General features: G+C 34.1%; 2 protein-coding genes across 4 annotated transcripts; one reads left to right on the top strand and one right to left on the bottom strand.

Moving 5' to 3' along the window:
- Positions 1-26,612: 26,612 nt before the first annotated feature.
- On the top strand, positions 26,613-103,924 carry LOC111048539. Of its 3 annotated transcripts, XM_039438977.1 has the most exons (5): positions 26,613-26,972; positions 73,846-74,051; positions 74,155-74,321; positions 84,731-85,010; positions 102,823-103,756. In XM_039438977.1, the coding sequence occupies exons 3-5, from the start codon at positions 74,157-74,159 to the stop codon at positions 103,146-103,148; spliced, it is 771 nt and encodes a 256-aa protein (XP_039294911.1). In that variant the 5' UTR covers positions 26,613-26,972; positions 73,846-74,051; positions 74,155-74,156; the 3' UTR covers positions 103,149-103,756. The 3 variants fall into 3 exon arrangements, with proteins under 3 accessions (XP_039294911.1, XP_039294918.1, XP_022190143.2); XM_039438984.1 differs by lacking the exon at positions 73,846-74,051 and having other exon boundaries at positions 26,650-26,972; positions 102,823-103,766; XM_022334451.2 differs by lacking the exons at positions 26,613-26,972; positions 73,846-74,051 and having other exon boundaries at positions 74,070-74,321; positions 102,823-103,924.
- A 5,624-nt stretch (positions 103,925-109,548) lies between these two features.
- Positions 109,549-130,045, bottom strand: LOC111048542 (lipid droplet-regulating VLDL assembly factor AUP1). Its single transcript, XM_039435191.1, has 9 exons — positions 129,706-130,045; positions 128,159-128,299; positions 124,190-124,340; positions 122,589-122,752; positions 121,577-121,738; positions 120,584-120,763; positions 118,561-118,604; positions 117,751-117,884; positions 109,549-112,120 (listed from the first exon to the last, which is right to left on the bottom strand). Exons 1-9 carry the CDS (start codon positions 129,759-129,761, stop codon positions 111,992-111,994), a joined length of 1,161 nt encoding a protein of 386 aa, XP_039291125.1. The 5' UTR covers positions 129,762-130,045; the 3' UTR covers positions 109,549-111,991.
- Positions 130,046-144,179: the final 14,134 nt, after the last annotated feature.

Raw genomic sequence — 144,179 nt, 5'->3', positions numbered from 1 at the left:
TAATACTTTAGTAGTATTCATCAAATCAAACAAATTACTATTGCTGAAGGAATTGCTAACACAATTATATAATATTCTATAAGATTTATAAAAACTGCAAACATTATCATGTAGGAAATTTAAACTATATAACCACTTTCTTGTTTCATGTTCTAATGAGTTATTGTAATTATAATTCAGAGCTGATTTGAAACAGGAAACAAATATGAAAAAAGTGCTTTCCTGCTCTGTTTGTGATAGATGATTTGAATATGCATCTGAATCTGAATTGTCCTTTTCAACTGAATTTACAATTTCCTTTTCAAATGGAAAATCATTCTCTATACTCTGATTGAGAGTCATTGGATTAGCATTCTTTTGTAATGTAGAATTAATATTATTTTTTTCAAAAGTATAGGTGAAATTATCATTATTCGAGATATCCTGCTCTGTTTGTGATAATTGATTCGAATTACAGTTTCCTTTTCAAGTGAAATCAAATTTTGTACACTCTGATTGAAATATCATTCATATATATTTTTTTGATTATCTATTGTGATTAATTCCACCTGACTTACATTTTTTACCTTTGTCTTAGGTTCACAGACAAACATTTGTTTAATCCTGGTTATTGTTATGGTATACTATTTTCAATAATTTTTCTTTCAAATTGATTTATTTTTCTTAGCTTCAACCTTTAAATTTTCCAAATTCCTGTATTAATTTTTCATTGAGCTCTTCTGAGTGTCATTATCAAATAATTTGCTATTTCTCTATTATTTCAATTTTTCAAACTTCATTGTTTTCTTGGTCTGACATCAGACATAATAATTGTCAACTTTTTAGAAATTGTGGATTTAAGTTTCAAATTCAATAGCACTCTTAACCTTTTGTTCTCTGGGAATTTCTTATGAAATTTCTATTACTTGTTGTTGATTGTTTTAATTGCAATATCATTCATATATATTTTTTTGATTATCTATTGTAATTAATTCCACCTGACTTACATTTTTTACCTTTTTCAATAATTGTCCTTTGAGCATAAAAATTGCTTATTCAACTATTTTGGTGTTGACAACCTTTTTTCCTTTAATCTACAATCCCTTGAGCTACCAAAGGTGCCATCTACCCTTTTGAATGGACAAGCTATTGGCTAAAGAAAGTGCATGCACGAGGGTGCACCGGTATTTATTATATTAATTTCTCTTGTCCATCCATTCTAATAATCAGCCTTTCAATCATTTTCCCTATCTTCATTCATTTATACAGTCCACTAGTTTTGGGCAGAAAATTCAATACAATGATTATTATAAAAGAAATGTTCTAGTGAAAACGTTGGGCACAAACCTACTGCCATGGGGAGACAAATGAATTTATGAATAGCTTGATAGCTTGAATAATCGGATATTTGTTACACTTTTTAGTCTAAGACATAATATGTCTTGTCTAATTTTTTATCTGTTTTGTCAATCGGCAGGAAAACGTGAGTAGTTACAAATTGCAGATTTGGCATACCCAAACAGTGGCGTGGCTTTGCCCCCCCCCCCCCCAGGACCAGGGGACCAGCGCCAAGGCCAAATCTCTGCCCCTCCAGGGAGGGGAGGAGTTGAAATTTCTAATACTTGTTGTTGATTATTGTTTTAATTGCAATATCACTCATATATAATTTTTTGATTATCTATTGTAATTAATTCCACCTGACTTATATTTTTTACCTTTTTCAATAATTGTCCTTTGAGCATAAAAATTGCTTATTCAACTACTTTGTTGTTGACAACCTTTTTTCCTCTAATCTACAATCCCTTGAGCTACCAAAGGTGCCATCTACCCTTTTGCATGGACAAGCTATTGGCCAAGGCAAGTGCATGCACAAGGGTGCACCGGTATTTATTATATTAATTTTTCTTGTCCATCCATTCTAATAATCAGCCTTTCAATCATTTTCTCTATCTTCATTCATTTATACAGTCCACTAGTTTTGGGCAGAAAATTCAATACAATGATTATTATAAAAGAAATGTTCAAGTGAAAACGTTGGGTGCAAACCTACTGCCATGGAGAGACAAATGAATTTATGAATAGCTTGATAGCTTGAATGATCAGATATTCATTACACTTTTTAGTCTAAGACATAATATGTCTTGACTAATTTTTTTTCTGTTTTGTCAATCAGCAGGAAAACGTGAGTAGTTACCAATTGCAGATTTGGCATACCCAAAAAATGGTGTGGCCTTGCCCCCCTCTACCAGCACCCGGGGACCAGCGCCAAGGAAATCCCCCCCCCTCCAGGGTTGGGATCAGCAGGAGTCATTGACCTGTTACCTCTGCCCACATCAACCTTTTATCTCCACCCATTTCTATCAGTTTGATCCCCCCCTCCAAATCCAAATCTACCATTTTGCTCAAAACCAGCCTTTTATACTAGTCAGATGTTTTTTTTTTAATATAACCATCATATCGATGTTTCAATCGATGTTCTTCTGGTGTTAAAAAATCATCCTTATTGAATGGGATCTCTGGTTTGGACATTCTAATTCTTCAAAAACATCCTCCACACTATGTTCTAATGTCAAGCCACGACCTTCAAGCTCTGCCCAGTCAAATGTTCTTGAAGCCATTACACATTCTCCTATCAGATAATATGCCTATCGGTAAATTGCATCATGAATATATTGCTTGAATTCAGCATTATTGTATACATAATCTATCATACTCTCTTCTAATAACCTAATTTCAGTCTTAAGATCATCATAACTAACAAATCCAAGTTTTTCTTTTTTGTACTCATCTTTAGTTACTAGATTATTAATACTAGTCTTTGCTTCTTCAGTAATTATCTTCAAACTTGATTTGAGATGATCAAATGACACTAGTCCAGCCTTCTTCTCATTAAAATCTGATATTGTCAAAACTGTTTTTTTAAGTTGTTTCTTCAAACTATCTTTGGATGTAATCAAATCTGCCTTTTACTTATCAAAGTCAGATCTAGTTAGAACTGTTCTCTTATGCTCACTTAACTGATTTTCTTAATATTTGTAACGAATTAAAACTTGATAAGCAAGCAAAATCGCTAATTGAAAGAATTTTATAGGTCTCGAGCAAACAGCTGCTCTATTATCGCAGAGTGCGATAATAGCAACAAATGAAAGATTAGATAATAATGGGTATCATGGCTAAAATTAGAACAGCCAAATAGAAAAGAATTTTTATTTGCTATTTATTATATTATATAGAGTATTGGAATTTTGAGGTTAGGCTATGATATCTACTGGTCGCCAACCTAATAATTGAGCAAGCTGTCTAATTTGGAATCTAGCCAGACACCTTGGCAAAATTTTGTTGTAAACAAATAGTATTCAACTAGAGGATTTGGTAAGCACATGGCAACTTATTGTAAAGCGAAAAACAACTTATAAAATCCATAAAAATTTATTATCTGTAATGAGCATGAACAAAACACATTGGATAGCCCAAATTACAAGCGAGAGCAGAGGACTGTCGATAAATATAAGGAGCAAAATATTGAATGATAATATGCTAGAATAACGAGAGCAATAATTAATAGATTGAATGTAGTAAGTAATATTTTCAGCATTAAATTTATACCAGAAGTGACTTACTTGGTTACTCACCAGCAAGTAGTTTTCTTCAAATACTAAATACCAACTTACTCCAGGAATTGGAATTAGGTTTGTGGCAGGACAAGACGGAGTCGGGAAAAGTTGTTGGCCTCTCTTGTACATCTGCTACCCCTATCCGATGTATGTTAATTCTGGCATCAGTTTAATTACTGATCAGTCCGGAAATTGCTTGGAAGATAACTTTACTATATTGACTATTACTTTACACTGCTGTACAATTCAAAGTCTGATCGCACTAGTTGAATATTTCAATTTATATATTCATAAATAACAAGGAAAAACTGTACTTTTCCCCAACTTGGGACAGTTAATATATCAATAATAATTTTAACACAATGATGAACATGTAAAATTGAATTTCAACGGCAACAATCAAAAAAACAGCAACGATCCTGTTTTTTCACTGTCCGATCCGAGATGACAACTTCAACTGACGATTTTGCGATAGAATAATCTAAATACTAACTTATCCGCTAGGGCGCAGCAGCTGCCGGCCTTGCCACTACAACTACTGCTAGACTTAAAACTAATTTAAACTAGACTTAATCTAAATACCCTAAAGGGCATCACCATTCCCCCCACCCTGAAACGTAGTTTTCAGCCACGACTTTGGCCATAACTAGACAAAACAAAACAGACCGAAAGAAAATTAAGACGACAAAAGAAAAATGCTAACACAGTTGGTTCGAAGATTACATTAATTTGTTTTTGCGATGCAAGTCAGTCTGGCTATGGAGCTGTGATCTATTTGAAATCACAGGAATAAGATGTTAGTTTTCAACAGTAATGCTGCTGTGTGGAAAATCGAAGGTTGCACCGAGTAAAACTCTATCAATACTGAGATTGGAATTGTGCACTGCTCTTCTCCTAGTCAATCTACTTGAAGCTACCCTCTCTGTCCTCGAACTTTGTTGTAAAATCGGCTGAGTGGTCGCTTTGTCAGACTCAACTGTTGTTCTCCATTGGTTTGATTGATTGATTGAGTACTTTATTTATGTAGATTACAATATATACTGGCTTATACACTTATATACAATAGCTTACAATACAGCAAAATTATAGATGAATTTACATAATATAGACTAAGAAAATAACTATTGAACTGTATATGATATGAAAAAGCAATTTGTAATATAATAACTATAGATAATGATCATATTGTTATGCATCTACATAAATTGGTGGAGCTTTAGACATATCAATGTCCATTCTTTGGGAAGAATATTAGAAATATCCTCCCCACTAACTCTCTACCAAAGGATAGAGGTCCTCTTGGATAAGAGGTTCGCCATCGCATTGGCAAATGTTCGTGGCTAATCAAGTCTCGAAAATTCAAAACTTAGGCATTGATTGTTGGATGCATGTTTCTGGTGAGGAAAATCCCGCCGATTGTTTATTGCGTGGTCTTAAACCAATGGATCTCATTAATCACGAGACATGGTGGACAGGACCCCACTGGTTGACTATGGAGGAAAATCACTGGCCTGTAAAATTTGAAATTGAAGAAATAGAGTGTCCAAATGACATGAAATCTTCAAATGTTGTCATGGTTGTTCAATCTGAAAGTGTTTCAGATAATGTAATATATAATTTGATTGAGAAATGCTCTGACTATCAACGTTTGCTTTGTATCATGATACTAGTATTGAAGGCAGTGCGAATATTGCCGAAAGCAGGTAAACTGTAATTCAATGTGGCAGAGAGATATTTGTGTAGAGTTGTACAGAGAATTCATTTTTCACGTAAGCTTGTTCAACTAAAAAAGGGGTGAAGATTGTGCCCCCAAATTTCAGCGTTTGTCACCGTTTATAGACAAGGAGTTAATTCGAGTTGGTGGTCATTTGCCAAACTCAGACATGGATTTTGACAGCTGTCACCCTATTGTCTTGCCTAAGAGTGATCCTCTCATCACCCTTCTTGTCAATCATTATCATCAAAAAAATTGTCATGCTGGTCATTGTCTATTAATGTCGTTAATAAGACAGAGGTTCTGGATATTTTCTGCTTGTGTGGTCATTCGGAGTTGTATTCAAAAATGCAATAGGTGTTTCCGATGTTGGCCTAGCCATCCCAAAATGGGTGATTTGCCTGCATGCAGGGTACTCCAGAGTAAACTGTTTGGACAGTGTGGTGTTGATTACGGTGGGCCTGTACGCATCACAATGGCATGATGCAGAAATCCACTCATCCTCAAAGCATACATTTGTCTATTTGTTTGTATGTCAACAAAGGCTGTGCACATAGAATTGGTTTCTGATTCATCTATGCTGATGTTTCTTTCAGCATTTCGCTGATTTTTATCTCGACACAGACCTTGCCATGTAATTTATTCCAATAATGGTACAAATTTCGTTGGTGCACATGCACAGCTGGTACAGTTAGTGAAATTATTGAATTCGTCGGAATTTCAAAATACAATTACTAATGAGCTGGCTGATTATCGAGTGGATTGGAAATTCATTCCCGCTGCTTCCCCAAATTTCGGTGAAATTTGGGAGGCCAACATAAAATCGGTCAAGTTGCATTTGATAAAAGTGATTGGCGATCAACTATTGACCTATGAGGAGATGAATACTGTGTTGGTACAAGTGGAGGCGGTGTTGAACTCTCGGCTGTTGTGCCCTTTGAGCGAGGATCCGAACGAACCTCTCGCCTTAACTCTGGCTCATTTTTTGAAGCTGACACCGTTGACGGCTTTTCCAATAAAGGATGTGACCGACTTTCCTGTCAATTGTCTCACTCGTTAAGAACTCATCGACCAGCTTGTTCAATCGTTTTGGAATAGGTGGAGAAAGGAGTATCTCCATGAATTACAAGTACGTGGAAAGTGGTCCAAGTCATCACCTCCTCTCACTGTTGGAACGGTTGTGATAGTGGATCAGCCTAATCTACCCCCATTGGAGTGGCCTCTAGAAATCATTGAGGAAGTGTTTCCTGGAGCCTGATGGTGTCATACGTGTGGCAGTAGTATGTTTAGCTACTGGTCGTTTCAAACATCCTACCACCAAATTGTTTCCATTGCCCACACAATAATTCTTAGGATAAGAATTATTGTTTGTTTTGTTGTGTTAGCATTTTTCTTTTGTCGTCTTAATTTTCTTTCGGTCTGTTTTGTTTTGTCTAGTTATGGCCAAAGTCGTGGCTGAAAACTACGTTTCAGGGTGGGGGGAATGGTGATGCCCTTTAGGGTATTTAGATTAAGTCTAGTTTAAATTAGTTTTAAGTCTAGCAGTAGTTGTAGTGGCAAGGCCGGCAGCTGCTGCGCCCTAGCGGATAAGTTAGTATTTAGATTATTCTATCGCAAAATCGTCAGTTGAAGTTGTCATCTCGGATCGAACAGTGAAAAAACAGGATCGTTGCTGTTTTTTTGATTGTTGCCGTTGAAATTCAATTTTACATGTTCATCATTGTGTTAAAATTATTATTGATATATTAACTGTCCCAAGTTGGGGAAAAGTACAGTTTTTCCTTGTTATTTATGAATATATAAATTGAAATATTCAACTAGTGCGATCAGACTTTGAATTGTACAGCAGTGTAAAGTAATAGTCAATATAGTAAAGTTATCTTCCAAGCAATTTCCGGACTGATCAGTAATTGAACTGATGCCAGAATTAACATACATCAGATAGGGGTAGCAGATGTACAAGAGAGGCCAACAACTTTTCCCGACTCCGTCTTGTCCTGCCACAAACCTAATTCCAATTCCTGGAGTAAGTTGGTATTTAGTATTTGAAGAAAACTACTTGCTGGTGAGTAACCAAGTAAGTCACTTCTGGTATAAATTTAATGCTGAAAATATTACTTACTACATTCAATCTATTAATTATTGCTCTCGTTATTCTAGCATATTATCATTCAATATTTTGCTCCTTATATTTATCGACAGTCCTCTGCTCTCGCTTGTAATTTGGGCTATCCAATGTGTTTTGTTCATGCTCATTACAGATAATAAATTTTTATGGATTTTATAAGTTGTTTTTCGCTTTACAATAAGTTGCCATGTGCTTACCAAATCCTCTAGTTGAATACTATTTGTTTACAACAAAATTTTGCCAAGGTGTCTGGCTAGATTCCAAATTAGACAGCTTGCTCAATTATTAGGTTGGTGACCAGTAGATATCATAGCCTAACCTCAAAATTCCAATACTCTATATAATATAATAAATAGCAAATAAAAATTCTTTTCTATTTGGCTGTTCTAATTTTAGCCATGATACCCATTATTATCTAATCTTTCATTTGTTGCTATTATCGCACTCTGCGATAATAGAGCAGCTGTTTGCTCGAGACCTATAAAATTCTTTCAATTAGCGATTTTGCTTGCTTATCAAGTTTTAATTCGTTACAAATATTAAGAAAATCAGTTAAGTGAGCATAAGAGAACAGTTCTAACTAGATCTGACTTTGATAAGTAAAAGGCAGATTTGATTACATCCAAAGATAGTTTGAAGAAACAACTTAAAAAAACAGTTTTGACAATATCAGATTTTAATGAGAAGAAGGCTGGACTAGTGTCATTTGATCATCTCAAATCAAGTTTGAAGATAATTACTGAAGAAGCAAAGACTAGTATTAATAATCTAGTAACTAAAGATGAGTACAAAAAAGAAAAACTTGGATTTGTTAGTTATGATGATCTTAAGACTGAAATTAGGTTATTAGAAGAGAGTATGATAGATTATGTATACAATAATGCTGAATTCAAGCAATATATTCATGATGCAATTTACCGATAGGCATATTATCTGATAGGAGAATGTGTAATGGCTTCAAGAACATTTGACTGGGCAGAGCTTGAAGGTCGTGGCTTGACATTAGAACATAGTGTGGAGGATGTTTTTGAAGAATTAGAATGTCCAAACCAGAGATCCCATTCAATAAGGATGATTTTTTAACACCAGAAGAACATCGATTGAAACATCGATATGATGGTTATATTAAAAAAAAAAACATCTGACTAGTATAAAAGGCTGGTTTTGAGCAAAATGGTAGATTTGGATTTGGAGGGGGGGATCAAACTGATAGAAATGGGTGGAGATAAAAGGTTGATGTGGGCAGAGGTAACAGGTCAATGACTCCTGCTGATCCCAACCCTGGAGGGGGGGGATTTCCTTGGCGCTGGTCCCCGGGTGCTGGTGGAGGGGGGCAAGGCCACACCATTTTTTGGGTATGCCAAATCTGCAATTGGTAACTACTCACGTTTTCCTGCTGATTGACAAAACAGAAAAAAAATTAGTCAAGACATATTATGTCTTAGACTAAAAAGTGTAATGAATATCTGATCATTCAAGCTATCAAGCTATTCATAAATTCATTTGTCTCCCCATGGCAGTAGGTTTGCACCCAACGTTTTCACTTGAACATTTCTTTTATAATAATCATTGTATTGAATTTTCTGCCCAAAACTAGTGGACTGTATAAATGAATGAAGATAGGGAAAATGATTGAAAGGCTGATTATTAGAATGGATGGACAAGAGAAATTAATATAATAAATACCGTTGCACCCTTGTGCATGCACTTTCTTTAGCCAATAGCTTGTCCATTCAAAAGGGTAGATGGCACCTTTGGTAGCTCAAGGGATTGTAGATTAAAGGAAAAAAGGTTGTCAACACCAAAATAGTTGAATAAGCAATTTTTATGCTCAAAGGACAATTATTGAAAAAGGTAGAAAATGTAAGTCAGGTGGAATTAATTACAATAGATAATCAAAAAAATATATATGAATGATATTGCAATTAAAACAATCAACAACAAGTAATAGAAATTTCATAAGAAATTCCTAGAGAACAAAAGGTTAAGAGTGCTATTGAATTTGAAACTTAAATCCACAATTTCTAAAAAGTTGACAATTATTATGTCTGATGTCAGACCAAGAAAACAATGAAGTTTGAAAAATTGAAATAATAGAGAAATAGCAAATTATTTGATAATGACACTCAGAAGAGCTCAATGAAAAATTAATACAGGAATTTGGAAAATTTAAAGGTTGAAGCTAAGAAAAATAAATCAATTTGAAAGAAAAATTATTGAAAATAGTATACCATAACAATAACCAGGATTAAACAAATGTTTGTCTGTGAACCTAAGACAATCTGGAGTGAATTAATAATAATTATGAAGTGAGTAGCCTAGTATCAAAGTCGGACATCCACCATTTTTTCGAAATTGAGTTTGCAGTTGACTCTTATAGTATTAGTCAAGTTCTATAGCATTCTGAGGTTCTTTTCGATCAAAACCGGACAGAACTATGTTATTTTTAATGTTGAAATGTGGGTTGAGTTTCAAAACCGGACATGTTTAGAGCTGTTAAGGATCAAACTCGGACTTCTGTGACTCCAGCCAATTAGAACTCTCTGTCCGCCATGACAGTTTGTTCTGTGCATGGTCAGATCAGCTCATTACTATAGTGAGGTTCACGTTATAATGACAGTACCTATTTGATCAACTTTGGTTTTGCTATCCTTGTTGGGACATAACCTAACATGAATAGTAAAGGTTGAACAGATATTCTAAATGGTAATTGAAGAAATGTGATTTTGAAGGAAAGGAAAAAAGAGAAAAAGCCAGGTTAATAGCTAGCTTAAAAATGTAAACAAATGGGATAAAGATATGAAATTTCAAAACTGAAATTACATCTAAACTTCAAAAGCAGATCCAAAAATATAAATAAGTAACTAAAAAATTGATTACTAAGAAGTGACTCAAGTTGAATACTTGAAGATAATAAAAAATAAAAACAAAAAAATGAAAGTGAGGTTACAAAAATATTAAGCAACCTAACAACTTGACATAGGTCAATCAAGAGTTGAAGAATACATTTGTTCATGTTTAGTAATTTATCATGGACTAGACAATATAATCAATGATATTGAGTTGACAAGCCGGGAATAGAAAAAGTTGACAAAGCCGGGAATAGGAAAATCATTTAATAGTCAAAGATTCTTGTATGTAGGTACTTGACAAGTTATGATTAAGATCTTGAACTGGAGGACATAACCTAACATAAATAGTGAAGGTTGAACAAGTTATTAAAAAAAGAATGAATGAATCCTTATTAAAGACTTAAATACATGAATAAAAAGAATTGAAAACTTGACCTGAATGGTATTTCCCAGTAACTGGAACAGTGGATACAGCTCAATGCTTCTCAGAAGTGAAGTTGGCTATGGCACACGTTTGGCGTGCGATTTGGACAGAAGACCTCGAAGAGTAGAAATTTCTATGATTATAGGTAAGCAGAAGGACCCTTCCTTAACCGCATAAGGACAGGATTGGAAGTAGACTCACAAGATGATGAAGTTGATGAGTAGAGATTCCCCTTATCCAATGTGGATAAGGCAGGAAATGGATTTAGTACAATCACCAAGATGATGTAGTTGATGAGTAGAGATCCACTTTATCCATCGTGAATAAGGCAGAAAATGGATTTAGTACAATCCTCGAGAAGAAGAAGTTGATGAAAACTTTAAAGGAGTTGAGAATTTCCTTGTCGACAAGAGATCGTCATGAGATGGTTGCAACTCGAAGGGAACGCACACTAACTGAGCAGGAAGCACTTTAAAACTGGGAATGATGTTTTGAATGATCAAAAAACATAAGAGAACAATTTTTATAATGCTGAAAGGCTACATATTTAAAAAAGGGATAAAAATAAAAATTTTTTACAAGACCCAAGCAAGGCGTAGAAGCTGAAGCCATTTTCAACAAGCAGGAAGAAGGAAGTGTGTCGGAGCGAACTTAAAACAGGGATCACAGCAAAAACCAATGCCAACATGAACCGCTAACAACAAATATGCCAAAAGAGATGAAGAATTCAAAGATAAGAATCTCCTCGCAGTAGTTATGCAAAATAAAGAAATAAGAAATGAACATATTCGAAATAAATAAAACATATAAAACGCATAATTAAAACCCGAGAAAATGCTAATTTCTTCCACCAGAGCAGACATAATCTAGTAGGCAGCTGACGTCGAGCATTGAACCAACAGCTGAGACATATGCGCTAAATACAAAAACGAAATGAGGAAAAATGCGAAGTGAGATGGAAATAGATAGACTGGGCCGGGATGGAAATATCCACAGGAATTTTCATCAAAAAATGAGTAAACAAAAAATATGTTAAGCGAACTAAGCATTTTCATCATTGTCGATTGGCAATGGTGCAATGCCAGTGATAGCTCGTTTGAAAGAGCCCGTATCAGTTAAAACCATAACCACACGAACCTTATTATTAGGGCCTGGAAACACTTCGGTGATACGACCTCATTGAATTGAAACACTTCAACTTCATTGAATTGTGATAGAACACATTATCATATTGATCTTCTAAATCCAGTTACATGAACATCGGTTTTCGTAAATTTGTTTTTTACCGTTCCTTTGAATTCTACCAGGTCCAGCACAACTTCTTAAATAACATTATGTTTGATTCAACAGAACTCATAAGAACGGCAAAAAATCGAACAACAAAAATGCCGAAGTTTGTGTCGACGGTATACGACATAGAAAGCAAAAGCTCGCATTGGTCCATAGTTCTACGACTGAGGACTCAGCGCAGCAAATAAAATCCACAAGCCATGATTATGTTAATCACTAATCATATAATAATACAAAGTATAGAACTGCCTTTTACTATGATACATGGTTTTCATTCTTTGTCTTTGTCTTTCCGTTTGTATAGATTGAGATGTGACTTAGTTCCCGTAATTTCATTTATTTTAGTGGTTTGAATAAGCTCTATTTTCTTTCTATTGACTTGCTCTCTGTACCTATAGTTGTTCAAACTCACTGCCGGCGCACAAGTTTTTCTATGTTGGTAGTGCCATTATGTAGGTTAAAATATTTATTTTATCAATCTGTATTATTTTATGACAAAATGAAATGAATATGAATCAGTATTGACTATTGCAATATCATTAAAACAATTTTCATCAATTTGTTGATTATAAAAACATAATATAAGGTTTTTAATGTTTTGAATAAGTCAACACTGATGTTTATTCATTTCTAATTTTCACCTGGAGATGGGAGTAAGTGCTTTCAAATTATTTTAATGGTTTTATAATTTAGAGATTTATTGTATTTTAAAAAGAAGTAAAAGGTCTTTTTGAAAAAGCTGTTCTATTTCCTCTTCATTTGTATTATCTCTATAAATTAGTTATTAACCGATCAATTTATTTATTACTGCCGATGAATAATTGATCCCTTTAATAATTGTGATTTTTATAATAATTGCTCTGACATCCAGTATTACAAAAAACTTCGAAAATTCGAAATCATAACTTTCATATCACGATTAATGACCAAGTTGCCCAAGCCGCGAAAATTGCTGAGTACAAATTGACGTCGCTCGACAGTGAGACGCTGTCAATACGCACATGTGTGCACTGAACTGAAATTGGCTGCCGGCAGAGAGTCGCTCCACTCGTAAAAACGCGACTGGCTAGCGTCGCAAATGTGCATCGAGCCTAAGTGTCCGTTAAACGTTATTAAGAGAGTCCCCTATTTAGAGATAATTATGTATATTCCTCTTATGGAGAAATGGCGGGGAATAGAAATTTATTGAGAGATGTCCCCTATTTGCAGGGGGGGCGATCGTCCCTCCCACTTTCCGAGTGGTGTTTGAAAAATTTACAGTTAGAAGTTCAGGTAATATATGCATGAAAAAGGGGATGTGCTTGCATTTTATATTGTGGTTCAAATTTTTCAATATATTGTTTGGATACATAAAAGAAGTCCAGAGCCAATTATTTCATGCAAAATTTTCTTGTGTTAGATACATGATGGCCCTAAAAGCTCTTTTTCGGTCCATTTTCCAGTTTTCAGCTATTTCCGCCAAATTCTGACACTAAAATTTGTTTTTGCCTTTTTTAGATAATGAAATTCTCATTAATGAATTCTCCATTGTCATCACATTGAGATTGTGCATCATTATATAAGTTCATCAGATCATGTTCCTTGAGAATCAACCGTTAGATGCTCTTAATTCAGTAGAGAGGCTCGCATAAGGACACCTCAAGGATCACATTTTCAAACACACATAGCTTTTGACACAATGATGGGGTCTCATTGTACCATAGCTCATTCTTCTCTGCTCGTCAAGGCGGTTCAAAATCATGCATCATGAGTCGAATTCGATCGAAGAATATAAGATTCATCCCTGAGTGTAGTTTAACTAGTATTTCCATACACAAAGAAATAATTCAGAGCTTTATGTATCTTGGTAAGCCATTATTATAAAAAGGACTTGATCTTGAATTTTAGAATTGAATTTGAATTTTTTCTCCTCTTTTAGTTGCTGTAAATGGAAGAATATGATGGTAATGTAAGATTCAATTATTTTAAAAAATCAAGAAATCGAAGATACTTTTCTCATATTAACGGTCTAGGAAGCTCTATGAAAGGAAAGAGTGATTCAAAATAAATTCAAGGCAATTGAGCTCTTAGAGAATGGAATTGTCTACAATTTGGAATCAAACATGAGTTTCTGTGATGTATCAGACTCATTTTAGAGACTCTTGATTTACAGAAAAGTCACGAAAGATGAGAGACTGAAATTGCTATTTTTAAAATCGGCTGTAACTTTCTAAAATGATACTGGAAACGAAAGTATTCTTGATTGTAGTGAAAAAAGGAAATATACTTTTTCACATCCACATTTTGAAATTTTATCCGAAATAAAGTATCTCACAAGATACGCAGCTTTGAATATGGAAATCGGTCATACTTTGTGAATTGAAATACTGGTTAAAGTACACTCAAGGATGAATTGTCTATTTTCTAATCAAATTTCATTATTTATCATGCATGATTTTAAACCATCCTGACGTGCCAAGAAGAATGAGCTGTGGTACATTGAGATCTGATCATTGTGTCAAAAGTTTTGATTGTTTGAAATTTTGATTCTTGAAGTATCCTTACGCGCGCCTCTCCAATGAATTAAGAGCATCTAACGGGTGATTCTTAATATTTCTCATAGAACATGATCCAATGAACTTATATCATGGTGCGAAATCTGGATTTGATGAATAGAGTTGCTGATGATGATTGAAGCTGAAACTTGGGTTTATTTCCAAAATACGAGGATCATTGTTGTCTGGTTTACCTGAGAATTCATATGAGATACAGCGCTCTACCTCTAGAGCACAAAATTACGCTCAGAGAAATCTTGAATAATACATTTAAATGGTGAGAATCGGAAGATATTGTAGATCAAAATCTAAAATCATAGAAATTGTTTTTTTCTTAAAACTCTACTTATTCTTGAAAATATTGTAACTCAGTATTCATTGAAGATAGAAAGTTCCGAATGATCTCATTTTATTATGAATTTATAATATAAATAAAAAGTGAGAGCAAATTTTTCTGATCGAGGTCAGGATTTGGCGGAAATAACTAAAAACTGGAAAATGAACCGAAAATACAAGGTTTTTGGGCCACTCTGTATCCAGCACAAGGGGAATTTTCCATGAAATACTTTGGTTCTCGATTTCTCTTATGAAAATACGATATATATAAATAAATATACAATAATAATAATAAATATACAATTTATTGAAAAATCAGAAGTCTACACAATATAAAATGCAAGCACCAATATAGTGACTGTACTACTACTGCAGTTGCAGAAATAAGTATCAAGACCATGCTGTTTTCGATTAAAAACTTCAAAAATTTTCCGTGTGGTGGGGGGAGTCAACGGGGGGATGACTACACAAATCGCCCCCCCCCCAAGATCAGGGTCCTGGATCCCTGCTTTTTTGGAGGTGTCCTTAAGAGAGTTTTCATTGTATTATGCTTCACTAGTAGCAAAATCACCAGTAACATTGTACTAAGCGACCAAAGTAATTTCTAAACATCATCATTGTTATTGAGCGATAGAAATTGAAATTGAAATTGAAATTGAAATTTATTCTTCCAAAAAATACATTAAAATACAATATATTACAATGTATAACTGAAAATAGTGGAAAAATATTGCTTTAAACAACCCCTGAGTTACTACAGTGTGGGGTCGTTCATGTTCCATATGCATTTTTTATTCTCTTGAATGGTATGGTTACAGTGATAAACAAATATAAGAATTGAACAAACATAAAACAGCAGAGCTCTGCATGAATAGAAACGTAAATATAAACTATAAATATAATGCCTTCAATATGAATAGTAAATATGATCGGATCCAGTACTAGAAACTATCAAGTTAAAATCTGAACAATAATGAGAGAGAATGCCAAAAAAACTGAAATTAGATAAAGCTATGAAATATAAGAAATACATTTAGCTGAATTGAACTCTTGAGCTTAAATAATGCAATCTGGTAATTTGAGTGTGTTGAAATGCCATACATACATAATAAAATTACTAAATTAATCTACTGAGATAAAATTCATTGAAACAATGTTTCCACTTCATTCCTCTCCAATAGCCAACTCTTGGTCAAGTGTCTGAATCTATTCAAGCGTAATGCATCCTTTATTTCACTAGGCAAAAGGTTAAAAATACGCGGAGCGACATATAGAAAGAACCTCCTGAATTTTTCCTTTCTTGGACGAGGCGGTTCTGAATTTTTCCTTTCTTGGTTCATTCAATCTATTTAATTTCCATTCAATCATTTAATCAATTAAACTCATCTCCCAGATATAAGAAACTATTTCATTCTTCTCTCAAGGTCGTTCCATTGAAAACTATTGTGTGATTCATAAAAACCTCTCCTGTTGAATTATGTGGTAGCGCATATAAATATACTAGTGGAACCTTGTTTGAGAATATACAATTTCCCTTGACAGGCGATTGCCGATATCACCGGGATTTATGGCGAACTTCCGAAGTAGCAAGAGAGATTTGAACTAAGATTGCGTCTCTCCCATCCCCCTAGCAAAAAGCCCCCTCACAACCAATCTAGTACTAGCGCTCGCCTAGCAAGAGTGCTCGAAATTCCTTATCACGGCCAGCATAAATAGAGTTTCATTAAAAAGGGAATGTAACAGCAAACTCTAGAAAATGGCAAACGAAACTTAGCCCATTAAACCAGGAGATCAGTTATGTGCTCATACAGTTTTCATCGCTCGCTGCTGTCTATAAGAACTTTTGTTTGTTCGAGAATTTCATCACGTCATATTCTGACCGAAAGTGTTCGAAGATAAACAAAGAGCTTTCCACTTACGCATGTCGACTCGACTATGGATTTAATAACAAAGTTTCTGGAATGACTGACAAAAAACTTCCATTCCTAATGCGAAATACTGTATCTCCGAGTCGTGATTCTGTTCCTCCTCTCTCCCTTTCTCAATTTGAAAGACGAAGATTGCATTTCAGAGATCAAGAGTACATTGTTCAAAAATAGTAAATCAATATTCTCAATGGAAGAATCGATCATCAATTTTCTTATCATCATTCACTGGAGGACTGAAACATATTATCGAAAAGTGAATGAGATGAAGCTGAATTATTCTCTTTAAATCTTAATTATGAAGAACGAGTATCCAGTAATATAGTAGAACCTTCTAATTATCCTTGAAGAGGATAATCGGAATAGATTGAATACTTCCTGGACATTGAATAGGATTGAAGGAAAAAATTCTGATGACAATCTTATCAGTTATCAACTGCTGGAAATCTGTAAAATCAATCAAAAGATTGAAAATTGATGTGAATCCTCGTGAAATTTCTCATAGAGCTCATTGTTCACGGTTTTGAACTCATTTTATAACCATAATACCATGAATTTCATTCCCACCAAGGTTGGAAATAACATCCAATTCTCATCCCTTGTAATTTTTGCAAATAAGATTGAAATTATATCTGCCAAAGCTCATCATATTTAAATAGCCAGCAATCTCATACAAAGAGCATTTGATTAGTTTTCCATTCTACAATAATAAATTTATGAGTTATAAACTTATCATGAATCCCATCACATTGAAATGAGCTTGTCAACATTTGGCTGATAATATTGTGGGAAAGATCATCAAATGCAGCTGAAAGCTTTTAATTCAGTGGAGTACTATTCCATAACATATATTATTTCCCAGATAAGTGTGTTATACAGGTCGTATGGTTAATAATTCTATAAGTTTACTGCTACGGCTGCAGAGAATTTTAGATTTGGAGTTAAGACTTTTCAAGAATTCCTTGTACGAATATAACGAGTATTATAAGTCAATGATTTCCTTCCCTTGTGGACAAATTTCCTCATCTGGGATTATTAATCAAAGCAGGATAGCGTATTCTCAATCAATGAGCAAAGCCGAAAACAACAACGTTCTCATAACAGTCGCTCATTGTAGGCATCGAGGTAAAGGTGGTAGCAGTTTTACTTTCTACCGGTGAGCTTTGAAGTGAGGGTTTGTTTGTAAGAAGGGTTGATGAAAAAAGAAAAGGTGAAAACAGGGAGTTTCCAAGGAGAAAGGGAGTAGACAAGGGGGACTTGAGGAAGAAGGATCTGTGCGGTGAGGATGTAAGAGAGAGGGATATATGAGTGGGGGTAGTGATGATGGAAGAGACTGAGTATGGTGAGAGGGAGGATTGAGAGGGTTCGAAGCGAGAGAAGGCATGAGGAAGAGGAAGACGTGAGAAGAGACTGTGATTGGTAAGTGCAGGCTGACAGAACAGTAGTTTCTGTGAATAGAACAAGAGCTGAAGATGAAGATGCGCCCCTCGTTGCTCATTAGCATCACTTCTAGGCGACTGCAGCAGGACCAGACAGCCACTCCTATCATTATCCTCTGTGCTCCCGCCCTCAACTACCACACTCCAATTTCAACTACCAAAAATTAAATGTTCGCTCATCTTTTTTGCATCAATAACATCTTTCACAATGAATTTCCCATGATTTCTATAATTTCTGAAAGTAAATAGCACCCAACTTCAACAACATCTCCCCGAAATTATTTTCCGAGATTACTGTAATTAACTGCGAGATTATATGAGATGATTATGAGTAATATGGGGGAAGAACAGGAGCAAACACACGTTACATGGATATTGAGCTTGTTTCAAAAGGCAACTTCACCCCATGCTATGAATTGATGAACTTCGCGCTCTATTCATTCGTTTGTTGTTGTTGAACAATCATAACTTATTGATGTATTCAAATAATTCAATTACACTCCCAATCAATCGTTTAATTGGGAATGTAGCTGCTTTTTTCGAACCAGAAAAAATCCAACGTCGATCTCTGGAATTTTTATCCCATTCTCACTGTAATGACGTTATATTTGCAGTTAGTTTGAGGGATACTTTTATATTTTTTGCGCTCAGTAAAATATGTCAAATCATTTTTTAAATTATAAGTATTATTGTATACATTTATATATATTTTCCTATTTATACATTCTTGATAAACTAAGCTCATGTTATATGATAAATCCTATTTCATTTTTTGTTTATTAAGGATTTTTCTGATTATATTTTCTGTGATGTATACTATTTTCTTTGAAATTGTAATTGTTTTGATTGACAAAATAAATTTGAATTTGAATTTGATTCGCAAATGAACAATAATATATGAAACTAGATACTGAATCAGGACAGCTGAATGAACAGTTTATTCTTACTGGGTGGTTGAAGTGGAAAAAATCATAATTACAATAAGTTCGAGAAGAGTAATAATTCTATATCAGATCTCAAATATTAGAAACAAAATAAAACATATGAAATAGTACTCATCGATTTGCACATGAATCTGAAGATGGTGAGGATATTATCCTTTCTTATTCTTTTCTTTACTGATTCATAGGCTACAATACATCATTATAAAGTACATCATAAAAATGATAGGGAGATAAAAATAAGGTAGCCTTGTGCTATTGCTCTCCCAAATTCAGATAAGGTTACACATAGTCCGAGATAGGTTGGTATTGTAGTTGTTCACTTCACAAAATCATCAGTTCATTTTATTTTCATTTTTCTGTTTTTTTTTCATTTCGATTCAGTTCATTCTCATTTTCACTAAGTGGATTTTTAAATTTAGATGCTTCTAAACCAAACATAGAGGAAAAAGGACCAAAAAGCAAACCAGGAGTATCACAATACCTCCTTCTATTGGTACTAATGATTAGTAAACTGTCTTGAATTTCAGAAACTTCACAGATCATACAGGTGATAGGAGCAAGATTCTTTAGATACAGATGATGAAATATTGTATGCTGTATACATTCTGTCACGGTGAGATTTGCCAAATAGCTTTGATAAGCAACTTTCTATAATAATAAGCTAAAAATTACGACTACCCACTTTTATCGGCTGTTGAAATAACAATAGAATCTATGATTTATTCATTTATTAAGATCCAGATTCACAAACAGTTGTAAATGGTTTTCGAATAACCTAAAACAGCATAATGAATGTTTGTTTACAAAAAGGGTTAGTTTCTCAATGCAATCTGGGCCGGCTACCTTATCAGTCAGCTGATAACCGGCGTGTCTGTTTCCGATTGTTGACTGCTTGCTTCGATTTTCAATTTTATTATATTGTTAATTGTACACTCTGACCTTCTGAAAAATCTGCTCATTGCTCCCCTATATATTTGTTTTGCTTGTTTTCTCGTTTTTATTTGTAAAATTATTCATTCATTCTATATTGCACACCTGATCACATTTCTTTAGTGTAGCCATCCTATTGGTAGATTGATTTTTCTGACCAGTGATTGGTCATTAACACTGGTCATGTGACCTTTTCTTCCTCGGCCTTGCTTCTCAATTTCTGAGAAGAAGGAAGACAGAGAGAGATTAACTGAGCATTCCAATGGAGAGTCGTTTGTAACTCCTATTTGTTATTTTTCCGTTTTAAATGTTTCAATGTTAAAATTTATGTAAGAGTGCTAAATTCAATTTAAATGTAAAGCTCCCGTAACGTTGTAATTGAATTTGGTTACCAAGTCTCAGTTAAAAAGGAAGTTATTAATTATTAAAATTGCGAGCCAATACATAATGAAGCCTATGATGCCATGCAGCCTGACGAAATATGCCAGTCATGCAGTGAACAAATCTTCATGAGTGAGTGCGCGTATATTATGGGCTCATATATGTGAGTGATTTATGATAATATTATTTCAAAATCTCTTCGACTCAATTTTCCATAGACAAACTGGTATACCGTTTATAAAAATTCTGACGTTACACTGTCCAAACTATAGTCGGGCAACCCTTGGGTGAAAGCACTACATGCTTATCCTTAACAAATTTATAAACTTGAAAGAACTTTTTAAAATTCAAATTATATTGTTTATGGGCTTAACCCTACATTATCAAATCCACTCATTAATTACTGAACAAACAATATTATTATATGATTTAGTGAATTTAAATAAATGCAACTTGTCATCACATGTTGTTCCTTAGTGACGCCTGTGTTCGACCTTGCTTATAGCTTATTTATTCGCTAATATCATATTCATTTTAGAGGTCAATAGTAACTCATCATCGAGTTACTTGATCTCGAGGAAATATGGTACAATTAATCCTTTGATTAATTGTCAGGAAAATAATCTAGTATACTCTAGACATTTTTCCCTATATTTCGTGTGACAAGGGTATTTCCTGAGACGGGAGTTGAGAAACCGGGTAGTCAAGTGGCTCAACCCGCAAGAACCACTCACCAGGCAGGTTTCCTTCCCAAAACAGGAGTTAACCCTCAGATAAGTGCCGTCACCTACAGGAGACTGGTATTAAACACCACATTACCTTGATACCAATCTTGATACCTTCTACCTTATTTTTCTTTTTTCATTTTTTATAGGCCAACTAAGGACCACAGTAAGTAATTCACCATCAACCATTATTATCATTATCATTAATGCCATCATTATTATTATTATCTAAGTTGATCTCCTGCTTTCGCCTCCAATTCTCTTCCATCCCCGCACTCTGAGCGATTCGTCTTTACAACGACCAAGTTTCAATTCTGGCTTCGTCCGGGAAAAAACACATCAACTTCAAGCTAATTCCGTAGCCCTGCTCTTATTAGTAAATCTGTCTCTGTTTTTTCATTGTCCAGTAGGATTTACTGGGTATGTTCGATCTGGATCGAAGGGTCCCAATTGACAGAATCCCAAACGACCGAAACGCTGTATTTTCCCAAACGGCCGAAAACTAGTTTTTTTCCCAATTGGCAGAACGCTTTCTGTCATTTGCGACAAACTAGAGAAAATTTCTGTCGTTTGGGAAACCTATCACTTTCGGTCGTTTGGGACTCTCAACACTTTCTGTCGTTTGGGACTGTCACCACTTTCGGCTCAATGCAACAAACAACGTTTTCTGTCGATTGGGAAAATTCGTAAAGTTTTTTATCATTTGGGATTCGGCTGGATGAGAACGTTCCAGTTTCAATATTTCATTAATTCGATCGAATGAGAAAAAATAGAATACTTCTAAATCTGCAACTTGATGTACAAGCTTGTAGTGCGTGTTGCCTATCTCTAATTGAATAGGCGAACCTGATTTTGAAACCTCAACTCCTCCGTGGTTTCCCGACCGATTTTGTTAGTTCAAGTCTCATTATGAAAGAGCTAATCGAGTCTTACATTTTGAAAAACATCATCGTGAACAAGATGAATGAACGAGGAAAGTTTCAATTTTTGACTGCTATGATAGAGGATATGATGAAGAAGAAGATTAGATAAGATTAGATTTCTTTATGTATGTTACAATATTTACTGGCTTATACACTAATTTACATTAAATGACGTTGATGCTAATTATTCAACAAATTTTACAAAGTATAAACAATTAGTCAATGAGAATAAAGATTGAATGCGATTAGAATAACTTATTATGTTCTTCTATATTTCAGAATAACTAAGAAAAAAAACCTTCTCAGTTCTATATCAACTTCATCCGGGGGGTGGTTGTGTATTGAAGGATGAAATTAATTGCCGTCCTGGTACGTCCCACGGCTGGGACACACGTTGTTCGAACATCTCAAATATTTCACTCCATGTTTTGTTTCATTACAATCGTATAAATAATTTTCTTTGGTATACAATACACCTGTTCCGCACGGGATTGTATCCATATTTGACTAAGAGCATCGTTTTAAGAAGGAAATGAGACGTAAGTGAGAACACGTACCGACTCCTTCGAGTGCTCGGCGAAGACTGAGTATTTAGTAGAACAACCAAATTAATATCGGTTTGATTTTGAACTAATTTCTATTAGCCTTAGTGCTGCAGAAATTTTTTCCCACAGAAAAAACTATATAAATGAAATGTAAACATGAAATGAGCTATATATGGAATATAAACATGCCTTCGAGCGGAAATATACATTCCGAAGTATGCATTCACTAGACATAAGGGCATACACCAAACTCTCTATAAGTTGACATCGACTTTTATTTCTCGGTGAATAGAATATATTATATGTTTAGCGAATCCGATTATACAATGTTTATTTTAGCTAACACTAAAGTCAAGAAACAGTTCTTCATTAAACAATACATCAATAGTTTTTTATCATTATTGCCACTGCCCAGAAGAAGGAGACGACGAAGGTGAAGAAGAAGAAGATGATGATGAAGAAGAAGAAGAAGAAGAAGAAGAAGAAGAAGAAGAAGAAGAAAAAGGAGAAGAATGATAAGATTGATTGATTGGTTACTTGATTACTTTATTTATGTAGATTACAATATATACTGGCTTATACACTTATATACAATAGCTTACAATACAGAAAAATAGATGAATAATTACATAATATAAATTAAGAAAATAATTATTGAACTGTATATGTTATGAAAAAAGCAATTTGTAATAACTATAGATAATTATATTGTTATGCATCTACAGGGAGGGAGAATTAGTGGAGAAGGAGGATGAAGGAGAAGGGAAAATGATAAGAGGGGCAATAAGGAGAAGGAGAAAATGAGAAGAATGAGAAGAGGGAGGATAAGGAGAATAAGGAGAAGAAGAAGGAGGAGGAGAAAAAGGAGAAGAATGAGATGAGGGAGAAGGAGAAGAAGAAGGTGAAGGAGAAGAAGAAGGAGAATTAGCATTTCAAGCAAATTATCTGAAGTTTGGCTACGCTTTCCAACCTCTGTTAATTGTATTCTTTCTTCTTCGCATATGTATTTTCTTTCAGAATGTACGGTATAGAAGTTTCTGTATTAATGTAAATGCATATTGTTAACAAATATTCAACTAATTTTCCTCTAGTCATCCCTAAATCCAAATTGATTACTTATTAGAATATTGCTCTTTTTCAGATAATCAATGAACTGCTTCTTGAAGCACTTCTCAATAATCTTTGATATAGACCTGAGTAGATTAATTGGACGATAATTATTAAATTCATGTTCAATCCCTGTTTTATATAGAGGGATGACCTTTGCTAATTTGAGGATATGTGGGAAAGTACCAGAGGCAAAACTTCTGATGTGCTTAAGCGGATAGAGTATCAATTCCAGGAGCAGATCCACCACGAAGCTCCAAAATACAATTTTTTATATCTACCTCACTCACCTGCTGCAGAACGAAAACTGAATTGCATGGAGGAAAATTCATTTGTGTTCGGTTCAAATGCTGACTATTTTGTTTAATACATCTGCCAGAGCTTCTCCAACTTGCGAAAAGTAATTATTAAAGGAATTTGTCACATCAGATATTGATGAACATACCCCTATCTGTTCTGTCTGGCTGCCATTTATGAAATTTTGAATTGGAAATGAACCTTTTTTGGTTTGATTGCCAGATATCTCATTAATTGTTTTCCAAAATAGATATTGCGTATGGGTCAGTGATATCTGTAGGGAAAACTGCCGGACGGAGAGCCTCCGTATCAAAGTGCTTGACAAAAATATGGTCAATGCAAGACGAGGTAAAGGCCGTTCGTCTTGTCGGCACGTTGACACAGGAGACAAAACCGGCCTCATAAAGCACGTCTAAATATCTATAACTAATATTATTGATTTGATCCATAAGAATATTACAGTTAATATCGCCTAGAAATATCTGAACAGTGCCGTTTAATCTGCTTCTAGTTTCATTAAAACGATCTTCGAGCCCGCTGATCCCGCTAGATCCAAGCCCTGGCAGCGATAAGCGCATAAGATGTTATATTTCTGGCCGTCCTTATAGCAATCAACATTTAAACAATTGACTCCTCCAACACTTATTTCATTGCAGTAAGCTTTCAATTCCGACTTCACATACATCAACACTCCATTATTTTGAATTTTAAAATTTTTGAATTTAGCTAAGCTTATATTCATCCTAAAATGTAAGATGGAAAGAATATATGGAACTCTGGGTGATTCATCGTACATCGCGTATTTCCTGGACCATCTATTGACAGTCAACAACTATGAAAACATTAAATTCATTTCTGAAACACTGATTTAACCTATCCATTTTTTCTATTTTTTCAATTCAACACTTCACTGATAGATATTACTACCAATTGATTGAGTAGAATATGTTTTCGGAATAATGAATGCTGCATGACTAAGCACATAGGGAGTCCGTATTGAGATGTAAATAAAAATATTGATTGTCAGATGAATTTCATGATTCACCAAATATGAAGTCAAGTGTGACATGAGATACATTGACCTTTTGGCGGTACGAAGTTCGCCGGGTAGGCTAGTTGCAAATAAAGCTTTATTATTAATAGTCAACGCTGAAAAAAGACAGGCTCAATCACCAGGAATACTATAAATTCTATCTGGGACCAGTAAGCCATTAATTTTGAGTAGTTCAATCATTTCCTCTATGGACACTTGATACATTATGGACAATCAATGAATCGATTCGTTTTAGTAATTCAATTCAATTCAAAAATACGTTTGAAATTTATCAGCTACAGAATAAAAAAACTTTTGATTGCAGTGACCCCGACTACTACAATATGAATCAAATATAAGGAATTACTCACATCTCTCATCAACTCGTACTTTTTATTCACATAATATTAACAAAAAATATAATAATATAAGTTATATTAAATGAACTCACGGCTAAGGATCGCCTTTTTCTGGCCGTGCTATAAATAAATGTAGGTTAATGTTCAACATTTTTTTGTAATCTTGTCTAGTAAGAATGTTTTCAATGTGATTTTTGATGGCAATAGAATTTGAATTTGGGAAAAGAATTAACAATAAACTCCTAATCAAAGAGAATCTCTGTGCTATGTTCTAATCGGAATGTATGAGACTCCATATACAGCTGATAGAAGGCACAAATCAATCTGGCCAAGAATACGACAATGGAACACACACGTGGCAAGCTCGCGCTCTCGATTTACGAAAAAAGTAATTCGATCAGCTGATTGATAAGATTATTTTAAGCTTTCCAATGATTACAACATTTGCTAGAATATCATGTGTCAATTATCTCAGTTTCATATGGCGTTCACCTTACCATGTTCATAACCTTACTTAATAGGATCCTTTTCATTCCTTTGAAATCCTTAGAGGCAAAATATCTCAAAATCCGTTATTGGTGCGCATCTAGCATGTTTGAAGAATATTTGTGCAAAGTTTTAAGTCTGTAGGCCAATCAGTTTTAGCTGTAGTGTGATTTTACATAATTTATTTTGAAAAAAGCCCTTTCCTGAACCCCCCTGTGCTCCTGATTGGAATTTTTCTGCATAGATCTAATTATTTTTCCTACAGTTAGGTACCCGAAAAAGTGCTCATTCCCGCATCAATTATAGTATGCAAAATACCTTATTCCCACACCCAGTGCGGGAATGTAGATTTGAGTGCGGCAAAATACTTTGCCGCACTCCAAATTTGCAACATAACAACACAAAATAGTTAACACCCTTTATGACGGTAGAGTGCGGCAAAGTAAAAGAAATGTTGGTAAACCTGAATATGTTGATGGCTGGAAATTTTTGTAAAACAGCTGATTATTACCGTTAGATATTGGATAATAAACAGTAAATAAACAAGAAGTTTTGATAGTATTCAATATCAGTATTTTATTTCTATTCAAGTTATCATGAACGATTTTTCATGTGTGAGATGCCTATGTTTTTAACTGGAATACATTGGAAACATTTATCAACCATTTTTATGATCAAGGAATCAAGTATTTTTATATCTTTATTTACTTTTGTGGTTAGGTTACTCGTGTTAGTGATACTAAAGCTGTGATTGTTATATTTTCAAAACAATAATGTATCCATTAGGTTTGAAACATAAATATTTACACTTCAAAAAAAGTTATTCAGTAACTCCCCGTAAAATCTCTACTCACATTTTCGTAGAACAACTTCAATGAATGCCGTTGATAAATAAGAAACAGAATACAGAATAGATGTCATTGAATACCGTAATCAAAAACACTGGATTTACAATAATATCCTGTTTACTCAACAGTGACTTGAATGATTGAAGTTCAGCATTTCAGGTAAATATACTGTCTATATAATATAATTTAATCACGTTTTAAAGAATGCAGTATAACCTTACTTGGGCATATACCTACGTTTCATGCGGTAGGCTACTGAGCGCTTGGCCAGAAAAGCAGAAAGGCCTAATTATTGACAAGTTTACTCATGTATTTACAAAAAAAACAAGCTGAAACTATATTTTTACACTAATATAGAGTATAATTATATCATTCAGACTCAAACTTGAGGATTTTTGGAACTGGAATAAATAGTACACATGAAAATTTCATAGAATGGTCAGGTTAGACTTAAGTCTGTCCTGAGGGCTGATTGATCACTAGCCTAATTCTTAATCAGTCCTTGGCATATTAGCTTATTTATTTATTTACATTAATAGAAAAATTAAAACATAAGCTTACAGCTTTGATCACATAGACAAATTAATCAATAAAACAAATTAATGGGCACCGTATAAGTATAAGCAAAGTTTTGCTGAATAACTTTTGTGTTTTCGGATAGGAGAATATTAAACTGTTAGTCACGGGTGAAGTATACCGTTTGTGAGGCTCATTGATGGCACAAAAACATATCCAGACAAGTGATATGGCCTTTTCTACACTTGCTGATGACCTCTTGTAGATGAAGTATTATTATAATTGAATCTCATATAACTTTATAATATTCATTATATTATCATATAGACTGAATTTGGAACAATTCTGTTGTGGAATGGTTGAAATATTTATTATCAGCATTAAAAATACTAAAGATTTACACAAACAAACATTTTATTTGGTATAGGACATGTTTACCGTCTATTACTGACTTTTCACATTCTATGGTAACTGTAGGAAAAATTTAATGTGCAATACGTGCGCAAAGTTTCTTTGCTGCACTCAAGAAACCATCAGCTCTAATGATTCGTAAACGATTCTTTCGGTGCAGCAAAGTGGCACTTTGCGCACTAGTTGCACAAATAACTATTTTGTAGCTGAACAAAAAAGTTCCTCATGACTTTGCTGTGGGATGAGCGGTTGAAAAGTACAAACTTTTTGGGGGGCCCCAGCTCCCTCAGGGGTGCAAATTTCTGGAAATCCTTTCTTAGTGGATGTTTTGAGGCTACCATAAACAATTGTGCAAAATTTCAAGGTTTTAGGCTCAGTAGTTTGGGCTGTGGTGTGATTTCAGTCTGTCGGGGCTTATCTTGCTTATAGCCTTTATAGATAGCTTATCTTGCTTATAGCCTTTTATAGATATAGAGATAACTTTACAATTAAAAATAAAAATAAGAGAGGATAATATCGCACTTCATTAAATATTCACAACGATTCAGTATAACTAATAAGATTAGAAGAGAACGATATTTGAGTTAGATGCTGGTAAGTTAGTGAAGGGGTATATAAAAGGGGTATGAAAAATTATGTATACGGTATACAAAGAAAGAAGAAACAATTGAAAACATAAAGAGTTAGTAAAGCTCAACAATAATAATTTAATCATCAATTGATCAACTAATCAATTTGATCATCAATTAATCATCAAACGTGGTAATAGATTTCCATGAAATTTGACAGGTGTGTTCTTTTTTAAATTGCGCGTCGACGTATATACAAGGTTTTTGGAAATTTTGCTTTTCGAGGGTAATATAGAAGGAAAAGAAGCCTCCTTCATACGCCAATATTATAGTAAAAATCAGACTATAGAATATTGTTCATCATAAATCAGGTGTCGAGTGGATTATAACTGTTGTATGCAATGACGCTTGCAATTCAATATCTCAATGTAACTTGGTGAAAAAACAGCTGTTGTGTGGACTATTAATTGCATGTAGTGAGGCATGCAATTGATAACTTGAAGTAGCATAGTATTTTCTCTCGACACTGGAGAAAATACACATATATATACACTGATATCTCGCCGAAACGATAGGACAGGACAGAATTCACTCTGATGGACAGTATCATAAGAGACTGTGGTTTATAACTGCACGAGGTCTACTGTTCACAGAACTACTACTCCAATAGATTTCAAGAAGAGGAACGAAAGTTCCTACCCATTGAATTTCCTTTTATTTCTACAGGAATATGGAGAAGTAGAAGCAAAATCAGAGAAGAAGAGAAAAGAAAATAGAATAGGAGAAAAAGAATAGAGTGGAAAGAAGAGAACAGAAGAAAAAAAATAAGGGATGAGAGGATAAGAGAGTATAAGAAAAAGAGTAGAGAAGTGGCACTTCTACTGTACTTTCTACCGTTTGCGACAAACTAGAGGAGTTTTCGGTCGTTTGGGAAACTGATCACTTTCGGTCATTTGGGACTCTCACCACTTTCGGTCCTTTGAGACTCTCAACACTTTCTGTCGTTTGGGACAAAACACGTTTTCTGTCAATTGGGAAAATTCTTAAAAGTTTTCTGTCATTTGGGATTCGGCTGAATGAGAAAGTTCCAGTTTCAATATTTCATTAATTCTGCCATTTGGGAAAAAAGTAGTTTTCGGCCGTTTGGGAAAATATAGCGTTTCGGTCGTTTGGGATTCTGTCAATTGGCATGCCACCGGTTTTTCTGGCGAAGGATCATCGGCGTAGAACAAAAATGATCCTTCGCCAGAAAAACCTATGACCATTGAGCGTTTCCTATATTGACGGATTATTGATAGCGTTGATAACGGAGAGATGAACTGTTCATTGTTAACTTTATTGAATGATTATAATATTTTGATTACTCAATTAATTCTACTTCCCCCTTGATTATCGTCTAGACGCGAATGATTCATTTGCTCACTCCAAACCTCGTTTGTGACTTCAAATCATTAAACAATCTACAAAGTTACAAATTTGCAACTCGTCTTCGTTTCTGCTAAGCTGTGTTTCCGTTATGGAAATTTATTGCAACTCGGTACTACTCCATACATATTGACAACAAAGTTTAAGGCTGTTCGCAACTAAGTTTAACAGCCGCAGATTCCAAGGGCTGCAGTTGTTACGAATAGCTTATCCAATAATATTGTCGTAGCGATTTTCCGCCACATGAATATGATGAATCAACGACTCACTAGTGGGCCTTCACTCAAGGAATCCACTTTCCCAAACTTTGAGTTTTTATTCACCTGAAAATAATGTGATTATTTCTCATTCGTGAACATTCGGAGCTTCTTATTGGTTCAATTATCTCAGTGAATTTTTAAATTTACCTAGAAATTCTTGAACTGATCAAAGAATCAATCCGCCTTTCTTACACAATGCTGTTTGAGGTACTCTGTTTGAAAATCGGGAGATTTCTTTACCATTTCCTTTTACTCTTATTCCACCTTTTATTATACCTTTGATTTTATCCCATCTCTTTTTTTAATTCTTCGTTATTATAATGAGATTGAATTCATTGCAATCATTATACTTCTTAATCTTATCAGATTTCCATCAGATGAAGCAGAATAGTTGCAACTTCTTGTATTCAACAGTTATTGAATAATGATGATACTGTATATTGAATTATAATATACTGATATAATGTGAAATCACTTCACTTGTATTTGCTACTTTATAAAAATGTAGCTTTGTCGAGGAGCAGCATAAATCCTTCATAGGAGGAGCAGCATTCTAAATCATCTTACAAGAAAGGAAAAAACCAACAAGTCTTTAGACAAATATTTATTTTAACCTTGAATAAACGCTCATGAACGAGAAGAACTGAGCTGAGTTCCACTAAGAAGCCTCAACTTAAATAAATTTCATGGCTGGGAATGAAATTTGGTAACTTATGTGTTTTTTGTCTAAACAAAGCATTAAACAATGTTGTAAAGATATGGAATTACCAGCTTTGGAAGGCATTATATGTCATATCCGGGGAAATAAGCCTTATGAAAAATGAGCTCACAGATGGAAGAAGTGGTGGTGAGGAAAAGTGGATGTGAGTTTGGTGCAATTTGTTGGAGCGTATTGGTCATGTTTATGCCCCACATAGTAAAGCACGGCCTCGAAATGTCATCTGGAATGGCCGGTCCGGAGTCAGCGTTTATGGATTGCAAAAGTCTCAAGTAGTCTTCGGGCTGCTCGTTTTGTCAGCTTATCCGGCCCCCGGCCTCCATCCTCAGGGAGTCGCAACAGACGAGATGAAAAATTCAAAAAAATAACTTGTCGAATAACGAGAGCAAGCTGAAGATTCCTCTCTGTATTTATTAGTACTGTCGCCGGGGCGATTTGTCTCTAGTAGTGCGCCGGGTATACTGGTCACGTCCCCGGGGAACTGTACCCCCCTCCCGACCATCACACAGATTAGAGTTGTTGCAGGTCATCAAAGACGGCTCATTCAAACTTGGCTCATCAGCACGTCGCTCTTACCACTTCCTACTCTTTCATCCTCTTCTAGTTGGCTTTAGATGGACCTGTAGTCTATGAAATCATGAAGTCATTATGTTATATTTTATGCCATTGAAAACGACCGATTAAATTCATCTAGTTTATTGAATTTTTTATAAATTATTGTTGATGTTTTGTTATTTATTCATATTTCTGTATTTGATTCGTTTCTCAATAAGCATTTGATTCGAATAAACATAGACATCCAATGTTCATTTATGTCTGTTATCATGGAATAATTAGAAGCATGAATGATATTAAAAATAATATATGTCTTTGTTTTGAACAAATATGTCAAACATGTATATCAAACATTGCCCTAAAGGATGACGACTCACTTTCCTTTGCAACCATTGCAACCTCCGCATCACCTACTGTACAGTTCAGAACAAAATGCATAATATATAAAAGTGATCGTTGATGATGTGTTTTATAATAATAAAGTACCTACTTCATACTCAATTCACATGATCTCTGCAGGAATAGAAATAAGCTCCTCTTCTATTGCGTTGGGTATTTATAAGTTTCATGAAAGAGTTCTGATTTAATGTAGAATTACTCAGTAAGAATTATTATTCTATGGAATTCCAATAACCTGGCGTCTTAACTTTAGGTGGAAATTAACTTCCAACACAACATTTTTTCACCTCAGCTGAGCCTGTGTACCAAGTTTGAAAGAGGAAGTCTAGTCATGTTTTATGGATAATTCAAATGGAAGTTTGGCAATGATTCAATCCCAACATACAGAGTGTAGTATAAAACCTATCACAAAAACATTTCTATGGCTTAAGCTTGGACCTACTGCTATGAATGTTGCTGATAGTTTTATTCTTCCTATAATTTATTCATACTGCTCTAAAATAACCATCAATACTGTAATTCATTTTGAAGCTACATGTGAATGAAAAAAACATACGGACCAACGAAAATAGCATTGAAACAGGATAATCTGTTTTAGCTCAAGATGTCAAATAAGAAATAATATGGTAATCTATGATGGAACATGATTAAAGAACATATAAAATCGTGTAATCTCATAAATAACCGTTCGACTATTAAATTTAGTAATTAAGTGAACTTCTTCGTTGGTAACGGGGGTCGAACGATAATAATCTACACAAAAATAGCATTCTTGATCACAAACCAACAAGTGGTGAAGGTCACCAAATCGATACCGTATTCAACTGTTTGTTATCAATTCTCTATTCGTCTGTACCGGGCATGAGAAGAGAGGGGTCTGTGTATTTGTGATGTGAGTTTATGGAGTGAAGTGGGAAAGAAAATTGGAACGTTCTAGATATTAGTGGATGAATTGCTGCAGTGCACGGAAACTAGAGATTAAAGTTCGCCGCTGTCATTTTTTACAAACGCATGGACTGCGCGTGGTCTGAGTTGTTTGAACAGAGTCGACTTGTGACAATATTAGATGATTTCCGATAGTTATCCAGGCTTGAGTTAAAATGCGATGCTCATTGATTTTTCCTGCCAATTACGCTCATGAAACACCTCAGTTAATTACAGTACTTGCAGGAGAGCTGAGAGGGCGAATGGCGTACTTTGGCTACACCCAGTTGCTGAAGTTTGGGCTTTTCTGCCTTCACTTTGAACTTTCAGGCGTTACACAGAACTTTGGCTATAGCTAACTTTTCGCTCTCTGTATCATCACGCCTCATATGCTCCGAATTTCTTCTCCACTGCTTCTGATTCCGGTGCCAGGGCAACTGCACACTGCACATTAACCGGAACTGCTGAGCAAATTCTCCAAAAATCTTATATTTTTCCTCTAACAATATTTCTGCTCTAATACTTCCAATAGTAAATAACATTGGATATATTTTCGCAAATAAATGAATAAATTATACTGAATTCGTAACATTCCACCTTATCCCTTTACTCAAAAGCAAAACGTATGTTGACTTGAAAGCATGAATGAACCAAATTGAATTTGCATAATTTGGATTTTACCTGCTAAAAAAATATTTATCTGAGGAGAGTTAAAGCTCTATACATTGTCCCTTAGCGTACAATATTCAATTTATTCCGTCAACGTGTAAAAATATACTAAAAATGTCAAGTTTGTGGAGTATTGACAATAAATTCATCTTCTAATCATAGAAGGATTGTTGACGGATAGCTGCACGAAATGCACAAACACTGTTCTATAAAATTGAATACATTTTATTTATTCTGTAATAATCATTTTATGCCGTAATTCAAATAGTTCAGAATGTATTCAATCAATCAAAGCTCAATCAATTAAATCTTCGGTAAAATAAATTCAAATAATTCAAGCGATTCTCCTTATTGTATCAGGGAATGTAATATTCTGAGTATTATAAAAAAGTGCCAGGATATATTTTTTCAAGGATGATTCCTATTATGGGAGTTTCATGACAAACAGTGAGTTTCCTATACAATAATGTTTCGTTTTTATTCTCAGAGTGTGAATGTTTTCCTCATGACATATCAGCTTTCAGTAGGGATTTTGTTGATTGGTTATGAGTGTTTGCTGTATATGTGACAAAATTCTACAAATAATAGCGTGTTCAACTGTTGAATACCGACACTGTCGGAACTAGAAGTTTAATTGAACGAGAATTTCTATTCATGTCGAGCGTCACAAGCAGAGCCAGAGCAGCAGAACAGCACAAGTCGAGCGTTAGCGACCAGATTGAATTAATTTAATGTGTTTTTCACATGCTTTGTGAGTATTGTATTCCAAATGGCAAGGATTAATTCATCCGAGAGTCTCTCCCTTTTTTTGTTCGTAATAAAATATTGCTGGATCTCACGGTTTCCATTAATTTATTTTGTTTCTCTGGTCGTTCGAACACAACCGTGCCTTAGCCACCTTCCCTTCCCGCATGGCCTAATCTTTGATCATTTGACGTATGTTCAAAGTTACTGGATCAGTGTAGCATTGCTTTTCACATTCCACGTTGTCATCTGCAACTGAATAGAGAACTCGAGAGAGCATCGCGTCAATAATTAATTTATTTTCCACATGAAAAGCTCTTTGAACATCGAAGAGCCTTTAGTTTGAGCCTTGGAATTTGTGAAATAATCAGTTCTGTAAAGAGAAGGGAGAAAAACTTGAGAAATATCGAATAGGGGAGATTTCTTGAGAGTATTTTCTTCACTGCCTCAATAAAGAAATTGAAACTCTCTCCCATCTTTTCAATAAATTCAAAGTTCACATAGTGTATCAGCAACTGAATATTATGTCAAAATATTTTTCAAAAAACAATAAATAATCATACATAAGAAGGTTTATTAAAATTTTCCTAACAAAGATGAAGGAATAGTTGGTTGATAATCTTTTAAAAATGTCTGAATGTTCATATATTCATAACAGATGAGAACGTCTTGTGGATGGACTACAAAATGAAAGTTCATTTTGAAGACCATCCATCCAAAATTCATTACAGACCATCCAAATTATGCCCCCCCGGCACCCCTGTGCTCCCCCGAATATTTGGACACATTTAAATTTGTACCCATAAAAAATTTATTACAAGCTTTTTTTGTTCAGCTTGCCAAGTGTATTGCCAAAGCTAAATTTCAACCAAATTCAAATGGCGACTCGGGAAATTGAGTTTCCATAGAAAACTGTGTGTGCATGTCTGTCTGTGTGTGTGAGATATCTTTGGCAGTGTACCAAAGGCTGGCTTCACACTGTTGATTTTTCGCTGTGGCTACAGTTTCGGTAACCGTATATCCATTTCGCTTTCCGGTAAAGTTATGACCTCGTTTGCGCATGCGCCAACAAACTTCGTTTGTCACTGCATTCATTACTGGAGCTTACCTTGTCTAAATACAGCATTGTAATACCTATATATACACATGTATCCATACACACATTAAAATGCTGTATTTAGACAAGGTAAGCTTAGTGCATAATTGTAATGGGCTTCCTGGGGGGTTACCTCTTGTAATGATCTCCACGTTGTTTGAGGTTCACCTCCGCCCGGGAGCAGGAAGGCCAATACAAAGAAAGAGTGGAATGAGTCCGGAGTAATCGGTCTGGGAGGTGGTTATTCTCTCCTTTCGACTCGATTACACCGTCTTCATAGAACTCAATAGAAATATAAAGATAATATCCAATCACAAATGATGGAATATGGTGTAACATGGCGTTTGCGAATAATATATCAATAAGCTCAACACTTCCGGCTGACACAGCCAAGAATATAGTTCAGGGATGCCTTTGCTCGACTTACAATTACAATTAATACAAATTTCATGTATTGTCGGAGACCCTCAGTTTCAAATAATTCGTCGTTAGCGCTTTGTCATATTTTATCGATGCACTGCACTGTGCATTGAGCCCAATACAAAATGATGAAATAGAATTTTTCACTCGATGCCTTCAGATGAAAATTGAGTGGACCTCGGATATGGATCGCTCACGGTGTGGCACAGGTAGGGTGTCGGCGGCTAAGATCGGTGACGTTTTAATTTTTTATATTCCACTTCACTCCGTAATTAATCAAATATATATAAGAGACGGTACTTTGTGCTGGTTTACAGTTATTTGGGACATTTACTTTAACATTTGAAACAATTAAACCGGGAACATTCAACCATGGTTGTTTACCGTTAGATGATCATCTGGAAAGTGGTTATTCTTCAAAATACTTTAGTTCATACACCCTTGAATGAATAAATCCGGGCTTCTGATTGGTTGATTTAATTAAAAATGGCTTTCGTCACAATGACGTTTGCAAATAAAGAAAGTAGTTCCCAGATGCAGTATTTCAGAATCAGTAATTTACATAAATTTGAAACAGGGATATTTTTTAATACAAACAAAAGTCGAACCTCTTATCACTAAAACATACCGTATGAAGCTAGCTTCTCCCTTATCAAACATCACATTCATGTGGTGATTACAAGAATCACTGACCTACGATAACATTGGCACAAGCCATGTGATACAGTGATGTGAAGTGCGAGGAAATAAAAAATAATTACATTAAATAAATTTTAATTCTACGAAAGAAAATAAAGCAATAGCAAGGGAGGCTAATTTTGATAATAACGGTACAAAGATAAGCGCTTGACAGGTGATTGTCTGCTTATAACCACAATTCAACTACTATATACCGGTGAGTAAACACAACTTTAATTTATTGCATGTTATCTTCCAATATTTTCTAGTTCAACATCTTCAAGATATTTTATAAATTCAAATATGAAAAATAAAGAACATTCTTCTCGTCTTATTGACAGGTAAATAATTTTATGAGTCTGTGCTCCTTTGACATATTTTAAAAACATGTTGACTAAATGAGGTTAGTTTTCTAATAATTCCTATTCATAACAATAATTTTATATGGAAAAGAGTGCACAATAAATTCATTATTATATATAAATGACATACAAGATAATATATATAGTGAAACATTATAAACATAAGGTGAGATAATAGCAGTAGTTACATTAGCTAGGTCTTGTATTGGTTTACAAAAACTTCTCATGATAGAAATATTTGTATTTTCTATAATTTGATTTTTCCATAATTCATTTTTCAATTTTATTTCCTTAAAAAGAAGGATAGCGTGACAATAATATATATATAAGCTATATATATATATGCGGATGTATGGTGTTGCTTATCTGAATAGAGCATAATTATAATAGAGCAGCTGATGAAAAATTTGGGTGAATATATTTAGGAGTTTCTGGTACAGACATCCCCTTCAAGCCCCCCTCCCCCTCGACCAGAAAAAAAAACAAATTAGGGAGTTTATGTAATAGGTAGCCTAGGTCTATGATGATCCGTTTGAAGGCTCTTCACACAGCTCTTTTCTTAAACTTACCTCTGTTTTGGTGGATGTCACTTGGACTTACTTTTCATTACATCACCATGTAAACCATGTAAACCACCATGAAGTACATTTGTACTTCAATATACAAGCTTATCCTTTGAAAATGAAATGTTCTTTTTTCCACTAATATATTATTTTTCAAATCTTGGGAGGATGTAAACTCCATGATTGAAACATTGAAACGATAGGTTAATTAAAAATCATAACCATGTCACCAAAAACCACCAACACCACAATGCACATGTAAATAAAGGTAGCCGCTCATGTGCAAATGTTTATAGTCATGAAAGGCGATTGGGCGGGCGAAGCCCGCCTTCCAGCTGGAGCGCGAAGCACGGAGGCTGCATTTAATCCCTACACAATTATAAAAGGCGATTGGACTAGCGAAATCCGCCTCCCAGCCGGAGCGCGAAGCGCGGAGGCTGCTAACCCAACCTACTGGGGGTGCAGGGGGCGAAGCCTCCTGCCGAGCGCGAAGCGCGAATGTTTATATATTCATACCAGATGAGAACGTCTTGTGGATGGACTACAAAATGAAAGTTCGACTGCAACTCATGGAAGCTCGATTTATGACAGACGGACGGATCCCTGTGATAGGCCATGTAGGGTATTGCTGATATAAAGACTAGAGGTTTATGCACTAATCAGAGTTTATACAAAAATTTATACTGAGTTCTGAGTGATACATAAGTGAGAAAACTCATTGAGTATATTCATTTGTAACTTATGAGGTTGTATGAAATTTTTAACCATTGATGTATGAAATTTCTTGAGTTCATTAGGAAAGTTGAGAATCTTGCACCTATTTCTCACATTGGAAGGGTGATCAGTTGTAGAGATGACTCTTTCAAAATAATAAATTTTTTGAGTTTGAAAAGTAAATGTCACGTATCACGTGTTTCAGAATCCTCTAAGCTGTGAACTCATCTCCCATCATCATTCTTCTGATTAACCATGTTCAAGCCTGGAACTGAAATGGGCGTTACCATCAGAAAGAAATTGGTTGATGGAAAAACTAATTCAAATCAACCCTAAAAGTAATTCTATGAGAATCAGGTTTGGAAAAGGTGTAGGCTATAAAAAAATCCTGGAATAAGAAGGATATTAAATGAATCTCTTGAAGAATTGTTGTAAACAAGTTTCTTTTTTTTCAATGGAAGAGGTGCGTGAATAATTGAAGCCTCCGTGCATAACTGATTTTCGCGTTCATCTCTTTTTTGTTCTTGAATATGAATATCTTATCAAGCCAAGCGGACTGAAGAATTTGAGAGTAGTTCAGTATTATTCTGGTGAAGGGAAATTCAGGTAATACAGTTTGTTCACGCTCATGAACGTCGCGTGTTCATTTCTCACCACCAAGTGTCATGTAACCGAGGTAGTAGACAGTAGTTTTGACACGTGAATCAAAATCGCTGGTGAGTAAACAGAGTTTGGTTGGAGGTGAGGGTCAAATTTAATCATTGTTTTACTTTTCTAAGCGTTTCCCTTTGCAAATCAAATTATTTTTCACAGATCTTGATGATATCTACCCATTTACACCGATCTTCTGGCATTTTACTTTAGCAGCCTTTTCTTTTTTTAGATTATCACAAAGTTTTCCAAACACGAAGTGAGTCTGTTCTAAGTTATACTTTTGTTGTTTTTTCAACATTGGTGTACCGTTTACGTTGATTTTGAAACGTCAAAAAATAGAGCAATGAATATCACTATCAATCGAATCATTTTGACCTTCAACTATGAAGCAATGAAGTAAAGCAAGTGAATCATTGAGCATCATGGAACATATTATTCAATACAGAACTTTAGTTCTTCCTATATTGTGCATCATAATCGTCGGTTTTTTTTCAGTACACAGTATTTATACTATTATAATCCATACTGCATATTATGCATAGTGAATTAATTCTACTCTCAATCTCACATGTAAGTATTCTGTTTGCAGATATATTGAGTAAATGCTCATCTAAGAGATAAAGCAATCGTTTGGAATACAGTATGTATCAATGGTATGACATTGATGGAGCTTCATAACATATTTCGTGATTTCCAAATGGAAGATGAATACATTTTCTATCTTCTCTACAAACGAACACTCTCTCTGTACTTAATATGTTCATTTTCTGGCATCATTACCAAACGTTGTAAGCTTTCAACATATTCATTACAGTTCAACAAATAAGCTCATCGATTGATTGAGTACTTTATTTATGTAGATTACAATATATACTGGCTTCTTCTTCTTCTGCTTCAATCGTCCGATTGGTTGGCAGCTTTCCATCTTTGTCTGTCCAGAGCCAGCTGTTTTAGTTGGGTATAGCTCTGGACCCCAAGATCCCGGGTTATCTGCTTCAAATATTGTAGCCGGGGTCTTCCACGAGCCCGTTGTCCACTGATTGCACCTTCCAGTATTGTTAGCGTGAATTCGCTGTGTCTTATAATATGTCCTATCCAAGAATGCCGTCTGTCCCTAAGAGATTTCAATAGAGTTTTTTGTGTATCTTCAGCCCTTTGAAATATTTCTTCATTTGTTATTCTATCGGTCCATTTTATTTTCAGCATTCGCCTCCAACACCATACTTCAAATGCATTAATTGCCTTTTTTCCGCCTTACCGATAGTTCATGTATCTGAGCCATATAGTGTAATACTCCAGATACAACTCTTTATAAGTCTCTTTCTCAAATCCAAATTCAGACTTTTGGAGGAAAGCACATCCCGTTTATTGATGAAAATGGCCTTGGCTTCTCTTATACGGCGCTTTATGTCTTCTTTGTCTTTTCCATCCTCTGAAATAATGCTACCTAGTCTAAGTATTTAAATTTTTTCACTTGTTTGAGGGCGTTATTCTCTATCTTTACTATTCCAAAATCAGGATTCTTGGAGCAGATCATCACTTCTGTCTTAGCCTTATCTATCTCCATGTAAAATTCATTTTTGAGAATGTCATGCAAGGTATTCAGTGCTCTCTCTAGATTACCTTTATCTTGTGCCACTATTGCAATATCGTCTGCAAAGCGGAGCATTTGCACTCTTAATCCATTTACCTTGATTCCTGAACAATATTCCTTACATTTATTGACAGCCTGTTCTACATAGATATTGAACAAAAGCGGTGACAAACTACAACCCTGCCTTACTCCTCTCTTGATGGCAGCTTCTCTTTGTTTCTCACCCACCTTTATAAATGCTGTTTGAGCAGTATACAGCTCTCTTATGATCCTTCTGTCTCTGTAATCTACTTTGATTGTTTTGAGTGTTTGCATGAGGACATTCCAATTTACCCTATCAAATGCCTTGAGTAAATCTACAAAAGCAATATACACCTTCTTATTTACTTCGAAACTCTTTTCCACAATGTTCCTTAAACACAATATAGCTTCTCTTGTTCCTCTATTCCTTCTGAAGCCAAATTGGTAATCTGCTAGGTTTGCATCTATTTTACCTTCAATCCTTTTCAAAATAACGCTTGTTAGTATTTTGGATGTATGCGTCAGAATACTCAGTGTTCTATATTCCTCACATCTTGTTGCATTACTTTTTTTCGGTAACATCACCATCAAGCTTTTCTTAAAATCAAGTGGAACTTTTCCGGTTATATATATCTCATTCAAAAGGGTAAATAGAACGTTTCTCATCTCTTCATTGAGCGCTTGCAGAAGTTCAGCAGGAATATCATCTACTCCATAAGCTTTCTTTGACTTGAGATCATGTAATGCTTTTTCCATTTCTGGAAAAGCAATCGGTGGTCCCAACTCATCAAAAGGTACATCGTCCTCGTTTTCTATTCCCTCAAAGCATTCTGCATCACCATAGAGACTTTCTACATATTGTTTCCATCTATCTGCCACCTCATCATTGTCCATAAGAATTTTCATGTCACTCGATTTGATAATGTTGCTTCTTACTGTCCGCTTGCCAAACATCTTCCTAATTAGATTATAAGATTTTTCCACGTTTCCTCTTTCAAAGTTGTTATCTATTTCATTGCAGCATCGATCAAGCCATTCTACTTTATCTTTTTTAGCATGTCTATTTACAAGATTTCTTAATCTATTATACTCACTCCTATTTCCTTCTCTTTTGTGTTTCTGTATCAATTCCATCAGAGCTATGGTATCTTCACTAATCCAAGGGCTTCTTGGTTGCACCATCTCACAGCCTAATGTTTCTTTGGCAGACGTCAAAATTGAAAGTTCCCACTGATTATGTGTGTCTAGCACTGGCTGGTCTACTTGACTTAATCTTTGTTTGATCGTGCAATTGTATTTATCAGCATTTTCTTGTATCTTCAATTTTTCTACCGCCCATTTTCTTGTAGCTGGATTTTGTCTAAATGTCTTTTTTCCACCTTGTAACTTCAAGTCCATCACTATGGGATTGTGATCACTACAAATGTCAGCACCGGGATAGGTTTTGCATTGTTGTATGTACCGTTTGTGTTTTATCTTAACAATGATGTAATCTATTTGATATCTTGCCATATCTCCTGGCTGAATCCACGTGTAACGACGTCGCATAGGCTGCTTAGAAAGTGTGTTGGCAATAACAAAATTTTTCTCCATGCAAAAATCTATAAACCTCTGTCCACGCTCATTCCTATTTCCCAATCCATATTTTCCAATCACCTCCTCATCACTTCCCTCACCCACAACTGCATTCCAATCACCAATGATAACTAAGGTTTCACTATCTTTCATATGGCTCAATACTTCATACTGGCTTATACACTTATAAACAATAGCTTACAATACAGCAAAATTATGGATAAATTTACAAAATATAAATTAAGAAAATAATTATTGAGCTGTATATAATATGAAAAAAAACAATTTGTAATAACTATAGATAATATTGTTATGCATCCACATGAATTGGTGGAGCTTTGGACATATCAATGTACATTCTTTGGAAAGAATATTCGAAGTATTCTTCCCGCTAACTCTCTACCAAAACGTTAATTTCATTAATTTAACTGATTTGATTAAAAATTAAAATATTGTGAAAGTTTTAATTGGTATGAAGATTTAAGAGAAAAAAAACAGTAAATTAATAAAGTAAAATCATTATATAAGTAAGATCAAATCATTGATTATTAAAATGGAGTAGGCTGAAAGTAGATCAAGGTAATCAACTTTCAGTAATATACAGCAGTATGCAGTGGATAATTAAAATAACATGAGTTTATTATATATATATATATATATATATATATATATATATATATATATATATATATATATATATATATATATAATTTATCCGATACGATCGATAAGAGATGTGCCCTTCAGTATACCAACAAACAATCCTGGAAATATAAAAAACAATGGAAAATCAGTGTTATCTTGAAAAACATAATTTCGTCCAACTTTTGCATAGCGGTCGGTATGTAACTTTGATTTGAGAATCATTGAGCAGGAATTTCGCTGATCCGGATGCATGGAGAGGCGAGGCCAGTGCAGTGGAACAAAGGAAACGTTTGTCGGTCGAGCATTTGAGCAAATGGAAGACAAAGTTTCAAAGACTGTAGCAGCAAAAGTGTGTGTCCAGGTCCAGGAAGGACGGCGGTGGTGGCGTTGTTTTGGGTCAATGGTTTCCTGGTGTGGGTTGTGCTCGGCTCGGCTCGGCGCTGCAAAGATGCGGCAGCAATAGAACGTCGGTTGCGAAAAGAGCTCCTGCCCTGGAGCTTGCAAATATTCAACTTGTGCACGTATTATTCCGGAGATTATTCGGCTCTGCTCATTGTTGTGTAAAAAAGCTCCGCAAACAGAAAACGTGAAGCTTTCTTGTGAGAGAAACAGTGGTTGAGTCTACAAATACATTTGAGTTTTCAACTGTATCACAAATCACAAACTGATCACTATTTCACATTTCATAACCGATTATTAGTTCCCCATTTCTACAATTGATTCTCCCAATATGTATTACAGATCAGCATCAGCTGGATCAGCTGGTCGTTAGTTGAATGACAGTAGTGTGAGCTCACGACGCATTTGAAAAGTACAGTGACAATCAGTGTGCGTCAGACACTGATATACACTCATGCTATATTATAACATAATATCTTATATAACATATAAGATATCTCATATCTTATGAGATATAACAGCATGGACAGGTTTCAATTCTTGATCTCACGGGTATTACCTACATTGTTCTTTTTCTATACTAATATTTGGTACTTTTCTGAAAGTTGTGAAATTCTTATTGATTAAATAATGATGTGTTTTCATAATAGTTATTCCTAATAAATCAAGTCTTCTCCATTCATCTTCTTTTTCTTTAAATCATTTCAGACCTAAAATTCATCGTGAATTTCAATCAGTTTATTTTGGACACTGCATAAACTCTTACCAAGGAAAATGTGGCATACACACCAAGGGTTAAAGTGCCAATGATGTTGAACAATCAAATTGTAATGAATATCAAAATAGTTGAATTTTCCAATGTTGAACTTGATTGAATTTTTGATTCTCAATAATATAAAAATTCATGTGATATACATTCATCAGTCATGATATTGATTGGAGTTATGGAAAGGGTCCAAATAGGCTCCTTTAGTGAGTTATTCTAGAGTTAGCCTACCAATCCTTTTCATGAACCAATATCATGACAACTCAACAGTACTCAAAAGATATATTTCGGATGCTTATGACGAGAATTTATGTTTATTGTGAAAGCTCTACTAGTGTGGACATATCGATTCTAAGATGATCTAAGCACACGATTAACATCATGAAGGGGTAGCCTACTCGTATAGTGGTGATAATGCTCCTTTCCCAGCTCCACTCAAAAGATGGCCAACAGGATTGTTATGGCGCACAAGCCTATACGCTAGTAATGTATTTTTCGCAATGCCCTTGTGAATTTATAGAGTTTTGCAAGAGTAGGGTGTTTGCATTATTCATGAACGGCTGGTTGAACAGCATGGCAGTACACTGGCACCCGCTACGCCTGCCTTTCATTCACTTTCAACAACGAAACTAAGGGCTGAGGGTTGAAGGCTGAGGGCTGGGGCCACCTTTCAAGATTAGGCCACCACCTCCTAGTTCTGCCCCTGATGCTTGTCTATCTATGCGATAAGAGCGTGCAAAATTATTTCGACCACTTCCCGCTCACGTTTTAAAGCCGAACTGGAAATTGTCCACTTCCTGTCTACTGAATTAATTGAGATTACAGTATCAGACTAATTTTGCAATTTTGTTCTGGTGCACTAGCGAATTTGTTTTGAATATATTCCAGTATCGATTGCAAACGTGTCTGCTCTTTTGAAGGTCGTGTCAAGTGGAGGTAGATATTCGCTTCCATCGAATTCGCGTCGATTTGGCTTAAGAGAATTGGCCAAAGAATGACACAACTAAAATTTCTCTCGCGGACAATTAGTTGAAAAAAGGGAGAATCATCACAATTAATTATATCAAGTTGAAAAGTGAACGTTGAATAAGGAGCTTGATGTCGTCTAGGACATAAAAGTGCCACAAAGAGGAATTTCAAATTGCGGCTATAACTGATATTATTTATCGCCATAATTGATGTTACAATATTCAGAATGATGAGAAGGGATGTGATATCGCAACTTTACATTCAAAGTTAGTTGTAGTCGATTACCTACTAAGAAATTTGTTGTGATTTCACAAAAGATTAAGACAAATGAATTGTGACAGAAATGTTGTATATCTGAGTCTGAAAGCATTTCCAATGTGCGTAGACTCAGGTATACAACTCTCAAAAAATATGTCAGTGAACTCACTTATGTATGCAGACGATATAGTTGTGAATCAAAAAGTGAATAGAGAGCATTGCAGAAACTAGTTTCATGTTGGAAGAAATTCCACCAAAACAATTTTAATATAAACAAGGAAAACCAAATCAATAGCCTTCAAAGAAAATATTCCTGTTAGAACCAGCATTGTAATAAAAATAATGAAATGATGGGAGAGGTGCAGAAATTAAATCACTTTGTCAATCATCACACATTCTATATTGATAAAAATGTATAATATGATAAAATTTCATAATTCCAGAGAAAATATGGTGACATTGTAATCCAGTCAAATGGTCGTTTTTCAGGAAACAGCCCCGAAAGAATTTTTCTCGACGGTTCTATATGTATTTTGGGGCGCAGAATTCGAATCTGGAATTTTCTGACACGCCAGAGGGCGGCTTCACCCCCAAAACCCCCAAAAACCCTCATAATTTCAGACTTTTTTCAATTTTCCCATTTTATTTCGTAAACCTTGAGTTTCACAAGAAAAATTATTCTTGACACAATCAAAGAGAATAAAATTTCCAATGAATTGAGTGGTCGCGCAGGATTCTACCATTCTTGGTTCTGGAACTACGAATTTTCAAAAAGGGGTATTTTTCAAGAGATTTCCAAAATTATGCAAACCTACCACTTCTACCCTATACAACTTCGATATTTTTCCAGTATAGATAAGAAACCACACATCACGTGAAAGAACAATTCATTATGAACAGGATTCCTTAGGAATTTTCGAATTAGTATTGGGGGACGGGGAATACACCCAAAAATAGAAAATCATGTCCTACAGCCTAAATACAAATTTTTCATTATAATACCTTTTGGTATTCTAAGGCATTCCTAACAAAAAATACATATTTTGGCTGAAATCATTTCAAGAGGGTTATTTTCTATGAGAATCACCCGTTAGAAACATTTAATTTCAGTATTTCCTAGTGGGGGGTACGTCATAAGGATACGTCAAGGATCAAAACTTTTGTTACAGATGATATTTATTATCATATGATTTCAATACATTAGTTACCAGAACGTTAATAACAGTCTAGTCTTAGATGTATAATAAAGATGGTTGGTTGATATGAAGAGTATTATTTATTCAATATTTAACATGGCGCAGTCGAAAATAAGATAAAACAAGAAAGTTATAATAAAATAATTGAATTATTAAGTGTTCAAGTGAGTAGTGATAGCTCAATATTGAAAATGGAATTCAACAAACCAGGTATGCTAGTTATACATGGGGATATCGCAAATAATTTTGCCAACTTCAAAGAAGAAGTAACAATTTATTTGACTGCTACCGAGACTGTAAAGAAATCTCGAGAAATACAAGTAGCTAGATTGAAAAACTTACTGGGACCTGATGGACTCAAATTGTACAACACATTATCAGGGGAGAAAGACATTGAAACGGTTACCTCAATTCTTAAAGTTTTGGAGAAATATTGTAAGCCTAAACAAAACATGACAATGGACATCTACAAATTGCTAACCAGAAAACAAAGTCCTAATGAAACATTTGATAGTTTCTATGCAGATTTAAGAAAATTAATAAAACCTTGTAACCTCAATGACCAGGAAGATAAAATTATGAAAGCACTAATAGCACTCGGAGTGAACTCGAGAGAATTACAGCAAAAACTTCTTCGTGAAGATGCTAATCTTGAAAAGGTAGTCAACTTTTGCAAATCATTGAGCTTGCGGATAAAAATATGGAAATATTGAACAGAGGCACTGAAATCATGAGAGGTGTTGACTCAGTCAAACAGACGCCTTCCACCCATACAGCTAAGTCAGGTAATCCTATTCTTAATAAAACAAGTCGTCAGTAATCAATCACAAATGTTGCTTCAGATGTGGTAGAAAACACTCAGGGATTTGTCCAGCTTTAGGGAAGATTTGCTACTATTGCTCAAAACCCAATCATTTTTCCATAGTATGTAGATTGAAACAATCCCAGCAAACTCATGAGATTAGCAGCAAGGAAAATCAAAGTTATGAGGAAGTGGAAGTAATGGAATCACCTCATGGAATCGATAGCATTTATACTGTAAACTTACTTAACAAAAAACGGGTATGGTTACAAGAATTGCTTCTAAATGGGCATAAAATAAAATTCAAGCTTGACAGTGGAGCTGATGTTAATATTCTACCATTTCACTTACTTGGAAAATATGGTATTCCATACAAGTCATTGGAGAAATGTAATGTACTGTTAGAGGCTTTTGGGGGTTTTAAGATAAGACCTGTAGGTTGTGTAACTGTACAAATTGAATCTGAGTCTAAAATATCCATAGCAAAGTTTATAATTGTAAAGTGTCCTTCAGCTGTTCCAATCCTAGGCCTAGAATCATGTATTGATCTCAATTTGATTGAAAGAGTTGACTCTATAGATGAAAAAAATGATACAAATTATAAAGTGGATAAGGAAAAACAGGCTATCTATATAAAAAACAAACATGTCTTCGACGGCCTTGGGCGTTTTCCTGATATTTGCAAGATTAAATTGAAAAAAAATGCATCCCCAACAATAAGTCCTGCTCGGCGTATCCCACTCAAAATTAAAGAGAAATTTCGAGAAACTTTGGAATCACTGAAGTCAAGAAGGTGTTTACTGTATTAGATATTAAAGATGCATTCTATCATATTGCACTTGATGAGGAGTCCAGTAAGCTGTGTTCATTCAGCACAGGATTTGGAACATACAGATTTTTACGAGCACCATTTGGTTTGTCGTGCTTGCCTGAACTGTTTCAGAGGTTAGTGCACGAATACTTTGGAGATATTGAAGGCATCTCACTTTACTTTGATGACCTCTGCATTGCTAGTAATTCAAAAGAAGAAAATGATATGATACTGACTAAAGTTTTAGAAAGAGCAAGGAAATTTAATGTAAAATTCAACTTCAAGAAATTTCAGTATTGTGTGCCTCAAATAAAATATGTAGGTGTAATATTTTGCGAAAAAGGCATGCTACCCGACCCCGAGAAGATTGAAATAATACAGAAACTTGAAAATCCAAAGAATAAAAAAGATCTACAATCCATGTTGGGAATGGTAAACTACTTAAGACATTTCATCCCAAATATGTCAGAGTTGATATCACCCATGAGAAAACTTCTGAGGAAAGATACTTTATGGGAATGGAACGAAACTCACAGTCAAGCTTTCCAGAGATTAAAACAGGCTATATGCAGTCCTCAAGTATTAAGAGCATTCGACCCAAAGAGCCCAATTGAAATACAATGTGATGCATCGAAGGGATCACTTGGCTTTTGTATGCTTCAAGAAGGAAAACCATTGTACTTTGGATCAAGATCAATGACAACAACTGAAGAATCCTATGCTCAAGTGGAAAAAGAAATGCTAGCCATTTGCTTTGCCATAAACAAACTACACAACTACGTCTATGGCCATGACTCTGTCACTATTTTTACTGATCACCTACCTTTGGTGTCAGTAATGTCCAAACCTATGGATAAAATTTTGAACAACCGACTAAAAAGGCTCAAACTGAAGCTTATTAATTATACTTTGGAAGTGAAATATTTACCCGGAAAATATATGTTCATTGCAGATTATTTGTCCCGTACAGGGATCAAAACTACGACCAAAGAGGACCAATCAATGAAAGACTTTATTCACACGCTGGGATCTACAGACGTGAAAATAAGTGAACCTAAGCTAAAAGAATTTGTAGAAGAAACCAAAGAAGATGAAAATCTAAGAGACGTTGTATCATATCTGCATGAAGGATGGCCTGACATGAACGCGATAACCGGTGAAGTGAAACACTTTTACAGAATAAGAAATGACTTGCAACTGAGTAATGGTTTATTGTATTTTGGAACAAGGTTAATTGTACCTCTAAAACTCCGGAATTTTATGATACTCACTTACATGAAACTCACCTTGGCAGTTCGAAGATTAATTCTCTTGTTGATCAGTTCTACTATTGGCCAGGTATATATTCAGATATACGCAATTTGATATTATCATGTAACATTTGTCAAAGGTTTAAAAAATCAAAAACTAAAGACCCACTGATCAATCACGACATTCCAGATAAACCGTTTTGTAAAATTGCAGCGGACATTGCAGAAGTCCAAAAATTGTACCCAATGAGATAATCGACAAGATGGCAAAGAATCAATCAATTCAAAAACTTTACTATGATCGTAATGCATCTAAAAACACCGAAGATTTTATAGTTGGAGAGGAGATATACATGCAGAATATTCATAACAAAGAATGGGAAAAGGGAAGAATAATTGAGAAATTACCACAACCACGTTCATTCCTGGTTAGAAACAATAATGGCGGTGTTCAGCGAAGAAACACAATTCATATACGAAAAATAAAAAGGGGAATATAGGATAATATAAAGTCTTAAAGAGGGAGATGTTACAGATGATATTTATTATCATATGATTTCAATACATTAGTTACCAGAACGTTAATAACAGTCTAGTCTTAAATGTATAATAAAGATGGTTGGTTGATATGAAGAGTATTATTTATTCAATATTTAACAACTTTAAACACATAACTTTTGACAGAATGATCAGATCTCCTCGTACTACAGCTCATTCTTCTCAACTCGTCAAGGCGGTTCAAAATCATGAATAATGACTGAAATTAGATAAAAAAAAATTCTCTCTCAGTGTATTTTAGCCCCTATTAAAATACACAGAGGAATGGCCAATTTCTATATTCAAAACTATGTATCTCGGTAACCCGAAATGATAAGAAATGGTACTTGGTCTTGATTTAAAGAACAGAATCTCCTCTTTCATGTGAGATGAATGAAGTTGGTGAAAATATAATCGTGAGGTATGATACGTTCGATTCAAAAAATCAAGGAATTTGCGATATTTTACTCATTTTCACAGTCTCGACAGTTTTTCGATAATAAACAGTCATGCAAGATGGGTTTAAGGCAACGTAGCTTTTAGAGCATGTAATTCTCTTCCACTTGAGACCAATCGCAAGTTTCTATCATGTATCCTACTCGTTTTAGAGATTCCTGAATATTAGTAAAATCGCAGAAAAAATGAGAAAATGGAAATAATTATTTTTCCAATTAGCTGTAACTTTTGAACGGTATTGAAATCAGAAAAACGATTAATGGGAGCGGGAAGAGGAGAAAAATTCTTTACAAGCTTGACTCCTTTTTCGATTTTTATCTGAAATGTGTCACAATATACGCAACTTTGAATATGCGAAAAATTTGTGATCCGTTGATCATTTTCACAGTCTCGCATATTCAAAGTTGCGTATCTTGTGAAACACTTCGGATAAAAAATCCAAAAAGTAGTCAAGGTTATAAAGAATTTTTCTCCTCTTTCCGCTCCCATAAATCGTTTTTCTGATTTCAATACCGTTCAAAAGCTACAGCTAATTGGAAAAATGATTATTTTCATATTTTGTTTGTTTCACCTCAGCATGATACGGCTAATTATTTGCTATTAAATTTTATTTTAAAGCTCGCTATTCAGGTTATGGAGCATAAGATTGGTGATGAGAGTAGAGGTAATACAAGGTGTAAGTTCAGGTGGAAGAGATCTTCCATTACATTTCACTCAAAAACAATACACTAAGGCTTGCAAACTCTTGTTTTTTGTCTTTGATTTTTTCATAAAAGATACAATCCCTGAAAAAAATCCACTCTTGAAGTTTTGTATTCATATTGATGTGGCTCAGGAGCTCGAATAAGTCAAATGAAGCGTGTAGCAAGAATAGACTGAGAAAGGTGTGTGAGGCAGACTGGAACAAACTATGTCATATATAAATGAACTCACATTCATCGTTACTCTAGTGGATGTAATCTGGCAAGTGATCAACCATCAAATTAGCGTGTATTTTTAGAAAAACTCATCCTCATTTGAAAAGGAACTCTGTTTATGGATTTTTCATCTGAATACATCACATTCAAATCTAAATCACATGTATCTATCGATGAAAATATTTTTACCTGCCACTTTTTATAGTGATTGATGTTTTTGATTTGGAGGTTGATTATTCTGTATCCATAAGTGCCGGCCAGAATAGCCGAGTCGAGTTCAAAATCCGTCGAATAAGCATGGACATTTGATCATCTCGAAAATCTATCTCGCACTTCCCATTACACACGCACATTATACGCATTATAAAAGTATAATATTTAAGGAGAAGTCCTCAAGGATAATTCTATCATTTGGATTTGAATTTGATGTATGGCGATGTTCCCAGATGAAAAAACAATAAACATAGTTCCTATTCAAATGAGGATCTTGGATTTCAAAGTTTTCTTTCATATTCAGACTAAATATGATATTATTATGTTTATCATCACTATTCATTCTATTTTGCTGGTATGAAATGATCTATTGATGGAGAGCTAGTTTTAAATCAAAAACAACCATCTCCCAGTTTTACAATAATGATGATTAACATTGATACAGTGAATGGAAAAAATCTAAAATCAAACTTTGCATAGATGGGGCAAAGCTCCTGAAATTTCTACAGATATGGGACTTGTGGCAGTTGATAGAGCTTGTCAATGATTATTTTAGGTATGAATTTGATCAAAATCGATGGAGCCGTTTCCGAGAAAATCGCGAAAAACTCTGTTTTTGAAAACATTTTTGCCGCCATCTTAAATTGCATGTAAAACAGTAAATTGAAAGTAAAACAGTATAACTTCAACGAAGAGCGATTGTTTTCCTTTTCATAACATAAAATCTACAAAAAATACTATGTGCATCGTTATCATCTCACCATCTCACAGGACCCTTTCAATTCAAGTTGAGAGGGGACTCACGTCAAGAGGGATGCATCTTCAACAACTGTCCAAGTTTCGGCAGAGCGCTCCCCCCTCCCCCCTCCCGGCAACCGCCAAACGTTCATTGTCATTTTCCTATCACATCTATCCATTCACGAGTCTCTATTCAGCCTGAAGTAATCGAGTAATAAGCTGAGGTAGGCTTGCAATAAGATAGAAGCCCCTGACGTAATGATAAGCAGTATCGACAACCCACATGCAACAAAAGACGTTCGGTAGTGTCTCTGATAAAACATCACGATTCAGGTTCAGGCTCTGCGGATGAGAGTCCCCAGACGCCAGCCGGCCGCCAGCGCTATCTACCCGGCGACCACATCATCAAGACCCTCCACCCCACCACCTCAGCATACCCTACCCTTGAACCACGAAACGGGAACCCACAATCACCCCCCCCCCCACACACAAACTCCATATCACTATGACTGACCATAAATCTCTGTTACATCATTCATTAAATTGAACGTCAGGTCTCGCATCGTTTTAATACTGTACAACCCATCCTCCCTCGTGCAAAGCGAATTTCAATTTGATATACTAATATATCACCGGTAGTTTTTCCCAAAATGATAAAACCTCATACGCAGGCACAGAATGAGACATTAATTCAAGGGCATTGTTGCATATCAACTTGTAAAGAGTATTGAAAACCCTCTATGCTATTATATTCGCAATCAAATTATGGCACGGTTCAACAGGTAGCCAAAACAAACCATTTTTGTACTCTCATATTATTTTTCACTAACTGCACTGAAAAAAGGTTAATTACCAACTCAAAAATGTCGTCATTATCATTATGAACCAACTGTTGGTTCAGAAAAAAATCTATGCTGCTCATGAAGGGATGAAAATTATAAATAATTATATTGTAATGATATACATGATATACATGATATACATGATATCTACAACTTGGGATAATTTAACAGAAGATGCGCTAAAAAAGTATTTTGAGAAGGCCTCGCAATCAGCATTCTCTGCGTCGCGTAGAAGTAAACGAACCGCCCATCAGAAACAGGACACTGCGATAGCTACAACTGGAGGGACCATAACTTCATATCTTTGTACAAAACGCGGCCAGCCAAAGTAGAGAAAAATGTCAATCCGGAAGATAATACTATACGGAATATTCAACTATATTGATTTGAGGTAGTTTCTTACAATTTAGCTGGATTCATTAGTAGAGTTAACATAAATAAAAAGTTTAAAGAACATAGACCTTTCAATTTCTGGGAAAAAGGTGATAGTATTCTAACATGGAACGTTTCCACTGTGTGAAGCAACATCTTAAGTATGCATTTAAGAGTGAAGAAAAAATAGGCTGCTACTCGCGATTTGATACAGGCTCCTGCAAAATAACGACATCGAAGAATTATTGGACATTCAATGATGCAGTGAAGCTCTGCTCCCTATGCAACTGAGAGAAGAAGAGGATGTGGTTCACTTTGTGCGTAAACCAGAACAGAGGCTTGCTAACATGGAAGGAGCTGAAGTACCTGAATGGCAGCAGTTGGACAGACATCATTTTTGCTTTCGTTGGGCGACTTGGCAATATTGATTTCCATTAGTTAAGGAGTTGTATTCTAAAGTAATCTTCGTGAAAGACAATTCACAAATATATTGTTAATGCTCAAGTTTTTTTTCTCTATCTCTTTATTTTGAACTAAAAAAGAATGTCAACTTTATTTGTTTTCAAATCAAATATCATGTTACTTACTCCTTTCCCCCAGACGGATGTAATCCATGGGGTATTTCGCCGGCAGAATAATATTAACGTTTTAGAAGTGCACTTGCTTGTAATGTATTCAAACATCAATAAAGGCTTTTATTATTATTATTATTAGTATTATTATTATTATTAATATTATTATTATTATTATTATTATTATTATTATTATTATTATTATTATTATTATTATTATTATTATTATTTATTATTATTATTATTATTATTATTATTATTATTATTATTATTATTATTATTATTATTATTATTATTGTGTTCTCTGATTCCATAGAGAGCCTGCAAAAGCTGATGGATGGGATTGCAGAAACGAGTAAAACCTATGGACATGATATAAACTCAGCCAAAACAAAGCTCATGATCATTTTAGTAAAGAGCGGATCATCCAAGGAGCGGAGCTGTACATTGATCAGACGAAAATTGATAGGGTCGCACAAAACACCTACCTTAGAACCATGATTAAAGAGTCATGGGATAATTCTCAGGAGATCTGGTGTCGGATTGCAAAAACCAAAAGTGCTTTCATAACAATGGGGCCTGTTTTCAAGAGCCATGACTTCACCTTGCATACAAAGATTCGATCACTGAAGTGCTATGTGTACTCAGTACTGTTGTATGGTGTTGAATCATGGACTCTAAAGCAAAACACAGTAGCAAAGCTCCAAGCATTTTATTTATGGCTGTATAGGAGAGTCCTGAGGATACCATGGACTGATAGAATTACCAATAAGGAGGTGTTGAGGAGGATGAATATGGCCCCAGAACTGGTTAACATCATAAAACTCAGGAAGTTGCAATACTTGGGCCACATAATGCGCAATAAGGGCAGATATGAGCTATTGCAAAGCATACTGCAGGGCAAAATAGAAGGTAGGAGAGCCCCAGGTCGAAGAAGAATATCCTGGCTGGCCAACCTCAGAGCCTGCTTTGGAAAAACCTCCATTCAATTGTTCCGGAGCGCAACTAACAAAGTCATCATAGCCAATATGATCGCCAACGTTCGAAACGGACAGGCACCCTAAGAAGAAGATTATTCTGAATAGATTAATTACACTGATCGGTCTTCATTCCATCTAACACTTCAAAATCATAATTATCTTTTGCAGAATAAGACATGGATAAGTATACATTTTCCATTAAGTCATAAGGCCAATCCTTCATTGGTCAATATTTCTTATTAAAGAGGATTATAGAATTGATAAAAATAAAATAAAGATACAAAAAATCAAAATCTTCATTTCGTCAAAACACAAAATACAAAATCACTAGAAATATTACAAATCAATAATTCAATAATAATCGAAATATACAGTACAAATATAATCATAGAAATTAATAATACATTTGAATGAATATATTCACCTTAAGAATTAAAATAACTTTATCAAATTCATACGGACTTCATTTTAGAGTAGTGTGAGATTTTTCTAAAAAAAATCTGGTGTGGTACACTCACACAACGTTCCTTGCTCATTGAACTGGGAGCCTCATTCTTAAACGACAATAATTTAGAGAAATAACATAATGACAATTGGCGGCAACATAATTATTTGAAACTACGATCAGACTTCTGTATATGTGTATAATTATATAATTGTTTTCAGAGTACTTTTTCCTTTGTGTAAATTGTGAAATCCGATGATTTTTTAAAAGTCGTCAAAACAGCTGTTCTACAGATGAAATATCTCGACTATGTGTTATTTTTACTTTCCTTGCCCTATTACCATAGGTAAGGAAAGTATTGCTTTCCAAAAAAAATTAAGGTACCCTGATTTCAAGTTTTCTATAAGTTTCAAGTCCCCCTGAGTCCAAAAACATGATTTTTGGGTGTTGGTCTGTGTGTGTATGTGTGTGTGTGTGTGTGTGTATGTCTGTGAACACGATAACTCCATTCCTAATCAACCGATTGACTTGAAATTCTAAACTTAAGGTCCTTATACCATGAGGATCAGACAACAAGAAATTCAATAAAATTCAATTCAAGATGGCGGAAAAAATGGCGGATAATTACTAAAAAAAACATGTTTTTCACGTTTTTCTCGAAAACGGCTCTATCGATTTTCTTCAAATTCATACCATGGATAGTTATTTATAAGCCCTATCAACTGGCATGAGTCTCATTTCTGGGAAAATTTCAGGAGCTCTGTAATATTCTTGAGAAAAATGGCGAATAATGACGAAAAAACCATGTTTTTCACGGTTTTCTCGAAAACGGCTTTAACGATTTTCTTCAAATTTATACCATGGATAGCTATTTATAAGCCCTATCAACTGGCATGAGTCTCATTTCTGGGGGAATTTCAGGAGCTCCGTAATATTATTGAGAAAAATGGCGGATAATGACTAAAAACCATGTTTTTCACGATTTTCTCAAAAACGGCTCTAACGATTTTTTTAAATTCATACCCTGTATAGTTATTTATCAGATCTATGAACTGGCATGAGTCTTTTTCCTGGAGAACTAATGCGGGGTCTACCCTATCCTTGAGAAATGGACTTTGTAACCTCCATCTCGTGCATGAGGTAGGTAGAACAGTTTATAAAAAGTACACAGTCATAGTCAAGATATTTCATCTGTAGAACAGCTGTTTTGACGACTTTTAAAAAAATCACCTAATTTCACAATTTACACAAAGGAAAAAGTACTCTGAAAACAATAATTATATATACACATATACAGTAGTCTGATCGTAGTTGCAAATAATATTTTGCCGCCAATAATTGTCATGATGTTATTCCCCTAAATTATTCTCGTTTGAGAATTAGGCTTACAGTTCAATGAGCAAGGAAAGTTGTGTGAGTGTACCACACCAGATTTTCTGATTTGTATATCATCAAGCTATAAAAATGAAAAAGTTTTCTCAGGAAACATTTTTATCCGATCATTACTTTTTGAGATATGAGCGACTGAAGTTTGAATTTTTGGGACAGAACATTTCAAATTCGGTACGATATAAATCCATGAAATTTAGAGGATGGATTCTTCATGGTATTGTTGATCTAGTAAAACAAAAGTTATCTGAAAATATCAATTTTTAATATAGTTATTCAATTTACTTAAAATAGCCAAAAATAACTTTTAGTTGAGTTATTTTTGGTAAATTGAATAACTTTTTTAAAAATTTATATTTTCATAGAATTTTCGTTCTACTAAATCAACAATACCATGAAGAATCCATCCTCTGAATCTCTTGGATTTATATCTGACCGAATTTGAAATGTTTCGTACCAAAAATTCAAACTTCAGGCGCTCATATCTCAAAAAGTAATGATCGGAAAGAAAATGTGTAATAGTGTGATATTGAGTGGGTATTATTGTAGTTGTTTGTGTGTATCTTATATTATTTTTCAGGTTTTTGAACTGAAATAACTTTGATTTTACTGTTTGTTGAACCCTGCGTTTTTAGTGTGAGAATTGACTCTGTCTTGTTTGAATTTGCTAACTTGTTGCTTAGTTATTTCAGGCACAGCCCATGCGGGGACCTTCCTCCTATTCAACAGTTATTTGTGTTAACAGCAATAATAGTTATCAATGTTTATTAATTTAACAGTCACAGTTTTTGTTAATCATGGTCATGTATTTTTAGAAATTTTATTTTATATACATTATAATATCAACATAGGCTACTAGGCTCATAGTCATGTTATAATTCTGTGTATATCTTGAGTTTTATTGCTGCTATAACATGTATTGTGTTTTTGTTTTTGAGGAATAAACAGTTTGATTTGATTTGATTTGAGTTGTCGAAATTAAAGCAATTTTCGTGCATTTTTCAAATGCAGTTTCAATTTCTTGTCGAAAAAGCTACTGTATTTGGGAATTGTACGACCATTGACCTTTTGCAGCTTTGGCTTTTCCACTGGAAGTTATGCTCAATGCTCGTGGAGGGGGAATAATTTTCAGTGAAAAGGCCACAGTTGGAATTGAGATGTAACTGGGAAAACATGTAACGGTGTGCGAGCCTCGGTCCTCTGATTGGGCCCATCTCCCATTCAGAGGGACAATTTGCTAAGTTTTCTGTTATCAGTAATTTTTATGTAGTTAAATAGAAACCAAAATTTAATATTGTTAGTGAGAGTAGAACCAGGAAATTATTTGTGCGTGTGAGTTCAAATATAGTGAGTTTTATTAAGCGTATGTAAGTGTTTCTGAAGAGTTCAAGTTCGAATATTGTTAAAATGGTGAGTGCCGAACTTTTATTGTTTTTCTTATCAAGCACAAAATTCAATTTCATAGAATGACCGAGGCCCAAATTTAAATGCAGCAAGTTAGCAGGTTCCCAAAATGTGTAGATTGGTATTGAATATATATTGTTTTTTTGTGAATCAATTGCTGAATCACTTTGTTCTGTTTGAAAATTCGACATGTTACCTGACTCTTAGCAATTCGTTCTATTCACTTAGAGTTCAATAAACCTGAAGTTAAATTTTATTAGTATTTTTCATTGAAGTTCCTGACTCGTTGCTAGCTGCTAGAATAGGTGACAATTAGTTAATGATGATAATCTGTGCATTTGAATGAACGAATCCACTAAAAGCTCCCAACCAATCAAGGATTCAAATAGAGATTTAATAGCATAATTTTAGCAAATATTGAAGAAAAGAAGAAACAACCCCCCTCCGTTTACATTGGTGGCCAGCGGTGGTATAGTCTGCAAGAATGACTATCGAACCACATGTATTCTTATATATTTCATATTTTGGAAGATTAAACTAAATAGAGACAAATATATCAGGTGTGGTGTAGGGTTAAAAATACCTCCACCGCTTACATAATGGTGTCAGGTGTGGGGTTTGTCTGCAAAAATGACAAACATTCAAATGCCAGATTAATCAATAGTTTTGTGGATTAATAAGAAGTATTGAGAAAACAGCCTGTTTCAAAATTAATAATTTCTTAGTAACATGAGCAGGAACATAACATTTTATTGTGATAACATAACTATGTAAGTGTGATACGTGAAATATTTTGAGATGAAAAGTGTTAGTTTCTGTTATGAAAGGAGTTTTGAAATCTGGAAATTTGAATTGAAAATTATTTTGTAGTTGAACATATTATGAAGATGAAAATCAGTTATCCGTTGTTGAGCTTGGGAATATTGCCGAGTGAAATTCGATTCCAAGATCTGGAACAATGGAATAGAAATTTGTAACATGAGCTTTCCGGTGACTGCAAAAGTTGGCAACATTGCACCAGACTGATGGAATTATAGAAAATGTAGAACGCATTGTTTAATAGAGAGAAATGAATTTTTGTTGAATTGAAAAACGTTGTAATGTAATTTTATGTTCAAATGTGATTACCGTAGTTCGTCAAGGAAAATTTTGTGTGGAATTGTTTTAAAATAATGTTTTGTGAGAGATAGTCCAAGGATGTGCGGTAGATTGAGATGATTGGATTTCATATTATGGAAGAATGATGAATGAATAGTATTATTTCCGCCCGTTTGAACTGAATACTCACTTTGCGGCTGGATCGAGTAGGTTGTAATTTGAGATTTCGGTTTATTCTGGGCAGAAATTATTGGTAAATAAGGTAAAATGGATAAGGATGTGATTTTTTTTTTACTCAGCGGGTCTGAGGTACTGAGGATAATACAGGCGGTGTTATCGAGTGATGACGACGATTCAGCGGGACTGAGAGGTTTTGGGATCGGGAATCCCAAGGTGAGATTGAATTCGGGAAATTCAATGAGAGAGATAACACAGTTGGGTGAACTGGTGTTATGAACATGGATCGGGAATCCATAGTTGTAGTAATTCTTGATTGTAGGCATTTTCGACTATGCTGGTTCTTAAGAGGGCGATAGGGAAATTGGCCAATCAATAAGAAATAGTGGAAGTATTTTATTTCATGGTTTAGTTCTATTATTTGACTAAACTAAAGCTGCGAGTAGATCTGACCTGAATAATTGAAAGATAGATAGTTGATTTGATGAGAGAGAGAATCTGTATATTGTGTATTAGAGATATAAAAGATCAACAAGTGTGAGTAAGAATGAGAGAGAAAGTAACGGTTGGAAAGAGAAGAGAATACCCCTTGGACTGTGCGATGAGAACAATGGAAATAAGAGTAAAACAGTAAATCGAGATTATAATTTTTTTTTCTCAAGACTCGAATGAAACGAGAGAAGGGGAAGAAGAACATGAGAAGGAATATCGAATAAACAGTGGTAGAGACAAACGGAAAATAGTTGAAAACGTAATAGATAATTGAATCAATAATTAGTTGGACGTTATGACTACAATATTGAAGGGTAATCTGAAAATGCAAGCTGGCAGGCTATTGTTCCGAAAGCGTAGTTAGAGAGATAGAATAATTGTAATTAATTTCGAAATTAATTGATACGAGATAATGAAATGACAGTTGATAATGACTTTGGAAATTATTTGAAGTTTTAGGAAATATATTATGCGTTCAAATTTATTGTTGTCTTATGTGAAAAGTGAATATTTTGAGTTGAGTTAATTTTAAAGGGCCCGGTCATTTCTATTTTGAGCTACAGTGTTAGTAAATTTTTCTGGGTCTGGCACACCCAACTCTCATGTAAGTTGTGAGTTTTGATGAAATGTTGAGTGATAACAGTTGAAAAGGTTAGTTCCTGTTGGAAGAAACAGTGATTTATTTGTCTTCTGGGATATCACGGCCTGTCTACAAGAGGCTACTGTGTGCAAGAGCGATTGGGCCATTCCATCTATGCCCCACTCCCGATGACATCATTGCTACTGCTGATGTGATGTCCACTGTTCCGGGAGGATGCTGACTTCCTGATGTCGGTGAGGCCAGCAAACAGCTGACTGGCTTCCGACTGCCAGAACTGACCTACAGCTGTATTGCAGTTTGCGCTGATGTCAACCACCTACCACTGGCTGAGATGTCTGGGTACTACCGTCGGGTGCATGGGTGCATCTCTTCGACCACCCCCATCCATATCGAAGGGCTGTTCCAGGTCCCAGCTCCAGGCTTGATGTCGACCAGATAATAGTGTCAAGTGTTAGTGTGAAAGCAAATTAAGAGTGAATGAAATTTTGGTGAAATCGTCTTTTTAGGGGAGGGGGTAATATAATAGTGTGATATTGAGTGGGTAATATTGTAGTTGTTTGTGTGTATCTTATATTATTTTTCAGGTTTTTGAACTGAAATGAACTTTGATTTTACTGTTTGTTGAACCCTGCGTTTTTAGTGTGAGAATTGACTCTGTCTTGTTTGAATTTGCTAACTTGTTGCTTAGTTACGAAATTGGGAATTGTACGACCATTGACCTTTTGCAGCTTTGGCTTTTCCACTGGAAGTTATGCTCAACGCTCGTGGAGGGGGAATAATTTTCAGTGAAAAGGCCACAGTTGGAATTGATATGTAACTGGGAAAACATGTAACGGTGTGCGAGCCTCGGTCCTCTGATTGGGCCCATCTCCCATTCAGAGGGACAATTTGTTAAGTTCTCTGTTATCAGTAATTTCTATGTGGTTAAATAGAAACCAAAATAGCTATCCATGGTATAAATTTAAAGAAAATCGTTAGAGCCGTTTTTGAGAAAATCGTGAAAAACATGGTTTTTTAGTAATTATCCGCCATTTTTTCCGCCATCTTGAATTGAATTTTATTGAATTTCTTATTGTCTGATCCTCATGGAATAAGGACCATAAGTTTAAAATTTCAAGTCAATCGGTTGATTAGGAATGGAGTTATCGTGTTCACAGACTCATACACACACACACACACACACACACACACACACACACACACACACACACACACACACACACACAGACACACAGACCAACACCCAAAAATCATGTTTCTTGACTTAGGGGACCTTGACACGTATAGAAAACTTGAAATTGGGGTACCTTAATTTTTTTTGGAAAGCAATACTTTCCTTACCTATGGTAGTAGGGCAAGGAAAGTAAAAACCGGTTTGGGTTCAGTTTCTCATTGTCTAGTTATTCATAATCGTAATTTGAAAAGAATTCAAATTTCATGAAGGAAGAAATATTTTGTTAAAACAGTATTAATAATATACTTTGAAAATCCATCAACTCATCAATTATTCAAACTAGTTGACATATAAGAATAATATGTATTCGACTTTCCTCATTACTGATCACAGCTAATCAACAGATAAAGTGTACTACCTCTTCAAACTGTGTCATTGTTGAAAAATGTATCAAAAGATACAATAATTGAAACCAAGACGTGAAATGATTAAATTAACATAACCTCATAGTAGTGTACATGATATGCTTTCGTTATTATTTGTAATATGAAATGATTGGCATTTGTCAAACTACTCCAAAACTCATCACAGAAACAAATGCATTGATAATTCAGTTAGAAATAACATCATCAAGCTTAATTCGAGTAGTATAGCTTTTTAATGCAAATCTCAATTGAAGAAAGCCTTGTTTGATTAGAATTTATCCACTAGAAACAGAGTCTGGGTGCTGGTGAATAATATTAGTGAGTAGTGAAGGCAAACTGAATTGTTTTCGTTGCTGAGTATGACAAGGGCTGCGCTGACTTCATAATGCGGCTTTCCACGTTCAAGTTGGCGCATCTTACCCTCAAACGAGAACGAGACCTCACACATACTCAAACTCCACTTGCAAATGATACAACTTCAACGTTAACTTGGAACTTGGAGGTTGAAGTGAATAAGTAACTTCCAACCATTTATCTTTCGATTTCAAGCAGTAAACTTTCTTCCCGACTTCCGCGTATGGATTAGTTTTATCCCTCTATTCACAAAGATCAAGCATTGAATTTATACATTCATCTCATCTACAATGGAATTGTCCCGGACATGATAGCATGGAATATGTGAGTGGCTTAATCATAACATTCAATACTGAGTTTCTATTTTTTATGGATATCATTGTATTCCTCTAGTTCCTAATAGTGCTTACTATTATTAGACCTCTCCAATCCTTCTTTCAAAGCATAAACATTACTCTTCCTCCTTCTGTAAAAAATTGAAAAATAGGTTGATGACTTCTCTATTCAATGACGTGGCGAAGCTTGGACAGTAAAGTTCACGTTACCACTCAACCACGACGTGGAGAAGAAGGGTTTTTTCGCCAGTTCAATTCTACTTATTGTATTTTTCCAATTGATTCCAAATTTACTCTAAATTCATGGAAACTGGATATTGAGAATCTTTTCTACTAACTGAGGACTATGAATTATTGTTTCATATACATTGTAAGAGTATTATTTCTTCCCTGTGAGTCTTCACGTATTGATTGTAGCTTACATGGATTCATGTAGCTCACATTATGATAATGAGAATTACTTGAATTCACATTAAGAATAATGATGGCTATTTGTTTCAAATAATTCAATCCCAGAATTTTTCCAAAGTTTCTGTTTCAATAATCATTATGTAAAATGTGCAAATCGGTTAATTATTAGTGATTAATCAGGTGATTGAGTCAATGCTATTAAAAAAAAAATTGAAGGAACAAGTTTGATAGTAGTATTCTCCTTTGTGCATCATTTTTGAACAGGTAGGCCTAACTGACCATGAAATGATCGGGTTTGAGTACTATTATTGACTGTTGAGCGTTCACTATGAAAATAGATGCTGAATCACTTCCACATGTAAAGAGTGGTAGAAAAAATTGATACACATTAAAAGTGTTTTATGAAGAGTAACTGGCAACCAATGTGTGAGCTGTCAGCGACTGAGCGGCAATATCAGGCCAGGATCCTGTTCAAACACTTTCGCAGTTGAGGAAGGTCAGTATTTTACAAGAAAAGTGAAAATTACCGTTCTTATTATCAAACTGTCCAAAAGGAGATTGGACAAGAGGATGCAGAAGACGCAATCACTCCTAAAAATTACATTCAATCAATTTTTTCAGACCGTACCCTATCGAGCTCTGAATTCTACTCAAAATTATAGTTTTCATGATGAATAACAAGGAAATTGTAACAACCGTACTCCAATTGAAATTCAATTCTCCAATTCTCAGGGTCTCAGAATTATACTTTCCAAAGTATCACTGTGGGAAAAGTTCATGGGAAATGAAGCTCCAAATGTTTCAAAAATATTTTTGGAAAGTTTCCGACAAGCATACATGTTCTCATCGGATAAAACTTTCAACATTTCATTTTCATTAACAGTATCAAGATTTGAACAAAATGGGATAAGAATGAGTACGAATCTTAAACGTTCGAAAAACGTGTATTCTGGTAATGAATGAGTGCTACATACTTTGTGCTCATATCAGTGCAGCTACTGCCAAGTGTGCTGTGTGAGCGGCTGCGCTGAGTACAGCTGCAGTAGCTGAACTGAGGACTTGAAACCTTTCAGTGGCAAACATTTTATTTCTGTCGGACGAAGACTTTTCAGGCTTTTAGAGCGGAAAGCGTCTCTAACACTCATTGTTGGAACGCTTCTGATTGCTTTTCGCTTCGAACAATATAAACTGTTGGAAATTTCTCGCGACGAAACCAGCAAAAGTTCTAATTCATTTACTCTCCGGCCGCTAATGTATATACATTTCTCAACTGAACGATCGATTATGAAAGAGTGTTACGATGGAGATGAGATTTGAACAAGACCGAGCTGTGAGCTGTCCGTCTGAATCCTCGATGCCAATCACATTAATTTATAAACGAGTGCATGAAAGCAAACTCACTCAACTTCACATGCTAAATTGATCACAGTAACACCTCTCATTTATAATACCCCCAGCAGTCACATCTGAAATTCTTCTTGCTTCATAAATTTTGTGCTCTAGCACATCGCAATTTGGAATTACAACGATAATTTATAGAGAGTGATAAAAATGATCTTATTCAACCTTGAAAAGTTAGGACATAAATCATGGATTATGATTGAGAATGTAGCTTCTTTCAAGTCAACTCATTTACAGATTTTGGCGTCTGATAGTTTTATGTTACACTTCAAATTGGTACAGTATTTGATATTTTACAATAATTTAGTTGCATCGAGTGATCAAGGTATCATCTCGTAAATTCCGTACTATTTAGCGTCTAATCAATAATCAAGCAGAGTAAATAAATGAATAAATAAGTCTGAATCAATAATTGAGAATGTATCATGTATGATCGCTCTTATACAGTAAAGATGGCATCTAACTATTAACGTACACTACTAACGTAGTAGTAGTAACAATATATACACTATTAACGTATTCACTAGAGAGTCTAGAGAAACGGGAAATCTGGTAGCATTTAATGTTAATATTTGGAGGGAAAAGTTTTTAGAATCATGATTTAATTTGGAAATGTAAAGTGATTCAAGGCTCATATTTTTAGTTTTGGATCAGGAAAGAATAAAAAGCTTCTCTGTGATGGATGAAATTGAATTCTTCTTCTTCTGCTTCTTTCATTTAATGTTCAGACTCTTGCGGGTTCCGTCTCACAACAGTTAGAGCCCACATCCTATCTAGTATTTCCAAAATTGAAATGAAGTAATTTTTTCAGCTATCACATATTTTATATTTTTATTATCATCTTTTCCCAGATCTACCCATATCTCTTTTTCCTATGAAGTTGTAGTTTAGTATTTCTAAACTGGAATGAAAGTCCTTTCTGTTGACATTCTCTCTCCACCTGCTGTCACATACTCATGCTATCGGTTGCGATATGATATAACCTTTTCATTCTTATAACCTTATTTCGTATGTGGTCCGGTGGTCACAGCTCTTGTCCTGCGAAGGAATCTCATTTCTGCTACATGCACCCTGCTCTCTAGAGGTTTTATTGTGATCCATGATTCACTACCATATAGAAGAACAGGGGCCACCATCACCTCATCAGTGATTGTAGAACTTCATCAGGGCGTTTATTTCCTGGCGTCCTGCTGATGTTCCCACATATTGATTGGAATTCAGCTATTTTTTCTCTTTCGCAATCAATTTGATATCACAACCGAGGTAGCAGCATTGTGACACTTGCTCCAATACTTTTTCGATCTTGTGGCATATTAACCAGTGGATGTCATGAGTTTTGTCTTAATATGTCATGAATTTGAATGTTGAATCACTCATGAATTTGAAATTTAATTCTCCCAAGCTTATTGTGAGAATAAAGTATTGATAACATTTCGAAGATCTCACAAAGTCCAATTGAAAATAAAAATCATGATTAATAATTATGTACTATGACTACTAATTGTGAGATGATGCACGCTAAATAGTAATAATTTGAATACTAGTCAGAATACTAACTAATCAAGTTCTTAAATTCTTGAGCTCTCATAATTATTTGAGTACAATGACCACAATATTGATGATGCACCCAAAATAGTCATAATTTGAGAATTCAGAATAAGTAATTTCCAATATTGATCAATAATCTTGGAACTATTATCAATTCGATATAATGTGGAATGCATCTATTTATTCATTAGATCCTCACATACAATCGAATATAGATTGAAACACTTTTCACAATTCTCCATTTTCGTTTACCAAGCCATGAGACTGAGTTTATTTTCTATTGCTATATAGTTATAGGAAATCACCAATGATGTACTGGTATTATTGCAGAAGAATGATATCGATTCTATATCAAATACAAAGCCAGAAAATAGCAAGCCGCCATAGAATCTCTTACCAATCCTTATAGAATAAAAGGCGAGTGAAAATTAAATTTAATCTGGGATGTGAATTATGTTTTATTTAAGTTGAAAGAGCTTCAATTACAAAAGTTTCTTCACAAAACTACTTGACATACCAGTTGACAGGTTCCTCCATCATGGCAAATCCCAGTGCCAAATATCATTCAATGGATATCTCTGTTATTAAATTATGATCATTCCTCAAGTACTTAATAATCTATTGGGATGATATGAACAAGATTATTCTTCGAACAATAATTTCAGTAATACTGTACTCGGAGTTGAACTCAAGTTGAATAGTAGTGTCTTGAAGAGTAGTCTACCCCACATCTTGAGAAGTCCTTACACTCAGCTAGCTAGTCACTGTTTCAGAATTGCTTATAATTATGTAGAGGAGAAAGCCATGAGGATGATATTAGCCACATGACGGTTTGAAAGTGGATTCAATTTTTGTTCTGAACGCAATAATGCATTCATCTCAAAAGCGGTACGTTTCTCTAATTTTAAAAGCTGATGCGCTCGGAGTGAATATTCATACATGATGAACTCCATTTAAATGCCAGTAGAAGAGTGACTCTGATCCATCCAGCGTCCTTTATGTATGACCTCGTCTACATTTAAGAATACAGAAACAATAGAACTGAACAAGAAAATAGTTTCTTCAATGAGATAAGCCCAGAAAATGAGGCTTCTATATTATCCCTTGAATGAGTTGTAACCATTCAAGTTTCAGGATTCACTCCTTCAGAAGGAGTATCCCATCACAATATAATGATGTTATCATACGATAACAAGCTAATTTTATTTTCAATTTCACTTGAATGGAACAAAGTGACTAGAAGCTACTGACTCCTTTTATCGTTTTACAACAAAAAAACAAATCGCACAAATAACATGAAACTCAAATGTTAAAGATTGCACATACGAAATAGATTGGATTGTTAATTATTCGCATTAACAAAGCATATGCAACATACAAGTTTGTATTTGCGTCGAATTGAACTATTGAGTGATTGGTAGGGAAACGTTCTAAGACATGTTATGTTGCAAACGAACATCTTATCTCGTAGTATGCGAAAAAGCTTATATTTTCTATTAAGATTTCATCTCTTTGTCAAGTCAAGCTCCAATGTCGAAGATCCATGTATGATCCATGCACATAGGCCTGATGTAGAATAATAGATAGATAGACAAATGCCTTTCATTTACACTTTACAATTTCAAAAATGATGTGGGCGAAAATGAGGCAATAAAAGCCCCCTCTTCCACTTAACCCACAAATACGTACTTATGTACGTAGTTAGGAATGGAATAAAAATCCAGTAAAAGATTTATTTGAGCCAAAGCAACACTATGCAAAGTTTATGGAAGTATGTTATCAAACTTTGAGTTGATTAAATAGTTAATTAGCATTATATCATGCAATTAGCGGATTATTCCATTATCAATTCTCAGGAGATTGGAGATATGCATTGCATTACTTTTGTCGTAGATCACACTATGAATCTTTAAGAATCGTATGACCCGAAATATTTTTATGTTCTTCATCTTCAAAGGAAGAAAACTTTGTTGGATATACTTTCCATTGAAATTCATGAGGGTGAGATGATGGTTTTTTCATGAAATGTTGTATAATCCATTGACGTTTCCAAGCCGACGGCTTTTGAATAACAAAAGTAATCTCAAGAAACTCTGGCTTTCATATTTTTAAAACTGTTATCCCTCTAAGAGGGATATTAGATGCTTAGTCAGTTTACATGGAAATTGGTTATAACAAAGTTCTTCACGCATGCATGAGAAAATCTACTGAACAAAGTTAAATTGTAGAGCTCTCTTGGAACTTCAGTTGAATTTTATGTTACCTAGATCATTATAATTAGAAATAGCATGCAAGCAAACATATTCAAGAAATTGGTCCTCTAGTTGTAAACGAATTCATTATGAACCTACTACATAAGGTAGACTGAAAGAAACTCGAAAGATTTAAGAAGAATCATTTCTTGAAGATTATCAAGATACATGAAATTTTATAGTTTTAAGACATAAATTGTGGAATAGTGTTCAGGATTCAAATGAGCTCTGACTGGTCAATAAAATAATATGCTCAAAACATGAGCCATTCAAAATGATAAACTCAGATTCCGCTGTTTATTGAATAAAGGAGAGAACTGAATGCATGGATTTTTAGAATCAACGATAATATTCTATACTAGCTGGTAACCCATGCTCCGCAAGGGTCCTTCGTAAAACTTGACTAACTGAAAACTTGACTTAATGAGATCTTTAAGAATTGAAAATAGGCCTATTACCATCCACGGTTAATTAAGAATCTATATGTAAAATTTCAAGTTAATCAGTCCAGTAGCTCAGACGTGATGATGCGCCAAACATAATTTCCCTATCCCGTACGTGTATAAGCCAGTTCATTGCTTAATATTATTATAGTATACGATTATTCACCAGTATCAAAGTTAGATGATAACGATTGCGAATTGTGATAACGGTTATGCATACAACCTCCTATTCTCATTGAAAGCTACAACATATAATTCTTTTCTTCGTCAAACCAATCATTTTTTGGAATAAGGAATTGATAGAGGAAAGGCCTTATTGATATTGAAAATGAGAATGTAAAAATTATTTATTATTCAGAGTAAGGACTTCTATGTCCTCTCTACCACTCAACCTCGACATGACAGATGATATGAACTAAATAATACAGTATAACTTACTACAATAGATAAAAATACATTCTATAATAACGTAAATAGAGACATAGTTTAAACAAAACAGTTATTTGCATTTAGACAAAAAAAATCAAATATATGAAGCAAAAACAATACTGTTATACAATATTATATTACTGTTATTTTTACAGTTGAAGAGACAATAACAACTATTCCAATTGACAAATTGAATTCGAAAAAAATCCGCTACCGACGCTTCTTACGTTTTTGAAATGCACTTCACCCATGCTCATAGGGAATAGTCAACTGAAATTGGAAGAGCTGAGTACCGGTAACACAAAGTTATTTTCAAGTGTCAAAATATTTTATAAACAAATCTCTCTATTCTCTCGAATCTTAGATCAATAAACGTTTATTTTGACACTTGAAAATGACAATAGAGTCGGAACATCATTGTCGATTTCATCAGTCTTTTGAAAACGGACATTTCTTTCAAAAGACAACTTAAAATTGTACTACAGAAGTTTTGTTTCCATAATTCATCATTCTTATTATTCAGGTATTACTTCTTTGAAGAAAATAGGATTCGATAATAATTCTGATCGATTGAGTCACTATGATTGGAAGGCAGTCTTTTCATCTGTATACATATTCCTTCCTCTGTCATTCATCCTCCATTCCTTTGATACAGATGAATGAATGAATTAGGAATTTCTCCTATTCGAAAGAAATAGTTTTTTTAGTTTAAGAGAAAATAATACGTTGTACCAGTAGAATGACTGTAATTTTTGGTGAGCCATGGAAATGAGAATAAAGCAAAGAACATCTGAGTTTAAAGGCCCTTCATTATTATTGAGTCAATTCAGGTAGTCCACTCGCAATAATTGGTGGTGCAGGTGCTTGTCATGAACCGTTATGATTTTTCACAATACCAACTGCATTGTTGGGTTGGATGAAGAAATTGTTAGTTTCTTCACCATTTTCCACCATATTTGGATCTTCAAACACAAGTTTCTTGTTTCTTCTAAGCATTTCGCTTATGTTTTTTCAATTATAAGCGTAAAATCTTTATTTCAAGTTTCTTCTGTATTCCGCATACACCATTATTGTTTACATTGTTGTTGACTCATACCCATGAACTAATTTCAACTCATAGCTTCAACAACCCAGTTTTGACAAAATCGGCTACATTTACAATCGTCATTAGACAAACAAAGTCGACGCTCTCTGCTCTTCGGCTCACATGAAAAGAGTTTTTGTCAGTCAACAAATTATTCGTGGAGGAACGAGGAATTTCCATGTAAGAATGAAGGAATCATAACTTGCTGACTCCAAGAACTTACTTCATTAAGTTTTCCAACTCAGTTAAGAAAGTTTGCATTTGTTTTCCTCTTCCATTATAATTATTTGATGCTCGCTGTAAATTAAGAGAATTTTTTCAGAAAACGTTTGCTACTCCAAGAAGTCAGAATACAAACTTTGGAATGAGTATTTCTAGGCTTGAAAGCCCATAGTTCCCAAACCTAGAAAAAGCTATCAGCAATGATAGTCCAACTACAAAGCTGGAGTGCTGACTAAAATATATTTTTGAGAACAAAATAAGTAAAATCTTAGAAGAGAAGAAAATAAAAATCTCGCTCTTCAAAAATAATTCGATTCCACTGTTCCAAATGAATAACTGGGTTTATTCCAGCATCTATAAGTCTTCAATCCTGATGTAAATTTTTCTTATTAATTTATTTCGGGTACAAAGAAAAATAGACTTGATGATTTCTTATATTTTATTGGTTGATGCATTGGATCATACTGATTGCTACTTGTTGGAAACGTGATGAACTTTCTGCTTTGAAATGGACAGAAGTCTGCTCATATTTTTCTACATAATACGTTTCGTATCTTAATACTTTTCGAATCGAGCGTTCCATCTCTATTTCTTTTAATTTTTTTCTTCCAAGCAAGATTTTTTGTCCAGATACAAGATACAGAATATTATGCCTTCACAAAAAGGCTTTGTAAAGTATTATTCTGGTTAATGTTGATTGTATCTTTTCATGGAATAAGTAAAATTATGATTATTTATTCTCTCATGATTTCTCATGGTTCAATTTTAAAATAAAAAGGAAGCTGAAGCTGATTATAATTTATGCACATCGGATTGATATGCTGCGTGGATTGAAGCGGTCCAAGCCCTTCGAATTGTGTAATGTTGTGGAGTGAAAGTGTCAAAAGCGGAGCAGTGTCAATAGTTTGAATGTGTATCTATATATAATAGACTAGAAGTTCTGTGAACAGTTGACCTCACGCAGTTTTCTCATCCACAAGTATCTGATGTCACCTGTTTGAAATGTTAACAAACTCAGTTCACGTTTGAATTTGTATTCCATATGATGTAATTCATCCAATTCCGCGATAATCTTTCCATTTGATGGAAATTAATTCTTTACAATCAAAAATATTATAATTTCTTCAGTATTATTCAGTTCATTTCATTATTTTTAATCGCCTATTAAATTAGTATTTTCAAATTTGAGAATATTTATACCGATGGGCACGCATAATACCATGTCTGCAAAAGAAAATATTGAAACCAAAGACCTTAAAGATGCATACCTCTTTGATTGAAACTATAAACCTTAAAGAAATAGTCACGACTTCTCCAGACATCTGTGTAATCCACTTGTCAGCTGATTGATTATGAATAAATCTATGGTCCGATTAATCCTATCTTATGATATAGTGATGATATCAGAGTATGGAGCAATTCCTTTTCCTTCCATATTATGCTAAAAATGCAGAATTTCAAAAAAAAAACTTTGTATAGATATCGACGCGCAGTTGAAAAAGGAATATTCCTGTCAAATCTCATTGAATTCTATCAAGGCGTTCTGCTGTAATTGTGTTACATACATACATACAGACAAAAGAAAATCCGAGTTAAAACATAGACCTCACTACGTTCGGTCAATGAAATCTTATTAATTTATAAATTATTATGGTTGTTATCTTTCCATTTGTTGCTAGTTTTGAGTTAGTTGCTATAAAAAGTAGTCCTGGTGAGAACTACCTATCTTATTCAATTAACCCTTTATCATATTAGGAAAAATGCTCATTAGTCTTTTTAGACAACATTGCAATGGAATTAGGAATAAAAACATCGAACTGATCTCATTATCGATGTCACTTACTTGGTTCAAATGTGTTCTTTCCTCTGTATCAATCACTTGAGTGATAGAAATCATGATCTCATTTGGTTCAGATTTTTATGAGGAGTAAAACTTTCACTTTTTTATAAGATTGGTTATCTCTTATTGACACGGATGAGTTAATTTAATCAGGAAATTTTTCAATGAATGATTATTTTAATAAATTGAAATTCCTAGCGATCACTGATGGAATACTGTAGAATCGAATGTCTTTTACAAGTTGGAGATTATTCAGGGGAGTACTTTGGAGTAGGCCTACACCATGATCGGACTGAGATTATATTGGTGAAAGAATCTCTGAATAATAATGGGACAGAATGAGGGGCTCAGAAGCACTGGTCTCCCTAGGGAAAACGGCGAACTTTTGGAAGAAAGTTGAAGTCGGCCTCGGAATTTTAATTGTGCTCGCATTCAAGACTTCGCCACAGAAGTGAATTGTTTTCCAGCACACACTCCGGATTATCACTTGGGCTGGGGCTCAAGTGGAAAGTTTCAACTCTCAAACTTGAAAATAGTTTCAATATCCTTTGGTTGAAAAACCCACAGGCCGCACTGCATTGTATATCATGCTCTCAAGTTTTGAATAGTTGCATAAATGCACAGATACTTCAAACTTGAGTTGTACTGTTTTTGTCAACAACGATGAGATAAAAAGTTTGCGCCTTCCAACAGACCAACTGAACTGCATTATTAATTGTAATCATTAAATCAAATTATCATAATACAAATGAGGAATCATGTCAAGTTATGAACGAGTTTAGGGTGGTAGGCTATGATTTATTTGAGAGTATCAAGTAGCCCGTGCTTTGCACCGGGGAAAATTTTGTGATGGAAAATGCAATCTACCTCCAGGAAAAAATAAAAATGGAAATATTATTTATTATTCTGTTTAAATTACGTGGCTAATCTTCACCAGAGTTCTAAATTCTCAGCTAAAGATTGGGTTTGATCGGTCTCGAACCCGAAACCTTTCCATTAATGAGTCATGTGTGTCAGAAATTTGTGATTGTATCTATGAATAAATAAATTACGACATGGATTTACTTGGAGAAAGCTCTGTTTTATCAGTCTTCAATTTTTACGGAAACTCTAAATCACAAATTGAATGATCTTGTTCTGAATGAAATGAATATATTGATGGAAATTTAAATACACCTACATCCATCCTCGGTAAATTCATAATCTTTAAGTAAAATTTCAATTTGATCAGTTCATTGGTTCATGGTTTATTTATGTATAGTAGTAATATTGCTTTAAACGTGTACTTCCCATCGTGTATGTATACGCCAATTCTTTCCTTTATTATTATAGATGATTGGAGAAATCCGTTCAAATGAGATCAGATTAGTCATTTCAATTGTTTTATATCGTTTTTCAATGAAGAATCTTCTAAAAAAATGTAAAATACACTCCATAAGTTCTAACAAACATATTTTGTTTATGTTTATGTTACTAGAATCGTTCATTGTTTCTAATACAGAGACTTACAAACCGACCTGATCTTATCATGATCTCTCAATTGGAATGAATCGTTGTATTCAATGACAAGAACAATTACTTAAGATAATTTAACTGGTACTGGAAGAAAGTTATTTGACTAGTGAAAAGTATGATTGAAAGATTCGCCATCCTTTGGATTAAAAGAGCGTGGGATCATCTAACAAACACACAAATTGACCTGATCACACAAAACTACACAAATTGTATGTTTTATGTTCCTCACAATATGCTGCTGAGTCATGGGAGCTTTGTTCTGTAAGTAGATGAGTGATCATCTGCTACAGCCCAATCATCCTGGCTTGGATTTTATCACACCTTGAATAAGGGTATAATGCTCCACACAATGTGGATTACTCCTTAGAGAGTTGATAACAATAAATTGAATTAAAATTTTCAGCATAAACTCAAGTGACGACAACGAATTTGAAGACTCTTTTTACTTGGGCAATTTTCACCCTCTATGAATGGAACAGGTGGCAGTAAGAATTGAAAGCCCAGATGACACCATTGGGAGCACTTGATGCAGCGAAAGGAAAGGAACACTTTTCTCCTTATCCTTCTTTCTCCTCTTCGTCTACTAGTTACTCTCGTCTATAAATACAGGTGAGCGTACGTTGAGACCGGTGCAGATGAAAATACGCCACTATGCCGGCGTGTAGGTATTCAGACACTGCTGTCATGTTAGTGATCGGTTCTGCTCTTCTAGGTATGTTTTCTTCTTCGTTTTTTGTGCTGGCTGACTCCTCCCAAGACGCTTTCCTCGTGAAGGCCAGAGAAGCCTGTCGAGCGTCGGCGTCTGCTATGGCCTGTCCGTCTTACTGGGCGCTATCGTCCGTATCTACGCTTCTACAATCTCGTCACGCACCTATTCAGGTAATCTAGCATTTCTAACAGTTATAGTAACGTTAGCCGTCATACTGGAGTTATAATATGATTATATGATATCGTTTATAGTTTCGAAAATCAATTTTATGCTTAGTGGAAGTGGATAAAATGATTTCCCGACCTCTACAATAATTGAGGTGAGAGATTGTAGTTTTATAGAAACAATATTGAAAAGAATTCAATCCAAGTAATAACCTTCTCCACTATCAACTCATCTATTACACGATCATTATATCTAATAGTGTGATAGAAAATTATACAAAATCAAAAGAAATGGAAATTAACAATTAATATGCATCAATAATGGAAATCTGGGTATGATAGGTAGATGGTTTTCTAATGTGAATATCACACCATGAGAATAATTTTTCAGTTGTGTGGTGCACCTGATTCATTTCAAGGACATTGAGTATGAAAATTGGTGTGAAGTGGCCAATGTGATTGATCATTAAATGAGAGTCAATATTTATAAATTTCATATTTCATTCATATGTTACTTTCATACACGGAATTCACATTGCGATCAATTCACTTCTAATCTCAAAGAAGGAAGTTTGTGTGATTCAATCTAATAATTTCAATTTTCCACTTTGATAAATAATTGTACAAACAAATTCAATGGAGAGATAGGATATATTTTTAAAAATTCCTTTCTCATTGCATTCAGAGCTAATGGAGAAGTTGTAGGCTCTTTTGATGTTCCTGTTTCAAAAACTCATGAAATATGTAAATTAGGTGACACATTTTCTGTGTGAGCCCCAGTGAACTTTAGGCGCGTGTTGAGCACGCGATCAGTCATTCTAATTGACAAATATCTAAATTATGCTCTCATGAGTAAGTTCAGATGAAAGAGTTCCATTAGCTTGTTTACTGAATCAATGAGGAATCTTTTGCTATTAAAGTGTATGGCAACTGATATTATAAACAGTAAAAAGGCCCACATTCATGATCAAAAGAGTTTGTGCAATTAAGTACCTACTCATAACATCATCAGGCCCCAGAACTAAAATAACATATAATATGATATCGTAAATAATATAATTATATAATATAATGAAATTATATGATGAAAATTACTGTGTTACTTCTATTCATTTCTAGGGCCTCATGCTACAACTTGGTACTAATTTGCAGAAATTTTTTAAAACGTGTATGGTGGCCACACACACATCGATTTTTGAAGGTTTAATTTTCTCGCCATTCTTATAAAATTTATAGATTGAAATTTAAATTTATAAGAGATTGAATAAATTCTACTGGTAGACTCAGCAAACGTATGGTGTGTGCAGATATACACGAACTGACCGTTCTGTTCATACCCTGAAAGCGTAGCAAGATTCTATTTTGATATTTCGGATGAAATTTATTGAATGATCGTATTTTCATTTCTGTTCACCAGTGCAATGTGCTATCGTGAATAAATTTAATCTATTTTGATTAACTAGTGAACTCCGTATTTCAGTAGTGGTATTGGAATTCACAAGTAGTTAGATTAGTTGGTTTGAGGAAAGAAATGATAAGTTCATCTAAAACTTTTTCAAGCAATACTTATGAATTATTGTGATCGTGATCATTAGTTACCCGATATATAATATAGCATAAACCTTCATATTATATTCATTTGTTAAAAATTGTTCGTTATGGTCTTTGAGGATAGATAATGAAGCTACTCGCTGTATTCCAAAATTGGAAGAATATCAATTCCAGTCACTCAATTTCCATCTGTGGATCACGTTTAGTAATAAGTTAATAAACAACACAATCTGTGAACAACAATGATAGCGTTTCGCAGAGAGGCTGCCATTAATATAATTGTTCAGCTCATGCATGGCTCTCTTAATAAGTTACTGAAAATTGCATCTATTCTGAGCTCAGTTAGATGACTATCTTGGATATGCCCTATATGAGAAATGGAATGACTATAATTGATACAAGTTTTTTTTAATGGAGAGAATTAATTATTGAGGTTGAAAGAGAGGTTCGAAGCTTGTATGAAATTCGCATCACATGATAACGTTGAGCTTCCTAAATCTATCCATGTAGGCTCTTATCTAATTCCACATTCTGGAGGCTATAAGTTTGAATAACTTACAAAGGCACATGCTGCTGAAAGTTAGTTTAAGTTGTGGCTGTAAAAGTTGTTTCGACTTGATAAGGTGATTCTGACTTACTTGAGACTTTAAGAGTTTATTCCGGCATCAGTTCCAAAATCTCAAAGTTTTACCAACCGCTCATTACCAGTCCTGTCAGTAGGTTTGACACGGAATATAACTCAACTTGAGAGGAGATTATACTGATTCCACTAGGATAAACTTGCACCTAGTTTCATGCTTATAACCGATTAATAAATCGAGTACTAGATTCAACTTTGAATATTCTGCTCATTTGTAAACAACTGGCATTGAACTTTAGCTCGTGTAGCTCCGGTAAGATGATACTTTTCAAAGAATTGAGTTCATTTAACTTCAAATTAAATATCCTAGGTCAACGAATTCTTGCATTAAGATTCCACAATCAATTTCGATATGGATAGATAAACAACAGAAGGAAGTTGAGTATTGTCTATATGTATACTCATAGAGAAGGAGCAATTAAAAAAGCGCCAATTGATCAAATAACTATTCCCAATGGAAATGGAGATTATTTGTGTTGAATTCTTGTGATTCCATTTTGATAGTACATAATTCAGATCTTCAATAAACTGAATTCTATTCAACATGAACAATTTATATACTATATTTTCAATATCTTTTCTGTATAGGGCTACTTGTAATATAAATATAAAGAAAAATAAAAATCTCAGTACCCTTTTTTTGAAATATTTTATCACAAATATTAATTTTAATGAAATATTTCAAAAAAAAGGTACTGAGATTTTTATTTTTCTTTATATATTTTCATCCCTGGATCATGAAATATATCAATCTTGCAGTCAGTATGAAAATTTCATTCGGTAATGATTCCTTTTATAACAGATGGATAGTTCATTTCATCAATTTCAGAGTTTTTTCTCTGTACTCATGAACTGAAATATATATTACAGTTATACAGGGTGTTTCAGAAGTAGTGTCGAGAATTTTAGGGTATTGTACCTGGATGCTAGGAGACTACAAATGTCATATTTGAAGTGTCCAAAACTCAGCGGTTATCCTTATAGCTGCCATTTTGTTTTTTTCACTTAAAAATTTTTATCTCAAGAACGAAATGTTGTATTGATCTGAAATTTGGCATGAATATTTATGCTATAAAGACTCAACTATAAAAAATAAAAAAAAATTTTTTCGTTGAAATTTTTCAAAATGGCGGCCATTTTAAATTTTTGATGGCGAATATCTCGAAAACCGTCTATTTTACAGAAAATTTACAAGAGACAAAAAAGTTAGCAAATTTATTCACGATTCCAATGATACCTAATTTATTAAGATTGGTCGAAGAATAACAGAGAAATTAATTTTTTTCGTACTGCATGCATGACCACTTTTCACCATTTAAAGATCAATATTAATTTTTTTATAATTTCATGAAAACCGTTCTTATTACAGAAATATACAAGAACAAATTTCCTCCAAATTTTATTTTACATTGAAAAATATTAATTTCACTCAAATCGGTTCACTGATACTAATGCAGCAATTGCTCAAAATGCCGTCCTTCAACTTGATTACACAGTCTGCACCTTTCAATCATGGACCGTCGAACTGCTATAAAAGCATTTTCATCATCTTGAATGGCACCTGCTGCAGCAACCACTCTTGCCACAAGGTCTTCTTCGTTTTCTACTGGCGTGCTGTAAACAAGGTCTTTCATATGGCCCCAGAAAAAAAAATCTAAAGGGTTGAGGTCAGGTGAACGTGCGGGCCACGGTACTGGTCCACCCCGCCCAATCCACCGCTGACGATAGGTCATGTTCAGAAAGTCCGTAACAACCTTTCCGAAATGAGCAGGGGCACCATCATGTTGAAACCAAATATTATATCTGTTTGCAAGAGGCACATCTTCCAAAAGTTCTGGTAGTATGTCTCTTAAAAAAGTAATGTACGTGGGAGAATTCAGACGATTAGGAAGAATGTATGGTCCAATCACGCGATTACCTAAGATACCCGTCCAAACATTCAGCGAAAATCTATGCTGATAACCACGCACTTTGACCTCATGAGGATTGTCTAAGGCCCAGACGTGACTGTTGCGAGAGTTGAAGATTCCTTCTCTTGTAAAGCTGGACTCATCGGTAAATAACACATTTTCTAGAAAATTTGGTTGGATAATGTCTTGCTGAAGAAACCAACGGGCACAGTTTACTCTTGGCTCATAGTCGCGTTCAACCAATGAGTGAACTTTTTGAAAGCGGAAGGGGTGAAGTCTTTCCTTGTTTAGTACACGCCACACAGAAGAAGCACTTGAATTGATTTGCTTTGCAACTGCTCTCGTACTCGTTCTAGGATTGAAATCGAATTTCTGCAATACTTCCTCTTCAAAAGCAACATTTCGAACTGCTCGAGGCCTACCAGCAATTACCCTGTTCCGTTCAAATGAACCAACTTCTCTCAGCCAATTGTGAGTTCTTGTGAACACCTTGTCGGAAGGGAGACGGCGGTTTGGAAATGCAGCTGCATACATTCTTCTTGCTTCGGTCGCATTGCCAAGAGCTGCTCCATACATGAAGAGAATATCGGTGTACTCCAGCGAACTAAATTCCATTACAATAATTAAATATTTGTGTAGAAGCAACGTAAGAAAATATTGAAACTGGAAATTTAAGATAGAAATAAGACCTAGGAAACGCGAGACTAAGAAATAGGAAGCACTACATCTGGTTCTTTACTTTTAATGAAACAACAATACTTTTACAAGACAAACATTATCACCTGAAAACCATTGTAAAATCATCTGTTTTCCCATATGGAGCCATACCGAGTTTCAAAGCTTCATCTTAAATACATCTGGAATTAAAAAATTAATATTGATCTTTAAATGGTGAAAAGTGGTCATGCATGCAGTACGAAAAAAATTAATTTCTCTGTTATTCTTCGACCAATCTTAATAAATTAGGTATCATTGGAATCGTGAATAAATTTGCTAACTTTTTTGTCTCTTGTAAATTTTCTGTAAAATAGACGGTTTTCGAGATATTCGCCATCAAAAATTTAAAATGGCCGCCATTTTGAAAAATTTCAACGAAAAAATTTTTTTTTATTCTTTATTTGTTGTATGACTTTTATTTTTGTTTATCAATGCCTTGTTTTTCATTTCCTAGTTATAATTACTGGATACATTATGTAAGGAATTCAATCAATAGAATGATTTTTTTTTACTATAAGAGAGTTTCTAGGGTCTGCAGCAACTCCTCCATGCGTACAGGGAAGCTTCCCTTGCATGAGAGTATTTATTGTCAAGACAATTAAATGTATATAATATTCATAATTGTATTATTTTATTATTATTAGTTTATGCTCTAGATGATTAAGTATTATTTTGTATGCATTGTTTTTGGCAATAAAATTTATTATTATTATTATTATTTTATATTATTGTAGAAGGAATCATTGTTATATTAAAGAAGGAAATCAATATCTGAGTGATTTTTATTTGAAAATCTGGATACTGATAATATTGATGAACATAATGATAATTATAATATAATATGTATTATTGTATTTATCAATAATAATATCATTATATTACTGTATTCATATTAACTTATATTGATTATTTGTATTGATTTCCTTCTATAGATACAACAATGATTCCTTCTACAATAATATCAGAGTAGTCAACATATACGGTAACTTTTTATATCAATACAATATCAATGGTTTATGGAAGTTATGATTATATTATACTAATCTGTAAACTAGCAGAGTCTTGAATGCTTATTATTTGTTATTTCATAATGGAACATAGATTCATCTTAAAGTCTAAATTTTGCATAATATTACACATTAATCCATTAATGAGAGATAGTTGATTAAATCTTATTGTTATTGAAATCAAATGTGTTATGAGATAAGAAAATTGAATGCATTTTGTGTACTTCAAGTGGAAGAGTGTAATGTGAATAATTATTTTCTCGTCCTCAATTACCTAGCTAGAGAATTATTTTTTGTGTTAGTATGTGATAATATGGAGGAAATGGATCGGAATTGGTAAACGTAGACAAATACAGAATTCCTATCCTCATCACTGATGAAGCGAATATAATGGATAATGACATAGCTATTGCCAGTGTCATTGAATGATTCGCACCATTGCATCAATCGCCAATCGGTCAGTACAAGCCAGAAATATCAAAGCATCGTCAATAAGCTATTCATTTCCGCTTTGATGAAGCACAAAGGATCGTTTCTCATTTCCGAATTTGAGCAACGCTATCCGAATGATATTGAATTCCATACCCTCTCTTATTGGAGGCATACAGTCTGATCTCAACAAGCTGCTGTTGAAATTCAGTGGCCGACAGAAATGAAGGGTTCAAATCAGAATTTTGCAATTCATATAAATAATGGGGTTATTCCTGAATTTGAACTAGTTTTTCAAGTCAACAATCATCCACAGCCACTCTTTTGAGTCTATTTGCTACTTATTCTGGACTGTGAGTCCTGATAAACCTTTTCTGAGACTATTTCTTAACTATTGTGAGAGGAATTATCCATTACAAAAAAGATATCTACGATGGATTTTAATAGCTTATCCTACATTCACTCACTTGGGATTTTTCTATCTCAAAGTACGTGCAATAAGTTTATAGGCAAGTCCGGCAAATGCTATTTCACACTGACGCGGGAATTCAATTCAGTACTCTTTATCTTCTACTGCCTCAAGAAATTCAGCTCTATGTGAGAAACTCATGCCAAACGATTTTATCATCTAGAATGATTAGTATGAAAAACAGAATGTTTCAATGACGAGATTTTACGACTTCTCATAACCAATTTCGCAGACATTCATTGTAATTTATAATTTTTACTGATGAGCATGGAAACGTTTGTTAGCTTGGAAGAAGAAACAATAATGTTTAATAATAGGCTTTCAATGAATACATTCATGCACGCTTCTTATAGTAAGGCTTTCTGTTTATAGAATTTTCCAATGTCTACTTTCTTCCAAAGGACAGTGAAAACGAAACTCCATAGGAGGAATTGAAGAATTATCTCTGAGAAGAGAAACTTATTTCTGATGGAACTCCACATTTTCTGGCATGAAGAACTTTTGTCAAAAATTTGTTGTTTGGTTATGTTTTTGTTCCTTTCTTCCCTGTGAACATTTTACTACAAATTAAAATCCAAAGCAGATTATAATCCTCTCATGAATTTCCATAATTCCAATTATCTAGAATGCTCTTGGAAATTATTTTATATTATGCTGCATGATAATGCAATCCCTCCATCTATTGAGATTGGTCCCTCAGTTTGAAGTTAGTGTAAGCACTAAACGCGACAACTCGACGTCTATCTCACTCCTGGTAACAGGGGCCCAATTCCATTACATGACACGAGAATATAACCGAGGTCCATGTTTAGGAGGAAGCAATTTGACTAAATAGGTTGGAATTTGGCAATATCTAGTCCAAATAAATCGACAATCTCAGATCAATTTGAGAAATGTGTCAATATGATTCGAGTTACACCAGAAGATAACTAGGCCTACCAATGTAAGCCTACCAATGTAAGCCTACCACAGCGCGAAAATGTATAACGATTAGTTTCGCAACAAAAGCTTTGGATAAATTAGTAATTGATCAGAAGATCGTCTGTGTTAGAATGATCAATTCTTGATCAATTCAATAAATTGAACCTGTTTGGAAAATGTCTATACTATGCTCACATTTAGTTAGGAATTATTATGTACATAAAGTTAAGTCTGAAGAGTAGCACTTATTTACAAGCTATTCTCAGTAAACCAATTTTCGATGAGAACTTTATTCGTAGTACATTTTTCTCTTTGATCAATAAGAATATATCAGGTCATCAGGTAAGGTATTAAATCCGTTTATTCTTATTATCAAAACTCTAGCGTTTCCAACGACGGTAAGTGATGGAAGAGCTGTATCTATTGTCAACATTTTCTATACAAGTCAGGTATCCTCTTCTTGTGAACGATAGAAATATTGGTGGATTAGATCCGACGCCAGGCATACAGTGTTAGTTCCTGGAAATCGAAATGAAATGAAATTTAATAAAAAGTGTATGGTAACAAAACTAGGAACCTTCAAAAAAGGCTTTTACGCTAATTTATTTACAGATGACATGAAATTGAGATAAGTTTTTAATAAGGTATAGTTTTCATTGAGAAGCATCAATCACTTTTCTTTTTCGGGAAAATACACAAGGTCTTCTTGTAAGGATAATAAGTAGCAATGGTATTATGCCTTCACTAAACCATAATCTCAACACATTCTCATACGGGAATGTTAAGAAAGTGATTATTACTTGGCTACTTTGAATAAACTGAATTCGTATTCTCTTCTACATAATTCATTAAATCTTTCCTGAATATTGAGCATTCAGTCTTTTCATGAGATATGATCGTAAAAAAGTTTTTTTCTCTATTCAACGTGTTTGAGTTATAAATAATATGTTAATGCTGAAGATACATTAGGTGTTGTCATTTCTCAAAAAGAGCGAACACCAACAATTAATGAATAATTCAACAAAGCACTGTTCTATCAATCATTGATCATCAGAAAGTGGCACATACGTATATCTAGACCACTGCGGTTGGAATCTTCAAAATATTAGCTTACTTTTCAGTAGCAATAATTAATTTGATTAATCGATTGGCTCGTTAGAAGCCACGCACATCTATCGTGAGGTGAATGTTGCGCTTTCATAAGCATACAATCAATTATTAATTGTTCAATCAAGGCACAGAGACTCCAAGTTCTAAATGAGAATACAACAGGTAGGCTCATAGAATCAGCCCTAATTCTCTACCACTCCCTCATTAGTCCCCCTTCTCGCTCACACTCACTCTATTTTTCTCTTTATCATCGCCTCAAATCACTCTTTCTCTTTCTCCCGCTATTCTGTTCATTATTTCCCACTAATCCTCTTCTCTAGTTCACGTACCAAATTGCTCTTTTAGGTTATTCCAATATTTATTTATTATTATTATTATTATTATTATTATCATTATTATTATTATGTTATAGATACAGGTACTTCACAGCTAATTAATACAGAACTTGAATGTTGAAAAATTGATTGTAGTAATCAATGTAATTCATTGATATCATGAAATTTTGTATTTCATTCTTACCTCAATCATATGAATTATTATGAGTTTCTCGATCGATTTGAATGGAATTGCTGTGAATACCATGCATGTAGGAAAATGTTTTTTATGGAATGTATTCAACTATTCAACTGGAGACCATTCACTTTTTCATGGATCTTGTGATCCATGATAACATTCAAATATTATTATTAAGGAATCTGAACTGGAATGAATTAATCTGGGACTGTCGTGATTCCATCGAAAGGTACCTGATGCACAATATTATTGATTAGCATTGTAAATCAATAATAATATACCAAAGAAATAGGAAAGGATTGGAAGTTCTGGAAGGAATTTAAACCATAAGATAACCGAGAAACTTGTAGTAAAAATTTCAATTCCTGATCAAACTGATTGAAATTGTTAAATTTATTATTACTTCTTCAAGCGAATTCTTCTCAGAGGCAACATGTATGGACAATTGAATAAATCTTTCAAATCAATAAGTGAAGTTGATTCCAGTATGCATTACTTATGTTAGCAATGGAAGCAAAAGTTCCACAACAGCGGTTGATATTGAGACATAACCGCTTCCGTAATACATCACGTCAATTGGAGACAAGTAGGCTGTAATCAAGACATTATCTATCCATATCAAATTACAACCTTGTTTGTGAGTGATTATGAGTTGAGCATATCTCACGTTAAGCATACAATGGAAGATAGTTACTAAGTTACAAATAGGTAGCAGCTAATTATATTCATGGATGGTATCACAAAGGAGCTTGTAGTAGTAGCAGCAGCAGCAGCAGCAGCTTGTGGGTAAGAATGGTTATGCTGTAGGGAATACTCTCAACTGATGTTGACAACTGCAACTCAATATTAGCTGTAATGAGGGGATGTTGACTGATTTGTCTTCCTTCCACCATCTACTATTGTACTGCACAATGAACAAAACCGACAGAGAATATTATTCCATCGGTTCAAAATCATGTTCAGGCAATATCTGGTATTTGTTGCCTTGAGTACGATAGTTACGGTTGATACTATATTCTCAAATTAATAAGGGATTTTTTCTTGTGTGTTGTTATACTTTGCGATGTTTCATTTCTAATAGTGGAAATGGGAAATATTTGTTGAGTATGAAGAGCTAAATTGGAATGTTTGTAAACATGTGTCAGTAGGCTGGCCCAGCATGGTTGGTGCAGCTTCAAAGCCCAGACAACGTCACTTCCTCGCTGCTTCCTGAACGATTGTTGTCCACCACTCGTCAGTTGGACAATGAGATGAGTTTTTCGGCTGTTGGTCAGTTTCTATTGAGACAGTTGGACGGCTGGATGCGAGGTCATGGTATTGCGTTCCACACTCCCGGAGCACAAGTCATAATGCTTGACGACACTGGACGCTCTTATGATGAAGATGAAGCAGTCGAAAACAGCGCGGAGGAGACGAAAAAGTTTACAGGTAAACTATAAGAATTATGCACTCCATGCACAATATTTTTTCAGTGGCATCCTTCAACAATCTCATAAGCTTGAAGCCAACATTGACCATGATTAGTCGTTGCATCTATTACATCAATAACTATTGTATGCATATACCAGTTAATCAAAGAAAACTTTTACTATATCAAGGAAATATTAGACTATCTCTAGATAATTCTACTAGACTGAATTGAAGCTGAATAATCGAAAAATCTTTCCAAATATCCTGATAGATAAGGATGAGTGAGTTTATATGAGAATTGGAAAATATTCTCTTCTTGAAGGAGTAGAGGAAGGTATAATGTCATGAGGCTCAAATTTTCAAATTTCATGAAATAGCACAAAATAGATTTGGAGTGCTAGATAGTATCTAATACCTCTATGCTTCTATAAACACAAAGAAGTGACAATATAGTCCACTTTATACCGGCAAGAATTTCATCCTTCCCTTTTATGTGAATCGAGGTGTCTTGAGTCAAAATGGCCTAGATATTATACACTTAATTTATTGCTAAAAGATTGATTGGATGAAAGAGGAAGAGTGGTAATCGTTCCCTATAATCAACAGAGAGTTATCAAAGTATGAGCCATGCATACTTTGGTGTTTCTTGAAGACGTGTATCTCAAAAGCTATTTCCCTTAGTCTCCAAACATAATTTGAATGGAACATATCGAGTTGGACAGATTAATAGAATTGGTTTCTGAAAATTGTTTTAAAAAATCTCAAAATCTATTTTCAAAGCATAGATTCGCTTTGTATTGATTTTTGAGAAGGCAGGTCAAGTTCCAAAGTAATGTCACAAAACATAGATTGGAGGAAATCATATTGAACCAAAGCCTCTCCGAAATAAAAATCCAAAATAATAAGATCAATAAATAATCTTTTAGCTTTGAGATGTTTTACTTCTCTCCTTCTTTCCTAAGCCAAGATGTAGAAAGCCAATAAAAGAGCAAGCAGGCAAACCAATTTGTCACGAGGACCTGGACCTGCAGCACCATTGACACATAGGTGATTTGTATTCAAGTTGTGTGTCTCCGGAGAAGGATTGCAAAGTTTGGGACACTTGTGGGATGGAAGTTGGTGATGTTTCGCAGAGCAATAAAAGGGTCAAGAGTGGCGCACGATGAAAGCAAGCCGAAATAATGACCGACGAGACTCGTGAGGAGTCTGGGGATTTGGCGGCCATCTCAGTCCTGTCCCTGTCCCAGCGAACCATCGTCATGCACGTCCATTTTATAGTGCTTATCCTGATCCGCGCTTATCTTATTCCGTAAATTCTGCGTTCTCCAGTCGGAGATGAAACTCAGAGGGCAGCAACAACATCCTGATCATACTTATAATACACACAACTGGCGTTATTGAAAACGACTGCAGACATAAATTTCTCCTCCGCTCTTGGACGAGACAAATTCCGGAGCGGACTTTCGAGACAACTTGGAAATAGGACAGGGCGTGAGCGAAAAACGCGACGAAAAACCTTATCAGCTTTCCTGCTTTGTAAGGCAAACTCTATTATTCATGCGATGCAAACGCCGAGACACAAGTATTCATAAAATTAATGTTTTTTTCCCGCCGTTGAACACTGCCTGTATGGAAATTTGTTTTCCATTTCGCGTGGAGCCTCAAATGTCACAACACTGGCAAACACATAGCGTACTACGCCAGGGAATAATCATTGGTAAAAAGTCGCTCTCTGTTGCCTCGCCCTTGAATAAAATTCCAATTCATTCATATTTTCTTCGAGAATTGAAGCAGAATTTTCTTTGCAGCGCACAAGCCAGACAAATATAGACAATCTGTTTGTATAAATATTGTCGGATCAACGTATTGAAATAGAGCCACCGATAACGTCGTATTAATCAAAAAATTCATTATATTCTATCATACAATATTGAAATTGTTGAACGGGTGAGAACCTAAACTGCAGATATGCAAAATATACTTTTCTTGGAACCGGAATAGATGAGGCATCTATAGCTGAACACAACAATAGATTCACTATTGCAGATATGCAAAATATACTTTTCTTGGAACCGGAATAAATGAGGCATCTATAGCTGAACACAAAAATAGATTCACTATTGCACCTTTCACAACAAAAATTGATCGAATCTGATATTTTCAAGTTTTTAGTTCTTCAATATGGATATCGTTATGTCAACATAATATTATATCTGATATCTTGAGGAAAGGAAAATGTGGATGACAAAGGAATGAAAGAATTGAGACAAACATCTTGGAATAAACTACAATAAAGCCTACTGCATCTTCTCTTGAAGAAGTTTACATAATACATTAAAAAAGTTGTCGTTTTGGCGATATGAGCAAATTTGGCGTTGCAAGGTTAGCAGTTAGCTGTTGTTCGTGCTTTTAAAAGGTGCGGCATTTTTCATTGTTACAAAGTTTGGCTGAATGGCCAATTTGGCTTCTTTTCTCTTCTGAATGGGCCGTTAAAAAGTTTCATATCTATGTATCATTGTGCTTGCTTTACTCGGATCTGTGTTCCTTCCCATGATAATGAAAAACTTACATGAGTCGAATGAACTCCATTATCTGCTTTAATTTGTTCCTCTCCAGTAATTAAAATTCTCGCAATAACTGACATGTCTCCGGCCAATTCAGAGCAGAGCCCTCCACGGACCCATACCGTATTCTAATGGACTTATCAGAAGAACTCGAAACTTGAAAAAGTTCTCCCCTCGTTTTCAGCCCTAGACTTCATCAACTGCTTTTGTAAAAAAAAATCGCCAGTCATTGGAAGCATGCAATCAATTACAAAGTCCACACGGCTACTGAAACTTCCTTTTTCAAATTCCAAGCGGAAATAAAAAAACTCACATACTCATTCCCAGGTCCAGAAGGGTTTTTTCATTGGTAAGCTGTATAGCATTTTACTGCAACAAGCCAACAACTATCACGAAATAAAGTAATGTTGCATCATTGACAATGACAATATTGACTTGACCGGATAACTTAAAAACAGGATATAAAATAGAGAGGATTTAATTGTATTGTGTTTCTATTTTCGAATGCCAAATGATTACAATGTTTGGTGAATATGTTTATGACTTGGTTGAAATTCCCTGCTCTTTTAGAATGCTTGGACTGGATAATTACGGTATCCTGTATCCAAACATATAATCTAGAAACTGAAAAAGTCACAAAGAAATACTAATAGAAACTAGTGATATTCCACGAGATATAGAATATTATCAACATCTTATGAATATTCTTTGTATATTGGCATGAGTTACATTATTGATGTTTAATGACTATAAATAGTAGTATGAGTTTTATTCTCTGAATTCTATTTTACTAACGATAAGAATGAACCTGATTAAGGTGCATGTCTGATTCAGGTGAATTCGACATATGTTAGCAGAAAATACGAATAAAAAAGACAGATTAGTACACAAATCGGTTATTGTAGTGACCTCAAAGCGTTGAGCTATTGTGGTGTACCTCAGCAAAATGATTAACGTACACATGGAGATGATTTATGCTTGAACCGTATATGATCTCAATTCCATATCTCACTCCACCTTTCACTTTAGAAGCCTCAAACAAAAATATTCTCTATTTTCGTTCTATGTCTTATAAAAAATTCAACTATCTTCTACGTTTCATCTTGCACACGGCTTCTCCACTTATCTTTCACTCTCAGGCACTGAAATCGCGCGGAACGCGGTAATCTCGGAATGGAATAACTAGTGAAAAGGTAGCGGACAGCATTTTGTTCATTACTAGTCAAATTTCCAAAGGCAATCTCCAATTACTTGTGGAGCGTCGACTCCTGGACCTTTGCGGAGAGATCGTGTCTCATGTAATGAGCGGGTTCAAATTGTATCGGATGTATTGATTGGAAACACGACGCCCGAATACTCTGCAATCGTTGTTATTCCGAGTTCGGCTCTCGTTTTTATCAGATGTGGTGGCTGAAGTAGTAGTGGTAGCATCAGCAGCAGCAGCAGTTTGCATCTCGTCATCTCTCAACGTCAATCCTCTCACACAGCTTTATCTCTTCCGAAGCTGAAGACCTGATCCGGCATAACCGAAGCTTACCTTGTCTGACGATATTTCAGACGCAAACTGTAATTTTCGCCTAAAACCAACAGACAGACGTCTTCCTCGAGCGCAAAAGTAGGCCTACTGTCGCTTTATTCCTCTCGGGATCCGCGGGCAAGATTGGCTCGGCTTTAAATTTCGGCTTCATAGCAGCTGAGAGATTATTGCATAATACTCTTGTCTCAAATGCTCCATGATAATAGATTAGCATATTTGACTCTTCTATAATCACGTTAGGACTTTAACATGATTTTACATGTGAATTTTCTTCACTTTTATTTAATTAACATGCGTACTTGAGTATTTTTAATAATCACAATTGGCAAATGAATATGAAAAATATGATTTCTATTGTATCCATTCAATACAATCTTTAGAGGAAAGTTATTTTTTAATAATAGTTGCCTACTCACATAATTTTTCACGTATTAACATATTCGTTCATGAAGTTTTGAGAACTGAATATGAAAATGATTGAACTACGATAATTTGAATAATTATTGACTTGATAGAAAATTCTATAGTCTGTGGCTTTTCCAACAATCATGCTCTCAATGTCAATGAATCTAATATAAGTTGGATTCGTACTGGACTTGAAGTTGAGTTATGATATAAATACTATGAAGTTATGTTCATGGATATGAAGAAAACGCTTACTGAACTTAATTGCATATAATCAATTTTTTTCAATAAAATCCTTGAAATTTATTAAAGATCGTTTTCTAGAATGCAGTTACTTATGATTGAGATACTATAAACTTAATCAAGTGTTGAAACGAATGAGGAACTATAGGTTGCAGTTGCTTTGATTGTCGAAAGCTAACAGTAGCCTTATGTGCCAGACATCAACTGAACTCTATTCACTTTCCAGATGAACAGAAAGTATGGAGGATAATAAGTGATGCGTCTTGTCAGAAGATATTCTGGTTCAATGTAGAGTGGTGATTTATTAGGTTTGAACAAGAAAATTCTCTCTAAAGTGAGAAGGCAAAAGAGGTGAAAGCTCTAATGGGATAAGTAATAAAAGATGACGAAGTTCTCTCTTGATAGAAGAGCTAGCATTGTTCTCAACTTCAACAGTGTGAACTTAGAATAAATGTCTGAAAATGGGAAATTGGAAGGAAATACTGTACGGAAATGTTCCGGAAAACACTATCCCATCGCGCGCTCTATATCTTGAATAGTAAATGCTGTTTTGCGTTTGTGAAGCAATTCAAAGTCCATGGAAGTTGACGGAGATCTTCAAAAGCTTCTATTGTGAATTCATGAGATGCCATTAAAACTAATACTTGTCAAGGATAAGAGCCGAAAGAATCATTGTGTAGCTAGGTTTTCATCAAACAGGAAAGCTTTGATTCTCAGCAAAAAAGGGAGGATTCCGCAAAACTTTCAGAAAGAATACAATTCTCATTATTCCGTAGGCAAGCCACGTACTTTTCGAATTGACAGATGAGTTAAGTTCTCTGTATTGTTATTTATCAATATTTCTCGGGTTCTCGAGTAAAGTACTCATTTCTCTCTCTTCTCGGGCTCTCTTAAAAGGCCAGTTTCACACGGCAGAGTCCTCGCTCCTGGAAGATCATATTACTGAAGATCATATTTTGCAGCTCTCCTGTGCTTTCACATGGGGATCTCACGAATAAGCCGACAGATCTAACAACTACGCCGACGTTTGCTCAAAGTATGACTCATCACTTTTTCTCAAAGTCTAACTTCCTTAAAAATATAGATAGAAAATTTCGGATTTGGATTCAGCAACCCCAAATTCTTTATAGTGTAAGTCCCATTTTCAAAAATACCCGAAAACAAGGAAATTATGGCTGTTTTTAATAAAGCTTTCTATTATCATATAATTATATGGTAAAAACGAACAGGTACTGTACTATACAGTACGTAAGTACTGTAGCTATTATAATACAACTTACACTGTATTCGTGTAGGAAATTTGGTAGGTTATTTATCTTGATTTCTGAAAATACCCCAAAATAAGGGAGTAAGATAACTTTGAAAAACCAAAGTTTTCCTGCCGATTGAAGAAACATTAAAAATTAGTCTAAGACATATTATGTCTTAGAATAAAAACATGTAACAAATATCAGATCACTATTCAAGCTATCAAGCTTTTCATAAATGTATTTGTCTCCTCATGGCAGAAGGTTTGCGCCCAACGTTTTCACTTAAACATTTCTATGATTAAATTGTGATAGAGAACATTATCGTATTGATCTTCTAAATCCAGTTACATGTACATCGATTTTCGTAAAATTGATTTTTTTACCGTTCCTATGAATTCTAAGAATTCTATGAATTGTTTATACTGGTTCATCACAGGCCAGGCTGGTCTGAGCTATTCATGACTTTTTTCACTGTGCATTATCAACTCAGCAGTTCTAATACACAGACATCACTACTTGGAATGCCATGACATTTTCTATTCTTTCAATTCCTATTATTACCATAGATCGATTCAAATCAGCACAATGTTTATACTGTATGTTCATAATAGATTTTTCTGATTGTAAAAAGAAATAGTCAATAATTGCTGGGAATTTAAAGTGATATTCAACGATTTGAACCTGATAAATTGGATTGTTGAATGACAATTGAAATTCAGTGAATTTTACTGTACAACATTCCTTTTCCTCCTATTTTATTGGGTGATGAGTGGAGATGATTTATGATTTCATATTTGGATTCATCTTTTCATAGTTCAATATTTTTTTGGAAAACTAGAACTTTTAAAAATTAAAAATGTTCATGTATAAACTTCTCAGGTGTTCAAAAACTTCTTAAAACCTTTGCCTGCCCCTTTGTGAGGCAGGAGTATTATTATCTTAGTACATACTATATGATCATATGATAATGGAAAGCTATATTGAAAACAGCTATAACTCCCTTGTTTTCGGGTATTTTTGAAAATGGGACTTACGCTTTAAAGAATTTGGGGTCGCTGAATTCAAATCCGAAATCAGAAATCTTCTATCTATATTTCTAAGGAAGTTAGACACTGAGAAAAAGTGATGAGTCATATACTTTGAGCAAACGTCGGCGGAGTTGTTAGATCTGTCGGCTTATTCGTAAGATCCCCATGTGAAAGTACAGGAGAGCTGCAAAATATGAAATATGATCTTCCATAATATGATATTCCAGGAGCGAGGTCTCTGCCGTGTGAAACTGGCCTATTTCGTGAAGCCATGCTATGTTAAAGCCAGTTACTCAGAAAGTGCTTTTTTTGTTGTTCGATGTTTTGTCTTCCTTATGAATCTGTTGAATCAAACATAATGTTATTTAAGAAGTTGTGCTGAACCTGTTAGAATTCATAGGAACGGTAAAAAATCAATTTTACGAAAATCAATGTACATGTAACTGGATTTAGAAGATCAATACGATAATGTGTTCTATCACAATTTAATCACAAAAATGTTCAAGTGGAAACGTGGGCGCAAACCTTCTGCCATGAGGAGACAAATAAATTTATGAAAAGCTTGATAGCTTGAATAGTGATCTGATATTATTTGTTACACGCTTTTAGTCTAAGACATAATATGTCTAGGTCATATGTTTAAGTCATATGTCATCATTAGTCATCATTATGTCTAAGTCATAATATTTTTAATGTTTCTTCAATCGGCAGGAAAACTTTGGTTTTTCAAAGTTATCTTACTCCTTATTTTGGGGTATTTTCAGAAATCAAGATAAATATCCTACCAAATTTCCTACACGAATACAGTGTAAGTTGTATTATACTAGCTACAGTACATAAGTACTGTATAGTACAGTACCTGTTCGTTTTTACCATATAATTTTATATGATAATAGAAAGCTTTATTAAAAACAGCCATAACTTCCTTGTTTTCGGATATTTTCGAAAACGGGACTTACGCATTAAAGAATTTGGGCTCGCTAATTCCAAATCCGAATTCAGAATCTTTCTATCTTCATTTTCAAGAAAGATAGTTTTTGAGAAAAAGTGGTGACCGGAGAGAGACGTAGAATCACGTAGAATCACCATGTGAAAGCGACGATTTGTCCGCTAGTATCTCGATGCAAGCCGGTTTCTGCTTGCCTCGAGGGGAAAAGACGTGACAAAACGAGGTTCCTGGCTAGGGGTCACCATGTGAAAGACACGATTTGACTCAATGTACTTCGACAAAAAAACGTGAACACTGTTCAGTGTTCAAGTTGCACGTCTCCTATCGTGTGAAAGTAGCTCATTCCTGTACTCATTCATCAGTTTCTGTAGTCTCTTGCATTACAACAAGAATAGTTGGATTAAAAATCTCAATCTTATGGAACGTAGTATTGAGGTTGAAGGTAGAGGTGAGGAATGAGATGGAAATCAAATAGCTCAATTGAGGAATGAATGTCACAGTCAAATTCACTTGATTCAGGCCTACTAATCGAATTAGATTCTTGGAACACACTCACAGTAGTTTATCACTATTATATTAGAACAATGAATTATACAATTTCAATATACGATACATTTTTCAAGATTTGCGTATTATATTCAAGTAATAACTTTGAGAAACCTCAAATGAAATGAATGATGAATGAAGGAATAAGGTCAATAAATCATTATCTTATATCATTGAAGTAGTTTGTACTTGTTCCCTACTTTTACGTGGATAATCACCATTATGAGACTTTTGAAACTGTAGAGAGAAGGATTATGATGAGAGATGGTTTCATCATCCACAGAGTCATATTGGTATTAATTCCAAAAAAAATCAAATTTTCCTACCAAACTATTTGCTCTAGGTTAAGATCAAATTAACAAGCAGGTTAAGAGCAGTTTAACGTTGCGAATTCAAGTTCTACAAAAGTAGGAATTCTTCATATCATGCCTTTTTGTCAAGTACCAGAAATAGTATCCTTGACTACTTCTTACAATTCCAATTCTCCCAATGATGAGAGTGAGAGGAGGGATTGATTCCGTTTTCGCTTTCAAATCATTGAATGATTTGATGAGAATATTCAAGGCTTGTGGAACATTCAGATATAAAAATCCAGTTACAAAAGATATTGTAACTTTCAGTTTGTTTTCAGAAATGTGAAATATTGATTGCACTAAGCAATTTTATTTTGTTTTCTTTTCTCATTGATCTCATTGACCCTCTTCAACAATTTGTTATTTTAGAAGCAACTGGTGAGATTTATATAAAATTTCGTTTGGAAATGGGTGTTCTTATAATACAATTCATGAGTTCTCAAACTTATCGAGAATTGACTCTGTATAAATTTGGGTTCGAGGGTTGGAGAAAGATTTCCATGCATATATGGATGAACGAGATTGTCTCCTGACGCAATTCCGGTGAGCAGGTATAACCAAGAAAAAATGGAAAAAGAGGCTTGGCATTGATCCAGTAAAGTGCAACAAATGCCAAAAGGATAAATCACAGAATCTCTTGGATAATGTTATCCAGTAAAACGTTCATACTTTACAAAAATAGGGTGAAAGAATAAATTACCTAGTAAAATGCTTTGTAAGTTTTTAAGGTGGACAGTTAGTTATTACGGAATCAATTTTTTAGTTGAATCAACAATGTCTAATTCCTGGTTTCCCAGTTTATTTTATGAAGTTTCAGTTTCCCAAATTTATTTTTTTCATTTAAATGAGAAATTTCATGCAATAAAAAAATTACTCAATTGAATTATGCATTTTCGCTGGCAATAATTCGTAATAACTTCTAGTTCTTACTAGAAAAGCATTGTGTGCCTGGCCTTTTAAAAGATAATAAAAAAGGTAAATTTGGAATCAAATTTAGAATTTGGAAATAGGCCGACACATTTGTAAAATACCTGAGTCTATACTAAATTCATGCAGGTGAACGGGCTAGAGCCATGAAAACTTCAATTAATCTTGCCATGCCTGATTTAATAGGTTTCTACTATAAACTAACATTACACTGAAATAATTGAAAAATACAAACAACTTCAATAAACATTGACAACGAAAATCGGACAAAGGAAACAATAATTTCATATTACTTTGTTTACATTCTTCACCTGATTTGGGGGCGCATTACTATCCCTCGTTTAGATAGCATTAAGTCACAAAACCAAACAATATCAGTCATAAAATAGCAAATTAATTTTCAATGCAAAAACCCAAGAAAGAAAAGCCCGTTAAACCCAATTTCGTCGATAATAACCCATATAACCCATTTCATAAATTTCAAATCCTCACTTTTGATTGACATTCTTGAATGAACTTTTGTTTCACTACACTGCACTTTCGTTGGTCTGTACGTCGCTTTATCGTCGAGGTTACGGTACTTGTTTTTGGCGGTGAACTTTTACCAATTGAATTTGGCTTGGCGGCCACGTCTTCTTACGTCCCTAGACCTGTCATCTGAACGGGTGTCTTGAAGCGATGTTACATAAAGTTGCGGAACCAAAGGGGTGGTACAAGAAGTTGGTTTGGGGTCACACATGAACCATTAGCGGTTATTTGAAGAAACAATTATTCGTACATGATGAAGAAACACAATCAAACTTTCAGGACATGGCACTACTAGAAAATGTAAACTCTAATGAAAATAAAACTGATAATAATAATAATAATAATAATAAATGGTCTTTATTCAAATATTCCACAAAAAAATCAGTACACAAAGCTTTAAAGGCGCTTTCATCCCATGGCATAGTGCCGTCTGGGGGAGTTGATTAGAAATATTAAAGAAAGAAGAAATTGAAAATTATGCTTTCACAAAAGTTCATATAAGTTAGAAATTGAATTGCTGAACCAGGAAGTATCTATACTGCCAGGCATTCTTACAGTAGCGGCGCACTGCCTGCCAGTCCCGTCCATATGTGAAAGCAGCTCCTCTTCAGGCAGGATACTCTTCTGAAGGTGCCTTCTCCGAATTCCAGCGAGGACAGGGCATCTGGCAATAAAGTGCGGTACATCTTCCTCCTCCTTCATGCTGCAGAGCGAGCAGATCATCACCTCCCGGCCGAATAAGTACTTGTTCAGCAGAATAAGCTCTGTCCTCGACTTCAAAAACCACTTCACCAGCGCAAAGTCGATCGGTTAATGTACATAATCGGTGAAATCTGCAAGTTGTGGATATATCGAGCATCTGTGACTCCTCATCAATCTTTCCTTGAACCCGCGCTGCAGCCCCTCATCAACCTTGTTGAGAGCCTTCTGGATATTGCACGTCAAGAGGCCCGCAGCAGGAACTCCATACACCCTTTCCAGATCCATCCAGTTGTTATGCCAGAATACTTTTTCCTCAATGATTTTCCTGAGCAGTATGTTGGGATATCTGTGGTCAGGCAGCCTCATGCATTGATGCAAGTATTTGAGATGCAGCTTCAACGAGTAGAGCAGCAGTGGCCTCACTCCTGTCTCCAAGAACAAGCAGTAGTCAGATGCCCACACTGGCAAGCTGAAGATCTTTTTCAGAAAGAAACGTTGCAACTTCTCCACCTCCTCAATCCTCAATCATCCTTCCTCCCCAGATTTGGGCTCCATAGCAGACTAAACTTTAATAAGAATAAAACTATCTCCTACATTAACTAATGATATAAACTTGCCCAAAAAGAGCAAAACAAAATGACTACATCTTTACTGCTCCTAGCAGAGTGTCCTCCGACACGTAATCTGGTCTCTCGGCTGGGGAATCGCCCCACTACTGTATTTAGAAACAGGTCTCCTATTGGGCAACTGAAAATATGTGAATCATATTTGACCAATAATAGCGTGGCTTCTAGCGAGCCTTAGGACCAAATAGAAACTGCAAAATCATTAATTTGTTATAATTGTAATATATTGCTGTTTTACTCCTTATCGCACTCTATGTCGCGACAGGGAGGCTAAGTTTGACAGATAATTCCATAATCTACACTTCTTGACGACTCGGAGCCACAATTTTTAAATATCTATCCTGGGAAACTCGAAGTCATGACCGTTCATCATAGAGAGAGAAAATAATTTATTTCGCTAACTCACTTACAATAATGGCTTCAGCCGTTTGCGTATTAAAGTTACTATCTATTATTACTTGGGAAAGGCTGAATTAGAAACAGTGCTCGGTACAGCATAGTGAACATGAATGAACTTGGTCGAGAGCTTGCTCAACTGTCTACAAATTTACAATTACATGGTGCTCTAATGGTGCTCAATTACATGGTTCTCTTAAATTTATTAAGCCAAACTATGAATTGAATGAAACAAGTTGGCCCTTTGAAATTTAATTGCGGTAACCAAAAAAAAAACAAGACAATCATGATATGTTCAATTGGTTCAACGCATTTTAAACTTTCAAATACCTCAATAACAGCTACTTGAATTACACATTTCTAAAGATATTTTGGAGTTTCCGGCAAATCCGACAAGAGTTATGTTCCTTTAAGCTTATCCAAGTAAGCCGTAAAAATATAAACTTTATTCATGGGGGGAAAATGTGGAATCTGCATTCATCATCAACTTGATAACAAAGTTTATCGATCAGCCTGCATCTTTTGCCAAAAAATATAAAAAATAATTTTGAAAATACAAATTTGAAATCACAACACAACTGTAAGGTCAAATAAGTTTGTATTAAATCACTAAAAATGGAAAACTGTTAAGTTTATCGAATATTGAATATTGTGTGTGCAAATGATGGGAGTTTTTTTACAGGATAACATTTTCAAGGTTTTTTCTTGGTCAGAATGTTTTATAGTTTTTCCGGAACACTTTTGAATATTTGCTTCAAACAGGATCTTGAATCATTATTGTCAGAGAGTTGGAGAGTCTCTGTCATGCTAGCCACATAGATATTGTAACGCGACGTGACGTGAGTAGATAGATGATCATAATATGAGACGAAGCTAGCGCATGTGAACATGATAATAGTTATAATCATAATAAGGTATTAGCTAATCTGGAAGAATCGTGTCGCGGCTCAATTTACGGTAGGCATTAGTATGTCGTAGTAAAATTTTATGGATTCCACTTTCCAAATTGATGAATTCATTGCAAATTGAGCTTGAGCATGTAATAATATATGATTGAAGTTTTAAGGAGAGATTATTACATCACAGAATACAAAGACTCTCTAATTCTCTGACAAGATTATGTTTCAATCAACTCTTCAAAAGTGTTCCAGAAAACTGTAAACAATCTGTCTTAGTAAAATTACAGTTGTTAAATCCTTATACTTTATCATGACTTCTTATTCCTCATATTGAGACAGTAGATATGACATTTTCTATTTAAGTAAATCTTTTCATGTTCTTGTTGACCATAAAGCTTAGCGTTCACCCATGCAGGGTGAGAGCGGTGAACGAGAGCGGAACGTCGAGTTATATTAATAACCGAGAAATTAATATTTGGAAAATGTTAGTTTGGAAATGTGTAAGTTTTTATAACTTATTCTTCTATAATATTTTCAAGATAAAATGCTATCAACATGTCTTGGCATGATGTATGGCTCTTTATAAATCACTGTACACGACATGCAGCTTATTCAGAACGTTTTGTAGTTTGGAGACGGGCCTGAACGCCTCAACTGTTCTGTCACGGCTTTTTATGAAGATGAACTGAAATGTGAGGTGGCTTGATCTCTCACCGAGGAGAAGTTTCACATACGGTTCAAGTGTGAATGCATCAAAGTGATTCATCCATCTGGCTGGTGACAGTTCACACTTCCACTGCAGCAGAGGTTACAGAACAATAATCAGCATACACTGTAGCCACTCAACCTCACAACTTTCTCGGCCGCTTCCGACTGCACAAGGAATTTCATAATAGAATGAATGATTGATGTGAACTTGTGAGTTGATGAAAAAACTGACATCGAAACGTGCTATTTTTGAGCTTCTAAAAGATGATGCGGATGGATCATGATTATTAAAAAAAATTAAACGGCCGACAAAGCTACAATTTTAACTTTCTGTTCGATGGGTTTCTGAGCTTGAATATTTATGTCAATTATTTTTGAGTCATGTGGGCTAGAACCGTAGACACTGCAGAAAAACTATAACACATACCGGTATGAAGTTTATTGTTGAATATACTAGCTAGAGTGTGCAGGCAGCTTATAACTCCAGTATTACGAAACTAAACAAAATTAGGCTATGGGCTTATTTTGAAAAAATATTAAACAGGCTTATCAATAATTATGCAATTTTTCCTGCATCACAAGACTTCCAAAACAATGTTCTTCATCACAGATCAATATGGTGAGAATCTTTATTTCACCATGATAAGAATTACCAGTCACATTTGAAATGAGATAATTTATAGAATTTTTCCATTTGAAAATCTTTTTTCGAACAGAACTTTACATCACAAATCCGGTAACGATGATTTACCGCTTGAGTATGATTGTTACTTCCCGAAACGTAGTTGAGAGCAGAATAATCATCTATCATACGAATGTTGTAAATACGTTATTGTACAAGTTACGTACAATATTTCAATTTGATAAGATGTTATGTCTATATATTAGAATAGTGGTAGCATTATAGTAGTAGTATTAAAAGTAGCGAATCATTAAATTATTGAGGATTGCTCTATTGAATATCGAGGAGAAGTGATAATTCACCAGAATTATAACACACGTGATGAAAAAAACCGCAAAACGAAAGAATAAACGCACAAAATCAGCAATTTCATACAACTTTTCCCCTCAAGTTTTAATAGAAGGAAAATTATGGTACTTATACAATAAGAATAACACAGTAACCCAAATGAGCATAACTCGAAATTTGAACATTATTACTTTCCTTGCCCTACTACCATAGGTAAGGGAAGTATTGCTTTCCAAAAAAAAATAAGGTACCCCAATTTCAAGTTTTCTATACGTTTCAAGGTCCCCTGAGTCCAAAAACATGATTTTTGGGTGTTGGTCTGTGTGTGTGTATGTGTGTATGTCTGTGAACACTCTATTCCTAATTAACCGATTGACTTGAAATTTTAAACTTGAGGTCCTTATACCATGAGGACCCGATAATAAGAAATTCAATAAAATTCAATTCAAGATGGCGGAAAAAATGGCGGATAATTACTAAAAAACTATGTTTTCTACGGTTTTCTCAAAAACGGCTCAAATGATTTTCTTCAAATTTATACCATGGGTAGCTATTTATAAGCCCTATTAACTGACATGAGTCTCATTTCTAGGAAAATTGCAGGAACACCGTAATATTCTTGAGAAAAATGGCGGATAATTACCTATAAGACCTAATTACCTTATAAGCTATTTATAAGCCCTATTAACTGACATGAGTCTCATTTCTAGGAAAATTGCAGGAGCACCGTAATATTCTTGAGAAAAATGGCGGATAATTACCAAAAAACCATGATTTTCTCAAAAACGGCTGGAACTATTTTCTTCAAATTTATACCATGGATAGCTATTTATAAGCCCTATCAACTGACTTGAGTCTAATTTCTGGGATCTCGTAATATTCTTGAGAAAAATGGCGGATAATTACTAAAAAATCATGTTTTTCACGGTTTTCTCGAAATCGGCTCTAACAATTTTCTTTAAATGTATACCATAGATGGCTATTTATAAGCCCTATCAACTGACATGAGTCTCATTTTTTGGAAAATTGCAGGAGCTCCGTAATATTCTTGAAAAAAATGGCGGATGGTTACTAAAAAACCATGCTTTTCACGATATTCTCAAAAATGACTTGACTGATTTATTTCAAATTCATACCCTTTATAGTAATTTATCAGCTCTATCAACTGGCATGAGTCTATTTCCTGGGAAACTAATGGGATCCACCCCATCCTTGAGAAATGGACTTTGTAAACTGACATGAGTCTTTTGTCCTTCTCGTGCATGAGGTAGGTAGGTAGAGCAGTTTATAAAAATCTGGTGAGGCGCACTCACACAACTTTCCTTGCCGTTATGAAAATTGATCACCTGACGCTAGTGTTCCCGCGCATCTCAAGTCTACTATTCAAAGATTTGAGCCAGCTGGTGACAGGGCAATAACGCTGGAGACACACATGAGGTCTGCTATCTCTTCATAGTGAATGATTTAATAGAATCAACAATAATTTGCAATTGAATAATCACATTTTCTCGAATTTAAAGCTCATTTTCAATTTTAGGTGAAAATGTTACTGAACATTAATTGTAGAGATTTTCATGCTCAATCTACTCCACTTGATTTTTTTCGTTTCAATTGTATCTGGAGCCTGATAATTGGGAATCTATCTGCATTGATGGGGCGAAGCTCCTGCAATTTTTACAGATATGGGACTTGTGGCAGTTGATAGAGCTTATTGATGACTATTTTAGGTATGAATTTGATCAAAATCGTTGGAGCCGTTTCCGAGAATATCACGAAAAACCCTGTTTTTGACAACATTTTCGCCATTTTAGCCGCCATCTTGAATTGCATTTGATCGAAATTGTTCGTGTCGGATCCTTATAGTGAAAGGACCTTAAGTTCCAAATTTCAAGTCATTCCGTTAATTGGGAGATGAGGTATCGTGTACACAGACGCACATACACTCATACACACACACACACACACACCACACACACACACACACACCAACACACACACACACACACACAACACACACACACACACACACACACACACACACACATACAGACCAATACCCAAAAACCAGTTTTTTGGACTCAGGGGACTCTAGTCGAGATATTTCAACTGTAGAACAGCTGTTTTGACGACTTTTAAAAAAAATCATCCAATTTAGGATTCCAACAAAGGAAAAGTACTCTGAAAACAATTATATTATATACACTTATACAGTGTAGTCTGATCATAGTTTCAAATATGTTGCCGCCAATCATCATTACGGTATGTTATTCCCCTAAATTATTCTCGTTTAAGAATGAGGCTTACAGTTCAATGAGCAAGGAAAGTTGTGTGAGTGTACCACACCAGATTTTTTTTCTGTTCATTTGTTTCCAGAAAGCTGAGAAAATGCTGGAAGCCCGTGGATTTTTGGCGTATCTTTGGCATTATTTCAATATTGTTTCTAATGCGATATTTTCACATCTCAGATGAACTTCTGTACAAAATTTGAACCGTTTCTGTTCATTTGTTTCCAGAAAGCTGAGAAAATGCTGGAAGCCCGTGGATTTTTGGCGTATCTTTGGCATTATTTCAATATTGTTTCTAATGCGATATTTTCACATCTCAGATGAACTTCTGTACAAAATTTGAACCGTTTCTGTTCATTTGTGAAAACGCAGATTTTAGGCAATGGTTTTCCAAATCCGTTCTCAGTACGCCACTAGAGTGCCTTGCCTACAAAATTTGAATGTTCTTGGTTCAGTAGATTTCAAGTTCTCTTGATGAGTGAGTGAGTTCCATTCCACTTTTATATATTATATAGCTTACTGTAATCATGCAATATTCGAATATTGAAGATTTCAGTATTTCAGCCAATATTAATAGCTTCTATTATTATTTATTAGCGGTAGAGTCGACTGTATTTTATCATTATCCACGAACATTAAGTAAGTAAAATGAGAGTTATTGAACTGGAAATAGTGTTTTCAAATAATTCATATTCGATTTTACATAGCTAGGTTCTTGGTTCCATTTGTTCCAAAATTAAAAAAGTTTTATCTTGTTTGGAATTGTATGGAACTATAGATACTATGAGAAAATGCTAACTTCTATTCTGTGCAAAAAAACACTCATCATTTTTATTTGATTCTTTGTATCACTTTCCTTCGATGGCGTTCCAACATTAAAAATGAATTATATTTATCTGTTTGATTTTTTCTAGAAAAAAGAGGACACAAGAAGAAGAAATTCGCCTTGCTATTCCCAATATTGGCATTCATGAAATATTTGGCGATCAAGGCAATCTTGGTTCCAATATTCATGTCAGTGGTGTTCCTGAAGAAGATTGCAATTCTGGCACTCATCTACCTTCCGACGCTTCTTGCATCTCTCAAGATATGCAAGAAAGAGCCTATTTATTTCTCCAAGCCTCTATTCCCACAGGAGCATCATGAGACCACTGACTACGACAACTCAGGAGGATACCAATTTCCAGGATATGATAAGGATTGGTCACATTACGGTGCTAGGAGAAATATTTATCACTGATAGCTTCAACAAATCCTCAATAAGAAATTTATCACAGTAATATTCTTCAGTCTTTAAAATAACCTATAACCTAAAAATAACCTAAAATTATGTGAAGGAGCTGAATGGAGTTCATTGATAATCATACAATCGCATTCCTTTTTAAACATCAGGCAAATATCGTAGATTTTACTCTGTTGTGTTTCAGAGAAAAGTTTTGTGTGAACACGTTTTTAAAATATTGAGCAGCAATACCATTTACCATACATCAATGGATAGAATCCTCAATATAGTATTTTAAGTGTTTAGAATGTAATTGAGATTTTTTCAGCTAATAAAGAATTTCCTAATTCATGTATTATTAATTTTTCAAAAAATAGTTTTATGTGGAGAAATCTTCTGAAAATGAGAATATGCGTAAACCAGGCAGCGAATCTACAAAAATAGGTATAAATTCAAAGCAGAAATAAAATAATTTTCATGGTTATCTGCGAAAAAAATTCTTTCCAACACTAAAAGTTTTTCAAGCATACAGTGATGTAGGTAAAATTAATGAACGTATTTATCTATTTTTGAATGTATTTATAAGTTGTGAATGTTGATAAATAAAATTCTGCCAATACAAATTCACGTTCAATGTAGATATTGCCTTTTTCCTCTTTCCTCTTTGATAAGTTAGAATGCAAATAGTTATCAGTGATACCGTAAGTCAAATTATCATAAATTACAAAACTAGTATAATAAGTTATCTTTGTTAGATAATCTAAAGGTCCGAAACCATCTTTTACTAACTACACACCAGCTGAGCTTTGTCAGTCAATATCTACTTGATAAGCATGGAGTTCGACTGTGGCAGTCCCCTCATAGATCTGTATTACACAGACTATTGAAGGGGTTATAATACAAGGGATCCAAGAGACATATTGTTAGTTTCGAGAAAATTGAGCCTAAAGTTTACTTACATTAATTGATTCTTCATTCACGAAATGAATGTAGAAAAATATCCACCTATTCCTATAACTATTCAGTATACTTTTACCAAATCAAACGTACAGTTTCATGTCTCAAATTGCTCTCCTTTCTCAATTATCAGCTAAATAGTGATAAGAAGTATCACTTGTACCCCTTGTTTACAAAACAAAACTCTATTGTCTAGCTCCACATAATTTAAATCTATCAAATTTACCAGCAATTGAACAATGATTAATGACCTCATTGCAATATTATCTGATTCACTATTTGTTTCTTGAGGTATCTTTTGCTTGGTGACATGGCTTAATCAAGGTTAAATTTAATTTGATGGATACGAGCAACCGTTGTCCTGTAAACAAAGGATCCAAGTCACTTGGACCCCTTGTTTAATCAAATAAACAGCTGTTTGAAAATGTAGTTTAAAAATTTTACACCAGGTGTCAACACTGATTAGACTTAGGTTATACCTTATACGCTTATACCTCTTGTATACTAGATTTTCACCACTTTCAGCCATCAACTAGTAGTTCTGTGAACAGTAGACCTCGCGCTCAGTAAGCTACATTGACCTGTTGTTATGTTTTCCCAAAAATTAATGAGTAATTCATCAATTTAAAATGTCTAGAAAAATCCTAAATAAACATATAGCTTTCTGTCCTATCCTACCGTGACGTGTCGTCCCGGAATGTGAGTGTGAGCGCTGTTATCAGGTCTGGCTGCAACTGTCTACAACGTTACGTATACATATACAACGTATACAACGTATGGAAAAATACATTTTTAAGATTTTCGATGTTTTTGAACGGGCAGTATTATAGTCAACTGTCTACTATTTTCGATGGAAAGATACATTTTCAAGATGTTCGATGGTCTTGAACGGGTAGTATTAAGGTAGGCGCACACAGATCGTCATCGGACGGACGGCACGCATCGGACGGATCGGAGGATTAGATTTGATGCATTATTTTCAATTGGAATGCGCATAAATGTCCGCATCGTATCTGTATGCGCACTCCAATTGAAAATAATGCATCGAATCTGATCCGTCCGATGCGTGCCGTCCGTCCGATGACGATCTGTGTGCGCCTACCTTTATAGTCCACTAGACAGCTCATTTATAATGAATAATTCTATAGTCTGATTTTTACTCTAATATTGGCATATGAAGGAGGCTCCTTTTTCCTTTTATATTATCCTTGAAATGCAAAGTTTCCAAAAACCTAGTATATACATCGACGCGAAATTTAAAAAGAAACATACCTGTCAAATTTCATGAAAATCTATTACCGCGTTTCGCCGTAAATGCGCAACATATAAACATACAAACATTTAAACATTCAAACATTTAAACATTCAAACATTCAAACATTAAAACATTCAAACATTCAAACATTTAAACATTAAGAGAAATGCCAAACCGTCGACTTGAATCTTAGACCTCACTTCGCTCGGTCAATTTCTGTAGCTAACTCAAAAAAATGGAAAATGTCACTTGGACCCCTTGTATTCTGACCCCCTCATATAATATGTACAGTTCTCTCTTAGCAAAAAGTATTAAATAGGTTCACAGACAATCTATTATTTAGTATTGTCTTTGGAATAATGAAGAATAAAGATACCGTACCAAGTGAGAATCCATGAATTGGAATGTAAGGAGTTAAAGATCAAAAATTCAATATCAAAATAGTCTGATCAAAATAAATTAAGATTTCACCCTCAAGAAATAACAGCATCGCCAGTTGTCTGGAATTGATAATTTATAAAATTTCCAATTTAACCATAGAATTTTATGTAGAATATCATCCCCGATACTACAGTAATGCTAAAAAATTAGGGCTGGGTTTTGAGGGCTGAAAGAAGATAATTTTTTTATTGAATTGAAAAATAGTTATTCAACTATCACTTCCCTCAGAATTATGGGATGTCATGATAAATACCGTAAGTAAGATTTTTATATCGGAATAACGCGGACAATGTTTTCCTCCTATTAGTTTCTAGATCATTAAAAACAGCTTCAGGTCGGATGAAAATAATCTTTAATCTAATAGAGAGGTGACATTCTCCCTGTTATTTTGATATAAAATTTCAATTTGGCAACGCTGTTTTTCTTGAATGGAGGGCCAAGTTCTAATTTTCTTGAATGGAGGGCCAAGTTCTAACTTATTTTATTCAGACTATAATTTAAACTGTTTATAAAATTCAAAATTATTGCTGTTATCATTTGAAACTTCTTCTAGCACTTGATCGAGCTATTCTGTAAAATATCGGGACGTTTAACTCCTGGGACATGCATAGACAACATAGCTACAGATATAGATGAGAGTAAAAGGTCATCAAAAATAATACATACTATGTTATCAGATCACTATGCATTGCTGATAGAAATGAACATATTGAATAATGAAGGAAATGAAAATATGAATAAAAGCCCAAAAAATAGATCCTCTACTCGAGAGTGATTGATGATAGTAATACTGCTTTATTTTGTGGAATCATGGATAGAACTCAAAATAATCAAGGAAATGTAGGAAATAAAGAATATATTTGTGTTCCATATAACACAAAATTTAATAAAGCTATAAGAAAAACCTTTACAAAAAATAAATTTATTCTAGGTTATAGGACAACAAATAATGCATTCGAACTGATAAAAAAGAAATCAAATTTAAATGTACAGCAAGATAAGTTTAAAAAATCTGGAATCTATGTACTTAAATGTAGTGATTGCGACAAATTCTATATAGGGCAAATGGGTAGAAATTTCCATATCAGATTTCGAGAACATATCCAAGCACTAAAATCTAAAAATTATACACAAAAGTCAGCATTTGCTGAACACTTGATAGATTCAGGCCATAATTTTACAGATATAAATTCCAATATAAAAATACTTAATTATGGTAATAAAAGTCAAAAACTGAATGTCAAAGAAGAATTTCATATTTATAAAGCAGCAAAATTAAACAGAGATAAAATAATAAACTTAATCCAATTATACACCAATAACCCCATTTTTAATAGAAGCATGCGAATTTAAACCCAAAATTTACAGTCCTAGTTCATAAAAACATATGAATACACTAACATATGATCAAAATAAGAATCTTCCAGTAGTATTTATTTTATTTAATTCATATCACTTGAAAATGGCATAAATGACCGAAACATGTTGTGATAAAATATTTTAAAAAAAGGGTACTGAGATTTTTATTCATTTTCTTTATATTTATATTACAAGTAGCCCTATACAGGAAAGAGATAAAAAAATGGTACCTTTGAACCACCCCCAACCCCTCAGCACAGTGGGTAGGAGTGGGGACATTTGATATGTTTACCTCCTTACTACCCTAAACAGAACTGTGGGGTCAAAAATTGTCTTCCAAATATTTTCCTCTACACCTTTCTTGAGCATTCATTGCCTGGACTACGGTATATTATATATAAATCATACTCAATTGTCAGTGGAATGGTTTGACGAATGAATTAGAAATAAGTTACATTCTTTGTTCTCTATGCATTCGCAATGCATTTCAGTTTGCACTGAGTTTTTTCTTCTTTTCAAAAATCATATCCTAATAAATAAACGATATTGGAAATTACAAAAAATTGGACAGTACTATCAATTTGATGCCGTTCTTAGTAGCTTCACAGCTCCTGTAGGAAGATGCGCAATAAACTGTCATATAAAATAGATTTTTTGAAGTGTCGAACATTTTCAAGAGGAGAAAAATCTTAAAATCTTTGTAGGAACCCATTCAAGAGTTACCATGAAATCCAAAACATTCTTATGGCAAGGCTAATTGGGCCGTTCTACTACACGCGAATTGCCTAAGTATACTCACTAGTCATTTGGAGACTTGACGTAGGGTTTGGCTGTAAGGGGTGATGTGGAGCCCAACCATTATTATTATTTACTTATTCCTGTTTGAGGTTTTGCTTGACCACCCTTTCCCTGGGCTCCGACCCCCAAGGAGGAATGACAAGCAATTTTACAAGAGTGACTGCTCCACATGTTCATGTGGTAAACAATCATACTGGGTCCGTTACCATTAAATCGTTCGCTCTGAGTAGACCAAGAATGACAGCCTTCTGTCAGACGCAGGTCTCTCCCAGGCTGGAATCGTTCTAAGGTTGGCCAAAAATGAGGGTCTCATGCCCCCCAGTACACCTACAATCAACACCACCATTCTTACAGAGTAGCCTAGGTTTAGCCTGCGCAGCTCTAGTAGGTCATGATATTTTGTCTGTTTTTCCTCCTCTTTGGTGACAATATTGCCCTCAGCTGGTGCTGAAAACTCAATGACATACATTGTCTTTGGAGTAATGTCAAGGAGGACATCATCAGGCTTTGTGCCTCTTAAAAGCCTGGTGGTGGAGAATGAGTATTATTATTATTGACCGAAGCGAAGCTGAGGTCTTAGTTTCGACTCAATCGGCTTTCGTCTGTTTGTTTGTACCGCAGTTATTGTCCGATTTGGATGAAATTTGGTATGCAAGTTCTTTGAAACAAGGCGCAGAAACGTATGTGTAACGATTTTTGATAAAACCTCTGGTTTTGTTGTAATACTTGAAAAACCGCGAACTAACCTCAATCCAGAATGAATGTGTCTTTGAAGATACAGCAATAATTCATTCCCATACTTTTCCGCTTCTATTGTTATGAGCACATGGTGGTCGAGTCGGTTAGACCGTGGTCTGTCACACTGTGGGACCCAGGTTCACTTCTCGTTCCTGCCAGATTTTTTTTTTTGCAGATAATACTAATATTGTCTTATCTTATTCTAATAATATATCATTGTAAAATAAATTATTATGATTAGATAGAATAATTAAATTGAATCATCTTATTATTATTATTATTAAATTGATTTAACAAATTAATTGGATAAATTATTTTAAAAAATCTTTATTGTATTAGAGTCCAATAGTTGTAGAGAAAAATTTGTATGTAAAGGTAAAAATGTTTTTTTTTTCCTTTTTGTGTAGTTGAGAAGTTGATATTGTGGTAATTATTAACATTAAATTGAAAAGACCAAGAAATTGTCAAAAAACACAGATTTATTGATACTTAGAAATACCGTTATCGGTAATTACACCATTGTCAATCTCTGATAAACTCTGATAATGACCGAAACCGGTCTTTCTGAGTATCAATAAATCTGTGGTTTTTTGACAATTTCTTAGTCTTTTTCATTTAAAAGGTATGTATTTGATATAAAGGTACTCCTTGATAAGTCCGGTGTCCCTGGAAACGGTGTCTCTAGCACTTTCAATGGAGAAAATAATAGATGACAATCATGGCTAAATCTTCACAATAATTACTGTACTGGCCCTTCTCATTAGATTGAAAGTTGTATTCATGAGCGAGGTCTACTGTTTGCAGAACTACTAGTTATTATTATTATCATTTCGGACTTCCGGTTATTGTACACAAGAACTTTGAGAAACACATTGACAGTAGATCATATATATTATTTTTTATTCTTTCCTGTTTGATAATTACATAAATTTCATAAACAGGATTTTGTTCTATATTGATATTATTTACATTTGACAACGTTCATTATACAGTAACTATACGTATAACACATGTTTTGGAATAAAATTTATATTATATAGGCCTATTCATAACAAAAATTTTTTTGAAATTGAAAAATGTACTTCATTTATGGAGCACGAAAAAACTCTTGTACAGTGACAAAACTTATGCAAAAATAAAAATATATTTCATCCCGTTTCTGATGATAATATTATTGATTTGCTCGTAATTTGAGTTGCACCCTACAGATGAGCATTATTGAATTAATGAAAAACTCCCTTAAAATTCAGTATATATAAGCATAGATGTAGAGATGAAAATGTTACGTTTATTAGAATCTACAAAAAAAATATTTTAAAAGAACATTCAAGTTTGTAGAAACGGTAGAACCATAAGCCACCTCTAATACAGAGGTATTGGAGGTGGCTATGGTAGAATCCAATGTACCTAGAATACATTCTAGATACCTTGCTAGAATCTGTCAACTGCTTTTGCTCAAACTAATGTTATCCTAGAGTCACCATATGGTCACACTAAACAAGCAGTGTGAAAATGAGTGGGACATTTTTTGATCAGTTGCTTTTTGAGTAGGAAAATCTAACAAATCCTTTCTAGAAGAGCAGGTCCAGCATTTCTAGTTTGTTATTGGTTGAGATTGGAATCATCCAACAGTGATCTAAGCCTATTTTGATTGTCCACTAGGATTTTTTGTTGCTGGATGAGATGTATCTACACTTTCAGTAAGGAAATTCTAGGATACGTTTTTAATGATAATTATTTCAGATTGGAAACAATAAAAAATAGTGAACAATGATTTGTTGTTAGATATTCATAAGTTTTATCATATTTTACCTTCACAAACAAGTTTTTTATTATTTTACTGCTACCATAATATGGTAAAGCTAGGACAAACCACTAAAATTGGCAGCAACTTATATATTACTTTTTTTCTGCCAATATTGGATGGGAACAACGTTATTACTACTTTCAGGCCTGGATTTACCCTCCAGAAGGACTAAAAATTATTCAAGCAGATGATGAGGAAGATGCTCCTAAAAGGTGGGGTAGGCTACTCACCAAGGAAGATTCTGGAGAAGATTTGGGTGGGTGCATAGACAATAGGCAATGTGAAGCTAATTAGGATTGCTGTTATTTTCATTTTCGGAGTAGTTGTGGAGGCGAAGTTCATACTTATCAATACTGAATAAAAATACTAGATATTGTTCAACCACAGATTTATTTGAAATCGAACGACCGGTTTCGGTTGTTATATCATTATCAATATCTGGTAAATCGGTAAAAAATTACCAGAGATTGATAATGGAGTAACAACCAAAACCGGTATCTCTACTTTTAATAAATTTGTGGTTGGACAATATCTAGTCTTTTTATTCAGTATGATTTTTATGATGGATGAGAAATAAAAGTAAATCTAGTTGATAATTTAAAAAACATATAACTAAGAAATAAAAAATTCTATCATGAGAAGAAATTATTTGGAATTAATTAGGCCTATGGGATTTTCAAAGTGTACTGGCCCATTTGACAATGAAATGAATCATTGTCCATATACATTCGTGTGGTTTACTGATCTGTATATTTGAATCAAGTAAGGTAGGCTACGGTTTGTCAATGGCTGTGAATTATCCTACCGTTACTATGGTCACACCTGTTTTCAGCCAACTCAAAAAACACATTAGCAATATTGGGATACAATCGAGGACTAAATAGGGTTTAAACTTAGTATTTTTATCTGAAAAACATATTAAAAAAATTGGTTCGGGATAAAATGGGACAATGCAAAACGCAATGTTTTATTCATTAGCATAATTTGGATGGATTAAAAGTGAAGTTATGTTTTTAAATATTTTACAAACCTGTTGTTAGACCAAATAAAACTGAATACAAAAAGAGAATTTTATATTCTATAAACAGAACTATTTACATTTTTGAGAATGCTTTCAACTGTATGGAAATGGAAACCTGCAAGTGGATTAATTACGAGAATATAGTTTCCATATCTTATCAACAATCATTCATAAATAAATTTTATATAGGCTAAGAATGAACAAGGTTATACAAATCTTTTCAAACTTTAGACATTTTTATAATCACTGAAATTCTTATGATCAGTGATTACTATTGAATAACAATAATTTAGAAGTCATCTAGGAGACACTGCCTACTCGAGTTGAAGAGCATTCAAATACATTTCAAACAATGTAAAATCACCTACTCAACCGATTCAATAATTAACTATTGATGATTCTACAGCTCCAATGAAACTGCCCGCAGGCTATTACATCCGAATACAAAGAAGTCAATAAATTTCAGTCAGATACATTACTTAATTCTATTCAGCCCAAGCATCTACAAGGCCGTGCTTTTCGATGTATTTTCTCCGAGCATCTGCAATCAATTTGGCTTTCCTTTCCACGAATGATATCATTTTGCCTTGTCCCCCTTGGCTCACAGACTGCACCTGTAAGAAAACACACATCATTTGTGACTATTACGAAATATAGTATACTAACCGTCAGGCCCGCTTCGCTCACCATATCCGTCTAGCCAGGGGGCTCCGCCCCCTGGACCCCCGACTGGATCGTCCAAAAATGAGATCAGCGGGCTCGCTGACGTTATTGCAAATTCCTTCTAACACAACATTAAAATTACACCCTAGCTGAGCTTCTGTACTAAATTTGAACATTTTCTGTTCATTTGTTCTCGATAAAGCTGAGAAAACGCTAAAAAACGCTGGATAAACGCAGATTTCGGGCGTATCTTTGGAAATTTTTCCAAATCCGTTCTTAGTACGCCTCTAAAGGGCCAACTGAACATACCTACCAAATTTGAACGTTTTTGGTCCGGTAGATTTTTAGTTCTGCGAGTGAGTGAGTGAGTCAGTCAGTCAGTAGGTAAATCAGTCAGTGAGTGAGTGCCATTTCGCATATATATATAAAACTGCTCAATGGAGAATAGTTAATAAAATAACGGGGAGGAAAAATCAAAACAACACTTTTGCAAGTTTTAAAGCAATGGATAATGATACAATTATTACGGATTCACAGTTTATAGCAAAAGAGTTCAATGAATATTTCATAAGAGTCCCCAACAATGTCAAAGATGATCTACTCAGGAACATAGACCCACCAGATAATTACAACAAGGTTTTCCAAGCACATTATCCTGATAATTCCTTATATACCCTACCACCGAAGAAGAAATTTTCAATCTAATCAAAATCATGCCAAATAAGAAATCAACTGGATACGACTCTCTTACTAGTGGAACTTTGAAACAAATTATTTCAAGTATTATAACAATTTTATGTCACTTGTGTAATGCAAGTATGTCACAAGGTGTTTTTCCTCAAATATTAAAGAAGGCAGTTATTGTCCCAATTTTTAAAGGTGGTGATAAATTACAACTTAATAACTACATGCCTATAGCGCTGTTATCCATATTCTCGAAACTATTAGAAAAACTTGTTAAATGTAGACTATTACATTTTCTTAATAGGTTTAATTTTTTTAGTGTCAACTGCTGTGGTTTAGTTCGTTTTTAAAGGATAGAACCCAATGTACGAAAGTAAATAATACACATAGCCCTTTTCTAACAGTTAACACAGGATTACCACAGGGCTCAGTGCTCTCAGCCTTACTATTTATTATCTTTGTGAATGATCTGTGTGATGCTAAATTGAATGGGAAAATTTTTTGCTATGCAGATGATACAGTACTAGTTAGTCGGGCAATTCATGGGAGGATTTGTTCAGCAAAATAAATGAGGATTGTAAGCTCCTCCAGAACTGGTATCTCAGAAACAGATTGGCAATAAATGTTGAAAAAACTAAATTCATCAATTTCTCCTAAAATTCTACCTCAACCAATAATTTTTCATTTAAATAGTTGTAGATATGATTTTCTATGCCAATGTCCCCCAATAGAGCAAGTAGATTCATTAAATATCTTGGAATCTTTATCAATTCATCTCTTAAATGGAACACCCACATAGCAACCTGCAGAAAAATATTACTAGAGACCTATGCAAATTTTATCACTTAAGAGACCTGTGTAACACAAAAATCCTCCGCACCGTATATTTTGCTCTAATAAATTCTAAATTAGAATATGGCATTGTATGCTGGGGTGGAGCAGCAAAAGTACATTTCAGTCCACTACAAAAATTACAGAAGCACTTTATTAGGATAATACTTTTCAAAAATCGAAGAGAGCCTTCGTTTCCTTTGTTCCAATCACTGGGTATTTTCCCACTCCGGCATTTATTTGCTTTTAAAGTATTAAGAATTTTCTTTTTGCGTAGTGGTAATGATGGGTTTTTTAGACCCTGCTTTCCTGAAAGACGAAGAGAGGATTCCATCTCACGACTACCTAGAATAAACTTCAGTTTTTTTGCGAAATCATTTGTTTATCTAGGTCCGAAACTGTATAACATTATACCTAATGATGGCAGGAGGAAAACTTCCCTTACAAATTTCACGAAAATTATAAAACCTTGGTTGTTTCAACAACATGATTTAGACTGTTTACTTCAAGTTTTATCTTGACATGTCAGATTGTAGTTTTAACCCCATTGTAATCTCTTCATGAATATATTAGTGCTTTATAAATCTTCTGAATTGTATTTTGAACTGTTTCTATGTTTCTGAATTTTTTAGTTTTGTTATTCGAAATTAAATTTTTAACTCTAAATTTTGACTCTAAGTTTCGTTCTCTGTAAACAGTATTTTTCTTATAAAATTATTATCATTGTACCGCAATGGCCGCAGATAATAATTGTTATTTATTTCATTTAGCAACTCTTACCTCTATATTCTGAAATTTATATATAGAATAAATGTAAACTGGCAGCGTCTATAAAAAATTGCTGCTAAAGTGCGAGATAAATTACTTTTAACACGGCTCTTTCTCGAAGACGGAGAGGTCCGATGCTCTATCCTCCACTAATCGCTCCCACTACCTAGCAGCATTCTTCTTCTTTTGTGTCTGAGTGAGAGAGCTTTGTAGCGCGACGCGGCAACACTCCCCTCCATCTATTGCTGGCAATGTTCCAAGAAGTGTACTGGTCAGCAGGTATATTGGTTTGTGTGTCACAGAGATGTTTTCATCACAAGAACATGAAGCAAAATGACACGGCGCATCCAATTGTGCGCAGGATGTCTGTCTGTATCCATGCTACAAACTGTAGAGGGAGACATGGGTTTCTCCTCTTCATGTTGAAAGTAATTTATCTCGCACTTTAGTATAATTCTGAAACTATTAGTGTTTTAAATGTTGTATTACTTAAATGCTGAATAAAGTTCATTTTCATTTTTCATTTCATTCATATATATATATATATATATATATATATATATATATATATATATAAATGATGGACCATTGTGAACTAAAAGTTGAGAATATTAATGAGCTATATTTCAAAATTCAATACTTAATTCTAAGTAATGGAGAAACATAATCAATAGATTGTTTGTAGATATTTGAAGTCTTTAGCAAAAGTAGATAAAGAGACACCATATAAACATAAAATTATTATTGTGATTTATTTTGAAAGAGTCATTTTTTGTTGCTGAGGATGATGCACACATGAGCACGAAGGCCTGAGCGAGAATAATGAAACGGATGATTATGTTAGAAGAGTAGACCTAAAGCTTTAGGTGGGTTCCGAACCAGTGAGAAACTATTATCAAGCTTATAAATTAATGTTATTTAGAGGAGTTGGGCTTTCAAAGTGGTTACCCTTACAACAAGAGTGGCAGGCGCATGGAGCTCAACCTATTTTATCCATTTTTAAGATATCAGCGCGGCCACGTTGCAACGAATGAATATCATTGAGTGAATATATTCAATACGTATATAACAAAATAGTAGAGCATAGAATACAATAATTAACTGTAATTCGAACAATTATCAATGTCAAATTGTTACTATCAGATTAATGGATCTTACAATACTAGGCCTATTTTCAAATTGTTTTATGTAATCAGGAATGAGCATTTAGAGTGTTACGAAATTTTGATGAGAAATTATTCAAGAAGAATGAATAAGTGTGTTCAGTGCCTGTTTCAAAGGGAAACACTTAAACTTTTTATAAGAATAGTTTGTTAGTGTAAAACAAGTCCTAGCGGTAAATTTGAAATGACTTCCTCCACTGGACTCAAGCATTCTTAGATAGTGTTGTGCAGTTGTGGTGTACCATCTTGCATTGAGTGAATATTTTCTTGGTAGTCATTCTTATCGATATCTGTCGTCAGTCATTCTTATCGACATTCGGTATCGAAAAACTGTTGCAAAAAATTCAGATAAACTCTCCCTGTGATTTTTCATTTTGGATAAGGATGGGCTGTTGTAGCACTCTCGGAAGCAGCCATTATCAACATAACTAGAGGCAGTGCTTGTTATGGCGCGATTTCGTACTTTTTAACTTTTCTAAAAAGACATGAGGTGTTTCCCTTTGTAACATCACCAAATACAGCTCTATGTATTTTCTTAACATTTTTTTATGAGTCAAGTTGTTAAGTCCTTTATGAAACACTCTGTATATCTTTAGACACACACGAGTAATATTTGATATTTGCAAGATTACTTTCAAAGTCAATATAATTATTTATTCATCCATGAAATACTGAACGAATCAAGTTACTATTCAAGAATCCTGAGCCTAGAAGTGGACATGCTCAATCGGGCCTATAAGCAGTAACAGACGATGAGTAATTGTTTTGTAATTATTCATTGTCGATTTTGATTGGATTGATCATCAGAGTTTATCAAAGTTTAGAGGCAGCCTAAATGTGAGAATTGAGAGCAATCAATATACAAGCTCTCAAAAAATTGACAATAGATGTCGGAAAAGCTATTCAATGAACTCAATGTGGACGTTCGAATGATGGCCGTTCCACAATTCCAGACTCACTTGAGGGATTTTGAGAGTTTTTTATACAGAGTGCGGCAGCGAAACTTCCTTTTTTTAAGTAAATAAATCAAGATGGATAACCAACAACGTAAATAAATCTCTTTGTATGGATCAGAAAGTTTGTATATATTTTTTGTAATGTAGACACATAATACACACGTACACCACTCTCCACACTGAGTAAACCGATTTTTGGCGTTTGTCATGACTCTTGTCAGCATTGCAGGCGTTATGTTAGCAATTTCTTCCCTGATATTGGTCTTCAAATTTTTTAGGGTCGTTGGACGGTTAAAATAAACAAAGGATTTCAAAAACCCAAATAGAAAAAATCACAAGGGTTCAAATCGAGAGATCGGACTGGCCACTCCAAATCGCTCCTAATTGAGATGAGGCGTCCTGGAAAGTGCTCCCTCAATTGAAGTCACATTCAGAATGTTCCTGCACAATTGCCATGTAGTATGGATGGGAATGAAAATCATAATGGAGAATTCGTCTCACAGAACGATCGGAAAGTCCAAGAGCAGACGCATGTTTGCACGCAGAACGCTGTGGTGATCGCAACATAGAAAGTCTCGCGCCTCAAATGTCCTCAGGTGACCTAATGGGCCGAGGGACTTTAGTTCTTCGTCTTTTGCACTTTCAGTTTATCTGAACGTAGTGACCCACGTAACAAATGATTTCCGGTCCGGAACAGTAACCAAAGGAGCTAAAATAAAGCGATTTCGAAATGCGCGCTGGGTTGTGATCACAGAACATCCGCTCGAAAAATAAGTCTCAACGGCAAATGCACGCTTCTCATTGTTCCAATGCATGATGGCGAATGAACATGTCGGGAAGTAAACTTTATGATCTGACCTCTTTAATGAGATCAAATTTGCTCTACTACAACACCAGCTGACTAAATGGCGTTCACTTTAGAAGAGGAAGTTTTGCTGCCGCACCCGGTGTAATTACAAATTTTATTGTGATATGTTGTTGCTGGAGTTATGCGTCTTAGTGTTTGCTATTATTTATTGTATTATTTTTACTATCGCATAATTAGATGTTCTTTGTTTAGGCTATTGTATATGACGTTGTTTGTAACATTGTTATGTTTCTAGACAAAAAGATTTATTTATTGATATCAGTAGGTGAGTTTAGTTGAAAATTATCAAAGTTTTTGCAGTTGAGACTTACGACTGGCTGACTACTTGGACGTGGCACAGCAGCCGGCTGCACGGGTTGGGGTCGATGAGGCTCTTGAATGGCGGCGAATGGCACACTCTCCTCAAGAATATTCGATATCGTCAGATCAACGCTATGTGTTCTACCTACAAACAAATACAAAACTATTAGGATACCTATTACAAACACAACAATTGCAAAATGATGGAAAGAATAGCAGTATTTCCAAAGAATAGTGGAAATCAGTATCAAGTATCAGTATTAATTTAAAACTTAAAAATCCAACTATAATATCCTTTTCTGATGATACAGCGACTATTTTCCCAGGAAGAACGTGGGCTGAGGTTCATGAAATTGCAGAGCGAAATTTTTGAGCATAAAAAAGTGACTAGATAAAAATACTTTTAGCTTGAACATACAGAAAACCAACTATATTACATTTTATTTCAATAAATTAGGACAGCCAGACAGAGAATTAAATTTGAAACTCCATTCAAATTGCAACCTTGACCCAAACTCCTGCACTTGTCCTATAATTGGTAAACTTAAAAGTAGTAAATCTAGGTGTCTATATATAGATGAAACTTTAACCTTCCGGTAGTCGCGCTGTTGTAAAAAGTACGCTGCACAAAACTATTGAATGGGGTGGTGTCAGTGAATGAGTCACCTATGCATTCCAAAACTTTCTCCCCATCACTCCACTGAGTTGCAGTATCAACCGAGAAATGGTTTAGTCTTTAGGTGCCATCTAGTCGCGACAGTGCATAAGTAGTGCACTACTATAGTAGTTGTATATTATAGGGAAAGAGACTGCCAACGAACCAATAACACAGAATTGTTGGCTTTGCTTGGTGTGCCTTATTGGGCTACGAAAAGGTAATCATGCAAATGTTCATAGGCGTAAAATAATCCAATGAGATGGAAATATTAATTATAAAATTGATAGATATGTTTTAACAGTAAACAGAGTACATAACACATAAAAAATAGGATGTTGTAAAAATTACAACAAGCGACTGCTCGTGTGATTGAGTAGAGCGCGACTTCCGGAAGGAAAATGGGATATCCATAATAAATTAATTTGTAATCTCTTATAAATTTTATACATTTTTTTTCTCATTGTATTTTTGTGCGTGGTGAATAAATTGAATTGAAAAAAGTCTCAAAATGCTAATCAATATTGTTCAGTAGGCCTATAGTTCATTATTAATGACTCAGTATAATGTTTTGTTACAAGAACATAACAATTATGTACATATGCACAATTTCGTCCAACATATTATCTTAATAAATAGATTACTGAAGTTGTAAACAGGGGTGTGTGACAGGTTGTCCTAAATTCATGTTACCGAAAACATATTATAACAGCAGCGGTTATGAATTTATAAACTTCCATTAGGCTTTTTATTATTTTAAAATTGAAATGTTTTGAAAAAGTGAAATGTTTAAAAACAACTAAGATGTTGACGTAATGCCAGTGGTGGTCAGCATCCAGTTTAATTGTCTTCAGGTTGTTGACAAGTAGGCCTATATGTGATGTTACCTTGCAGCCAAATAATCATGGAAACTAAACTACTATATACAAAACGGTTTCTTTTTGATGTATGTGAATTTACGAATTTACGATATCTCTGTAGTTATATTTTATTTGCCAAGAAAATATATTTTTCAATGATTTGATAAAACATTTTCATAATTAAGATTGTATATTTTCTAATAAGTTATATTTCTTGATTGTTAAAAACCGATATGGCAACATTGCGGAGCTAGAAAAGGATAGCGCTATCTGTTTTGTCGAATGATAGACAAGGATAGCAAAACCAATGTTAACCAAATACTGCCATTATAACGTGGACATCCAACTGGAGCTAGACACTAGAGCTAGCCAGGCCTACTGGAACAATGTTGCCAGTTCGTTGGGCATGGCATTGCTAGAGATGGGTGTGACTTTAGGCTATACAAGATATATTAAATATTCAGTCAATCTTATTATGTTTTGGAAGCATTTTAATAAAATACCATTTTCTTCAAGAAAATATATTTTTATTTATTTATTCGTGGACAGAATCACAAATCATATAAATATGATCAGGAAGGAACAACCGGCTTGGCCAAATCTATTCCATTCCCAAATTTTGATAAATTAATAAAATGTCCAAAAAATAGGTTATGTTTCTACTGTAAAACGTTCAAGTCAATTTTCGTCCAAAAATATACATAAGCTAAAATATGTCCCAGAATCAAAATATTTAGATTGAATGATGAAAGAATTTTTAAGAACCCCTACCGAACATGCTTCAAGTTTCTTTCCAACATTATTTGAATATTGGGTCAACTATAATATTATAATTATATAATATGATATATATAATTGATATATATATATATATATATATATAATATATATATATATATATATATATATATATATATAATATAATTATATTGTAGCCTATATTACAGTTCTACATTATTTTAATATTGGTAATAGCACAGAATTATAATTTGACAGTTGTAATAAATTATAAAACTAAATTTTCTGATAAATTACAATATTTTTCTTGGTTGTTGTTAACTGATCGTTCTACAAATTTATATATTGTAATGTTACATTATTATTGTATTTCTAAACTGATTTCTTCAATAGCAATGTATTTTGTTCTGAAGGTGAAGAAGAAAATTATGATATACTTAACAATATTGCAGTATTCCTATACAACGTAGAACTTCTTTCAAACAGAATAATATTTTGAAGAAGTTCAAACAGAACTTCTTTTTATTTTTTGTTCATTGTTTTAGAAAAACCTCAACAAAATAGGTACAAGTTTATTAAATCAGAAAAAGCTAATAGGTAGACCCTATGAGAAAAATCAAAATATTACATTGGATAAAACAGCTACTAACTTTATCAGCTGCAGTGTGTCTTGTGGCACAAATACCAAGTTCACATGCAATAGTTGATTGAATCCTTCCCAAGAGATCTTCATCTGATTCATTCGCCTTTCTTGTTATGACAGGGAGGTATCTGAAAACATTTATTCAAGAGTTATGAGTAAATATTCCTAAAATAAAATCAGCTTGGTGTTTTTTTTTGTGAATAGTATTAATAATATTGTGTGACCTGGATAACTAAGGTCTGTTGTTTGGTTTCCATGTAGCACCTATTCAATTTAAGGGCAACTCATAAGACCTAACTCGTTTCAGGCAGCTGGATGACCTGTTAACTTGTTTTAGGTATCTGTGACCCATGTCACATTATAGTAGTTTTGAGGTAAAACTACTATATAATTTTTTTGTAGTAGTTTCTGAGGTCATCAGAAACATTACCTTGGCGATCTTTGATCTTTGTTCTACGTTCTTCTTTGTGAAGAAGAATGTGCTTTGTGCACACCAGTGCGGGAGAATTTCCAACACGCGGTTAAATGGTTGAAATCGTCTCCGTAGCGAATCGCAGGGCGATATGCACAAGGCTTTCAACTAATCTATCAAATAAAATAATTTGAATATTTTCCAAGATTTGAGTAATTCAGTCATTGATCCTAATTGAGCTGTTGTAGTTTACTTCAAGGTTCTTGAATACAAGAATGTATTTTGCTGTTTTAAGAATACAATACTTTCATATGACACCAGAGAACTACCTGAAACTTACGTTATTAAATAAAATTGGGTAATAAGAATTTCAGTATTGTGAGATACTAACTGAAATATTGAATTCAATTCAATTTTATTGGATTGACACAAATGTTTCAAAAATCAATTGAATAGCAACTTTCATAAAGTTATATATTAAATAAAATATATTAGCCTACAAATAAATTTTCTTAAAAATTGAACTTACTTGAGTTTGAAAACTGTGAATGGTGTGAAGAAAAACCAGAAAACATCGAAGAATAGGGAAGATCCAAGAACATCTACGGACGTTTCTAAAGCTGTAGGTCTCCAAACTTCTATCACTAGGGGTTGCATTGTATCGCTAAATTTGGCCGTCCAAGGTGCAAATCTGCAAGGAAAATGAAATGTATAGATACTAAACTAATTTCACGATGAAATGGTGATACAGTAGCCTAGTACTCTTGATTTGATGTGATGACACATGGATATGAATGACCATAGGGAAAATAGGGGAAATTAAGCGATCAATAGCATATTCATGGTATGGGGCGTTCCAAATACCAAGCCAATTACTGTCGACTATTGTAGATTATCACTGTATTGGCCGAGTGAGAGTAAATGAACGGCACAGTACCAGAGTCACATAGCTTGACGAAAAAGACCTTCGTGGACTATGGGCTTGAGCAAGCAGTGAAATTTTGAACATTAAACGCCCTATACCAAGGGATTTTGTTATCTTTTCTCAATAATATAACGTATTCTGAACGGTTAACGTTTAATTATGCATTCCCAAGTTGTTAAGTTAGCTTGATTATTAATAACTTAGCTTGACTATCACTGATAGTTCAGTCACCAGATAGGTAGGCCTACTGAAAAGAAGCCGTTTCGGGAATCACGCCAAGTTCCAAACCACCTGAGTTTTTCGTACAACTATTTTGGAGGAACACTTAAAACGCCAACATGTACAGAAATTTTTGTTCAAAGCCAGAGATTGATTGGATTGGATTAGAGAATTTTTTGATTATATAAGTACCTGGAATTTTTAAGCGTGAACGCACAGTTTATGGTCCAAGAGAGAATAAGACACACTGAGATGCAGCACTGCTGCAGATGAGATTAGGCTGTGACCATTTGACCATTGAGAATAAGATACATATATGTCAACTGATTTTTGTGTTGAAAAAACTATGGCAATTTCCACAGCTGTTGCCTTTGTTGCTATAATTCAGTTTACTTACTTGAGGAGACCCACTTTGCCGCTAGTGGTTGCTTCTTCTGGCTGGAGTAGCATTGGCTCGGGAAAGTTGTCCACTTGATATTTCATTTTGCTAAAAATCGGTCTGCGTCCATCGGTTGTGTCCAGAACTCCCAAAACCCACGCTAGAGGCGATGGAAGATCCCACTGTTAAACAAAAAAAATGTCATTATAAGTCAAGTGAACTAACAAAGTTGGTCTCCGACAGCTCTTAAGATTAATCATAGGTGTTCAGCAATCGAATATTGATGTTTGATTGGAAAATATTGACGATTGCACAATCACTCGTTGATTCTGAACGATAGTACCACTACCTATATGTAATAGATAAAAACAGAGACGAATAATGCAATGGTATCTTTTGTCTGCTATATAACTTAATCTTGTAATAATAAAGACAGCTAATCATGAAAATTGTACCAAATTGTTCAGAAAGATTTAGAGATCTATAGCCTCACCTTCAAATTCCAATTTTATAACTCTGAAATCACTATATAAGTCGATAAACTTGGAGAAAATTTGGCCGAGTTTGACGTACAATAGAAAAAAGTTGGTGATATCGAAATTTGGAGGTAAGGCGCAGGATGTCCAAATCATTCTAAATAATTTATTTATTTCTGGATACAATCAGAGACCATATAAATTTGATAACATTCTCATGATTATCGAATGGAGGATAACGAAAAGAACGAAGTGCCTGTTTCAGCTATTTTTCCGAAGGTAGTGAAGGCTCTTCAGAGTTCAAGAGAACAGGCATAAGTTTATTGTGTAGTAAGTTGAGTAAACCAAATTTATTTGAATGATTCAATCATATTTTATTGATAATGCTATATTTTGCTATGAGTTTATTATACAGGTTTTATACATATGTACGGTAAGTATTTCCCCGAAAATTTGTAAATTATTTCTTATTTGTTTCAATGTGAATCATTGGGTATAAAGTTTGATGAATTACTATTGACATTGGTGTCTTTATGTATCTATTTTAATATCTTGGGAGCATTAGAAAATAAACTAATTGTTGACCACAGTCTGTTTCTAATTAAATCCTTGAAGTTTAAAATTCTAATAAAGGCCTTGCATACAAATATAGCTTGTTTACTGGTTAGAGCAAATATGTTATACTAATTCATAGTATATTCATATGAGTAATTATTTTATAACTACCAAGTGGTGCGCGGGGATTTCCTGTAGGAGCATAATTCGGAGACTGTAATGCCTCACGGAAAAAATTCCGTGAGTAGTTATTGAATCTAACTTTGAATTAGTATAAAATAGTTTCTCTAACCAGTAAACAAGTTATATTTGTATGCAATGCTTCATCAGCATATTTTCCAAAGTTTTATTCTTTCCTTTTTGGAAAGAAGATAAATCATCCATTGAGCCATTTCTCACGACTCTATGAAGCTTTCCAAAACAAATGGAAGATTCTGCGTTCCACTCTAAATAATCAACAGCATAGGATAAATTGTTGGTAACATATCCAACTAGTACATAATTATAGTTTGCGTTTGAACAAGCTTTAAATGAAAATTTGTTCAATTAATAATGAAAAACAAAATTTTAATAATCAATTATACTCACTGAGAAAGCACCAGATGTCAAGAAAATGGCGATGTTATCCAAACAAGTTACTTTATTGGAGATTATGACTTTAGCCGAGCTGTCTCTTCCATTTTCATTCTCTCTATAGAGCACTATGCCCAGTACAGCACCAATAACTCTCGTGAAAACACTGAAAGAATTATTGTTGATAAGTAGGCTATAGTCAATAGTTAAGAGGCGTGTTATAATTTGATAATTTAACATCAGGCATGTTAAATACAAACTAATAATATTAGCAGTCTAGTAGTGAATATTAAATTGGAGCACAGCTGATTTACATTATATATTTCATCATCCTACTGAATAGGATAAACACATTATCCCAACGTTAGTAGACAGACTGTCTACTAACTTTGACATTATCCTACAAACCAATCGAGGAGAATGATAGATAGCTCAATAGAATGAATTATTTGTAGCCTTTATATAATATTGTAGCTAAATTTGTAAGCTTTATTGTTTGTGAGAAAATGGAATTGATTAATAATTTGAAGATTTCTTGGGAGAGAACGAAAAATTCTTGAGACTTGTAACAATATTCATTGTTCCAATTGTGAATGATGAGGATTATGCGAATTATCATGAGAAGTCAGTCTGTTATAACAGGTTGTTTCGCTGCTTTGCTTTTCTGAGTTGTAGACTCAGACTTGTAGTAGTGTCGACTCTGTAAGTGTGTGCGTCGAAGTCACACTACTAAGAAAATCAACGATTTTCCTGGAGCATCAGCTTAGTTCATGACCTTATAAAGCAAGGAATTTTTTCCGATTGATTATCAATCATGCCTTATTTGGTTAGGAATTTGGAAAATAGCTGTCAATTGTTGGGAGAATGTATCTTAAATTATAGTTGTACCGTTCCATTCTATTGGCAGAAATTGTTATGAATATCTTCAATAAAATGGTAGCTGCCAATCACAGTTAACGTTGGTTAGGTTCCTATCTAGTGAGGCCGTACACAGCTGTCCTCGACAAGGCAAGCATACAGTGGCTTCACTCAGCGTCTGTCCTCTGTTGTAAGCAGTACAAAATGTAGTCACAGTATTTTGTGTTAATCATGGCTTTTATGCCAGCTTTAGGCTTGGTAGTATTTGGCTCTGGAACCTTCTGTTTCAGTAGCATATTTAGTTTTTTCAGCCTCAGTAAATGCTTTAATTAAGAAGAGAGGATATCAAATGTGTCACCTTGCAATGGAAATTTTTTTCCTATAACTGCTACTAAAGGTACGTCATAGATTATAATATAATTAAGGAAATTATTATCGATGAAAGCTTCCATCAAAGTATTAAATTTATTGTGATAGATACATCTAAGTGTAAGTGTATTGTGATAGATTTATTAAGATAGTCCTCTTGATTCTGATTTTGATTTGAATGGAAGATGGTAATGGTAATTCAAACTGATGAGTGATAGAAGAAAATAAACGGTACATGCTCTTGCAGAAATGTAGAGTACCTATAAGATGGAATTGAGATATTTTTTATTTTAAATTATTTTTGAAGAGGAAGCTATGAACCTAAATTTAAATGACAGTATTTTGTGATATAGATTTTATTTTTTTTTTGCTGATTCTAATGAAAAGCTTTCTTGATTCTTAAGGAACACACCTATCATGTATTTTTTTTTTTAATTACACTATATATGTAATTTATGTAAGAGAACTGACTGAACAAACTAACAACAATACTTGAAAGACCTTGTTATGAGAAGTTGTTCAATCAACTAGTGAATTAAAGTTTGGTATTATGGAATAATAATATTATGTATTCACCTCTTTGTATATAGGGCATGACCCTGACTACAAATAAATCAAGATATAAAAGTAATGGCTATTTGTATTTTAAAGTATTTTTTTGTATTTGAATTTCATATAGGAAGAACCTAAATAATGTTAATTTTATGATATAACTGAAGTTAAGTTAATTTATTTTATCCTAGTTTATTTTTTATTCTAACACGGGCAATGTAAGAGTCCATCATTTTACGGGTTCATGAATGTCTCGTGAACGTGTGTCTTTAAGCCGCTGAGATGCCTCTGAATCGATGGCAGTCCTAGAAGCTTGGGGTATGCTGTCTCCTGTCCATCTGGACGTGTAGAGCTCGATCACCGAGCCTAGATTCAAATTGAAGAAACAGCTTTGAGGTAACAACTTTTTCCAAATTAAACAAACGTCCCAGGAACTCCGGATGTGGCAGAATGGGTTTTAGTGACTATAGACTTTCAAAAAAGGGGAGGGGTGTAAAACGTGAACCATTTAAATCAACTAAAACGTGCTGAATTAGACTCTTTTTGTTAAATCGTAACTTTGATTTGGGAATTAATAGATTACAAGTTTTTATTTCGTTTGAATAGTAGATTTTCGGTTGTATCTTTACATTGAAATGTGAGGCCATATTTTCTCTGTAAGGATCCAGCTGGAATTTCAGTTTTCTTTAAATTTATATTCTATAATCTATTAAACTACTAAGAGTTGAATTAGCCTATAAAATGTTTAAAGGTCCATAAATGTTTTGTAAATGATATTTTCATCGTAAAGTTGTGAAGAATCGAAGCTTCAAAAGGACCCTAACCTTTTTTCTAAATCTGTTTTGAAAGCACATATTTTTGAATAGTTTTCCAAGGTAGAATTCCGTGATGTGATTTTTTACGAATATTTTGTCTTTGCTGCTTTCATAATAATTATAAAGATACAGAATGGATATTATTAACATTTGATAGTATTTTGATAGTCTTTTAAAGGTTTTGAAGTGTGTTCTAAATGTTCTAAAAGTTTTCTGAATTTTATGCTGATCTTTCCTTTGAATATTTATTGTTATTTATGATTAACTTCTGAGAAATATCTATGATAATTTTCAATTCTTCTTTCTGAAATTAGAGTCCTTAAAGCTTCTTATGATTCCATCTAGAACGTTTTCAATGTAAAGCAGACAGAGTAGGATACTATCGAATAAGCTATATCGGAGATAATTTTCTAAATTAAGTGATTCTATTTTCGGTTTTCATGGTGTAACTTCATTTTGTTTTATTAACTGTTGAATTTAACTGTAAGAGGTGACAATATATTTGATATCTTCTCTGTATTTTCGTTGTCTCTCTTGTCATTTCTGGATTCCCGTTCTCTAGCACTAGGTATGTTTATCAAGCATCCCTTTTATTAAGTTATAGGCCTATTGTGTGTGCTTCTAAATTATAAATTCAAAATTTACTTTCTAAATTCATTGCACGGCACAGACTCCTAATACAATGAAGGAAGCATACTTTAATAAATTATACAGAAGTATGACCGTCGTAGCGATTGATTGCTTAGATTATATAGCCTATTCATGCTAGTTGGGACTCCCAACAACATGTCATACGAGATGTAAGACTTTATAACTCCCATCATGCAAAAAGTCATTTACATTTACTTAGCCACTTCCAATGACGGTTATTTTCGAAACACTAAAGGTGAACCGATTACAATTATCATTGATGAAGTTCAACTAAACTGTTCCATTCATGCAAAAATTAATCTTAAAAAACTGAAATAACTACCTAGATTGTTGAATCATACAAATGGAGACACAGCCGCGAGGCAGAGGCAGACGCCGCCTCACGAGGCTAGCTTAATTCAAGGGAATATGAAGCAGTTGCACTTGACAAATCAAACGACCAAGGATCGTTTCAACTAGAGACTTAGATTAAGGAGAGCCGACCCCAAATAATGTGAAGAAGTTCAATAAAAATAGTTATCTGTCACAACCATAGTCTAGTGTACCAGATGTAACAACCAAATTCGGTTTCTCATTATTTAAATAAATTTGTGGTCGTTTTTATTCAATATGGACAACTTAAAAAAACCTACACAACACAAAAAGTTGCTCAAAATATATTGAAAAAACCCAAATAATCCGAAGTTGATAATAGGAGTAGAATATTAATCAAAACTAGCAATGAATTCACCACACATACCTTCTACCACAGTTCAAGTTTATAAGAATAATGAGTGCAGCATATGCCTGTGCCAAAATAAACAATCGCACAGTGGCCAAACACAATCCAAGAGGAGAGTACAAAAGAAGAGTGAGTATCTGCCATCCTTTCTTTGGAAATCTGAAAAAAATACATGGACAATAATTTTTTTTTTTCATAAGCCTACTAAATTTTCATTGTATTGAAATATTGACTTTTGTTACATAATCAAAAATCACCATTTCGTTTTTCCTACTGAATTAAATTAGTTTTATCTAGGCCTACTCAAGTTTCAGACCCAATTATCAATACTCAAGAATGTATAGTAAGTTCAACTTGAAATATAACTGAAAATAATGCTTTATTGAGCTTCGACATCAAAACTTGAGTTTTATGTGAATAACAACTAACTTAGCAAAGAAATAGAAAATATTACGGTACTTTCAAGTTCATAACTTAATTAACTTCATAATTGTAAGTAGGCCTATTATATGATTATTTAAATTATGCTATCATATCATTAAAATACTGCAATTAGAAGTGGTTGACTCATATAAATATTTCTACACAGGTTTGAAGTATACAACCTCATGCAGGAGAATATATCGATATAATAGTGATTTCTGAAAAGAGCATTATTTGTAACATTAAAAATGAGATTTATGAAAACTTTAATTAAGTCTTGTAGAAATGATAAAGCTAAAAGTAAGATGTGCACAAACTGGACTAGCAAAAATTGTCTAGATTTATTTCAATTTATAGCCTAATTTTCTAGTCTCAGAGGGTTATTCTCTATCATGTATTCTATTAATGCTTGACTTATTAATGAATAACAAGCAATAGAAGTAATCTTGGGTGAGTAATATTGATTTACAATAAAAAAAATATCTAAAATTAAGAGGAAAAACAATTTTAGGTTAGAGAGTGACCATTCTACTTATAAAAGATAGGATTATAATGCATGTGTGTACATACAATTTTTCTTGAATCTATTTTACAAATTGAATTTATTAAATTGACTAAATAAAAAAATTGAGACAACTAAATTTCAATCATTCAATCATAGACAACTAAAAGGACTGCCCAATGTGCATGTCTATTTGACATAAATAAATTATATTCAGAATATTGGACTAAGCTACTATTTATAAAATCATCTTCTTGCATCATTCTACTAGCCTATTAAAAAGACTGTGCTCCAGTACAGGTATGTTGAATTTTATTTTTCTTGAGTCATTCAAGGAATTCTTTGTGCTTAAAAAATTAAATGATTAATAAAAATCTTTATGCCGAGTTTTGCATTGGAAGATCCATTAAAAATTCAATAATAAATCAATTATAATGCAAGAGAATTATATCAATATTAAACATTACAGATAGCCTGAATAATATCAGTGGGTGTCAATTGACGTACTGTACCGTGCCATAATAATAATTGTCTATACAAATTTTATGAATTATTGAAATAATAAAGCATTATGAACCGTTGTTTATGACTAACACATTTGGCAATAATAAATAAAAATTAACAGATTTATGATAATTACCTGTCCTTTTCGAATAAATCTTGAATATTTGGCTCAGATGTACTGCTACCTTCCATTATAAAATTATTATAGGTTAGGCTACAGCTGCAATATTGTTTATCAATAAATTTAATGCAAAACCAAGTTTTGATTTTATGAAAAGCTTGACTGTTGAATCACATCGATTTTTTGTGATTTCGTGAAACAAATTCAATAAGAGTAATAAAAAAGCACAATCTAAGAACTGAAAAGTATTTGATTTGCGACATTGAACAAAAATAGAAAATACAATCATACAGTGTCAGTACCTTAGACCAGTTATAGAATAGACACGCTGGGAAGTCTAGCCTTTGTAGCCAACATCTACTGCCAAATCTAAGGAACTATAAAGACTGGGTACACGCAGTGAACTCTATACTAACTGGAATGGGCTGTCCAATGCTAAGCTACAGCTGAAAGTGTGTAAGGCGGAGTGAGTGAGACAGGCATACCGTGTGGGATTCCCTTCTCTCTCGTACTCATACATTTAAGCAGGTTGTTGCAGCTCTTGAGTACGATTTTTCATTTTTAAAGTTTAGATCAAAACCTTTTCTCTTAAATATTGTGATGTATTTGTTGTAAAATGCGTAGAATTGAATAAAAATACGACCAAAAAATGGTGATGTACGGTATTGTGTTGCATTTGGATGCAAGAATGGGCATGTTAAAGGAAATGAAATACCATTTCACAGGTAGGTAAGTCAAACATTTTTAGTCTATTAAATAATTTGAAGAAACCTTTTTGTTTCACATGCATTTCCAATACTTTTTTCTATAATAATAATAATGGTTTTTGTTCATAGCACAGACATGCCACCAGGGCATGTCCATAAGGGAACACGTCAAGATAATAATAAAAACAAGTCCTTAGATGGACAGTCAAAAAGTTACAGAAAGTAAAAAGAAACACAGAAAAAAACAACCAAGCAGCAGGCAAATGCGCTATTACAAGAAGTAGCTACTTACAGTTGCCATGTCACATTCAAAAAATTCCCTTAAGGAGTAAAAGGGATTTTCATGCAGGAACGTCCTCAATCTCCTCCTCAAAACCATCTCAGTTTTGAGTCCTCCACAATCTACAGTAAGGGAAGTTCAGCCTGTGCCTGTTCCTGGTGTCATGCCGATGAAAGTCACCTCTGGTAGGCAAGGCAACAAGTCCCCGAAAAGCTGCAATGGCAGACCTGAAAATGTAGAAATTGAAGACTGTCATAATGTGCTCCCTTACAAACAGTGGCTTGCAATTCGCCAGATAATCAGCCCCACATAGAATTTGTATAGCCTTCTTCTGCACCAGCAATATCCTTTTTACCTCAGCGGCACCACCCCACAGTGTAATACCATAAGCCATCACACTATGGAAGAAGGCAAAGTAGCACATTCGATGATGGGCCCCCGGGATGCAACCTCTCAGACTCCTCAGCAGGAACAGCACTCTATTGAGCCTGCAACAGATACCCTGAATGTGATCTCCCCAAGCAAGCTTACGATCCATTGTAAAGCCCAAGAGCTTCACCGAGGGGAAGTTGAACTGATCACCATTCTTGAGGCTGAACACAATGGACTGAGTCTTCTCGCTGTTAAGCAAAAATCTATTTGCTCAGAGCCAGTCAGCCACGGTCCCCTCTGAAGCCTGCATCAGTTCATGTAGGTCAGCCAAGTCCCCATTGATGTCCAATAATGAGGTATCATCAGCATAGCATACCACTGTCCTTTTTCTGGAGAGAGCGACATCATTTATCATGATCAGGAACAATAAGGGCCCCAGCACAGAGCCCTGGGGCATCCACAGGTCACCAATCTCACCCGCGACCTTATACCATTTGCAGACACAGCCTGCTGACGACCCTCCAGGTAGGAGCGGAGAAGCACCAGAGGACTGCCAACTATGCCCTAGGCAGAGAGCTTAGACATTAAGATGTCATGGTCTAGGGTATCAAAAGCCTTGCTGAGATCACAGAGAGTCAACCCAGCAAGACCTCCCCCCTCCAAACTCTCAATTACTTTTAAGATTAAATATCCCACAGCCTCAACAGTGGACCTCCCCGCTCTGAATCCAAACTGGGTACCTGCAAATAAGCCATTAACCTCACAAAATTCATATAGCTGCTCTGCTATTACCATCTCGAATATCTTTGAGAGTATAGGTAATATAGATATTGGCCTGTAATTGTTGGGGTCACATCTATCACCTTTTTTAAAAACTGGAATCGTTTTTGCCAATTTAAGCTGGCTATGAAAAACAGACTGAGCTAAACATAGGTTTATATAGTATGTCAGGGGAACGACAATCAGCTTAATAATACTTTTTATAAACCTACTAGACATATAATAAAAGTCTTTACTAGTAGAGCTCTTCATACTGGATGTGATCCTCAAGATGTCCTCTGGTGTGACACTGCGCCAAGTCAGGGTCAATTTATATTGATCAGTTTATTTGACCAAAAATAAAACAACAAATTAGGTTTTATTCCTAGTATACTACGATAGTTTCTAAGCTATGTAATTGAAAATTTAGGCCTACCTACTTTATTAGCATCTAAAATGAAAAACATAGTTGAAGAACAAATGAATCCTTATTCAAAAAAGAATAAATACAAATGATTAATGATTTCTGTGTTATCATCATGAGATGACATAATTTATTTTAGGTAGGTGCCTACTTTATTTTAGTAGCCTACGTTTATTTTGAAAAATATGATATTGCTATCAGCTGAATTGTGATTATTTTTTTAAACATTTCCATTTCAAATAAATATTCGTTCAATTTACAATATTATAATAATTATTTAGCATATTCTACTGTTTGCTTATCATATGGTCATAATTATAATACAATTAATATAAATGTTTCTTCATAGATTTCTTTGCATCATTTCTGAAACTCCCACACTTACATGATTTGAAATGTAATCAGAATACCTAGTGCATTGCTATCATTATATATTTAATAATCATCATGAGTCAACATAATTCATTTTATTTACCTACTTCTATTGTGAAAAATATAAGATTGTTATCAGCTGAATTGTAATTAATTTTTGAAACCTATCAATTTCAAATTGTTCATTTTACTCTGGTAATTATGTAGCATATTTTACTGTTTGCTTATCATAGTCATATAATATAATAAAATGTTTCTTCGTTATTTGCTTCATTTCTGAAACTCCCACTCTTACATGATTTGAAATTACACCAATGCACACCTACATAATTCTACATTTATAGCCTGCTGTAAGTAGGCCTATATTATTAAATTGAGATATTTCCTTGAACAATAAATCATAAATCTCCCCTTTAACAATAACAATAAATCATATAATCCGAAAAAGAATAGTATATCCTATCAAAATAAACATAAGACTGTGTTTAATAGTTTCAATTAAACACAGCCCTCCTTTGGACTGTGTACGATAAAAACTCGGGATTGGAATAATAAGGACTATGAGCCTGCTTTTTCATTCCCAATCATTTCATGACAGTTTATATTTGTCCTTGTTAAATAAATAAAAATAGATAGATGATACGCTTCTCTGAAATCTGGCCCAAAGTTATTCCCTTGCTTGTGAAAAGTTGACAATACTAAAACTACTGCAGTCACAAATGAAAAAAATATTTTCTTCATTCATATTCAACCTATTTCATTATTTTTGCTCTCAAAAAGTTTACAATGAACTGCTTAATGAAGGAAAAATAACGCTTCCATGGAATAAGACATACAATATAGAAATAAAATAGAAATTGAAACTGTGCAATGTATTTTTCCATAAGAGCCAATGAGTTACAAAATGACGAATCCCACAGCAATGCGGGTTGCCTATCTTTACCAGCTGCCTCACTTTCTTTGTGTTGCTAGTCCATTCCAGTTAGTATAGAGTTCACTGGGTACCAGTGAACTCTATACTAACTGGAACGGGCTGTCCAATGCTAAGCTACAGCCAAAAGTGTGTATGGTGGAGTGAGTGAGACAGGCATACCGTGTGGGATTCCCTTCTCTCTCGTAATCATACATTTAAGCAGGTTGTTGCAGCTCTTGAGTACGATTTTTCATTTTTAAAGTTGAAAAACGGATTTGAATGAGTATTAGGGCTATCAGTATTAGATCACAACCTTTTCTCTTAAATATTGTGATGAATTTGTCGTAAAATGCGTAGAATTGAATAAAAATACGACCGAGAAATGAAGATGTATTGTGTTGCATTTGGATGCAAGAATTTGCATGTTAAAGGATATGAAATACCATTTCACAGGTAAGTCAAACATTTTTAGTCTATTAATTAATTTGAAGAAACCTTTTAGTTTTGTATGCATTTCCAATACTTTTTTCTATATTGATCAGTTTATTTGACCAAAAATAAAACAACAAATTTGGCTATATTCCTAGTATATGGTGATAGTTTCTATGCTAATTGAAAATTTAGGACTACTTAATAGCATCTAAAATAAAGAAACATAGTTGAAGAACAAATTAATCTTTATTCAGAAAAGAATAAATACAAAAAAATGATTAATAATTCTGTGTTATCATCATGAGATGACATAATTTATTTAAGGTTCCTACTTTTATTTTGAAAAATATGATATTGCTATCAGCTGAATTGTGATTAATTTTTGAAACCTTTCCATTTCAAATAAATATTCGTTCAATTTACAATATTATAATGATTATTTAGCATATTCTACTGTTTGCTTATCATATGGTCATAATTATAATACAATTAATATGAATGTTTCTTCATAGATTTCTTTGCATCATTTCTGAAACTCCCACACTTACATGATTTGAAATGTAATCAGAATACCTAGTGCATTGCTATCATTATATATTTAATAATCATCATGAGTCAACATAATTCATTTTATTTACCTACTTCTATTGTGAAAAATATAAGATTGTTATCAGCTGAATTGTAATTAATTTTTGAAACCTATCAATTTCAAATTGTTCATTTTACTCTGGTAATTATGTAGCATATTTTACTGTTTGCTTATCATAGTCATATAATATAATAAAATGTTTCTTCGTTATTTGCTTCATTTCTGAAACTCCCACTCTTACATGATTTGAAATTACACCAATGCACACCTACATAATTCTACATTTATAGCCTGCTGTAAGTAGGCCTATATTATTAAATTGAGATATTTCCTTGAACAATAAATCATAAATCTCCCCTTTAACAATAACAATAAATCATATAATCCGAAAAACAATAGTATATCCTATCAAAATAAACATAAGACTGTGTTTAATAGTTTCAATTAAACACAGCCCTCCTTTGGACTGTGTACGATAAAAACTCGGGATTGGAATAATAAGGACTATGAGCCTGCTTTTTCATTCCCAATCATTTCATGACAGTTTATATTTGTCCTTGTTAAATAAATAAAAATAGATAGATGATACGCTTCTCTGAAATCTGGCCCAAAGTTATTCCCTTGCTTGTGAAAAGTTGACAATACTAAAACTACTGCAGTCATAAATGAAAAAAATATTTTCTTCATTCATATTCAACCTATTTCATTATTTTTGCTCTCAAAAAGTTTACAATGAACTGCTTAATGAAGGAAAAATAACGCTTCCATGGAATAAGACATACAATATAGAAATAAAATAGAAATAGCAACTGTGCAATGCATTTTCCCGTAAGAGCCAATGTGTTACAAAATGATGAATCCCACAGCAATGCAGGTTGCCTATCTTCACCAGCTGCCTCACTTTCTTTGTGTTGCTAGTCCATTCCAGTTAGTATAGAGTTCAGTGATGGGTACCAGTGAACTCTAAACTAACTGGAACGGGCTGTCCAATGCTTAGCTACAACCAAAAGTGTGTAAGGCGGAGTGAGTGAGACAGGCATACCGTGTGGGATTCCCTTCTCTCTCGTACTCATACATTCAAGCAGGCTGTTGCAGCTCTTGAGTACGATTTTTCATTTTTAAAGTTTAAAAACGGATTTGAATGAGTATTAGGGCTATTAGTATTAGATCACAACCTTTTCTCTTAAATATTGTGATGTATTTGTAGTGAAATGCGTAGAATTGAATAAAAATACGACCGAAAAATGGTGATGTATTGTGTTGCATTTGGATGCAAGAATGGGCATGTTAAAGGAAATGAAATACCATTTCACAGGTAAGTCGAACATTTTTATTCTGTTAAATAATTTGAAGAAATCTTTTTGTTTTACATACATTTCCAATACTTCTTTCTATATTGATCAGTTTATTTGACCAAAAATTAAACAACAAATTTGGTTATATTCCTAGTAAGTTATACGGTACTGTGATAGTTACTATGTTTATTGAAAATTTCGGCCTACTTTATAGCATCTAAAATAGAAAACATAGTTGAAGAACAAATTAATCCTTATTCAAAAAAGAATAAATAATATCTGATGCAGAAATTGTGAATGTTTCCCTACAAAGACTATCATTCATTCTATCACATATTCTATATATGATGTAATTTATGGATATAAATTTGGTGTTAAGCATCAGCATATAATAAATATAGTATATTTATCATAATATTTGAATACGGTATATTATGTAGGTACAGTAGGCGTATCATACATTTTATGTATAATGTATAATATAAATCTAGTGTAAGTAGCAGCATATAATACTAATAGAATCTGATAGTATAATACTATAATCTAATAGGATCTATAAGAACGAAAAAATAAACATATAATGAATTTTGTGTAAACACAGCTTTACAATAATGATTAATAATTCTGTGTTATCATCATGAGATGACATAATTTATTTTAGGTACTTACTTTTATTTTGAAAAATATGATATTGCTATCAGCTGAATTGTAATTAATTTTTGAAATCTTCCCATTTCAAATAAATTTAATAATCGTTCAATTTACAATCATAAAATAATTTTATGTGTATAATTATATGTGTATTATTGTTTATATAATTTATAATTATAAAATAATTATTATTTAGCATATTTTACTGTTTGCTTATCATATGGTCATAATTATAATACAATTGATATAATGTTTCTTCATAGATTTCTTTGCATCATTTCTGAAACTCCCACACTGAATATACCTGGTATATTGCTATCATTACATAATTTAATAATCCTGTGTTATTGAATCATCATAATTTATTTTATTTACCTACTTTTATTGTGAAAAATATGAGATTGGACTATGAGCCTGTTTTTTTATTCCCAATCATTTCATGACAGTTTATATTTGTCCTTGTTAAATAAATAAAAATAAATAAATAATACGCTTCTCTTAAATCTGGCCCAAAGTTATTCCCGTGCTTGTGAAAAGTTGACAATACTATAACTACTGCAGTCACAAATAAAAAAATTCTTTTCTTTATTAATATTCAACCTATATCATTATTTTTGCTCTCAAAAAGTTAACAATGAACTGCTTAATGAAGGAAAAATAACGCTCCCGTGGAATAAGACATACAATATAGAAATAAAATAGAAATTGAGATTGGGCAATGCATTGTGCAAGAGCCAATGCGTAACAAAATGAACGAATCCCACAGCAATGCGGGTTGCCTATCTTTACCAGCTGCCTCACTTTTTTTGTGTTGCTAGTCCATTCCAGTTAGTTTAGAGTTCACTGGTGGGCACACGCAGTCGCCATTTTGAGTAATAGCATTGTTTATCTTCAGGGATACTTTTGAGTCAGTGTTTCGGGTGACCCAGAGCCGAACAAAATGGCGGCTGACCCGGGGCAGACTAGTGATCCCATGGAACGACAACCAGACATCGACCGGTCGATGCTGTTTGGCGCGTACTTTTGAATATTCGGATGGCGCGAATATTTGAATAAAACACACACACACACACACTGGTGTGACACTGAAAGTAAGTTATGTTTTGCAAAACAAACATGGCTCATGCTGTAATAAATGAGTTTATTCTAGGAGAATTGGATAAGGAACAGAATAACAATGATAATAATAATTATTATTATGATGCAACAAACATTGTAGGGCCAGTTGCTGCGGTTGTTGTGGAGGAATTGGGAAATCCTTTAAGGGTTTTCAATGAATTATTCCAACAGGAATGTAATAATACGAGACCTCACAACTTGAGTTATTTTGAAATTATAATATCACTTTATAATATAAGTGAGTTCAAAAACCATTTTAGAATGTCTTAGCAAACCATGCAGATAAAAGATTCCATACTATTATCATCAGAATCTTTCCACTGAAATTTTGTAAACATGGTTAATGTTATTAATATTGTATTGGTTATTCATATTAATGAATATGATTTCATTATTCTATTCAGGTCACCTACTGAAAACAGACCAAGTGGGTCACGGTGTAGATTTTGAATTCTTGTTTAATAATCATTAATCTTATTTAATAATCACATAGGACTATATTTTTTGTCGTCATCAAAGAGACCACTGCACTAGTCTCCATTGAATGAAAATAATACCATTCTCCCTAAAAATATATTTTGGCTGCTTTTAAATTGTATAAAAATAAAAGAAAAACTTATTTACTTTTGACATTTTAAAAGAACCAAAATGAGTTTAGAAATAGAAGCAACATTACATTTTCTAAACCAAATTTTTATGAAAAAATTTTGAGAGACTAGTTTCTGTTGTTGCACCATTTCTCTTGAGTTGTTACTCATCTCATGTAACTGGTTTGTTATTTTATTCAAAATTGACTATATCATTTTTTATAATGAAATCAGTGCTGTAGAGTATTTTAAATTATTATCATTAATTTCCAATGACCAGGCATTCCTGGATAGATCGATCGCGTCTTCAGTTATAGGATGGTCATAGTTGACTAGACCCAACTATAGATCCGCCACAACGTAGACCCATGCTAATCCATGAAAAGCAACCCACTCCGTGGGATGTTTTGTAAACCATTGCTAAGCTTCTCCAGACATCTGTGTAATACATGCAATGAATAATCCACTGGTCAGCTGATTGATTATGAATAATTCTATAGCAATGGTTTACAAAACATCCCACGGCGTGGGTTGCTTTTCGTGGATTAGCGTGAGTCTACTTTGCGGCGGGTCATATGAGCGTATAATGGAGGTACTGTAAGATAAAGGCCATACGAAAAACCAAACATGGTGTATTTCAAATCGCAAATTGGTAGATTGTTTGTTTTTTTATTAAATTCCAATTTTACAAAGATTAACATCAACATTTTTAGGTGCTATTAGAAGTTATAGGAAGGAGAATTAATCAGCCTGCAAATATAAAAATACCTCTTGAGGAGAAAATACTTTTTACAGTTTGGATGTTGAGCAAACCAGATACATTCTTAGCTGCTGATGACAGATATAATTTTTCTCAAAGTACTGCTCATAGAACATTCTATGAGATAGTGGATGCCATTGCAGCTTCAGTAGATGAACATGGTCGACCCTCTTGCAGCAACAAAAGTCATCTGATGTAATTAATAATAGCCTTTACTAACTTCATAACTTGTGCTTGCTACATAAGAACTTCCTTTAATACAAGATTATCACCGGGTTGCACAACGGTCTGTTAACTTTTAATTCCAAATAAATTTCACTTTTGCTGCATCAGTAGTCCACACATGACCCTCTGTGGTGACTTCTGTAACATAAAGAAAACAATGATATTAAAACATCATTAAGTAGTGAATATGATTGACTTCCATAAGGTAGGTCTACTAAGCATTATGTTATAATTACTAGTAGTGCAGTCTATATACAGTGGTGCTTGCAAAATATATTGTAGTTCTTAATTTTCAATATGATATAAATCACTCTCAAACAGGCTGTATCAGTGCCACTTTTTGAAGGAAACTTCAAGCTTGGCTACAGAATCTTACAGAAGCTTGATTAAATTACACCGGAAGAGTAGCTCAAATAATGTTATAATCATGAACATATAACATAGAAGAAACGCGTCTATAGTGAGGTCACGTTATATTGGCAGTAGAGTAATATAGAAGAACAACGTTGCCGAACCTCTGCCTAATCACTGCCTTTTATAGAGGATAGCTGATACCAGTATATCTTATGTAATATCAATTGTTCATTCTCCTTTAGAACAAACAATTTATTGTACTCATCAAGTGAATTTACTTTTCAATGAATAATACACTTGCATAATTATGTTGAAAATGTTGTTAATAATTAACAATTATTGAATATATTTCTACATTGTAAAAAATCTGGCAAAAGGATAGCAACACCAATGTTAATCAAATACTGGCATTCAATCAAATACTGACTATCCTATGGAAAATTAAAGGTTACAAATTTCCCTAAACATTTTATTCGTCTCAAAGTTTTAGAGATTTCCCTATACTATAAGTCTTCTAGGTTTTTCTCTGTATCTTCTTTAGTATTGACGAAAAGACAGACTTCTTTCAATTGTGGAGTAGCTTGGTTTAAGTTTTCAAAATGCAATGGGTTTAAAGCTGCATATTATACACCAAAGTTTTCACAGATTCTTCTATAAAAAAGTTGTTGATTATCTTTAAAAATTTGCTGTTCTCAAACAATGTAGAGCAACAAATAATAAAGCTGACAAAATTTTCACTTAGAAAGCATAGCCTGCATGGACTTGTAATGAAAATTATTTTGTTGGCAACTTTCTCAGTGTTTTCGACAATGTATGGGAAACAAAAATCATGTTAGATAGAGGGATTTTTACAAGTTGAGGAAGCAATTTTGCTGTAATTTTAACAAATTGCCATAATTTGTTAAAAACTTTGAATGACAACTCTAATGTAAAAGCTCCAAGTTTTTAGCTTGGCGTAAATTATCACAGCCTCTACAAAAAATAGCAGCAGAATATGGTAAAATTATTTATACAAATGTGACTACTATCACTAATCGTTATCATGTGAGAGAAATTATATTATAAGAGAATTGTATGAAAGCGCCTTACCTGCTGCTGAAACCAGGGGCCTATTTCACAAAGGTACAAGTATTGTTACCAACCATGGTTACGAACAAGTACTTGTAGTTACAAGTTTACAAGTACTCACGTTTCACAAAAATGTATGATCTACAAGTTTACAATTTTACAAGTCTACAAGTACTTCAATAGTAAACATAACCTATTTTCATGATGATTTCCTTTTTTCATCCTTTATAAAGGTTACTTGTACTTTTCAATAATTACTTTGAAAATATTTGAAAGCAATTTAATGTTTTTTGTACAGTCTACTTCATTTATTGCTGAATTTGTAACCTACACACTATATGTACTCTGTATATATATAGTAGATGTAATATATATAATGTATACTATATATACAGGGTGTCTATAAATGAATATCGGGGTTTTAACGCTTTATACAATTTATTACATTATACTTACAGTTATAAATGATAATAATATGAACAATAATAAGAAAAATATGAACTAGAGAACTTCATTTTCCAGCAAGATGGTGCGCCACCTCACTGGCATAACGAAGTACGCGATTGGTTGAATGTAGCTGTACCCGACCGCTGGATTGGCCGCAAGGGGCCCAATGACAGAGCTTGCTATGCGTGGCCTCCACGGTCACCCGACCTAACGCCATGCGATTTTTACCTTTGGGGTTTCATCAAGGATTGTGTGTATGTATCTCCATTACCAGCTGACCTCCTTGAATTACGAAAGAGGATTGAAGCAGCTGCTGCAACAATTACAGAAGACACACTAATCAACGTTTGGGAAGAACTCGGCTATAGACTTGATGTGTGCCGTGTGTCAAATGGTGCTCACATAGAACACTTGTAAGCTTGTATATAAAACTGTTTGAGTTGCTCTTTCATTTGACATATCATTAATAACTGTAAGTATAATGTAATAAATCTTATAAAGCGTTAAAACCCCGATATTCATTTATAGACACCCTGTACTGTGTATATATACTATAGTACACATAACCTATGAGGTAACACATTAATAACTATTTTGGAAATTATTAAATTTGATTTCCAGATGCATATATTTCCAAAATAATAAATTTTAGAGGGATATAGGGCATTTTTGATTATTAGAAATATTTATTGAATATTTAAAATCATTTTAATAATCACTTGTAAATCCTTTACATAGCTTTCCACCTCGGTAGAAATTTCATAGTTACGAACAAGTAATTTTGACAAAAATTGTTGGCTACAATGAAAATCTTTGTGAAACACTTGTTCGTAACAAGCAAATCACTTGTAAACTTGTAGAAATTCATTGTAACTACAAGTTTACAATTCTGCTTTTGTGAAACGCTAGTAATCAGCTGTTCTCCAAAACCATGGTTGGCAACAAGACTTGTAACCTACTTGTACCTTTGTGAAACGGGCCCCAGCCATCTCAATGTGGCCATAGTTTTGTTCCAGATAGGACTGGAAGAAGTCCAAGCTGCCTGTAAAACAAAAATCATAAAGTTCCAGTACTTGAGCTATTGAATTCAAATTAAAATCAATCTTTATGAAATGCAGAGGACCTGCATAGCAAATAAAATTATTCTTATAGAAAGCAAGAGATAATTTTTATAATCTTCATTATGCATAGGCCTATTCCATAGAATAAAAAACTTTTTAATGAAATGAAAATGAGTGAAGTTTATTAGGTTTAAGTTTCTGTTTAGCCGATTAAGTATTCTGAAAACTGATAATGAAATTCTATTTATTTTTTTAATAAATTATGCCATAAACAAAATATGAATAGGTATTGAGGTTAAACAGCAATAAAATTCTAAGAAGAAACAGAAGTAAATAAATAAATCATTTAATTTGTTCAACATAATGTTACACAAATAAGTTGCAAAAATACATGGAAAAAATAACATGGAAATAAACAACAATGCTAATATTGGAGGTTGCAATAAAACATATTAAATTCGAAAAATAACAATCGATCAATAATGTGGATTCAAGTACAAGCTACACCATATCATCCAGTTAAACTTAATATTGTTCGTCTTATCCGAATAGCTGCATTGGTATAAAAATAGATATCATTTATTTTATCTCTGTTCAGATTCGACAAGAGAATCAAAACTTTATCTTCGTCCTGAACAATGTTAACAGAGTATTTGGCCAGATAACGTCGCCGGTTATCATTGTACATGGGACATCTAATAAGAAAGTGAAACACTCTCCTCCTCTTGAAAATTACATAGAGGTTATTCTGAAAACATAGAGGTTACTTCAAAAGAAACAGAAGTAGCCAAAATCAAAAGTAAATATTTCAATGCTATTTAAATGGATCAATAACTTTCATGACCACACAGAATAATATTAACAGAATATTATATTATTTATTTTATTATTCACAATTTCCTTGATGAACACTAAAAAGCCTAACAGTTTTGGATAGATCACGTCATGACTACAAATATATTTTAATATAATTGTCAAAAATAATATTGTCAAAAATGCAATTAATAAACTCACCAGCCAATAATGTGTAAATTTCCTCCTTTCCAATTATTTTATAAAATATGCCTTCAAAAACAAAACTCATGTTTATATTCGTAATAATCCTCCATATTTGCATTTAGTTGTGTTGTTCACTTGACTGCAGACCACAGCAGATGACGCGAAACTATCAAACCAATAGGAGCGCTCCGATTCCGGGTGACTCGGGCTAGAACTTCGTAGCCCATACTATTTGGTCGGGTCACGATTCTTGACCCGGGCGAGAAAAATCAAAGATGGCGACCGGGTGATGAACAGTGAACTCTATACTAACAGTTAGTATACAGTTCAGTGGTGATGAACTGTCAAAAGCTCCCATGAAACGCGGGTCGCCTAGCTCGAGTCACTCGAGTCATTGGAGCAGAGTATCCCTGAAGACGCTCATTCGTTTCAACTGCTTGTATTGCGGGTCGCCTGAATAGGCAATGTAAGTGTGATGTAAGCCATTGCTACAACGCCATCTTAGTCTCTAAACAAACCGTTGCTATGGAGAGAGAGCATGTTATTCAAATGGGACTAAAACATCACCTTACATTTACGAGTATATCAATGAAATAATAGATTTCTAAGAGTAGAGAATATTTTTTTCAAGTTCTACACACTCAAATCATCAATTTTCAGTATTTATTCAGATCGAATAAATTTTTTTGGGACAGCCAAAGAAGAAAGTCTCAGGAAGTAGTGCATAGTACTATGTGTGTAGGCTGCTAGGGTAAGCCTTGTTGAAGAGAAAGTCAAAGTGCCACATGAATTCTTACATGAAATTTTCAATTATTATTTTGTTTTCACTATAAGTTTACTTTCACAGCATATGCTGGAAGTTTTACAGTCTGATTTCGATGACAAATGAAAATGGTTTGAAGCAAACAATAGTTATTTGTATATCTAGAGTGAAAAGTACGACTTTTTCTCCCTGAGGGAAAAGTTTGAAGCCCAAGGCGAAGCCGAGGGCAACAATTTTCCTGAGGGAGAAAAAGTATTTTTCACTCGTAATGTACACAACATTTTTCCTCCATCTACATTTTTTTATAGAAAC

The sequence above is a fragment of the Nilaparvata lugens genome, chromosome 1 (genome assembly GCF_014356525.2).
Source record: "Nilaparvata lugens isolate BPH chromosome 1, ASM1435652v1, whole genome shotgun sequence".
Classification (NCBI taxonomy): Eukaryota; Metazoa; Arthropoda; class Insecta; order Hemiptera; family Delphacidae; genus Nilaparvata; species Nilaparvata lugens.
Note: the sequence above shows the minus strand (reverse complement) of the source record. Positions and strands in the feature narration are given on the sequence as shown.

Bases quoted from the DNA above. Each gene is read 5' to 3' on its own strand.
- LOC111048539 (XM_022334451.2), top strand. From the start codon at position 74,094: ATGCCGGCGTGTAGGTATTCAGACACTGCTGTCATGTTAGTGATCGGT. The intron at 74,322-84,730 runs GTAATCTAGCAT...ATGTGTCAGTAG, and splicing joins CTCGTCACGCACCTATTCAG to GCTGGCCCAGCATGGTTGGT. The intron at 85,011-102,822 runs GTAAACTATAAG...GATTTTTTCTAG, and splicing joins GGAGACGAAAAAGTTTACAG to AAAAAAGAGGACACAAGAAG.
- LOC111048542 (XM_039435191.1), bottom strand. From the start codon at position 129,761: ATGGAAGGTAGCAGTACATCTGAGCCAAATATTCAAGATTTATTCGAA. The intron at 120,764-121,576 runs GTAAGTTCAATT...AAATGTTTTCAG, and splicing joins TTCACAGTTTTCAAACTCAA to ATACCTCCCTGTCATAACAA. The intron at 117,885-118,560 runs GTTCGTTGGCAG...ATTTGTTTGTAG, and splicing joins CCAACAATTCTGTGTTATTG to GTAGAACACATAGCGTTGAT.